The sequence below is a fragment of the Bacillus rossius genome, chromosome 6 (assembly GCF_032445375.1).
Source record: "Bacillus rossius redtenbacheri isolate Brsri chromosome 6, Brsri_v3, whole genome shotgun sequence".
In the NCBI taxonomy this organism is placed as follows: Eukaryota; Metazoa; Arthropoda; class Insecta; order Phasmatodea; family Bacillidae; genus Bacillus; species Bacillus rossius.
The window spans coordinates 46,000,937-46,145,115 of NC_086334.1; the positions used below are offsets into that span (position 1 = coordinate 46,000,937).

Here is a 144,179-nt window from a genome sequence, read left to right on the forward strand (position 1 = left end):
TGCGGAGCCGGGCTTATCCCAACCGCCTTAGATTTAACCCTGCCACGTGACCACGCCGCAGGGTCGACAATTATGGAACTCGCTGACTCCAGAGGTAAGCGTTTTAATTTAATGTAGCCGTGCATATGTCTGCTGGCCCAAACAAAGACATTAAAGCACTTGTAGATTCACGGCTCGTAGAGCCTGTTCAAGTCGTAATTCAAAAACTTACGGGTATGGCCGACTCCATGCAAATCCCCAATAAGACTGCTGTTAGATGTAACGTAAGCACATAATGAAGCAATCAGAAACTTTTGTCAGGGTAAAGTATAAGGTATAACGCATAGTGTAACACCGCAATGCATAGCATGCCAATAAATGCGAGAACAAATTGACAGTGATTTCCAGTGCCCCCTTACCTAAGTTAGGCATCAGCCAACCATGCTGCCTGAGGAGTGTGATACTACTTCTCTAGTTAGTAATTCAACCACTGCCACGATCCTAATGAACAAAGCTGGGGCCGACGACCCACCAAACAGCTGCATAAGTTAGCCTGGCACCCTCCCGGAAAGAAAATAAAATTTTTAAGCTGTAAATATATAAAGGTGATTTTGAATTTTCCATGAAAAACAATTGAAACATGCTATAGATACAACACTAAATATAATTATCCTGAAACATGTTGAATTCAGTTAAGTTCTGTTACATAGTTGAACAGTGACGAGATTCTGCAAGATAGGAATAGCCTCTGTCAAGTATGGGCGGTGGGCCTTCACTAATCAAAATTCCCGCGCGTCTTGTTAAAAGAAAAACAAAGTCCCGAAGTTGGCCGAAGGTGAAGTCTTCGGGCATGTTCGGGTTGGTCCTCAACCCTTTGTGAAATGTAGGCTTACCAGTGTCCAGACCTCCCCTTCTTAGACCGTGAACTAGACCGAACCGTAGGGAAGCCTACAACTCACGTAGTTTCGGTTCCCTACCACGTTCGTGCAACTTCGGATTTCTCTCAAAAATTGAAATTTAAAAAATCGAAGTGTTAGGTTATGTTAGGTCAGTCACAACATGCTTGTTTTCTTTGATTTAGCGGCTGAAGTGGCGTTAATACCAAAACCCAGAACTTCGGAAATCTTACGAAAATTCTTGCAGGGAACCGAAACTACGTGAGTTGTAGGCTTCCCCCGCACCGTGGCAGATTTAAGAAATACATAAAACATACAAAAACCTCTTCACATTTAAAAGTAAAGCTACATGTACTGCAATTACATAAAAGTTCAGTTAATCAAATATTAAATATAAAAGATAATAATGCCAAATGGCCTTCGGCAAGCAAGCGTCTATTGCGGCCAGCTAATATTTAGGTGGAACAAAATTGAAGGGAATACTGTTATTAAAAGCTACATTTACTTACTGGGTTTTTTTTTTTAAAGAAAACAACAAACATGACAATAATAATCATGGGAGCGAAGCACTGACTCTACAGCGCCCTCTTGCCGTAGTCCGTGGCGCTCTCTCACGCACACATACACACCCGTGACGTCGGCAGGCGGTTCAAAGCCGAGGAAGGAAGGAGGGTGGTTAGGGAGGTGGTGGCATATCGGACTCAAAAGAGGCCGCTGGCCCGGACGATGTTAATTGCCCCCCCCCCCCTTCTAAGTAGGCTGATATAACAGCGCCGTGTGACAGATTGTTGAGGGGGCGTTGCCTGTAATGTTTACTTTGCGCACTCCCACATGGCAATGTTTATCTTTACGTCCGTACGGGCAGGTTACAATGTTGTTGACGTGACGAGCGAACAATGTTTACATAATTGCAGGGCGAGCATAGTTTACATGACGGACAATACACACGGGCAGAATGGGCGCTGGCTGGCTAACTTTGGGTGTGGAGACCCAACAGTTGCTCCGAGCTCCGAATCTGCGGCTGCGGCGTCTCACAGCGCGAGGCGGCGCGGCAGTGGCCAGGGCGCCGGCCAACAGGGTCGGCGGCGACCAAGGTCAGGCGGCTCGTGGCAGGCAGGCAGCAAGCGCAGACGGCGCTCGGCACAGCCCGGCTCAGCCTCGCCGACATGCGGGCGCTTCGCGGCCGGTGTTGGGTGGGCGGAAAGCTGTGCGGCCCGGGTCTTGGTCACGCTTGTGGCTTGTGGAGTATGCTGGTGGGGCGTCGCGGCGTCAACCTGCGCCGCATCAGGCGGGCACATTGACACTAGCTGAGACGGCGAATGCAGTGGCTTCTTTGCTGGGTGTCGCAATCCAGCCGTCTTGCGACATGCACGAAATGTTTCGGGCAGCCAGACAAGGCGGCGGCGCTTCCGTTGTACGATTGGGGTCGTAGGCCGGCGTCTCCTCACAATGTTCGCCTCGGACAGGCCTGAGGCGTCTTGGTCTGTTTTGGAGGGCGTTCGTTCGGTGTGTTGGGTGTCTCAGCGCGATGGACTGATAGTGGCGCAGTCGGCGTCGGATGGAAGCTCGCAGGCCAGACCAGCTGTGTCTCAAAGCCAGGCGGACACAGTGGAGCAAATCCGGGCGGCGGTGCATCACTGAAGCGTCGCGTTGGCGTTGAGACGCCGGGTGTGGCAGGTTAATTCAGCGGCAGGATGATGTCGAAACCAGGAGGCGGCAGCGTCGTGATGCATTGAGTTGGCGACGAGTCACAAGGCATCGGTGACGAGTCAGGCCGTGCAAGCAGCGGGTCGAGTGTCTGTGACAAGTCGGGCGGCATCAGAACGTACCTTTGTGGGGGCGGGGTTGGGCGGAGAGCGGCGGTGGCGGGCGGGGGCGAGGTAGTTCCGGCTTCAGGGGACGTCGTGGACAAGCGACGAGTCACTGGGAGCGGTGCTGACAGCGGCGAGCCGGTCGGTGACGCGCGTCTTTTGGTCGGCGTCGGTGGCACAGGCGTCGGGACGAGTGGCATCTTGTCGACGAATCGCAGGGAGCCATGAGAGTGTGTGGTCAAGTCCGGTCGAGTCAAGTCGACGAGCGGGGACGGGATCAGCTTGACCAGCGGCATCGGGACCAGTGGAGTGTTGTCGACAAATGGCAGGGAGCCGTGTGGCGAAGGGTCTTGTTCGGTGATCTGGTTGAGAACACTTACATCGATGAGTGGCGGAGGGATTTGTGCAGGTGGCGGTCTGGAAACAGAAAGTTCCGGACATGAAATGACAGGTGTTGTGAAGACATGCGTTCTCGAGTCGGGGAGCGTCTGAGGATAGCTCAGGGAGTGAGTGGTCGGCGACGAGGTAGTGTGCTGCTTTTGGGCATCTCTGTAGGTGGCGCATGATGGGCACGTGAACGTGAAGTACCGTCGCAAGATGGCTCGTTCTTGGTCACCGATGCAGCCCCGATGCCATAGGCCGGCACATTCTTGGCAGCGATACCCGTTAACGTCTCCTCCAGGACATATTCTTCATGCATCGCAGAATGTCACATCATGCATGCGATATTCACAGCACCAACCACATTTATACCCCTTGGCTATCCTGCGGCCCGAGTCCCACTCAGGTCGCGGATAATAGCACCCAAAACACTCGTCCTCGTACATATCCAGGCACTCTCTAACAGTCCCACTCACCTCTGTGTTGTACCTCGTCAATCACGTGGTGCGGAATTCCGTGTGCGCACGTGTTTTTTACGTTTTCGGCTGGCCGTATCACCGTTAGGCAGTCCGCGCGCACAATGGTTGTTATTCCGTGCGTTCCATAGCACAACCGCACAACTCACACATTCTGTTTTCGCGGATCGTTGCCAGACCCCACGTTATTGGGCGCCACTTGACGTGGCAGGGGGTTGTTCGGATGGCTTTAAGGCGGTGTGTTAGTGGGTGCCACCATGTGGTGAGGCACGTGGACCCGGTGAGACTCCTAACTCGGGGCGTGACGTCGCCCGTGTGAGGACATGACTCATTAGCCCCGCACGCGGCTTATAGAATAACCTGACAGCCCGCTCTCAGCGTCGGACACGCCATGCTAACGCAGTGGGCTCTTAGGGCATCCCACACGCCCGCCGATGAGGGTACACACATGGTGAATTAAAAGAAAAACACGAGTTCGGAACTTTTGAGGTTTATTAGACCCTGTAGGAACAGGGGGCTCGTACAACACGTTACATCTACTCTCGAAAGAAAGCTGTTCAAAAGCCTTGCGGCGCGATCAGTTTAGATGAGGGCCGGCCACCACGTGGCCGGGATTTAAGATTCGCGTTTATTCAAAGTCCGGCAAACGGGGTTAATATATTTAATTAAACAGTCAGCCCCCGAGGTAGGCTCCGAGGACAAACGAAAGCGATTAGGATTTAAAATTACACAAACAGAATTACCAGATCAGCTGAAGCAAAGTTGAAGTCCCTGGAGTGCTGAAAGTGTCCTACCTCGGGTAGCGATGAGAAGAACCTGGGGTGAAAAATGGCCGCCGTGGTAGCAAAACAGTGGCACTGCGCGCCGAAACGGACAGTACCGTTATTCCAACTAGACTGCGCCGTGGCAGATTTAAGAAATACATAAAACATACAAACACCTCTTCACATTTAAAAGTAAAGCTACATGCACTGCAATTACATAAAAGTTCAGTTAATCAAATATTAAATATAAAATATAATAATGCCAATGGCCTTCGGCAAGTTTGCGTCTAGAGCGGCCAGCTAATATTTAGGTGGAACAAAATTGAAGGGAATACTGTTATTAAAAGCTACATTTACTTACTGGGTTTTTTTTTTAAGAAAACAACAAACATGACACTTAATAATAATCATGGGAGCAAAGCACTGACTCTACAGCGCCCTCTTGCCGTAGTCCATGGCGCTCTCTCACACGCACACACACACACACACACCCGTGACGTCGGCGGGCGGTTCAAATGCCGAGGAAGGAAGGAGGGTGGTTAGTGAGGTGGTGGTATATCGGACTCAAAAGGGGCCTCAGGCCCGGACTATGTCAAAGTTATGTGTTGGTTCCGTCGTTTGTGGCGCACTGCAGCTAAGTGCCCTCTTGCTGGGCTACCAACACACGCACACATGCACGCACAAGCGGGAGGTTTGAACAGAGATGGTAATGTTTGGGTGGTAGCATATCGGACTCGAAAGGTGCCGCAGGCCCGGATGACGTCAACCTTTAGCTATTAAGAAATGAAATTATCATGTTAAATATCAATGTGACGTGGTACCGCCGATGGCCACAAATCCCGGCCTCCACCCGCCAGTATTGGCCCCCGCTGGTGGAACGCACCCCTCGCCGAACCAACACGAGTCAAAGGAAGCACCCTCCCGCAAGTAGCCCTGGCACCCTGTAACTTAAACATACTCACCTAGCAAGGACACTAGAAAATTAAGCCCCATTGAACTCATCAGGTATAATTACCCAAAGTTAAGTGCCGGGAATGGTGCATCTTAGTGTGTGTGTTGGCCCCCTAAGGGCATCCCAAATCGCTAACGCAAATTCTTTCCAGTGTGGCCTGTGGCCTTAATTATAGCGAAAAACAGTGTGAATGCATCAGAATCGTAATTAATTATAAAATATGCAGCGAGGGGAGTGTTTGAATAATAAGCGAACAGTCGCGAACTTGAGCCCCACTTTTGAATGTTTTATCGGCTAATTGTGTGGCCACAAATTCAATAGACACAGAACCAGTTGAGAGTAGCCTTAAATCTAATTAAAACAAGAGTGACATGTAATTAGCACGTAAGTTTTCCAGTTAATATTGTATAACGGTAAATTCGAGGTTTTGGCGCGAAGAACAATGACTCCCTCCCTGGCGCCATGTTCCCCCGGCAGTTCTTCGCGGCTCGCGGTCTAGGGCGGACGTGTTCGTCCCGCGGAGTGTCATCACCTTTGTCTCACTGATCGTCATACTGGTAATTATTTAATTCTTCAAAACCCTTTTCAGTCACCCTCCGCTAGTCCCTAGACCATTTACGGTGCAGGGCTTAATCCGGCCGCTTTTCATTTCACTCCCATGATGCGTAAATGTCGCCACGCGAGTAACAGCATAACGGACCTGGCCGACTCCAGACCACAAAACTTTTGCTAATACAACCACGCAAACTCCTGCCGGTCACAAATTTTAGTAATTAGCGAACACGTGAAGTGTCAATTTAATTATAATTTACGGAGCTGGCCGACTCCAGCCGAGACACAACATATAACTGCCGCTAGGGAGCGTGGACAATTAGCGTAAGCAGAGTAGGTACTCTGCCTTGTACTTTATTTTAATTAACGTGTCAGTGTAAAGTGTTAGTGCAACGTATCGAATATAATTGTGTACTTTGTAAACAGTGTTTGCGGCATCGCAAAATTAAGTGACACGCACAGAGCGTAATAAAATCCACCAATCGGATCTTGCCGTCAATTATTTCACTCAAACCAGTAATCACCTCAACCGACCCTCCGCATATGGTGTGTTGCAAACCAGCTCCCAGCCTACGGACCTAGTTAACATGCTGGGGCTAACGAACCACACCCTGATCTACCACACCGTGTTTTCAACAACGGCTAGACACACGGGCTAGCCTGGCTCCCACCTGGTAAATTCGGCATAGAAACAACTCACTACACTTAGGTCCTGCCCGGGTTGCGACCACAAAAACCCGGGTGATCGCAAATGATAAAAAAAATATATGCTGGTGCTCCCCATGACAGCACCAGAACCCGACAGTGGCCCAGGCAGGACTGCACACAAGGACTCGGCTGTGTCACTACTATGCACATGGAGCATAGTTACACCACGAACGTAACTTCCTTTAAAAAAATCTGGCTGCCAGTCTGTTTTGAACACATGCTGAAAGACAAGTATACTTTTTACACCTTAAGATAATCTCCATTTTTTTCTTTTTAAAGCAAAATACACTATGTCATGGTCTGGTCGACTAGTCCCTGACAATGCTGCTGTTCTGTCGGCTACTCAGGGTTCGGTAGAGGGGGGTTCGGGCCACGTGGCCGAGGGACTTAGATTCCAGAGATGAAATGAGAACAACTCGAATAAAGTTTGATGGTCCTTTATACTCAAGACGCTGAACACTTTACATGGGGCTGCCGCGTTTCCGCCTGTGACTATTTCTATGTGGGTCGAAACCTGGTTCCGCGCACTAATATGGTGATGAAAATACGGGACGTCCCGCCCGTGACGAGTATTACAACACTGTAAGGAATATAAGTCTTTACGACACACGCGCAATAGGATGTCTGCCCGGCTGTACACCCCAATGACCGCGGAGAAAAGTAAAAAGCACAAAACATACAACAGCGAATGACCAATTTGCAAAAATAAACAGCGACTCGCAAAAACTAGCAGAAGACAACACGTGAGACATAAGACAGGATAAAAGCACACGACTGAATGACAAAGTAACAAACTAGACTGCAAGACTGAAAAACCCTACCGCACGGCCAAGTCTAGCGTTACTGCTAATCCCGCGCCCGCTCAATCTCACCGTCCCAGAGCGACGTCAAGAACACGTCCGCCGCTTCTCGTGCTGGGTCCACGACTGCCCTCCCACTCCCCTGCAGCGCCTGAGCGCCCGCGTCTCCCCCTTTCTCCGCGAGCCCGTGGAACACGCTGATTGGTCTCAGGCGGAAGCACGACCTTGTCGCCCGGTGAACAATTAAAACTTATACAAATACATAACCCTTCAATATAAAATTAATTATAATAAAATATAAGCAAAATATATACAAAAAATGTAAAAAAATATATATTTACAATTAAATAATACGTCAAATCCTGTATGGAAACATTACGTCGCACATCACTCTCGCTTGCGTCGCACAACACACGCAAGAAATGGCGCTGGCGAGGCATAACGGCCTGAAGGAGTCGGGGAGACACTTGGGTAGACGTCAAATGCCCCCCTCCACCAAAGCCGTTATGTCAGCAAACTCCTCTCATTTATCCACGAGTTTTCGTAGCCGTGCACTGCGTAGCACTGTGTGTGGTGGTGGGGACGATGTCTGGTACCATGGGTCGTGAATTATATACCCCCTTAGTGACAAAATTAGGCAATAGGCTCATGACACTATCCCGGGGCTCTGATGGCAGGACAGGACAGGACAGACTGTGCCCATCTGCGAGCACACGAAGTCTCGCAAATACCCTGGTGCCCGTCGTGTCCTTGTGGGACGTGTCAGTTTGGCGGGTGACGTGTTAGAAAATGTGTCGGGTGAGGGTGGGGTAGAAACATCCCCCACAAATGTTTCCGGCTCCTTGTCCGATGACATCTATGCCTCCGTCATATCTGCAGACCCGTCTGTACGTGCCTTGTCCGTCGGCAGGGGCGGCGAACCCATTCCGTCATCCCCCTCGTCATCGTTCGTCTCAGGCTCCATGATTCGGACTGAAAAGTCAGAGTCAGTGAGGCTAGTGTCTAATGGCCACAGGGGCTCCCCAAGCCTCTGGGGCTCCTGGTGTCTCCCGGACAGACACTCGAACCATACTACCGTCCTGGTTGAGACCCGTGGACTGTCGTTCGTCAGCACTTGTCCGTCTGTCAGGGGCTCCTGCGTCTGCCCCTCGTCCGGTTCTTCAATCAAACCGGGAAGAGTCACGTTTGTCTGGCTGTCCTCCGTTGACCACTCGGATACCTCGATGGCCGGGTCCTCCTTCATCTCCCGCTCACCATGTCCTGCCTGCTCCACCGCCTGCGGCTGTTCATGCCTCCCCTCGCTGTTTTGTCTCATGTCCCGTCCTTCCACCGGGCTATTCGCCCGCTCTTCTCGTCTGTCCTCAGCGTCCCACTCGTCCCGCGGCCCGTGAGGAACGCCCCTCGCGCGGCCGGTGTCATGTGTTGCGTCCCCTCGCGTTGTCTGACGGAGACCCGTCCTATCCTCCCTGTTTTCGTCGTTAACCCGTCTCAGGTCGTCACGGTGTATTTTAGATGGCCGTCGACTATGTGTCTGGATGTAGTAGGATGTCTCGCCTGCACGACGCAGCACCACACGAGGCCTGTCCCACTTCGGGGCCAGCCCCGCGCTGAACTTGTTGGCGCCCAATGACAGATGGTGCTGTCGTACGTACACTAGGTCACCTGGCTCAAGAGGTTTGGGAGGGCGATTTGTCAGTGGAGTGTTATGCTGCAGATACTGATCCTGCCGCTGACATGCCTGCTCTCTCATTTCAGAGAGTTCGACGCGGGGGTTCTAGCCCTATCCCCCCTCTGTTGCCGCCGCAGCCACGCGGAACTCTCCCGAGAGGGCCAACTTTTGTCCCTGCACCAGCTCCGCGGGGGAGTAGCCGGTGACGGCGTTCGTCCGCCGCCGCAGGCAATACAACAGATTAAGAATGTGGACATCCCATTTTGAATGGTCCTCTCCCAACCGGAGGCGGAGCTGAGCCTTGATCTCCTGGTTCCGCCTCTCAGTTGGGTTGGCCCGTGGGTGGTAAGTGGGGGTCGTATGATGTTCGACACCCCACTTCCGGCAAGCCGTCTTCCACCTGGCTCCCTTGAACTACCCGCCATTGTCACTCAATAGCACTGCTGGGTAACCGAAGCGAGGGAACACCTCCCCTTCCAAAAGTGCCACCACAGTTCCTGAACGTACGTTGGACACTGGGTATGCCTCAACCCACCTTGTGAACAGATCTGTTACCACGACCAAGAACCGCTTCCCTTTTTTGCTACGTGGATATGGCCCCATAATGTCTAATGCCACGGTGTGGAAGGGCTGCTGGGGCCGACGGGGTCGTTGCTGTTCCTCTCCGTCTGATCTCCGCACCTTCCTATGCTGACAGATTGGACAATGGCGGACATACTCCCGGACGTCCCTTGTGATGCCCGGCCAACAGAAAGTCTCCCTCGCGACTCTCAGCGTTTGTTCCGCTCCCGGGTGTCCTGCAAGAGAGTGGTCATGGAAGAAGGACATGACTGCCATCCGCGCCCCCTCCGACACATAGATACTCCAGGACTCCATGTCCCCCGGGACTCGGACCTGCAGCACTTCCCCTCTACAGCGCCTGAAAGGTAGGTCTCCCACACGGCACTCCTCCATCTGCGCCACGGTCGCCGCGTCTCCCAGGTGCACCTGCTGCACTGCCTGTACCAAGTCTGTGAGTGTATTTACATAGCCCGAGTCAGTGTTAGGGGCGGCCTGTGTGGTCAGGTAAAGGGCCGTGGGAGACTGCCCCTCGGTCGTGGACGAGACATCCCCTTGGGGTGGCACCAAGTCATCCCAGCTGCCCACGTCCTCGAACACCATGGCTGGATCAGGATGCCTGGATAACTCGTCTGCCAATTGATTTGTCTTCCTTGGCACATGTTCGACCTGAAAAATCGAAGTTTTGAAGCGTCATGGCCCAGCGGGTGAATTTAGACTTCCTCCCTTGCATCGAGTTCAACCATTTCAGGCATTGAGTGTCCGTACGAAGCACAAACGACCTCCCCTCTAAGTGGTGACGGTACCTGCCTACCGCCCACACCACTGCCAGACACTCCTGTTCGTTGACATCATACTTGCGAGCAGCAGGCCCGAACTTAGCGCTTGCATACTCCAGGACCCGCCTCTCGCCCTCGGGCCCAAGCTGGTAGAGCATGGCCCCCATGCCCACCTGGCTAATGTCTTTCTGGAGGTACAGGGGCTCCTCCGGACTCAGCCTGGCCAGCGTATGACACTCACGAAACAGGGCCTTGACAGCAGTCAGCGCCTGGTCCGCAGCTTCTGTCCAACGGTACTTAGTTTTAGGGGACAAGAGATCAGTCAGCGGTGCAGTTACTGTGGAAAAATCTTGAATAAATGTCCTGAGCCAATTTAGGAGCCCCATCAATCGCTGAAGCTGCTTCCTCGTTCGGGGTACTGGCTTGGCCTCGATGAGATCTAGGTGCTCGGGGAGAGGGCGGCACCCGTCCCCATCAATGATGTGGCCAAGGAACTGAATTTCCTCCGCCCCGATGTGGCATTTCTTTGGCGCGCAGGTCAGACCATGTCTGGCCAGCCGCTCGAGAACCATGGCGAGGTGTTCCGCATGGTCCTCCCACGTGTCCGACCAGATGATGTCATCGTCCAAGTAGACAGTCACAAACTTTCCCACATACCCGTCAAGGACTCTGACCATCATCGTCTGGAACATCGCGGGGGCGTCCATCAGCCCGAACGGCATGGCGCAGAACTGAAATCTGTGGCCATCGGGGGTGGTGAAGGCAGTCTTTGGTTGATCCTCCTGGCGCACCGGCACCTGCCAGTACCTGGACTTTAGATCTAAAGAGGAGAAAATCTTGGCCTTGCCCATGCCGGCCAAAGCGTCTGTGATGTTTATCAAGGGTAGTGGGGCGGGAATTGTGACCGAGTTCACCGGTTTAAAGTTCACACAAAACCTCAGGGTCCCGTATTTTTTCTTTGCCAACACCACCCGACTGTTGTAGGATGAGTCACTGGGTTCAATTACCCCGTTTCTTAACATTTCACTAATCTGTTCCTCAATTACCTGCCATGCACAGTGCTCAGAGTCATGTGGCTTCACGAAGAAGGGTGTGTGGGGCCTGGTAGGTATGGTGTGTTCGGCAGCAGCATGTCCGTTGCTGCAAACACCCGTGGTTGCTGCGCGAGCACGTCCTCAAACAGCGACACAAACTCTGGAGGCACGCTATTGCGAATGTCCCCTAGACTAATGGGCGGGGAGGACTGGGGTGGAGCTCGTAAGCCGATCCGATACAGAGTACGCCTGCCCTGCTAACCCACATGCACCTTACCTTCGCTGACGTCTATTGCCGCGTCTTCCTGTATCAACCAAGGTAGGCCAAGTATTAGGTCCTCTCTCAGTCCCGGAATCACCAAGGCTGTTGTCTGACTCAATTTATCACGAACACCGATGATTACCTTGGTGCACCCAGACGTGGGTGCGCAAATTCCCTGTGTTGCCAGCTGGATGTTCCCCTCGTATGGCTCCACGTCCCCTTCAGGCACTAGGTGAGCGGCAACAAAGGTCTGGCTGGCTGCTGTGTCCACCACGGCTCGAACAGGGTGCTCGTTCAGGTGGACTGGCACCCGGAGGAGCTCGGCTGCGTCGTCCCCCAGCTGTCCGAGACGCGGAGACGCGGCCCCGCGTCTGCCAGGAACAGCTGGGACGTCCGGTTGAACGGGCTGCTTGTTGGCGACATCAGCTGGTCCGGCATTGATGGCTGGTGCCCTCAGTGTGCTATTGCTCTGGGTGTGATGATCGGTGTCGTCTCCTCGGAGAATCTCGTGGTGGTGTCCAGGTCCTCCCTCGACGATTCCTCATGCTGATTGGTCCGTGTCAGCGTAGTCCTGTCCCGCTGCTTCCGACCGTCCGGTTGTGCTGAGTTGTCCGGGCCCTCTGGTGTCGATGTGACAGCTGTCTGGGGCCTAACGGTCCGTGCGCCTCTTCCCCGCACTTTGGTACTGCCCTTCTGCCGTTCGCATTCCCCACACCGCCGTACCAGTGATTCCTGTGGCGACTCACGTGATTCAATCAAGCTGAAACTCCGGGAACAGTGGTTGACTGTATCACTGTTCCCTACTGGTAGTTTCCCGGCTGGCATCCCTCGTCTGCCATTTTCTTCCACACACGGTTTCTGGGCTGGCATTCTGCGTGCCAATGGTACTCCTCCGTGGCACAGTACAGGCACCTAGGTGGTCGGCTTCCAGTCGTGTGCCTGTCGACGCGGCACTCCTCCTGACGTGCCACCGGGTCGTGTCCAGCCACCGATCTTGCTTGTGATTGGCGCGGAGGGGTGGGGCCATGTAAGGGACAGCTGCCCAGGTCTCTTCCCGATTTTCCTGTTCCCCGACACCAAATCTCTGCGCAATGTCTTTCGAAGCATTCCCGCACCTAATTGCCTGTAAGTCCCCTTCTACACTGTGCGCGATCTCCACAAACTCCCACAAATCTAGTCCGATAGCACTGCGCAAAAACAGCCTCAAAGTTGGATGCAACTGTTCGCAGATCATTGGTAACACTGCACTCAATGGTACATTTGTGCCTAAACGTCGGTACAGGCACACTTTTCTATGAATAAATGCCTCTGCACTGTCCCCTTCCGCCTGCAGCATACAGTAAAGCTGTCGTTCACAACTGGAGCGCGCCATTGGTCCGTTGTAACGTCTCAACAATGTATGTTCGAACTCCTCCCACTCTACGAGAAAATGTCAGACCTCCACCCAGCATGCCTGTGCGTATGCTCTTAACTGTTCACTCACTCTCGACACCCATCTGTCCCGCGATAAATCCTTCAATCTGTCCTTGCAGGTTTGAAGAAAAGTCCGCGGATCTTCATATGCTCCCCTGAAAAACTTGGTAACAGTTCCGGCACCTCCACTACACACATGACTACCGGTAATTGTTCGTGCGAACATTGTCCGCACTCAGTCACTTGTCCGCATGCTCCGCGCGCACTTCCCCCTGGCTAGCTGCGTCTGACTGTGCCAGTTGCTGTCCGCGACTGTTTTCCGCACTATCTGTGTCCGTGTTTCCGTGTTGCACTGTCATTTTTTCCGACTTCATCGTGCTACCCAAAGGACACGAGCAAGTTACCGCGCCGATCAGTCCCGTCTGCGGTAATCCGCACCACTCGCACTGCTCGTAGTTATCTGCCATTATCCGTTACTTGTCTTCCCGGCGTATTCAATCTCCGCCTTAGCTCGTATCTTCCCGCGACATTATCTTTCCCAGGTCAGCGATCTCTTCCCATCGCGAGATACGTGATCCCGCGCGGCCAGCGATAAGCTGCGCTGCTCTGCTGCGCGAAATACGATGCCGGCGTGAGACGCTCCGTGTTATCTTGCTCCCGCGCCGCTGTGTCGCGCCGGTTTCCTGTGAAGCTGCTCCCACGTCTCATGACTGTCTCCGCGTCTCGTTTCGCCCCGCACACAATGTCCGAAAAACTATGTCCGATGTCCCGCGCACTATGACTTTTGCCACTATTCAATGTTCCGCATGCGTAGTCTTTTAACATAGACGAAGTTCGAAAACGAATTTTGGCTAGGCCACACTAGTTAGGGCGCCACATGTCGTGGTCTGGTCGACTAGTCCCTGACAATGCTGCTGTTCTGCCGGCTACTCAGGGTTCGGTAGAGGGGGGTTCGGGCCGCACGGCCGAGGGACTTAGTTTCCAGAGATGAAATGAGAACAACTCGAATAAAGTTTGATGGTCCTTTATACTTAAGACGCTGAACACTTTACATGGGGCTGCCGCGTTTCCGCCTGTGACTATTTCTATGTGGGTCGAAACCCGGTTCCGCGCACTAATATGATGATGAAAATACGGGACGTCCCGCCGGTGATGAGTATTACAACACTGTAAGGAATATAAGTCTTTACGACACGCGCGCATTAGGATGTCTGCCCGGCTGTACACCCCAATGACCGCGGAGAAAAGTAAAAAGCACAAAACATACAACTGCGAATGACCAATTTGCAAAAATAAACCGCGACTCGCAAAAACTAGCAGAAGACGAAACGTGAGACAAAAGACAGGATAAAAGCACGCGACTGAATGACAAAGTAACAAACTCGACTGCAAGACTGAAAAACCCTTCCGCACGGCCAAGTCTAGCGTTACTGCTAATCCCGCGCCGGCTCAATCTCACCGTCAACTACACTTAAGGGGTCTATTGACCACAACAGTCAGATGCAAGATGTGTTCCAATACTGCGGCACACAGTAACTGTGACTGGGATCCGGGCTTTTACTACTGCCCAAAGGCCTAGCATTGTAAATTGTTTCTTGACATGATGCTAATAATTACACATTTTGTACCCCTTTCGTACTATGTCATAAACTGGTCCTCCCAATTACTTAGCCCCAGCAAAACATTCTTCTATACTCTGATTGGTTCTTCCCATAATTCTGAAGGAAATATATAAAATATAACAATCCTAGACAATTCTTAAGTCAACATATGATTCACATATGATCCATCCGAACTCCTACGTACGACATCTGCCATCACCCGCAGTCTCATGTGTCTAACCACTGATGTGTGGGTCGTCTGCCCCAACGTGGTTCACTAAACTCATAGGCTCTTGAATGCTGCTGGGTGGGAAAGAGAACTAACTAAGTAGCAGGATATACAATCATTATACAAAATAGGTGGCTGATTCCTGACTATATTAGGTTGAAAATTACTATGGAAAAAATTTAGGCAAATAAAGTTACACTTATACACCTAACACAATACAGTGATAAAAATGTAGACATTAGTTTACCCTAGAGGCATTCTCGTTGAAGGGAATTGTTTACGATTGGAGGAGGCCAATCCTGCAAGTTCGATTGTTTAACTATGACGCCACTCCCGCTGCCTGTTTAAGTTTTCGAGTAATTATTAATCTGCAAATGATCTCAGGGGGCAAAAATGGGGATTCGGTCTCATGGCTGCAGGCAGGTGTGTGTCGCGGTTTTAAAACTACCCGGGCTGTTTAGGCCACCCTGGACGCCTTGGAAATAAACGGTAAACTGTTTGAAAGGACACTGCACTTTATTAAGACCGCTACACTTGCTTGTCCAATGCCTGGCCGTGTCTGTTGTCTGACCGTCGCTGCACGAGAGTTTCTATATGTGGACGATGCGCGCGAACAGGATAGTTGGAAAAATTGTATGTAATGATTTATCCTGTGGCCGTTACTGACTTGAAGGATGTGGCAGACTATCGCGGAGCTGATAGGCAGTACCGATCTATGCAGTGAATGACGTTCACATATAATACAGCACTATATAATTAAATGTTCTTAAAGGTATTTGCAATCTAACCAACTACACGATGCTAATGCTTCTAAATGTACATAAGCCCGGCTAGATGAGAATACATGAGTGTCACAGTCACTTATTACAGGTTAACAGAGTTATTACTTGGTTAGATTGCAAGATGTATATTACACAGTTAAATACGTTAAATTGTAAACACGTAGATTAAAGAGTTAGTACATGACACACGAGGCTTGCTAGGAGCCCTTGACAAATAATGATTCGCTGGCTTCGATGCCTGGAAACTGCGTATGAACCAAGTCCGCCGTCCTAATGCTTAAGACGTTTAAATTATGTAGTAAGTGAAATATCCCTGTTGAGATTAAATGATTAAACGAAAAGACGTGCGACTGAGTGGGGTCGGGCGCAGAGCTGAATGAAAAGATTTGTTAAACTTATGACTATTACAATGACCTGGACGTGGCACGAAATCTGTAGGTTCTGCGTTCGCGGAGCGATTGACCCCTGTGAGCTCCCGACGGCAACTAGCGCGAGGCCGCCCGCTGCTGCGCGACATCGCGCCAAGACACGTGAAGCGCGGGAAAACAGCTCCGACCAGTTTTGGACTTAAATGATATATTTGACATTACATGATCATATTAACAATTGTACATCATTTTCACATTATTACAGTATCTTTTAATTGTTATTAATTTGGTTGTTTTAAAATAAGTATTAATGATTTAATTTAGCGCATTGCCACACCCGGCCGGGCGCTGTAATCGCCTTGGTGTTCGTCGCGGCACACTTTCACACACTCGGTGGACATCACGCTTGGGCGTGTTCAATGCACTTAAGAGTAAGTGTTGTTGGGACGTAACGGCCTGTGCGAACCAGAGGGAGCACCGGCGGTTGGCGTCAACTACGATTCGAAACATAAAACTGCAAGCCATGAATCTACAGTAGTACAATTTGGAAATGTCTGGGAGGCCAGCAGACGAATGTGCGGTTTAATTAAATAAAAACTTTTCCCTGGAGTTGGCCAGTGCTGTACAAAAGTTGACTCCACAGCATGGTCACATGGTGGATATAAATTTAAGATGGGCATGATAGGCCCGGCACCATAAGATGATCTGAGGACATGTAGGAAGCTAAAAGAAAGAGGTTTATGTTGATGCCGTTATATTTCTCAGTGTTATTAATCAGTGCTGCAAAGTTGAAGGCTCCCTACAAAACGGTACGTCCACCCTGGGCCATGAGATGTTGAAGACTGCTGGAAGGGGGTAGCATGAGGGAGGGAAACAGTGTCACATCATGCCAAAACCCACAATATAAAGAGTTAAAAAAATTACGTGAAACTTACATGCTATAATTATTATATTATGCTTGAATGGATTCCTTAGGTGGAATGTGAAGGGCTGAAGTCATGGAATTTCTGCTGTAATTTATACTTTATATGTATAATAATTTGAAAACATGAATCCAAATTGGAGACTCTTTTACTGGCCGCTGATTCTCCATTTAATTACAACATTAAAAACATAATCAGTTGCATTTTAAATTAAATTGGGCCCAAGACTGCCCAAAGAATTACAGGCAAACAAATACAGTAATTATAAGTTATTTGCATGGTTGCACAATTGTGTCACTGACTTGTGCGGGCTGGGTGGAGGGTGTTTTCTGCCAGCGGGGACGGGTACAATTGCTGTGGGGACCAGGCTTTGCTGCTACAGTCGATACATAAAATCATAAATCACTACACTAGTTATAGCCATACCTTAAGTAAATGACTAATTTTTCATTTTCAATTGAAAACCCACTTTAACTGCTTCAATTGCGAACCTAGCCACAGTTAACGGTGACACTTGTGCCATGTTACGCCTGCATCACACGATGGAAAATGTCATACAGGCTCTGCTAGAAAGCTTTCAGCAAAACTAAGAGATGGCAGCATGTATGAATGTTTCTATGGAATAAACTATCACGTCTAGGGCCATATTCCAAGACACAAAAATAAGGGTTTAGGTGTTGAATATGCAATACCTGTACCCTAACCATATTCCAAGTGCACGATAGGACACGGCCAGTAACTTATTTTTAGGGCACTACTTTTTGGTGTCCTATCTGTTGCCGATTTGATCCATAACTGTTTATATATTTTTTCCTTTTTAATGAACTTTAACGGAACTTTTACGATTACAATTTCCCCCCTTAATATCTTAAAAAACAGCAAACATTAATACAGCAAAAAATTCATCGTTGATTCTTGTACAACCCAAATTAAATATTTTATTTCTCGTTATAATTCCATAGTTTTAAAAAATAAGCTAAATTTAAGATAGATTCCACGAAGTACAACTGTTTATAGCCTCGCAAAAGTCCTCGTTTATTAAAACGGTTGCCAATCTGATACCTTACAGGGGTTCAGTTAGGACACGTTTTGGAATATGACCCGAGAGTTAGGGTACGGCAGTTCCCCAACAAGGCAGTGCATATTCGCTACCTTACTGAAACGTCTTGGAATACCGCCCCAAGAGCTAGCCTGGCACCCTCTCATCAATTAATCTCAGCATCCTTTAGGCTCACCCGGGGGTTCAGCCTTGAAACCGTGCGTGACAGCTTATATAAAAGTCTGTCTTTAGAAATTGGCAGGTAATATTTCCAATAAACACTCACATTTTTTCTGTTGTTAACTAGAATATTTGAATGACTACACCCTAGTCTTTGGAATAAATGTTGTCTTTTGTTTATAACATCTTGCAACAGCGCTGAATTTGTTTTCGAACTTGGTGTTCGGTTTAAATTCGTTTGTTTTTATCTGTTTACAGTACACATGTTTGAATATTTTGTGAACAAACGACTATGTTCATAAGTTGAATTTGTTTACATGTAATCTAATCAATTGTGTTAATGCGCCTGGGTATTTGAGATTTTTTATTTCGTAAATTTGGTTTGGTATTGGTTTCATGACAAGTTAATAGAAAATTGTGGTTAAAGAATTGGGAGAAAAGTGTTAAATGTGTACTCAAAAATCTGTTTATGCGTTTGTTCTTATATCGATGTGTAGTTTTGAATAAAAATATATCATTGAAAGGGTTCAATGTTTACCATATTTTCTATAGTAGGTCAATGTTGAAATTGTGAAAATGGTATTTTTGTTTATGGGTGCTACTAATGTTATTTCATTATCGCAAAATATAATTTTTTAGTGCCAGTGGATTAAAAAAAATCTGTAATTATTATAAAAGGAGGAGCACATAGAAATAATATATAAATATTTTTAATTTCATAATATTTACTTCTCGACAGTTTCTGGAATCATTCAGTAAAATGGCATTCCAATAATTAAAATATTTTACAGTTTTAAAAGTTAGTTGGATTAGGTTAACTAAATTTAAAATACATAACTGTAAAATATAAATGGTTGTTTACGGTTAGTTACATTAAATACATATGACTTATTCATTACATATTACATTATATAAATGTAACTAACCTAACAACTAACTTTTTTTGCAATAATCAGCAACACTTGCAAAAATCTGACTGGAAATATTTTTATTAAATCGAACAATCACTAATACTACGAAATACAAAGAAACTTTTAAGTAACTCTTTAACTTACAACTGCTGGCAACATGTTAACATTGTGTTTCAAATATTCAGTATGTCTGATTTTTGCAGATCATTTGAGCACCACTGTGCAGCGATCGTACATCTTCTCAGCTAGTGGAGTAGTTCCCTGAAGCCTGCCAAATTCAAATTTGTGCACTTCTGTTTGCACCTGCAACTGCAAAGTTGCATTTCCAGACATTAATGTGTATGGGTGTGTTTTTTTTCTTGTTTGTAAATAATGTTCAGTTCTTTAGTATTTGTTGTAAACAGTAGGCTTACCTAGTGAATTCTGTTGGCATATTTTTATGAAATGACAAAAAATATTTTTTTCCTGTTTCAGGAGATAAAGATGGCTCGCAGGAAAGGAGAACCAAGGTAAAAAAATTTTTTTTTAATGTTTGTGAGTATTTTCAATCTTGGACAGATTTTTAATGCAATTTTGCTCATAAATTATTAATGATCTATAATTTGTTGTGTATTCTCTTAATTTTTGGCTTTAGATTAGCAGATAGTAGTCGTTCCCACCGATAACTCATTGAACGTACATCTTGTTTCATTCAACCACTGCTGACAGAGTCTGACTTAAGTTGTACTTGCAACATGCTTTAAGGGGTTTCACATTGACTTGACAGTGACACAGCAACACACAAGTGCACCCAGCATTAAAACTAATCAGATAATCTGGACACCACAACAGCGACGGCACAGATGGACACAGTTGCGACATTTCGGGAACCGAAATCTTTTCCTATCATCTTTCTTCTCCATTCTTGTGGATTCTCAATCACATACAGTGAACATCATCTGTGGCATATATGTTTTAGATGTATGATGCAGTGAAATGAAAATTCAGGGTTCTGTTAAATTCATAATTTTAAACAACTACGTTTAGAATGTGACTTAAGTGTATGTTTGAACAGTGTAGCAAAACTGAATTTGTGTTTGATTAATATTTTCTTTTAATATGTTTTGTGGTTGGTTGTCATAAAAGTTGTTACATATTCTTTCACTTTATTCCAGGAGCAGTTCCACAGGGTCACCATTACAAAGCAGATCGTCTAGATCAACAGTAAGTGCTTTGCTTATTGTCGTCTTTGTGCACGTATTTAAATAATTAACCAAGTAGGTATAGTCACATGGTAGTGGAAATAAATTCTGGACTTTCATATTGAAACATATGTTTTCTAGAACATTGTTAACTATATCTCTAAACTTAAGGCTGTTTTTTTGCATAGTTTTAAATTTACATACTTGAAATTACTTTTATTAATGGTTTATATTTATGAATAATAACATAAAGCTTAGAGCAATTTTTTTACTTAACTTTAGAAGTCATTACAAATTTACTAACTCATTTTCGCTAAGGTATTTTATTATCTAAATGCTGAAAATGTGTTCATTATATTACTGCTTGGCTCATAAGACATATAACATATAAGCATGATAGTAACGAGCCAGCCAGTAGACAATTAAGGGTGGATCCTGGGCGACCGTGATGGCTGACTCATTGCGCTCGTGTGCCAGGGTTAGAGGTTATCTTCTGTGAGTTAGGTAAGAACACTGAGACTGTCATCTCGCAGTTCGAAGCCCACTTAAATCCTGGGATCACAGCAGGTGTGTTGAAGTACTGCTGCGATGCAAGCTGACTGTAGGGACAGGGTTATACAAATCCTGGCTATACAAATCTCTACAAATGCCAGGTCGCCATGACACCTAACGTTTCCTTGCTGGGGACTAACTTCTGTCAAGATACCAAGATATAACTATGTATACAGTGCTTTTGAAAACCAAAATGTCAGCCAATTTTGTTGTTACAAAAGCTTGTACAGAAATGGCTAGATCCAAGAAATCCATGCAGTATTTAAATTGCAATGAGTTGTCTCCAATTACTAATAACTGTACCAGATTACTATAGGTACTGTTTAGTTCTTTAATGTTAAAATAAAATCTAAAAGTAAAAATGGTCACAGAGTTTATTTGTTTTATTGCGGGCTCCTAGATTTTGTGCCTGGCTCCTAAACTTTAGAGATATTGTAGAGTCCTGTGTAGGATGCTGATCAGTGGTAATTCCTGGTGGTCTGCCCCGCAGAGGTCGGGCGACGACAACAGGCAGCCGAGGAATGCGCCTGCCCTCAGGGAGATCAAGCGCTTGCAGAATACCACGAACCTGCTGATCCCCCGGAAGTCGTTCCAGGATGTGGTGCGGAGCATTGTGCTGAGGATTGTGTGCCAGCACCACTTCACAGGCACAATCAGGTTGGCACTGACCTGCACTTAGGGACTCGTAACTGCAACTGTTTTGTGATGGCTGTCGGCACTAAAGCATAGTGCATGTGGGGCGAACGGGTCAGACTCGGACTGGCTCTAACGTATCCACAAGCCGTGACCACAGATCTGACTTCCAAGATTGTTGCCCGAAGCTCACTGTAAGCTTTGGGGGTCCTGTAATGTTTCTTTACATAGCTTTATGTAGGGACCCTTTTATTTCGCAAATGGTTTATTCACAAAATTTTTATACAAGTATATAGGGTCTACATACCAACAATTTATGTTATTTTTATGGTGTTACAAACCGTTTGTGCGTCGTGAAATTCCGCGAAATTTCACGAAATTTGCCCGTTTTCTCGTTTTGTGCGAAATGGGGCTAAATTCCTCTCTTTCACGAAATTTCACACAAAATAGCCCATTTAAAATCATTATTATTATTTTTTTTTTAAGATTTGCGCAAGAATATGTTTATAAGTCAAAGATGAAACTCCACACTACACGAAAAAATTTAAATGAACGATGCCTAGGCAAATCATTTTTTCACTTTATAATTTAATGATATAAATAACTTCATATTTAAACGCCCTCGGGTTCAACAAACGGGTTTATACGTTTATTAACCTAACAATAACACAACTGTTTTGTTTCCATTCATTGGCCAACAGGTTTCCTAACGGCCATAGCAAGCCACAGACAAGAAAGTACATAAACACTATCATAGCGACGCCATGTTGAATTTTATAATTTTTCGCTGTGAATCTTTACTTTTTTCTTTCAAAACCCATTTATACAGAAAAAAAAGTCTTAATTTTCTAGAACATTCACAATTTATCTAAAGTCAATACCGAAATATGGTAATTTACAAAAAGAACATTAATTTTACCAACATGGCATCCTTCCATACAAAATGATGTCCTTGATGTATTGTGAACAAAACTTACACACTTTATCTCGTCTTCTCTGAGACGTTCGGAGAAACAGATTTATCATCTTTGGCTCAGAAACTCCGGGCTTGTTTGTTTTGAAGTTGCTTTTAGTTGAATAGGCACTTTTTAAATACCGTGTTTTATCACAGAATTGTCGCACGCGCGTAATCGTCGCAACCATATTTTAGGCTGTCAAAATTGGGATAAAAAAACTTCTCTCTTAAACGTCGCATGATGTTTTTGGTCCCGCTAGTAGATGCCGAACGCTTTGTGTATGTATCTTTTCCATATAAAACAATGTATTTTAAAGTAGAAATCTAATATTTATTCGTTCATTACCACTTACTTAATAAATTAACGGAAAAATATGACGTTGTTTGGCGTGTAAATTTTCTTACAAAGACGTTTTTAGAAGTTATTTCCTTTATCTGATCGTCTGCGTCGCCGCGGTGTAGGTATAATCTAAAATTTAATTTCGGTCATTACCACTTATTTATTTTATTAACGGAAATACAAAGTTGTCTGACGTGAAAATGTTCTTTTAAAGACGTTTTTAAACGGTATTTCCTTTATCTGATTGTCTGCGTTACCGCGGCGTACCGCTTATAAAAATGTAGCCAGCGCATCATTCATGTTTGATTATGTTGCTTACCCAGGGTGTCCAGCGACCTGGAAAACCTGGGAAACCTGAAAAAGTCAGGGAATTTTGGGGGTCAGGGAAAAGTCAGGGTAAATTGTGAAAGTTCTGGAAATGACCAAAACCACTAACCACTCGCTTATCATGAAGGTTTTTCTCAATGTTTTACAGAATTCACTCTTTAGTTTTACTATTTGACAAATCAAATCATATTTAAACTAATGTTTTCCTTTACGTATCTGGACTTGCGACATACAAGCGTGCTGCTTTCATGAAGTCTATAAATACCTACCGTATGTATGACATGCATATTGTATTTTGATAATACTGCACCCAATGTTAGGAAGGGGGCAGATAATACCATAGTTTGTAAACTTGTAAGCTACTGTTCATAGTTAGTCTGCCTAATATATTGCTACTGTACCATATTTTGGGTTACAACATACCATACTTTTGGCGGTTCTCGAGTGTACCCGAAGGTTACCGAAGCTGGCCGAACCGACCACCGGCGCCATTACTGCAGTTTCCTCCGTTTGTTTACACGTTTCGTCAGTTATCTCAGATTGCCAAACATAATTTTCTTTGAAAGATACAAATACTGTATTATTTTGGAAATTTTTGTACTCTAATCATAGCCAAAATACTTATGAATTTTAGTGCTGTGATCTTAGGAAGTTATAAAATGTAGCATATTTCTTTACACTGTAGCGATGTGCATACAAACTTACGCTTTGTTTATTGCGAATCTTTCGCGGTCTTTCTGCTAGATTTTACTGGAGCTGCGACTAGGCCTCTACAATTTCGGTGAATAATGTCTAAATTCAAGAAAACATCGTTCAATCCTACATGGTTACTTGACCCAGCATTTAGTTGGTGCGCGGAAGTGCCGGGCGATAAATTTAATTTTTTTTGTAAATTATGCAAGACTGTTGTTTCCCTCAGTAATATGGACAAACAAGCTCTTTCAAGCCACATGAAAGGCCAAAAACACCAACGTGCAAATAATGCAGTGAATTCTTCCAAGTCAGTTGGTATTTTTTTCAAATCAGTTACTGCTGTGTCTAAAGTTACCACAAGCAAATTCGATGGACAAGCCTCTAATGAACAATTTCATTCGTCAGGTAACGTCAAATCATCTCAAAGCTCATAATAGTGATTTGCCTAGCAGATCCCAGTCTGTGAGTTCTCGAGGTTTTGAACAATATTTCAGGAAAGACAGTGTTACAAAATCAAAAATTTTGTGGTGTTTGAATGTCATTATGCAGAATTCTTCTCTTAGGTCTGCTGCCAATAGTGTATCTTTATTCAAAATAATGTTTCCAGATAGTGAAATAGCTGCAGGAATGCAATTACAGAAAACCAAATTAGCATACACAATTGTGTCGGGCCTTGCTCCTTACTTTCAAAAGGAAATGTTAAATAATGTTGTTGACTGTCATCATATTTTTGTTGCTTTTGATGCAAGTTTAAACAAAGTTGCTCAAATGCAACAAATGGATATTTATGTCAGATTCTGGGACAAGGAAAAGGAAGCTGTTGCTACACGATATTACAACTCTGCATTTCTGGGTCACTCAACTGAAAATGATTTGTTACTTTCATTTAAGAAATCTCTGAAAGATATTAATCTGAAAAAAAAAAAATTTCTGGAAAAATTTTCATTTTTGTCTGGAAAACCTGGAAAAGTCAGGGAATTTTTCTATCCTGGTTTGCTGGACACCCTGTTACCGTATAGAGCGCGCGCACGTAGTCGAATATCAATATCTCGCCGATTGGATCCAACGCGCGCTCTCTCTGTCAGGTGCCGAGTTAACTACATTTGATAGCCCGCATTCTTTCGTGGCAAGTGTGTACACTACGACACGTTAGTTCACGCGTTCGCGTTAGAGTTTTGGTTTTTCTATTTAAAGTTGAAGAAAGGTTTTTGTTTAAGGAATTATTAATATAGATTGTTTGGCATGCTCTTGTATACTCCGCCTTTTTTTAAATAAACGTACTTTCCATGAACGGGATTTGTTTTTATGAATAACTTTACCTAACAAAAAAAAATTTTCCGCAGAATGGTCGCACCCCTACTTTTCAAACTTGATTTTAGAATAAAATCTGCGACGATTATGCGAGAAAACACAGTATTTTTTTTTAAATTGAAAAGTGGATTTAAGTGTTACTCTTGAATTTATATGTTCATACATTTATCTGAAACAGTAATTTATCTTGTATTTTGCCTTCGAATGAAGCATGTAATTTAAACAACAGGTATATATAATTGCAATTCGCCATATTTAACGCGTTACAAGCGTTTAAATCATGCCGAAAATTGTATCAATTCACAACCATCAGCAGGAATTTGCAACTGACGGATTTTATATATTTGATGCAATGAAAAAAATAAGGATGTGCAAATTTTGCAACTTCCCAACAAGGGTTTATATTAATATTACAATTTTAAATGTGTAAATGTTCAAGTTTTAAAATAGCAAGATGTTTTCAATGTTATCTCATAATGAAAGTTAAAATTTAACAGTTAAGTTATTTTCACTTTTCCTGTATTCTTTTTTTTAACCCCCATAAATGTACTATGTGGTAAGTAAAACAAATTTTATTTACAGCTTTATTAAAAATTTTGACTTTTTACACCGCTTCTACTGGTTTTTTTACACCGCTCTTACCAGGTTTTTTTACACCGCTTTCGCTAGTTTTTTTGCACCGCTATTGGTAGTTTTTATTTACCACTAGCTGCCCGACCCGGCTTCGCACGGCTATACTAATGGAAAAAAATTAAGCCACATCTCCCATTTACAGTTATGGTAAATTAAAAAAAATTCAGTGAAAATTTATTACAATGCTGTATAATGTACCGGAGAGAAAATGAATAGCACTGATGGTTTCCCGACTCGTACATGCATCGTACAACTAATGTACCCGTACTTCGCTACGGCAGTCTACAGGCAGATCACTCTTGCGCCGCTCATTATACATGCCCCTCCTTGTGGGTACGCCACTGCCGCGCGATGCCCGTTGCCATGGAGACGCAGAAGGCATGAACAATTCAAAATCCTGATCTCATGCAGACAAAGTACCCACTGTTGCCTGGTTTTAACCACCCATGGGATCTAATTTTCGGAAAATGTCATCCTGCGTAACATAAGGAACATTACTGTGAAGTTTCAAGTCTGTAAAATATATATACTTGAAAAAAGGGGGAATAAAAAACAAATTAAACACAGAGAGAGGAAAAAAAACAATAGTTTAGGTTTGCAATTTAAAGTGATAAAAAGTATTTAAATACTAATTGAACTCTTATGAGGGTACTGATTGCTTCGTTGTTAATATCACACGGGTGATTTTTACTTGTATGGGAAAATTAACAATGATAACTGATAAGGCATATAGTGCGTGGCAACAATGTTAATAGGCAATAGGAAATAAACTTCTAGCGCCTGCGGCATTGTCAACACACACTTTGTACGTGTACTGCATGTTGTATCTAACCACCTCCAACGCATTTGATTCTAAATTGGACTTTTAGTAAGGATCCCTAATGTTATTGATAATATAATATAGCCTATAGCCTTCCTCGATAAATGTACTATCCAACACTGAAAGAATTTTTCAAATCGGACCAGTGGTTCCTGAGATTAGCGCGTTCAAACAAACAAACTCTTCAGCTTTATAATAATATTAGTATAGATTTTTCAGGGTCCCTAGCTATATGACATGCATCTCGAACTACTATTACCTTTTCTTTTATGTTAAAGAGGATTTGAAATCATTATGAGGAGGGGATAAAAGTAATCCTATTATAAAAATAAGAGGTACTATTATTAAACACAATGTGTGAAGAAACCACCAAAAGAGAGGTGTGCCATTGAACGGATGTGAGAGTACAGAATGCAGAAAAGGCATTTTTTTTTTCATTTGTTCAATTAAAATATACTAATAATGTATCTCTATCTATAACTAATAGGCAAGAAGTTTCACTTGTCACGTGTGGGCTCCACGCATGCATTCATTTTTTTACTTCCTTGATTTTTCCACCAGTCCAGTGGATCATCATTCTTCGGATTCCGCTGAGACAACTTAATATTTCATCTTCTTTCTGGTTTGTGGCTGGTTGGTTGGTCAGTGAGTCAAGTGCAACACACAAAACATATTTTAGATAGATTTCAAAGAAATATTACCTATTTCGCCATTACCATGGTGCGACTTCCGGAAAATTGTTATATAGTTTTTATTACATGGTCCATAGACCCCAAAATTATAGTCAACTTAAAAGTTTATATAAATATATACTGAGTTAGTACGGTCAGGGAATTCTGGAAAAGTTATAGAAAAGTCAGGGAAATCAAAAACATTTTTGGAATTTACTATATTTACTGTGAACCAACACACTTGCCCCCATGCTGCTAAAATATGTTGTTTAAAAAATATATATTTGTTTCTCCTGTAATTTTTAATTCTGTTGTGTCGGAAACATGACAGACAAGAACCATTTAACAAACCACACCAAACTTATCGGACTCATTTACAAAAAATAATGCAACATGTATGAGGCTAAAATGATTTATTGAGAAATTTAGATTTGCACTACAACATTATTCACACATTGTTTTATATTTAACAAATAACCAATGATTATAATTTAAAAAAAAAAAATATTAATAATTCTATTTTATGTGTGTAACCAAATCAACAAAACAACATCCAAACTTAAAATGTACTGGTATAAGAAAATATATTGCCAGTTTTTTTTTTCTTCTATATTTTACACATTTTTGTAATAATTCCATGTAAATATTTTTTTTAAAATTTTTTTGTAAATTAATTTTTCTTGGACTCTGTGAGAGTAACATTTTTTTTTTGCTATTTGCTAAAATTTGATTAGAAAAATATTCAATTTTTGGTGAATATTGTTATATTTGATTCAAAATTTGATTCGAGTGTATAAAAAAGATTCAGAAGCCAAATCATGAGTTTTTATTTTTATTGTTTTATGGGTTAGTGTCACTAGACATGTCAGAATTACTGTACATTTTACGAACATTTTATATCTTTAATTGTGTCATCTCCCATATTTTGAAATTGGCAAAGTAGCAGCTTTACTTCTTTGAAATATTAAGTAATTTTTAATTTTGATCTGTTTATAATATTGTATTAGTTCATTTCTGGGCCTACACAAATATAAAAAAATTCAAGTTTTGGTTCATTTGACACTTAATTATTATACTTGAACTATAATAGCACATAGTTAAACCACTTATTAAAAAGATTACTTAGCTGACTAATACAAAGTGATGAACATTCTGCAAGGACATGTCTTACACCAATTATCATTTAGTTGTGCTGAAAATATGCAGGGTAAAAATTGCCATTTATGAGCTTTCCAAAGTAAGTTGCCAAGTATGACTACAATCTCATGTAATGTGGGAAATTTTCTATACGGACTGGAAAAGTCAGGTAAATTCATATACAAAATTGTTTAGAAACCCTGATACATTACAATTTTATGGACACTATTACTGCCACAATTTTTCACAAATCTATCACTTCCAGACTGATACTGACATGGCCGCGGCCTAACTGTCCTTATGCTAAGCGGGGGTTCGCGTTGATACCTGTACTGAGATTAATTTGTGGGCGCCACTGTGCAAGGGGCATGGACCCGGGAGAGGCTCTTTTTCAGGGCCGTGACGTCGCCCATGTGAGGCGTGTTTTTAACCCCCCTAAAGCCAATCCTAGTACTCGCCACTAGTCCGCTCTCAGCGTCAGGTACGCCCTTCACCTACACAGTGGGCTCTTACGGTGTCTCACGCCGTCACACTCAGGATGTTGAAATAAACTAATACAAATAAAATTGTATGCCCTGGTTTATTAGTTGCTACTTCGCCTACACCTTTGATTATATCACACAACGCCTGCGGCACGAATCGGTTGACGTGGTGCGACCTGACCACGTGGTCACATTTTACAATTAGGTAATCAGCATAAAAAGTACCATAGTGGTCACTCATACAATTATATAAACAGTCCCTCCGACCGAGAGAAGCCCCGAGGAATTACGAACGAAAGATTTAAGATGATTAAGATTTAACAGAATTACTTATCAGTGCAGGCAAGTGGTGAGGTCCCCGGGGTGCTGATGCGTCTGCTCTCGGTCGGTGCTGGCGAAGGACTGGGGTGAGCTCAGGGCTCTGCTATCCTAACATGGCGTCTTGGCGCCGAACCAATTACCGTTATACCTATTTACTATTACGTGCCATAGGAAGCTACAGGTTAAACATGAAACACTCTTAGTAATTATATTACACATAATGCGTGATAAAAACTATTAACTAAAATTACAACAATTTATTATTAATGATAACCAGTCCGGCTTCTGCGGACTTCGGTTCACCTCGTGCATTTTCGGTACGTCTTTTCGTAGTTTATGGCTTAACTAAATATTAATTACTTAAAGTACATAAAACACTCCCGGCCAATCTGCCATCACACGCCACTTGGGGAAAAATAAGCAAAAAGAGAATTACAGTGTTTATCTCTAGTTGAAGGGGTGTGGTGCACTGCTGTAATATCTATAGTGGAAAATCTCGGCTGAGTTTATGGGCAATTTTTGCCTGTTTTTTGAAAAACAGAAAAATCGTAACACTCATAATATAAAAAATATCACATCCATTTGAACATGTTATAAATTGTAGGAGTATTACCAAAATCTTATGTCTGAATAAATTTTGGATAAGATAAACCATTGTTGCCTTGCAGGGGGTTGCAAAAATAAAAGTGTAGAAATAAAAAAAAATCATATTTTCTGCACCATGCACACTATTAAATGTTTTGTTTTTAAAATACAAAAATTAATTATAATTCCCTTAGTAGCCATACCATCAAATCTGTTCACATTGTTTCCAAATCTAATAAATTTTATTTAAAACTTTTGTCTGAAACAATTTTTGATAATACAAACCATTACTCCAAGGGGTTGAATAAACCTGGAGTTGAAATAAGAAAATAAATATGACTTACCTAACATGTTCTCTATTGAATTAATGTTTATTTTTGTTTAACTTTTTTAAATATTGTATATATTTAAACTTTGTGTTTAAACTTTAAAGTAAATTTTATGTAACAAACCATTACTGCAAGGGGTTGAAATAACAATGTTAGAAAAAGACAAAAAGGTCATTACTTTTTTAATAGATATATGTACTATCAAATTCATTATAATAATAAACTCCTAAACTTTATTTAAAACCTATTGAAACAATTTTTTTAAACAAATTTTTACCATAAAAACAGGGGTTGAAATTTAAAAAAAAAAACTTATCAAATTTGTTGGAATTTAGTACAAGGGATGAAGAATAAGTTTTGAAGGTCAAAAATAATTGCATAACTACCTTAGTAGGCATTATATGAAATTTGTTAAGACATTCAATGCTTGATGCATTGGGTTAAAAACCTTAAAAATATTATGGCTGCAAGGAATATGATAAAATGTTAAATCAGTCTCTTTTTGAATATTGGCGAACATGTAGGACGTTATGTATGTTAAGTTCTTAAAATGTTCCAGGAGATTATAGAAGTTTCTAAAACATTTCCAGAAGAAATAGGTACTTCAAAATCTATCTATGTCTGTAGGCTGTGCGAAATTGATTTTTTCTTCTCTATGTTTTACACAAAAAAAAATTTGCTTCTTTTGGTAAAGTTTTAAATTCAGAACAGAAATTACTTAGGTACTGCCTCAACATCTGACATCAATGCTCCCTCAAATCTAGTGCCTACTAGCATTTTAATGCAACTGACTTGCTCCTTATACTAATTTGGAAATTTTGACTTCAGTTTTTGCACAATGCTTTGGCATATTCTTAGTTGGACTTAACATATTTACATGCTCGTGGGTTCATAATTATTATACGGTGTGTGATTTAGTTAAGCAAATAATAATTTATGACAAATAATTACCCTGACAAACTAAATTGTGAAAAGCTTTATACCAGCAAAAAAATATTTAGTTACACAGCTAAAACAATACTCATACAACACTGTTAAACAATACTGATTTACACGAGTATTTAAAACAATACGTATGTACAGTAGAAACCCTCATATCCGACCTTCCCACAACCGACTCCTCCGGATATCCGACCTAGTCTCCGTGGTTGGCGAGCCTGTTCACACTTGAAAAAGTGACGCATCTCCATGTTTTCGTGTCGCAAACTGTAAGTTCAGACGTGATTGTTGGTGTAGAATGTGCTTGTACTATAATCTTGTACTGTTCTATGTTTTTTAACGTAACGTAACGTATTATGGGCAAAAAAAGTGGAGGGACACTTCCGCAAAATCAAGTTTGGCAAAACTGAAATAAAAATACATTACTGAATTCTTTAAATAAAGTTTGCTTACATTATATTCATCTTATCATCTATAATTTAACAACAGTAAACGTTCGAAATGTATACAGCAACATTTTTACAAATAAAGTTGTATTACTGTACAAACTGTATAGCTGGGAAAGGCATTTTTTTTTGCTCCTACGGATATCCGACCTTTTGGCTGTTCCGACCATGGCCCGGTCCCGTCATGGTCGTATATGTGAAGTTCTACTGTACTTGAAAGAACACCATTTTCTTGCCAATATGGTGTGTTGCGCGGTGCACAACAAGCTGAAACCCCGTTGTGTTGCCCTCTGCCCAAATAATGTTGTGTTAAAAATAACACAATTTTGAATACTGCCTTAAATGTTTGGGAAAAAAAACTCACTATTGGCTGCAAGATTGTGCAATCACAGTACTAGTGGCTCAGAAATTGTTGTGGAACAATTGTAACTTATGTGGCTTTGCATATATTAGATTTATTTGTTTAAAAATCATAATTTTACCCTGCATTGAGGGTGAGCTTGTGCATTTATTATAGGTAGAGAACTGAAAAATTCATGGTTGCAATAATCTTTTTTAAAAAAAAACAAAAAAATACATAATACAAAAAGGAATTTATTGAAGCTGAAATGTGATTTTTCTAATTTTTCCATCTTACACAAATTTACCAATATGTATTACGTTGACATGATGCTTGTCAAACTTAACTGAAAAACGGTGCATCGTAGAGAAATAATACGTAGAATTAAAATAGCAGTAAAAGTTTTTATGGAAGAAAAACATTTCTTGTTACATTTTTTTTGTATCTTTAGCCATTTTATATTTATTGTTGAATCTCCATGTGCCCTGTCGTGCCGCTGTTTGTACGTACTTGTTCCGCTGAACTCCCAGGTGTTGGGGTGAGCGTGAGTGGACCGGGGGCCTGGCCATACCTGCGAGTGCTTGTCCGCAGGTGGTCCGTGACCGCGATGGAGGCGTTGCAGGAGGCCGCGGAGGCGTACCTGGTGAACTTCTTCGAGGACGCCTTGCTGTGCACGTTGCACGCTCGTCGCGTCACTCTCATGGTGAAAGACTTCGAGCTGACGCGCCGGATGCGCGGTCCCAACGACGTTGCCAACCGCTAAAGTCCCGGAGGGCGAGCTTGTTCGATAACTGTTGAACCCCGAGTCGCGCTACCCGCATCCGTCACGTGAGCAGTCAGGTTTCTGCACAGCAGTTCGTAAAATTTAAGGTGGAACAGTAATTTTTTTTAAGTCTAAGTCTACGTGTTGTGGCTGTCAGTGTTTTCAGGTTTATCCAAATGTGTGCCGTGCAGTGCCAATCTAGTTCCATTTTTTTTTATAGTGCTTGTCGTGCCTAGACCAGCAAAAATCGTGTATGGATCTGGAACGTATGATTCCTTTACAGGGTGACTGCTGGTTGCAAGTGTCTCGAAGCACTATGAAACTAGACTGGTCACAAAAGTCACGATATTAACAGTAACTGTGCTAACAATCATGAAACACTTATCTTCTGCAGTCCTTTTTAATTATTTTGTTTGTATATTTGATGCCTTACTTCATTTGAAAGTTGTCCATTAAATCTACAGTTGGAAGTGTCACTATGCAATTTTAGTTTTTAAAGTGTGATTATTTATGTGTGATGGACTATTTTTTTAATAGTTACTTCTTATTTGTAACGTCATTCAGGATTATCTAAATTAAATTTGTGAAGTTAGTTTGAGGCAGTTAATTGATTTAAGTCTTGATACCGCACTCTTTCCCTCAAATGAGAATTATCACAGTAGCTTTGATTTATTGGTTTTAGCTTGTCAGCAACTACTATACACTAAAAAAAAAAAAACCCTAATAAGTTCCTATTTATTAAGTTTTCTTGCGAAATAATGCATGATTAAATAGGGTACACAAATATAAGCTCATATAATCACTCATTTGGTTGTACAGGATCTTGAAAGGAAAAAATATTTTTTTACGTGGAATGGATTGTATTTCACTGTATTATGCAGTTCATGTATGTTTCCTGTATCAATATGTAGAGTAGCAGATTATGGAAAATAATGCCAATATGAACTGAAATGTTGGTCAGGTTAAGTTAGCAGCATAAAAAATATATATATATCTTTTAATTTAAATATTAAAAATAACATTTTACGTATAATTATTGTAGCTAACTTAACCTAACCAACCTTTCACTTAAGTATTATTTGTCTACATTCCCAGAAGCCAATACACCACACATTAATTTTTCTTTCACTATGTAATTGTTACATGATGTGAAAAAAATATTTTTAATGGGACTTTAATCTTTATTTTTAATATTTTTATTTGATTAAAACTAATAAAACTGATATTTGCACAGACTTACATATGAAGTTTACTATACTGTTGATATTTAGTGTTGAACTACAGAATATTTGCTAAAACCTGTGTAATTTTTAAAAATTATTTTAAGAGGATTCATCACAGCTGCTAAAATTGTGTGCTGCAGGGTCTCGCGGTTCCAAGTCTCAATGGCATAATTTTAATACTGAAAAGAAATTAAAATTTTGGTAAATATAGAAAGGTATAAAGAACGTTATTAGTGAATAATTTTTTTTTTAATTTTTGTGATTAAATACGTATTTACCCGAATATAAGACGACCCCCAAACTACAGCCTCATGTTTTCAGGAAAAAAATTTTTTTATTGTATTAAACACATGCCAACAAATTAGATATAAAATTGAAAATATGAATTTTACAAAGGATTACAACCACTACTTTTGAAATACTGTTAACAGTTTATGTACAAACGGAAAAAAATACCTAAATGGCTGCTACTGTAACTGTTGGAAACTGTTATAGAGTATCATTATGCTGATGCATCATCTTCATTGTTGTCATCTTCACTGCTGTCTTTAAATGTTTGTTGACACACACATCTAATACCTGCAGCTTTGAAGTCATGCCTCCAGGAATAATAATAAGGTCGGTGTTCATACCTTTAATACATGATTTAACCTCTGGCGTTAAATGTCCTTTGAATGCATCTAACACTAACATCATTCTTCTTTAAAAGTGCCCCAGGCCTTCTATCCCAAACTGCCTTTAACCAGTCATGCATCAACTCACTTGTCATCCAACCTTTTTCTTGACATCTCACTATTACCCAGAAGGCAATTTTTCTTTTGGCATAGTTTTACGGTTAATAATGACAAAAGGGAACAATTTTCTACCATCAGCTAACACTGTAAGCATCACATCCTCATTTTCTCATTGCCACTTGTCTTCACATTAACTGTTTTAGTTCCAACAGCATCCACTGTATAATTTGAAGGCATATCAAAATATACAGGCGTTTCATCAGCATTTAAAATGTAAATAACATAACTCGCGGAACCGTTCGTCTAACTTAAAAAAATAATCACAGCAAAGAAGTACTTCATAACCTACATTAATGTTTTTGTACAAGAAAATAATTGATAAGATGGGCGCCATCTTGTGCTATAGAACATTCCAAAAACATCGGTCGTAACATGTGCAGTCAGTAACTACTACACAACCTGAAAACATTGTGACCTAAAATAAGTATGTTTACCTAAAAATCAATGTATCTGAATATAAGGCGACCCCTTTGTTTTGAATTATAAATTATGGTAAAAAATATCGTCTTATATTCGGGTAAATACGGTAAGTTTTATCCCGCATTGAAAGTACTGTTTCTGAACTGTTTTCAGCTTGATTTTGAGAAGTTCTAATTGAATATTTCATAAATATTTTTCATTGGAAACATAGTGTTAACCTTACAAAATAAATTTCTTTCTGTGTCTTCACTGTCGTATTTGAGATATTGATAAAAATTATATATTTCTAAAGTAATGTACACATTGCTGGGCGAAAAAGACGATCGTCACGCGGGAAACATGGTGGGAGGCAGAGAAGAGAAGAAGAGGTGTAGACAGTGAGAGCCCTCCCCCCTGTGGAGCTGCTAAGCTGACCCCTGCTGGGCGCAGGCCTCTGCCGGAGCCTGAAAACAATAGGGAAGAGTGCAGGGGGTGGGGGTTACCACTTCCTGTGGAGCTGTCCCAAAACTGAGGTTCGCAACTCGCCAGAAGAAGGAAGTGTAGCTATCAATGGCTCGGAAGTCTAGCAAAGCTAGATTGCGTCCATCCAGTCTAGCAAAGCTAGATTGCGTCCATCCATATCTTATAGTCACCAATAATAATAATAACATGTTACTGCCCTATGCTACACAAATTAATGTCATTTTAATACCATAAAAGCATATTTAACAGATTTCAACTTGAATCTAGCTTTTATATAATGTTTGCTATGAAAGGGCTTCACAACTAAATATACAATTCAGTCCTATGTCCGCTCAACATATGACATTATATTCACTTGTAATCTCAAAATGTTAATAACCCAGTTTTGCCAAAACAATATTTTTAATTTTAACTATGTTTAATAACTAAAACAATTTTAAGAATTTTGCAATAAATCAGCAGGTTTTTCAATTAGTTTTCAGTTTTAGCGACATTAACAAAGCATGCTTATCGACCAAATGGGTGTAGACATGACATATGCAGTGCTAAATTAATATATTTTAGTTTCTCGTAAGCTCTTCAATATACAGTAAGTCCTCGGTTTACGTCGGGGTTACGTTCCTGAAAACCGCGACGTAAATAGAAACGACGCAAAATGAGCCATGTTTCATGCCACCGGCCGGCCACGGCCCAAGGTCGGCCGGAAGCGCTGGCATACAGACGTGACAACGGGCAATTTTATCAGCAAATTACAACCGACAGCGTGGGAAACAAGTCCAACTAGTACTTCTCAGCTTTATAGAATGGTTATTTAACCAGCTGCTTTATTACCTTTATTGATTGAAATATAAAAACAGATATATATAGTCGTTTGGAAGACATATTATGAAGAAAAAATCATAAATTGCAGTGAGCTGATACTGTAGGCCTACTACAAACGCATTTAATCACGATAAAGTTAACAACGGCACGTTTAAAACTCCGGCCAACTCAATGATATCATAGCGACTGAAGTGTAGAGCTGTAGCAAACCGTATGTATTCGTTACTGAGTAACGGGTGCGGCATCTAGTAACGAGTAACGAAACGTTACACACGAATGCATTTCGTTACTCGCATTTTTCGTATGTTTTACGCATGCGCGCGCTTATTCGTTACAAAGAACGATGTTTGTTTATTAATAAAAGTATAATTTGGAAATTTGTTGTCCAAGTTTTTTACTGTTTCTTAAAGGTATTGTGTGTGTAGACAAAGTTTGAGATTGGAACAGAAACAACGTAAGAAAGTATTTTTTACAAATTATAAATATGTATGTTTTTGTTTTTTATTATCGCGTATTTTCACGTTTTTTGTTCTTATCTTAAAAGAGATATTGGCTGCATCCGAATACTAGCCTAATGGATCCCTTAGCTAAAGGATCCACTAAAAGTGCATCGTAGTGGACGCGGCCATTTTTGTGTTGAATCCGAATTATCACAATGGATGCAGATGCATCCCTTCACGCATCCACTAATTCGAGATTTCTAGGGATGCGACACTCGCATCCACTAACGCGTACCTACATCCATTAGCTTCGGAATCGGGTTTTATTTTGTTTGTGTATAATACTACTTCAGATTTTCAGCATAAGATTTGTTTAAAACATTATAAGCGAAAGTGATAACTTAAACAGAGACAAATTAAGACGTTAATAAATATAATCAAAATACGAATTCAAACTTAAAGGATAAATCAAAACTCATAAGTATTTTTAAAGTTTACAATTTATAAAATGTATATTTTTTTGGATCGCTAACATGTACAACATACACGTTACATTATTTTTTAATTGGTAGGTATTTATTATTTACGTTTTGCTGAATATTCGTAGAAATCCCTACACAAAATGGCTGCGTGAACATTAGTACGACTGACAGTCAACAGGTGGTGCTAGCAGTAAAAGTATTCGGATACTATCCATCCATTAGAAATGCGTCCTCTACATTATGGCTGCATTTGCTAAGGGATGTAGGGATGTGTGTGCTAAGGACGCATCCCTATGTATTCGGATACAGCCATTATAATAAAGCTGCTCTAATGAGATTTTATTGTTTCTTGATTAACAAAAGCTGTTAATTATCAAATACTTTTAATTGTTTATATTCAATTTATTATTATTTACGCGACGTCATACTGTACGCGTACGAAATACGACTCGATTCGTTGCTGTTACATAACATAGCATGTTATGCGGTATCAGAAGTAACGAGTCCCAAGGAGTTGGACGAAAAGGGGTAGGAGAAAATGCTGTGTCGTTGCGGAAAGTAGATAACACTTCTACGTGCGAGATACGTGGGTGGCCGAGCGGGCGGGCTGGTAGTATTGCATCACCGCGCGGAGAGCAGCGGAGAGCAGGAAGCGTCCCTCATGATGTATGATAAGATAAGGCGGTGAACGTGTAGCTTACGCTACATAGCATAAATTAACTACCGAAGGAAACAAAGAATTATAAACGAATTATGTACGGTGTTTTGGTTAAAATAAAGATTTACGGTCATTGTAAACGACGTTATTGTGAATCGGCGACAACTTAAATTGAAACATGAGTACTCAAACATTAGCGACTTTAATCCGAAACGACGTAAATCGGTACGACGTAAATAGAGGACTTACTGTATGTACTACAGAAAATATTATGTTCAAGAGGCTTTCTTTATTATTGACTTTTACGTGTTGTTTCTGTTTACGGATTTTAATTTGGTAAAATAACTAAACAATTTATTTTTCTAGACGTACGAATACTGAGACAGACATCTTCAGAGAACATGAAAGAACGTGTTAAGCCTCCTCTAGAACATGGCTTTTCTTTACCTCCAGCATCTCTTAAAAAAAAAAAAGTGAAGAATCTCTGAAGTACACAGTATCTGGCCGTCGCATTGTTGACATTAATTATTTTTTTAACAAGCTTCAAGAAGTCAGTTCGCATGGTCCTTTTGGTTGTACTTTAATCTTTAAATAACATGGAAATAGTGAGTGAGAAGCGACATGGACAAACATCTATTTTCACCCTTCATTGCAATATGTGTAATGTCAAAATGTCTGTGCAGACAGACAATCCAGCGAAACAAGCAATGGATATGAACACTGCTATTGTGGCCGGAATGATGTGTATAGGCGCAGGCCATTGCCAACTTGAAGAGTTGACAGCAGCCATAGATGATCCTGCTATGTCTGTTAACACCTACGGGAAATACTGTATCATAACTTAGTGTGCGATGGCTGGGAGTCTACAGCTATGGAAGAAATGCAAGAATCAGTTAAAAGGGAAGCAAAAATTGCGATTGAAAGAGGTGATGTTGCTAATGGAATTCCAGTTTTACCTGTTGTTGCTTATGGGACATATGCAAAACGATCTTATAAGACTGGCAGCTACAGTTCATTGTCTGGAGTGGCAGCGATTGTAGGATTTTATACAAGAGAGGTCCTCTTCATTAGTATGAGGAATCGATATTGATCTATATGTGCTTATGCAGAAAGGAATGGAAAGGAAATCAGAGTCTATATCTGCTACAAAAACTGGAATGGCAGTGCAGGGAGTATGGCAACTGACATAATTGCTGAGGGTTTTCGACCCAGTATTGAGCTGAATGGAGTGATATTCAGTACGCTTATTGCAGATGGTGACTGCAGTGTGTACAACACACTGTTAAAAATACGACCATATCCTGATCGCACTGTGGTAAAAATTGAGTGTAGAAACCATGTGCTACGTGATTATGCAAATAAATTGAAAGAAATTGCAACCAATGGCCAACTTCGGCACATAAATTTGCGGAAAATTCTAGCTGGCAGCATTTTAAGAATGAGAACTGCAATTGTGTCTTCAGTGTGGCATTGGAAGAGCCATACAAGTTACAGCGAACTAGAACAGCTGCGAAACTTCAGAGAAGATACTTTGAATGCGCCACGGAACATCTTTAGCGATCATTCGGGGTGTCAGAAATATTTTTGTACGGGCAAAGAGGAAAAAAATTTTATACCAGAGCTACGAGAGAGTGTAATTTTGTCATTGATCGAGGATGTCCAAAACCGTTGCATTTTGAACAATGTAAGATGTCTCTTGAAGGATGTTGACAGCAATTCAGCATAGCAGTTCAATAATATTGTTGCCAAATTTGTAGGAGGCAAATGAATAAATTATTGTCTAAAAAGGAGCTATCATGGATGGAGTAATGCTGCCATAGTGGCATATAACACAAGAAGACCACTTTACAAACTGCACAAATTCATGTACAAGTGTAGTCCAGGAAAGTACACCAAAACACTTGAGAATAAAAGGTCATCACTGAAACATAGAAACAAACCGAAAAGGTATGTGCGCAAGATTACCACCTACAGCTCCAAATCCTCAAGGTTTCCCTTTGAAAGTGATTATGGTCCCCAATCTCAAAAGCCAGACATGACTTACGAAGATTACAAGCTAGCTAAGGAAGGATTTTTAAAATCCTTACCCTCTACATTTGAAGAGCGTGAAAAACTGCAGAATGGTACACTTTTACAAAGGGAGTGCGGCCTGTGGAAAGAAACTAGGAGTAAATTGTTGACAGCTTCTAATTTTGGCACTATTTGTAGGCGTAAACCACATACTTCACGCCAAAAAATTGTGGCTACATTGTTGTATGAGGATTTCGATACAGATGCTATGATATGGGGTAGAGTTCACGAAAAAGAGGCAGTGAAAAAGCTGGAAGAGACTTGTGATGTACAAGTAAAGGCATGTGGACTGTTTGTTGATGAAGAAATACAATTTCTAGGGGCCAGCCCAGATGGACTGATTGAAAGAGATGGTATTGTGGAAGTAAAATGTCCATCTTCTGGAGTAAAGCCAGAAGGTCTAAGTCCTGATGAGTTAATTCTTAAAAGGAAATGCACATTTTGGAAAATATCTTGAGACAAAAAAAAACTGTTACAGACATTAATCAGAATCACCAATTTTTCTACCAAGTTCAAGGGAAAAGTTCATGTGACAAGGCGTAATTACTGCCTCTTCGGGCTCTGGACTCCAAATGGAATTAAAACCACACATATTGACAGAGATGATCTGTTCTGGAAGGATCAAATGGAGCAGTAATTGACAAAGTTTTACTTAAACTGTATGCTGCCAGAACTTGTAGAACCGCGACGACTGCGGTCGTTGCCCATACAAGATCCTGACTATATTACAAGGGCTATGAACGAATTTGCTACAAGACAACACAAACTTAGTGTCAAGAAACCATCAAATTCCAGAAGAAATAAAAGTGTACAAGCTATTGCCAACAATGATGAACCCGAATCAAAGAAGACAAGAAGAAAATTGCGTCTTTGAATTTGTTTTATCACCATCCATAATAAAATTGTCTCATGTAAGTCATTATAAATATACCACATGTTACGCGCACCTGAACTTTACAAGACGTTTGCATTTGATACTTTAGTACAAACGCATGATATTGCTGTATTGTTTTTGGGTAAGTCATTTTATGCATTGTTCAGTTCTTAACTACATACATACATTTTCAGTGCGATAGTGTAACTTATTAGTTATGTGCTTACTGCATTGCATGTGATAGAATTTCACTAAAGATAAATCGTTGTATCAAGTTTTGCATAAATTATTAAAATATACATTTTGGAAAGTGTTTCTTCTTGTAAGAAAGGTTTCATTTTGCAATAAGTATACGTTTGATGCGTTCTAACTTGCTATTTCAGCATTGTGTGGGGAGAGCTTCAGTCTCAAAATTGTATATATGAAATAATCCAATATTCGATAGATATGTGCGATAAATTTGTTTAACGTTATTCATATTTACATTTTAATAAAAGATAATTGCAATGCCAGTGTTAACATTTTTATTTTTGTATCAAGCATTTAGGGGATTTATTCTGCATCGGTGAACTCGGCTGAGTGTATTTCAACCAGTACTTAATGTAAGAAGCCATTTTATCTAGAATGTATAAAAACACTAATTGAAAAATGAATGTTTGTATAAAGATCATGTGTTTATTTATAGGTACTAATAAGTCTGTATTTGTGTCTGTGTATGTATGGTAAGTTTGAAATTGGCTGGCACATTTTGTGAGGTAATTCCTCTTGCAAATGTAATAATGTTTGGCCTATGATAAACATGATAAGATGTCGGAGTCATTGATAATCGAGACTTCAAGCGACCTCATAACAAATCAGGAACATGGTAATAAGCAAGAATTTACTAAAATACATTAAGTAATCTAATCAACTAGAAACATTTTAATAAATGTTCTTGTCTTCTGGGTTGTAGCCGCGTCACAATGGAAGTTCTTTCCGATGTTTCGGAGTGCGATGCAGCATCCATCTTCAGGGCAGCAGCAGGTCGCTTTTTACCTACTGTTACTGTCAGTAGGTAAGAAACGACTGCTGCTGCTTCCCTAAAGATAGAGGCTGCAATGCACTCCGCAACGCCGAAATAACTTCCAATGTGACACGGCTAGAACCCAAAGGCAAAGCAATGACCGTGAAAGCGCACAATATTTATTTTAAAGTGTTGTTTGATAATGTTAATATCTTTAACAGTTAAAATTGTCATTCTGTAATGGTTTTATAATTTAATGTTTCATGTTTATCTCTCAACAAATAAAATAAAGGGTAATAATATAAGTTTACAAAATAAGTATAATTGATTTATTTTTATTTGGTTTAATGCAAAAATGTCTGGTATTTTAATAAATGTTAATGATATATTTTTTTACAAACATTCTTTAACACAGATAATTTGCACAACTATAGATTGTGTTATTGTTATGTAAAGTGTATGGTTTGAATATTGTACAAAAAGTTTTTTTTTTCACTAGTTATGGATTTTATTAAAAAAGTTTAGTCAAAAAAATTGTATATCTATTTATATGCATTTTTTTACTTTCACAACTGCGTAGGCGATTTTTAAGTATATCTGTAAGAGAAGTGTTGTACCCGTTTCTATTATAAAAGTTCTGCAAATGTATTAAATCTAAATAATATGTTATGAAACAATGTTTTGACATTTTTTTTATTTTGAATATAATTTTTAAATTTTATGTGATTATTTTTCATTTATCACTTCATCATGCATTACAGATACCTTATGGAAAGCTTTGAATGATTCACAGATTTATTTTTTGTTGCCGCGGTAACTAAAGATGATAAAGAAAACTACAATCTGGTGCAGGGAATAGAAACATTGGGACCTTCCCCCCCCCCCCCCCCCCCTTCTTCAAAGTCGTCCTAAACCACTTTACCCAAGCCATTGTAAGACCTTGTCAAAAACCCCTGCATCCTAGACCACCCGCTGATTTTACAGCTCATCCTCGCCTGCCTCCCCACTGACTTTCTCAACCTTCCTCCCACCACGTCACGTACGAAGACTACTGAAAAGGCAGAGCAGAATTATTTTCCCTATGATGAATCCTCTTCAAACTATATTAGACAATAACTTCAACACATAAAATATTGTACAACTGATCTTAAACTCACAAATTTCTTGAACCTTATCCAGAAGTGGAATTGAGCCAGGAACCAACGTAAGAATTTACACTGGCAAAAATTAGATGAAATGTCTATATTTGACATTACACAAATAGTTGAGCTAGTCAGCAGTAAAACAATGATAATGCAAAACTACTGCAGCACAAGATGCATTTTTTTTTTTGTTTTTTCAATGTGGGGAGAACGAGAGTTTTGAAGAGGTTTTACAATTACAATAAATTATGAATATTGAGGAACTGTGAAAGAATTGCATGGTGCTGTTTTAGGAGCAAGCCTGCTGCTGAGTGACTGAGTGACTGAGTGACTTTTAATACACTAACTGGAAGTTGTTACAACTAGCTTGCTAAGCATCATGTCTTCCTTCAGTTTTCATAGTTACAGTGCTCAGGTGAAAGGGTGAAATAAAACAAGAGTTCTATAATAAAGATACTTTATTACTTCTCTATATGGCATAATGCTTCTGGAAATAAGCTCCAGAATCAGGTCCCCATTAACATAATATAGTTTATTATACATTCAAAGGAGCTTTTACTATAAATAAAAAAATTTACTAAATAATGCAGAATGTACTAAAGCCCTATAGTGTAATGCTTCGGGATCTTTCAAGTCGAGCCTTGGGTTGGTGGAGTTCTTTTTTTATTCTTATTCACCACGGAATACAAACATATTAAGCTTCATCATCACTCCCATCCACCATTGTTATCTCCTTAGAGTAAAAAAAAAAAAGAAAAGAAAACACATCTGGCCATACCAACCTTCACAAACTAAATTCTCTACACAAATAAAAATACCTTCCAGGTAAAACTATAACACATCAAAAAACCCTTAGCCCGGGAGTGCAAACACTTTACAACCCCCCAGGTGAACTGACGTACAATTTTACAATGATACTAAATTAAAAATTTACCTGAAGTTTACCTCTAAATTGAACACACTGGATTGCTAGAAACTAAAATCTAGGCCTGCCGTAGTCACTCCCTTCCAGCCATCTCTACTAGTCTTGTTATACATGACAACAAAAGTTTCAACCTGTCCGTCTAAATTAACATGACATTCTCACACAAACTGAACAACCAGAGTGGCAATGATTACTACAACGCTTCCCTTAAATTAACATGACATCTTCACACAAACTGAACAACAAGAGTAGCAATGATTGTTACAACACTTTCCCTTAAATTAACATGACATCTTCACACAAACTGAACAACAAGAGTAGCAATGATTGTTACAACACTTTCCCTTAAATTAACATGACATCTTCACACAAACTGAACAACAAGAGTAGCAATGATTGTTACAACACTTACCCAGTTATATAAGGTTTTAATAGAGACTGGTTGAATGTACCCCGAGCACCTCCGCCATCGGTCAAGTGTCCCAGTTCCCAAACATTCTTCCCCGCTTCCCCAATGAGCTTAAAAGGCCCCTCATACAACAAACTCAATTTTTTTGTCTCCTTTAGCAAAAAATCACTCCGCCCACAGACTCTGAGAAGAACTAGGTCACCTAGTTTAAAAATGCTATTACAAAGGTTTTGTTGGGCTCCCCTCCTCAGCGCCGCATGCTTCAATTTAAGTCTGACTATTTCAATTTTGTCCTCTATTTGGGTTTTTTCCTCTTCTGGAAACTCAAACTTTAAAGCTAAGCTATCTTTCGGTGGCTCCCCACTCACTAGCTCATTGGGAGCATAGCCTGTGCTACTGTGAACATGTTGGTTAAAAAAACTGTTCATTAAAGGTATCATCTCCGCCCACCTGCTGTGTTGGTTGTGGCAATAGGTTCTAAGTAGTCTCCCAATCTCTCTCATCACTCTTTCACTGGGATTCCCCTGAGGGTGTCTTACTGAACTATAGACTACATCTACTCCCTTCCAAGCTAGCTCCCACCTCCAAACGTCTGCTGTGAACTGAGTACCATGGTCACTCAGAACTCTTTTAGGTACTCCTACCTCCACACAGTAATGATTAAGCAGTTTGTTGACACAAGCGGCTGCTGTAGCCTTCTTTAATGGGTAGCAACGCACAAATTTGGTGAACACATTTAGCACTACCAGAATGTACCGCACTCCTCTTGACTTAGGCAAAGGGCCATATAAATCCACCGCTACAAGGTCATCTGGTCCTGACGGAATAATAGGCTGCCATCTTCCTTCCCAATTTCGATTTGGATACTTTGCCTTTTGGCAGATATCACAACTGCTTATGATTTGCCTGACTGACTTCTCCATATTAGGCCAGAAGTAACTGTTGTTGGCCAACCAAAACACCTTTTTTCCACCAAAATGTCCCATGGACCGGTGGAGATGCCACACTAACTGATTAACCCAGCCCTTTGGCACACACGCTTTCCACTTTCCTGTCGCATCCCTCCGATAGAGCACCCTTCCATTTGTACAATACCACATCAGCAGCTTCTGTACCTTTGAATCATTGAGATCTTTGTCCTCATTTTCCAACGTTCTTATAATGCTACCCCATGTTTCATCTTCTCGCTGAGCCTCTCCTAACTTAGCGAATCTCTTAATCAAATCATCATCCCGTTCTGCAGTGAGGTGTGCCATAATAGGCCCGGCCCTAGGTTTTTCCTCCATTACCAGCTCCCCCTCCTCAACTACAGTTCTACTGAGCAAGTCTGCATCACTATTTTCTTTTCCTGAGATATACACCATCTCCAGGTTGTACTCCTGCAGGGCTAAACACCACCTCGTTAGTCTGCTCCCCATTAACTTGCAAGTTAGTAGGAAAGCCAAAGAGTGATGATCTGACAGTACAATTATCTTGCTGCCTAACACTAGGTTTCTTAATTTCGCTAAACTCCACACAATTGCTAAACATTCTCTCTCTGTTACTGTATAGGCTCTTTCTGCTGTATTTAGACTCCTGCTGAGCATGGCTACCAGTTGTTCCTCTCCCTCCTCATTTCGCTGGAAACACTTGGCCCCAAGGCCATAGCCTGACGCGTCAGTGTTTAGATAGAAAGTCCTATTGAAATCCGGATGGTGGATTATACAGTTCTCCACAAACAAAACCTTCGCTTTTCTGAAACTTTCCTCACATTCACTACACCACCTCCACACCCAATCTTTTCTTAGCAACCTCAACAGCGGTGCCACCACATCTGAAAACCTCTCTGCAAAACGGCGGTAAAAGTTACACAGTCCTAGAAACCCCCTCAACTCCTTGAGGTTTTTTGGGCGAGGAAACTCTTTTATTAACCTAACTTTCTCAGGATCTGGTCTGATCCCTCCCGCACTCAATCTAAACCCCAAAAAGGTCACTTCCTCCCTCAGAAACTTTGATTTACCCAAATGTAAGGTCACATTTACTTGCCTTAGCCTACACAACAGTTGTTCCAAAATTTCTAAGTGCTCATCGAAACTCTCAGTCGCAATTAACAAGTCATCTACGTAGGTCAACACCCTGGATTCTAGTTCGGGTCCTAACGATGCATCTACCGCCCTGCAAAATTCCCCAACACTGTTTGGCAGACCAAATGGTAATACCTTGAATTGGTAGGACCTTCCCTTATACAGAAACGCAGTGTACTTCCTATCCCCTTCAAGTAAGGGCACCTGCCAATAACCCTTCACAAGGTCTGTAGTGCTTATGTACTTGCATCCCCAGAAAGCACCAAACAAATTGTCTGGCTCCACAGGGCTCTGCCGGTCAGGGACGATAATGCTTTTAAGGCCTCGTGAGTCGACACACAGTCTCACACTCCCATCCTTTTTCCTGGCACAAACCAAAGGGTTAACAAAAGGGCTGTTCCCTCTCTCAATTATACCATTCCTCTCCATCTCTCTGATTTGCTTTTCCACCTCTTCTCTACATGCCCATGGGATAGGGTAGCTCCTACCTTTAAACGGAGTGCTGTCAGTCACCGGAATTCTGGCTACATACTGAGTAGTTAACCCTGGTTCACCTCTGAAAACCTCCTTGAAGTTCACCAACAGATTTCCTAATCTCATTCTCTCCTCTTCACTTCCTATCTCACATTGCCCCAATACCTGGCTTACTTCCTCCTCCCAACTTATAGGGGTGATAGTTTGTAACTTCAAAGGGCTTTCTCCTAATGTTTCTCCTAATTTCTCCAACTCCATGCGTTCCCCCTCCTCTGCACATTGCACCCTCAGTACTTCAGGGTTATACCCTGAACCCCTGCTACTTCTCTGCATGTCATACGCAATCCCTCTAATGAAAATCACTCCCTCCTTGAAATTAACAATCATACCATGCCTATGCATAAAATCCACACCAACTATCACTTCTTTAGTTAACATAGGTATAACTAAGCAATTTGCCCAGTAAATTTCCTCCCCTAGTCGAAAATCCAAAAAAATTTGTTTGTTTACTTTTTTACTTTTCCCTCTGGTAGCCCCAATCACGGTAAGTTGTGGCACCGGCAATACCGGATAAGTGAACCCATGCTTATTTAAATCTGTTAAAAACTGTTCAGAAATGCCTGATACTTCTGATCCCGAGTCGAAAAGGATAGCGATATCCTGGTCTCCGATCCGGCATAACAATTCCGGTACCGGTCCGCTGTTGGGCGTCTGGGTTTCTTCTGATAACAAAAATTCCCTCTCGTCAGTAAACATTGCTGCAGCCATGTGAACAGCATCCCCCTCTTCTGCCTGTCCTTTACCTTGGATCGTCCTGGCCTGGCTGCTTAGGCTTGACGATCCCCACCGTTTCCCAAGCAAGTATTGAGTTTGTCATTATTATGCCCTACCTGTCCGACTCCCATGCTTTCCCCTGATCTACTTTCTCCCTGCCCTGTTCCTGCTTCTTTACGCTCTTCCCCCTCTGCCAATCCGCCACCGCTTTTCCCGTTTCTCCAATTTCCTTGCCATCGGTTGTTACCAAAATATGCCCCTCTGCCAGGCCTGTTTCCTGAATAGCTTGGGTTATAATTTGTGCTATTATTACTGTTCCAGTCTTGAGATTTTCCATTTTGATCCTGAAACCCACCTTTCATCTTGTCCTGACTACCACTTCCCCCACTCTGATTCTGTTGGTGCCAAGGGCTTCCCCTTTGGTCCCTCCTCGCATTAATTCTGTCTAGTTCCTTCAGCACCTTCCGCAGTTGTTCCACCGTTGATACATCTTTCCCTACCAACGCCTCCTGCACACTTTCAGGGGTCTGTGAATACACTAAGGTTACAATTTCCTCCTCACTGAACGGTGTGTCGTAGTACTTGCTTCGTTCTACCACATTACTTAGGTGAGCCTCAAGTTGCCCAGCTATACATCTCCCCTGGTATAAGTTTGCCCTATCGATTCCTTGTATTCTTTTCCCCCAATATTCCGTTGTAAATTCTCTTTCGAAATCCTGGAGGTGTGATATTCGAGTTTCAATGAGCCGCAGCCAGTTTTCCCCCACCCCCACTATGGATCTTTTTGCTACTATCACTTGCTCCTCCTCCGAACACCCATATACTGAAAAAAATTCATGTAACCTTTCCAAGTGTTTTCTAGGGTGAGTTCTGTCCTGCCCTGAAAACTTTGGAATGTCCCCGTCATGATACGGCTGTGTAAATCTCATGTTCCGACAACTACCCCCTGCTTTGCACCCCCCAGACCTTTCTCCTTCCAATTTTCCAATTCTCAGATTGAGTTGATTCACCTCTGTCTGGTTGCTGTTGATTTTTTGTTCCCATGTGCTTACATCCGCCTGTACCTGAGCAAAACCTTCTTCCCTGATCTTACGTTCTTTGGGTAATTCTGACTTACTCTTTCCTAGCTCATGCCTTATGAGCGCAATTTCCCCCTGACTATTGGCAATTGCTGACTCTAGTGTGGTTGCCTGCTGCACCAATCTATCTGTTTCCACGTCCTGTTTTCTTACTTCTGCCCCCAAACTCTCCATTTGTTCACTTGCCTTAGCTTGCCATACTCCTACTAGGCCTATTGTGTCCTCAATTTTGTTGAGTCGGTTAGCATAGCGAGCCTCAAACGCCCTCTGCTTTTCCCCAAACTCCACAAACTCACCTTTCACTGCTGATCGAAATTCCTCAAATTTCCTACTTTGCTCATCGAATCTTTTGCTCTGCTCGTCAAACATGCCCCTGATGAAGGTCACTAGGTCCACAGTCCCTTCCCCGAGTGGCGGAGGTGTAATACTACTCTCCTCGTCACTTTTGGTTTCATCCATTTGGTTTTTTGCTTCCCCGTGCTCCTCGTTTTCATTTATTACCTCCACACTTACTACAGGACAATTATTACACATATCAGCTCCAGCTGAGTTTGATGCTGCCGATGCGGCCCTAGTAATTATTGGTGTCATATTTTTTTTTTGAACTCTACACTTACATAACCTTACAACTGAATGCTACTCAATACTTCGTTTTTCCTTTCAAACGGCACACAGGCCTGCAACATAAAATTAATTACTGTAAACAACCTGATTAAGTAGTAGGCTATCACAAATAACCTGGCAGGAGTGACTATGCCATTATTGCTACCCTCCTGTATTCGGCAATGATATAATTTTCTTAACCTTAGTACCCAAACAAAATGAGAAAAAACAATAGCACACACAAATTAACACACACACTCTGGTCATGGGCCTCCTTTCAATATATTAACACTTTAACTTCATTTATCACAGTTTGGGGTTGGATGGAGCTGACCTGATGTCCTCCTGCTGCTGTTATTCCTTGTCGATTACACGTTAAGTGCTCCCGCGATGCTTGCCGATTTCAAAAGCCGCCATTTCCTTTTGTTGTACTCGTGGTAGAGGTAGGTCGAAAAGTATCAACCTGATACTTTGTCACTGATACGCGCCTGTATCAGGGACGGCTAACGAATACACTTGAAAAGTATCAAGTACTTTAGTATCAGTTCAGAATTCGCCTTTTTATGCTCGTGATGACGGCACGGAGGATGTGTACCTTCTAACTCGTGGTCAGCCGCCGCCGCTTCTCCACTCACCACGCCGACTTCAATTTCTTATCCGTTGCTTAAGTTCCCCGAGTACTGCTATTCCTCAGGTCCCTGTTCGGGCGCCAATTATGTAATGCTTCGGGATCTTTCAAGTCGAGCCTTGGGTTGGTGGAGTTCTTTTTTTATTCTTATTCACCACGGAATACAAACATATTAAGCTTCATCATCACTCCCATCCACCATTGTTATCTCCTTAGAGTAAAAAAAAAAAAAAGAAAAGAAAACACATCTGGCCATACCAACCTTCACAAACTAAATTCTCTACACAAATAAAAATACCTTCCAGGTAAAAATATAACACATCAAAAAACCCTTAGCCCGGGAGTGCAAACACTTTACAATAAAACAAGAGTTCTATAATAAAGATACTTTATTACTTCTCTATATGGCATAATGCTTCTGGAAATAAGCTCCAGAATCAGGTCCCCATTAACATAATATAGTTTATTATACATTCAAAGGAGCTTTTACTATAAATAAAAAAATTTACTAAATAATGCAGAATGTACTAAAGCCCTATAGCAATACCAGCCTCAACTTAAATGTCTTCCTTCAGTTTTCATAGTTACAGTGCTCAGGTGAAAGGGTGAAATAAAACAAGAGTTCTATAATAAAGATACTTTATTACTTCTCTATATGGCATAATGCTTCTGGAAATAAGCTCCAGAATCAGGTCCCCATTAACATAATATAGTTTATTATACATTCAAAGGAGCTTTTACTATAAATAAAAAAATTTACTAAATAATGCAGAATGTACTAAAGCCCTATAGCAATACCAGCCTCAACTTAAGAAGGCACCACGCAATATAAATTCCGTACATTCAAAGCATACCTAAGTAACACATCTTTCATGACAAATACAGAGGTGTTGTGGCCAACAGTAGCCTTGATATATAATTTACCTTAAGAAGTGGATAAAATACCACAAATGATCTGGCCCCCTTGTCATCCAATTAAAAAAATAAAAGTTTAGAGTAACCAAGCTGCAACAAATTGTCTAAGATCTGCACTTCAGCTTGTAACCGCTGCTTTAAGAATTAAATTGATGACCAATGAATTGAAGCCAAATGTATTTTGTAACATACTCCGACCCCTCAACCCATGGAAACAAATATTATCGGAGTTTTGCTCCAATTAATTTCATAACTTGATAAATGCAAAGTTTAATCAATTCCCGCAAAACAATTGCAAGACTTGTTCAACAAACTAAAGTATGCAAGTACCTCAACACCTAAGAAGCCACCATTCCATACAAGTGTCCATAGTTGCCAACCTATTAAGTTACAAATACATTTCACACAGACATACTAAACTCATCTGAGAATTTTAGGTTGAAGTTGTTGGTCTAGTGAGCTATATTGAGTTTAAGCTCTCACAAAAAACTTCAGATTACAAACAATTACAATAATTCTTTGCACAGATGTATTGAGAGTTTAAGAGGTATTAATCTTATTCAAGAGTAAAAACACACTAATGTAAGCTTAAGCTACAGGCTGGATGCTGCACAAATGGAACTACCACTGTCAACACAAATATACACATTTTATATGTATTTGATTATCATTAAGAATATTAAGATTTGACAAAAAGTATAAAAACATTCCTGAAAAGCTTGACAAAATTTTTGGGGAAAAAGGAGTGTGCGAAAACTTATGAATAACCATACTTAGTTTTACTGTAATGATTATAATAATTCTTTCAATTATGTTCTGTTAATATTATATATGTATGTATTATTAATGTAGTTGTATTATTGATACTGAATGTTTTTAAGCAATAACTATTACTCAATTTATTTTGTTTTTAATGTAGATGTCTGTCCTTGTTATAGTCCTCAATCATTGCTATTGTGTTATTGTGTTCAGATGTTATTTGTTCTTTAATTATGTTGCTTATTGTTAGCAACATCTGTATGGGGGTAGTGCCTGCCTGTACGTGTTGCCCATCTGCGGGTGGTGCCGACCAGTATAAGATCCTTCTCTGCAGGAGCCGGCCTGTTGTGTTGTGGAGACTGCCCGCAGGTGGTGCCTAACCTTCATGCAGTACTTGCATTATTTGTTGCCTGTTTGTATTTGTTGTGAACATTCCGAAAGTCTCCGGGCTGTTCATGTACATGTCACAAGCAAATAAATAAAACTCATGCTTTCCATACACTAAATTGTAACTGTGGAAGTGTGTGAAACATTTAGTGTGTCAACTGCTTGTACTCATATCCGAGAGGTTTCAAAAATACAGTATTTACCAGCATATGGTTGCACTTTCTATGTAGATTTTTAGTTTCAAAAAAATATACGTAATTATTGCAGTGAGGTTAAATATGTGCATAAATAACTAACCCATGTTTGTTTTTAGTAAATATAACTACACAAGTTAAGTGTAATTATTTAACCAAAGTATCTCGGCAGTAGTATGAATTTCTGTGAGCAGCAGGGCAGTGTTGTAGGTCTTCCCTACCTTCCGCCATTTTGGGAGAACTGTTTATATTTATCAATCATGCTGTGGCAAGAAATTGCCAAGATATTACAATGCTCAGGTGTAATTCCTGCATTAAAAATTAATTAATGCTATAACTTACAAGGTACTAGCTAAAATTGTAAACAAAAAATGTGTCATGGTTAGAATGGTTAACCAAAAACTTTATATAACCCTTATTTATATGTTGGAAAAACTGTGGCCACAAATTGCTGGTCATATGTTATTTCTAACACTGCCAACAGATGTTGGATGAATTGAAAAATTTCATTGGGTGAAATTAACAGCAAGATTTCAATTGTGAACCGATTTCACACAAGACACGTGCACAAGACCTGCTATGCACTTTCAATTGGGAACCCAGCCTTATGGTGAAAATGTTTGACTTTTTTCCCACATAATTAAAGGTGTAACCCATACGCAGGGGTGACCCTTCTGCCTGGTAAATATGGTAGGTAGTGTTAGTGCAAGTCTTTCCCTTAAAGAGACTAGTATTATTGTCGCTGTTGAAAAAACAGTTTCTGTTCACTCAATTTATTTCCACAGGCTGCAGAAAAGTAAAACTTATTCTATAGATGATTAAATGAAAAAAAAAAGAGATTAAGAAAGTATATACATCAATTAAGTACGCAACACTATTGGCTTTGAATTTTTTGGTTTATCTAAAGAATAGGACAATTCAGGTAGTAAAAGCCTGGTACATTCATTTCTTTTTCTCTCCAATGCACATGCGCTTGTAAAAGCATTCTTTTTTTTTCTCTCTATGCTATAAGAAGCCACTTATTTTGTTAGCCGGTACAGATAATTGCCAGAGCCGTCACAAATTAAAAATCGCTAGGGAGTAGGGGCAAGCATGCAACCTGTCATTGAGTATTATCTACCCGGAGCATGTCAGGATAGCCAAGTTCTTTTATCTCTACGTTTGTGGTCCAAGATTTTACACCAGATCTATACAACTACCTTTATTTTAACCTTGTTTTGAACAAAAAAAATATCACAGCGGCACTGCATTATGTGCTATTTTACAGAAAAAGTGTAAAGCCTCATGATGGTTTTCAGATAGTTCTTATATATTTTTAACAACTCAACTGGTTTCTTTGCCCAGTAAAACTTGAATAGTTGATGATATGGGTGTTAGTTTATGCTTATGGCCCCACTAAAGCAGACTTTTACTGTATACTGTTCTTAAAACATACTTGGAATCTTTGTGGTTTTTGAATTTCCCAAAAGTCAAACTCAAAGAAAATTAGCCTTCAATTCAACTTTGAATTTCAGAATCTTCGCACACCTCTAAGAGTATAAGTTGGCAACTATGTTTGTTTAAGAAAGTACACAGATTACAAAGTTGTAAGTCTTATGTTAACTTATTTGGAATCATCTTGACATCTCAATTTTGAGTACGTTAGAAAAAACTGAAATTTATAAACAAAATTATTTATAATGCAAAATAGTATCATGCATACAATAAATTCTCAAATACAACACTTTGAGAAAACAAAATAGTTTAATTCTGATAAATAATAATTAGGCTAAAAATATTTTAATAGGGCCTGTATTACCATACATTTCTTGCAGATCAAAGATCAAGGAACCATTCACATTCTTAAAATAACAGTTAAATCAGACTAGCAAACTACATCACAAACAATGCAAGCACAGTAAAGATGTTATGTGACTACACAGTAATATGCAATACACAAAACAAACTGCTTTCAAAACACTATTGTTAAACCTGCAAACCTCTCCATAAGAACATAATGCTAGAAATGATCACTAAAGTGAACTGCACATTAAAATTGCTACAGAAAAGTTAGTATGTGTAAATTGCTTCTCCTACATGACCAAACATTCATGTTAGACGTAAACATGTAGTACTTCTATTTACAATCCCAAATCACATTTTAACACACAAATTACAGTGAAATATTACAGCAGGCATCTCCATCACTGCGATGCAAACTCTTAAGGCCCAGTCTCACATGTAAAGTTGGTTATTTCATTTCCATGTCATTACTGTAACTAAGGGATTTTCATTTAGCTCTCTTGAAATTGTGAAAAAAATTTTCACCATATATTTACTAAACATTATTTTCAAAATGTAAAAGATTACTAGTGATCATAATTATCAACACTTGCCTGACTTTTTACCATTATTTATATGTAATATTCAGTAGATATCTGTTGAAAAAATTTCAGACGAAACAAAAAATGTAAGAAAACAACGTGAAACAACCTTAGGCCTGTTCAGCAACCACATTATACAGTACCGGTTCATAAACTATGCAAGGTGCAATAATGCAACTCAAATATTGTTTAATTTTTAACCTCTTTGCATTTTGGCTTACGTTTTCAACTGCTATACTTGAAGGGAAGTGTTTCAAAACTTTTAAAAATACAGACCTTATGTGTATAAAAGCCCACAATGTTCTTTTTATTATACCTATACATCATGTTTACACTTGTTTAACTTTCACGCAGTGAAAGAAAAAACTTTTAAATCAAATTATTGAAAATTTCTTTTGTTTTCATGATAATACGAATCTGCTGTTTTACAATTTTAAGTTATGGGGTTTGTGACATCTTACAACTTGTGCTTTATAAATGACTGTGATTTTTTTGCTTTGGTTGTGATGTTGCATCCCTTGCACAGTTTATAAAAATGACCTTAAGTCACAATTTGTTTTTTTAGAAGGTTGAAAAAAACATTTTTATCACAAACTCTTGGTTAGATAAACTTATATTTTGCTTAGTTAGTAGACTTTGCACAACAAATAAGTTATTTAATGCCATTCATTTCAAATTGGATCAGGTATAGGAAAATTTTCACTAATTTTGTTGTTGACATTGAAAATCAAATATTTTCTGAGGTATTTCATCTTCAATTGCAAATTGCTCTTTTTGAACAAACTGTTGAATATTGCAAATAGCAATTGAAGTACTGTTTCCAGCACAGCCACCAAATATGACCTAACATATCAATACAATTATTATCTACAGATATCAGAAGCTATGTTGGGTCCTGTAACCAACTGAAAAAGCAATTTGGGACATGGAGTATTAAGAAAGAATATAAAAAGTTAAACTTTAGGCTATTATACTTTCTTTTTACTTACAACATAAAAAATTACGAAGTACACCAATTAGGGGTGTGGGTGTGTGAATATTAACACAAATAGCAATAGGCATAGCTTCATTTCACATTAACTTATAATGTTGTTGTAGCTTAATAGCCAATATATTATCATCAACATGTACCAAAATTAAATTTTAGAAGCTCAAATGTAGAAAATAAACAGGATGCAATTTTTTTTTAGTGAATCTTAAAGTTAACACAATACCAGAATCTAGCTATTTTTTTTTTTTAAGAAAAGTCAACTGAAACATTTAAGTACTTATAATTAATTTTTTTAGTGATAACCTTTCATTATGACAATTATGGGGTTTTTAATTGTCACTGCTGTTCAAGGTTAAAATTAAATTACTTGTGCTTATATTGTATATAATTTTTAACCTAAAATTAATTTGGTAAATTAACTATACGACAAAAATTTGTGCGTGATTTGCTAACACAACTTAAAAATGCAAACTGAACCACAGTTTCACAAAATCAACAAAAGCCAGCTACTGTGCTAGGATGCTGGGTATGCCTAACCTATGTTGCTATTTTGTAATCCTAAAATCAGAAAAACAGGAATTAAAATTTTTAAAACAAAATTAATCACCGGGAACTTTTATCAGCAACAAGCAAATGGCAAAACGTAAAACCTGCCACTATGTTCTGAAAACATTCAAGAGGAAGTCTATTTTAAAAAATACTTTTTTTTACACAGTTTTAGAACATGTTTTTGTTACTAAAACTATATCTGCATGGTTACAATTATACGTATTCTATTTTTTTTTAATTAATGTGTTACTAAAAAATAAATGCAACAATCACAAAACAGGCTTAGTTAACCATAAGAAAATGCATCAAATGTGGCCAAACTTCTTATTTAAGGTTTATATGCTTATTTTACCCATTTTATTTTGATCTTAATTTTCCTTTATATCTTAGTACTACAACCAATTGATCATCATCTCTCTGCAAGATACAAAAAGCAATTCACAAAAAAAAAAATATGAAAGCATCAAAATTATTCACATTCAATTAAAAAATTTCACTTCGATTTGACATACCCCTAACAACAATAAACTTTTTACCATAATTTCCACAGTAAAAACAGTAGCTAATGACTAATGAGAGTAGATAAAACATTATTTTTGTCTTTTAAAGTCACTAAAAAAAAATCACAAGATAATGAAAATAAAATGTGCAAAGTTACACAAATTAATTTAAAAATAAAGCAGTCACAGTTAACAAGGAAAATGAAGTGTTTATTGTGATTTGTGTTGTCAATCACAAGATACCTCGATTACAAATTAGGAAACTACCAACACAATTCCGCCTTCTGGCACTATCGGCAGAGCAATCGAGACCTGCACTCACATGTGCTCAAAGAACACTTCAATCCACAAAGGCACACCCTTGTCAGCTGGCTGCTGGCACCATTATCTCTTCCCGCTCGCTACGAGCAAAACCCGGCCAATACACGACGCTTCAATCACAATTACGTATACTCTACTTTCAATACGTACATGCGCCATTCTGAACACATTAGATAGATTTAAAATTTATATATTAAGTATTCATTCTAACTACAGTATTACTTTTGTGAATTTCTAAACTAATGACATGGGATTGGGTGTTTCACGATGGGTAGAGGAAAAATATGATACATACATTGCTACAAAAATAAATCACATACATAAAACTGGATTAATAAAATTAATCCATTTCAAATATTAAGAAGTACATCAGATCAAATACAATAAATACTTATAGCCTATAGGTTAAATTTGTACATCAGTGTGTGTGTATGGCATGCATGAATAATATTCTCTACCTTGGAATACACCTGTAACTTAAATGGAAGTAAAAATTTAATGGGTAAAGAAATGTCACTAACAGACAATGGTTATGCTAACTACTCTGACAAAGTATGTATTCAAATGAAGACTTCTAAGGTAGTTGTGTCTAGAAATTAAATTAGGATTGTGCAAATATTTGATATTGGTATTAATATAAGAATTTCTGGATTTTTTAAAATATTTTGTTACTTTTTTTTTTGAAAGTCATAAATGAACCTTTTTTTTGTCAAATGTTAAAATGTCTTATCAGACATTCACTTCCTTTACGTGATTTTATTGTATTAATTAACACACATTCTTCAGTGATAACTGGACTTTGAATACAAGAAGCCAAGATCACCTTCAATTTAGAATGCCTAAAAAACATAAATTTCTCTTGAATAGAGAGAGACTTTAGACATAAGACGACTTCACTTTGTATCCATTGCCTCCTGGTAGTGTATTGTATTTTTTTTTTTTTTTTTTTTAAAAAACATATGCCAGGATGTTACTGCGAGAGTAATTGCACCACAGAGACTAGACATCTAGTAGTACCTAGTTACCAAGTGTTAACAAGGGATTTTCCACATTGGTTGGTTTAAATATTTTCTTGTGTTGATGAAAGTGACGTGGTGAAACACCTGAAACTGTATTGGAATATAATTTGGTCACGGTGTTGTTATTGAAGAATAAATCAGTTTATAAATTATTTTTTCATTTGATTAGCCACATAAACTATAACTATAAGTCACCTAGAACATAAAAACTTGCTATCTATTTTCTGCAGTGTTACATTTTAAAAGTGGTTTTCACAAACTGTAACCATTTGATTGTTGCTAACTAGTGACATAACATGTTATGAATTGTAAGATGACCTAGAATATAAACCTTTGATTTTAAGATGACCTCGTGTGTAAGACACAATTAACTCGACTGTAAGATGACTATGTATATATATTCAATACCACAAATCTCAAAATTCAAAATATGTATGCTAAACATTAACTGTGGTCAAGATCAAACATTAAAAAAATGTTTGCTTTTCTTTTCAGTCTTGTGAAATTTATTAAGTTTAAAATTTTGGATCTAAATAAAGTTGTAGTATTAATAAAAATTATATTTATTTGGAATTTCATGTTTTTTGTTGTTCATTCCATTATTTGAAACATCAGCTAAGGAATGTAAAATTACTGGCCCATATTTAAGCCAAAATATAATTACTGTACCATAGTTTATGATAACAGGCAAATATCTGGTGATTTTGAGGTTGTGTGTTAGATTAAGCCAATTACCTAGTTTGACAGTGGCATTTATTATAGTGATGGCCCGATATCCAAAAACCTGATACCGATACCGATTCCGATATTTCCAAATTTACCGATCCGATAACCGATACCCGATATTCCGATAATAGGCCTATCTCATTTCTAACACTGATTCTATAAAATTGTGGTTCTGGAGTATTGTTAGAGACAATAATGAAAAATGTTAAATATTAATAAAACATTCATATGTGAATGTATATTATTTTTATTAATTGTAAAATATAGTAAATTCACATTAAATGAAAGCTTATAATGAATTTATCATAATGGCCTACAAATAAGCTCTCTAAATTCAAGGTCTTAAAAATTTAAATAGTTTTTCAAGGCCAGATAAAGCAATATTCTGGTGTAGGTATTACCTAAAGTATGCAAAAAACATATTGTAACTACAAGGAAACAAATTTCAGATTTTTGTGGAGAAATGTTGAGAAATATTGTAGCTGTCCGGTATTAGTCTCTAGTGTATTTGCTTATAATGTATGAATTACAAGCCACTGCATGTACTTAGTCCAGTGTCTCAACTGTAATCTACGAAAAATACCGTCCGAAAAACGGGAAGCCCACAACTCACGCAGTTTCGGTTCCCTGCAAGAATTTCCGAAGATTTCCGAAGTTTATTAACGCCACTTCAGCCGCTAAATCAGAAGTTCAAGCATGTTGTGACTAACCTAACCTAACACATTTTTTTTTTAATTTCAATTTTTGAGAGAAATCCGAAGTTGCACGAACGCGGTAGGGAACCTAAACTACGTGAGTTGTAGGCTACCGCCGAAAAACATCAAACTTTTGTACCCTTTGTAAAATTTCATCACGGTAAACGACATGCTAGAAAGGAAGGTCTTCAAGTAGTAAATTTTGTGACCATTGTTCAAGTGTATCACTCCATTTATTGGTGCGAAAACACGTTAAAAATACGTGAAAAGCAATTTCAATACAACTTTGAAACGTACTGCAGAGTTTATAAAACCACACATCTTTATTTATGTTGTTTTCAATGCACTCAATATAGCCAACATAATACCTTTGCTGCAACTTGCCCTACGTAAACACGTTTCATATTTTAGCTTTTGTAAAAACTTACGTAATGTTTTTGTATAGAACAGCAGTTGGCGATCATGAAACGACACGGAAAGAAAATGTCTGTTATATCAAGCAGCAACTTTATTCTTCTTCATGTTTACGTACGGCTACACCACTTATTAAATTAAATATCGTAATTATTTTCGTTTATGTTTTCAATTTATGTACACATAGTGAACTTCGAAAATTCATCAAGCGAAAACATTTTGCGAATATCTGAAACGAATAAATATGCACTAATGACTGGAATTTGTGTACACATGGAAGAATTGTACCGTCGGGATGCATTGCAGTATCAGAAAGAAGAAATAGGCTTGAAATCTTGAAATTGTTTCTGTGGAAAATATGCTTGGAATTACTAGGTAATATGGTGACGTGAAGAAAGATAAATTACGTCCGCGGAAAATAAGCTTGGAATTACGGTTAAGGTTATGTGAGAAGTATTATTGGCGAGAGCAAACATCGGTTATCAAAATATCGCAAGTATTTACCGATGTCCGATATTGAAAAATGTGCCGATATTACCGATCTCCGATATCGGATATCGAATATCGGGCCATCACTAATTTATTATATTCCGTTCATTTCAATATGTATCTTTCGTCAATTTTATACTACAAATTATTTGAGTTCTGATTAATGTTACTGTTAGTATTTGATCTTGATTAGAAGAAATAAAGATAAGATATAATAGCTGTTATATATTTCTACAAAAGCAATCTGTGGTGCACTATAATTTTCTAGTAAACTTAAATATTATTTGCCAATAAATATTAAAAATATGCAAATCTACAATTATGACTGTTAAGCAGATAAAAAATAATAAAACCATACGTGTAAATGCAGTGGTAAAAAAAAAAAGTGGATTCACAGACAATTACTTAACCTACAAGTCTGATCATTTATACACACATACATTATTATTTTTTTAAAACAACTCAAGCATACACACACACCTGATAACACACAATACTCTACATATTAGGATATTTGGTTGGTTTGTCATTTCATACTTAAATTTTAGCTACATGCAATGACAAGGAACACCTTATGTAATACACACACCAATTCCAAATACTTACAGCAAATGTCATTAAAAAAAAATCCATAAATATTCCATTAGCTTTTAAAATGTATGTACTATGTGATAACTGGGTACATTAGTGATACTAAAGCTGTAAATAAATATTTTATAACTATGTTTAATTAAGTAGCATAATATTAAAAGACGGTAATTCTACAAAAGAGTTCCATTACAGTAAATTCTTCCGCAAATTACATATAAGCATCAAGCTGCAAAGAAAAATATGAATAAATAACAAACCACAGCATTTCTTTGGAATGGCAAATTAAAGGGCAGCTACCACAGCACCAAACAACTAAATATGTTATTAACGTAATACATTAATATTACAAGTGCAAAGCAACACACGACAGTACAATCACCAACTAGTAACTAAAGCACTAAAAAAATACCTATGGTATACTCTCTTATATTTTGGTACTTTCTACATAAATAGACTCTAGGAATAAAACACCAATAGATATCTTCTTTTCTATGTAATGGATGCACATGGCTACCATTACAGAAACATCAAGTTATAACAGATGAAACATCTGATAAGCTTAGTTTGAGTTGAGGGTAAACACATTTCGTTGTTTCTGAATAGGCAAGAAACACATAAATAACAATAAAAAATAACAACTGGTTTAAATATTATAAACAAATATACTTTCAGTCTCATATTAAGTGTGCATTTCTTTGAGGGAATGTACTAGAAACATTGTAAGTACCTAAAATGTGACTTCTGAAGTAAAATTTATGATGTCAATTTAACTATTGAATCCATAGGTTATCATTTCTGACGGTGGCTGTGACCATTGTTTATAAAGGGTCTGACTAAATTAAATAGTAGCACAGGACAAACTGTTCACTTCACTAGACTAGTGGCTCTGAGTGACGTGTTTAAAAGTTGCCATACTCTGCTTAAGTACGGCAGACAATGCAGCAACACCTTCTACTTGCAGTAGCCACACTGTAATAAACCTGATGCATAAAATTCAAGAACCTAATTTTTTGTACAACATAAAATGCATGTAAGCAAAAGAAAAAAATAGATTTATTCAATCTAACATCATTCTATGAATTACAGGAAACTCCAATGAAAAAATATTAAAAATATAAAAGTTAATAGAAAGCAAAAAAAAAAAAGTCCAACTTTTGTTTGATGCAAATTGAAGTACAATCAAGCCGATTCTGGTTACAATCTACTGAAACCAGACAAATTTTTAATATTAAAATCATGCAAAAATTGCATAAAAATTCCCGACATAACAACTTATATTTTTGAGTAAACTCAAGCCAGGCCACGTCTCCCCAATGTAGAGATGTTACTGTTTGATGTGAAGATGTTCTTTGTTATGAAAAGGTTAATGTTTAAAAAAGTGGATGATTTCTGGTGAAAAAAATAATCCAGAAGTGTTGGCATCTGCATAATGATTTGTCAAAATGAATCAAAAACTGAGCCGTGACTCACCACATTTATCGATGCTGCATGCAGTTAATTCTGAGTTTTACTATTTAACGGTAATTGAGGTGTTCTTTATTATCGCAATGTTAATACTTTTTTAAGATAGACATGTTCTGGTAAAAATGATACAGCAAACATGTCTGCATAAATATTCTGCAACATCCAAAAAGCAAAAAACCAATCCTAAACTTGCCACAAAACATTGCACAGTAAGTCCCGAGTTATATTATTTAACGAGTAAATAAAACACTGTTTACTAAATTGATATAACAACATCCAGTTTTGCTCTTGTTAGAATTATATAGAAAAAAGTGAAAAAACAAGAACTGGTAATCGTCACACGATTGACGAAATTCCTAAGTGCTGCTCGACCCATGAGCCTCCCATGCACTCTCTCTCGTTAGCAGTGACTATTCCTCATTTTTTACTGCTGGATGTCAATAAACTGGTTCAATAACAGTTATAGGCAAGGAATGTGCTTACTAGTCCCTTCTGCTGCCAGACTAGTACAGCACCGCTCAGGAGACCAGCAGCAGACAAATATAGCCATGCAACCTCTGGCAGGCTGATGCATCATCATTTTAATAGATTTCGCCTCCAAAGTTTTTTTTCCTCTGTGACTTGGAGTAGCATCTTTGCAAACCATATTTCTTTACTGTCTCACAATTGTGATAAAGCAATTCCTCCAAATTAAATTTTTTTTTTTAATACAATAAAATTTTGACTATTCTTTCAAGTGGTTTTGGAAAGTTTATTGAGGCCTTTATTTTCACCATATCTTAAACTAAGACCTTAATGAAATTATTATGAAACAGAACAACTTTACACGTTTCAAATTTTACGTATTAAAATTACTTCATTTAAAACACTTGAGCTCAAGATTGTAATTAATATATGCATACATATTTTATGAGCAAAACTACTAAATAAATATTATATTCTGAATGTATAAATTAGCTACCAAAAAAATGTGTAAAATAAAAATAAACAAAAGTATGTTTATGTTCTGAGCAGTATCAGAATCGGTATCGGCAATATCAGTACAAATGTATCAGCAATATTCGAGTCACGTCAAAACCATATCGGCTCAGCGCTAAAATAAAGTGAATGGTGACTCTGAAAATAAATGAGAATCTAACTAGGCCCAAAATTGTTTTACACAACCAGTAGAATAATTAACAGTATAAATGCTTGATGATGTACTTAATTTTTTTTCCAACTTTAGAATCCCAGCTACCCAGGAAATAATATTTGCTATAGTGCAATGGTTCAAGAATTAAGGGAAGCGTAAAATTTATGAGAGCTATGGTGGCAAGATATATTATTGGCAATTAAGCCAATGAAAGTGTTAAACCCTTGTACTTAAGCAATAAAATGAATTCCTTTCATTTTACAAACAGCATGACATGACTATATAATGACCCAAATAACATAACTGCACAATGAAAGGATGAAAATAAAAAAATGCTGGAAAAAACTGCAAACCTCTAAGCAGCGATGCAAAAAAAAAAACATCAATATGTGTATGATCATTTAGCATACATACTTGGAATTGAGAGCTTACATGTAACTCAACTGTAACTAATTTAGTAGTAAAAATATAGTGAATTTTTTATTGAGTTACACCTCCAAGAAAATTAGAAAAATCTGTGCCACTGTCTCTTAATAAAACAATAAAAACAACTTTTTTTTAAACCGCCTAAAATCTTTGAAAACAAGTCTGGACTTTAAAATGTTCACCACCTGCATTTTAACTCATACTAAGCCAACAAATGTATAAGCCTTATAATCATCTGTTAACAAGATACAATATAGTAAAAAATAAAACAAGTTATTCAATTTTTTTTAAATCATTGCAGATTTCTAAAACATTTCAGCATCAACCTGGAAAAAAAAACACACAATGTAATGTTTGCAGATAAAATACAAAAAAAAAAAAAAAAAAAAAAACTACTTCCAAGCCTCGATTTAGAAATTTTAATTATAAAACTCGGATATCAACTAGATATGCAAAAAGGAACATTTACTATATTAGGGAATGGTTGAAATATGAAAATGGTGATGTAACACGCATAACGTAACACAAACTATATGTGAAAAAGGTAGACTTACTAAACCAAAACAATCTTAACTGCATTTTCTACAACTGAAAAAAATTAGTTTTTTTTTTAATGAGGATTATATTGATTGATAACAGCAAAAGCATGGGGTTGAACGAAAGACGAGAAGCAGACAAATGCAGAAACACTCACCTAGACATCAGATGGTGGGTCCATGCCACAGATGATGGTCTTCATGACGCTAGCAGCAACCAGAGACGCATAAGGCTGCCACTCCTTGCGCCGGGTGCCATCCTTGTAGTCTGCTATGCCGCGCAAGCACACGAAGCTGTCGCGGCAGTTGCCCATCACAGACTCCACCACGGCATCAAACTCCGAGTCAAACGCCAGAGCTCCGAACTGGTCGGAGAAGCGCTGCCTGAGTTGGTCTTCGCGAGCCACTGCCCTGCCCGACGCTACTGGCGAGAGATGCAGTTTGGGACCTCGTTCCAGCCTGCATGCAACAACACGTGTACATCAGACCTGCCTGAAAGGAACAATAACTGAATGAACGATTGAATGAATGACTGAAGTGACGACGAAAGGTCACCGAGGAGATGAGAAATGAGCATCGGCAGAATGAATTGGTTGGGTGTGCTGGAGTACCCAGAGAACACCCAACATCTGGTTTTCGGAAACGTTCGCCATGTTTCCCAATAAGAAAATTTGGGTTTGATTCGTTAGGAATCAAACCCATATCACCTTGGTGGGAGGTCATTGATCTGACCACCCTAACTAACATGTGATCCCTACTAAAAATTGAGAGCTAAGGCATGCCTTATTTACTGGAATAAACATCACATCACACAAATTTTTATGAAATGTGTGTTGAAAATGCATGGTGCGCAGCTAAAACTAGACAACGCCATTTGGCAACACTGCACAACCAAATTTCATCAAACTCCAAAGTTGGTTAACTTGCTTTAATGGACAACGAATACCTTGCACGTAGTTTGTTTGTTTTTCTGTGAGAAAGACATGCAATTTTCACCAAAGGTTTGCAGTTTACATTTCTCTACAGTTGCTAAAAAAAACCTAAAATGATTAAAAATGCTCAGGAAATAGGAATACATTCTGATACATTCTGCAAGAAGAAAATAATGTTGTCTCAGAAAGTCGCATACATGACTGGATGGGAATAAAAGATCTGTTTTTGAGTGATGGTGATATTGAAATAAAATACAAATTTTATTTTAAAGATGGAATTTTCTGCATGTGCTTCTTCAGCAATTTCCCAATTTATTTGATTTATAAAATTTTTAAACTAGTATTCGTGGCTAAGATGTCAATGATGCTTCACTGCAGTAAACAAAACAGCTGACCAATATAATTAGAGATGTGTATTTGCATAAAGATTTTTACTAGAAATATTAATACATTTAATAGTACGTATTCCTTTGGCAAGAATCGAGATCTGAAAAAAATTAACTGGCAGACGTCAGCACTGGTACCAAGAATGCTATTATTTTAAAAGAAAATCTTAAAAGTAATTTATATTAATAGAAAATGGAAATATAGTTAAAACTTCTGTTTTTAAAATTTTAGTGCAAGGCTTATCCTGTACAACCATTTTTGTCGTTATGGTTGTAAATACATATTAGGAGTGCAAGGTTTATTCAAGGATGCAACTTATTCTGGTTAACATAGTAATTAATTTTATAATCAGAGTACAAAAGCATGATTGCAGGTTCCTTCATATTCTTGACTTTTCACTTTGGCATAAAAAAAAGAAAGGAAAAAGACAGTAAAAAAAAGTGTAGCTATTTGAGGTCCAAAGCTTCAGTAGCACCTTGAAATGACTGGTAACCTAGAACATTGCTACCTATTCCAGCGAAGAAGCTGCCCGAGAAATAGAGAGGGTGAGCCATGTCCATGACAGTCATGCTGAAAGGGTGGTAGTGGATCACATGATAGCCTGTTCGACAGTCTGTGTGCTGCCCCCGCTCCTGGCAGCATCCTCTCCACATTACTGCAAAGTTGTCTACGTTCCGGGATACTCAAAATTTGCACAAAAATAAAAAAAAAGTTAAGATGCCTGCCTAGTCAGGGGTGTAATTATGTTATGGCCAGTTACACCATAAGAGTTCAGGCGTGATCTCAAGTCATTAGATGGTCTGATCATCGTTCAACCACATTTTCTGATGCACCATTGCATTGTGAGCGCTGAACAAAGATCATCGGGAAGTTCGATGTGAACCGACACTTGATTCGGTTCATAGCAACGATCTTGGATCGACAATACGCCAGCAGATATGGCTAGCATTTTCATGGACTTTATGCATGTAAATTTAATCAGCCGTAAATATTATAGTATTATTTTAAAAAAATTGCAGATCATGAATAACACACGTATCAAAAAATTTTCTTGTTCTATTGGTACAACCTTTTCTCACGTGAAATCTATACTTTGAATTTATGAAAAGTTTGTAATTTTAGTTTAATGTTTAAATATTTTATTTTGCAAGATTACTTTCCACATTAAATACCTTAAAACTTTTTTTTGGACAAAACCTATTCATATTTATGTTTCTTTAATACTAACTTAAAATTTAAAAGATAAGGCAGCGACTACATATATGTGCTGCTATCTTATGGCTATTGTATAAACATTCGCTCACCGTCTCATAACTAATTGTAGCGACCCGTTATCATTCCAGCCCACCAACAGAAATGCACCCTTACATTTCTTTAACACTGCTGCTACCTGTTGTCAAAGATAGGAAATGTTTGAACAATAGCTAATGCAAGCTAAGATCTTATAGTCCCAGTACGTGTTCGTGCAACATCTAGAAGAATGATCCATAGATCATTCTTGGGCTAAGATCATTGGATCGCGAAAATGAAGGGCAGAACAGTGCAACTGGCCATTAGTGAGGCAGGAAGATAAGTGTGATGTTCGCTGGTGCTTCTGGCCTGGTATTGCCTCCAAGCCCAAGGCTCTAAACTAGCGTGCAGTATTCTCATCGCGCATAGGGTAACTACGAGGTTTGAGTGGCAACTATAACTTTATATCGTGGAGAAATGAAGATGAATATGAAATGCTAATCCCTTGAGTGCTTTCAAGAATCTGCACATGTGTTTAATGCCTAAAAATGAATATGGAAAAAACATTTTTTTTTTCCCATTTTTAAAAACAAAGTTTAAGAACCAAAAATGGAAACAGAACTACTCATACACCCTCAGCATACTCTTAAATGCTCTGTTCTCTTGAGCAATTTGAAAATCAGGTTTTAATTTCTGTAGCTCTGCACACCGTATGAGTGCCCAGGTACGAAGGATGCACATCCCCCAAGACGGCACTAAAACGAAGGACGCAAGCAACGCTCACCTACTGGGCGCGCCATCCAGTGGGGCGGGATGAGCGACCTCGATCAAGTCCCTGTTCCCTATGCTCATGTAGAGCTTGTCGGTTTCCGGAGGCGGCTGGCTGAAGTCCTGCTCCGAGTCCGCTCTCAGGGACTCCTGGCCCTCCTGCAGGTACTTCATCCACGGCCCTGAGCAATCCTCAAGCTCAACCTGCACATCATTACACACGAAAACTAACCATAAGTAACAAGTACAACTTCCAAATAAACAAAACTTATGATTACTGGTTAGTTGTCTGTGATTTACACACATAGTTATTCCATGGATTATAAGCTGCACCGTGACAGCTGGATCTAAACTTTGCAAACGCTTGGCACCAGCCATGTTAAATTTTAAGTTTTAATGTGTAACATCTTAGCTCTTGGTATACAGCATTTAGTAGGAGTAATTCTGTGAATGCGAAGGAAATGTGTAACACAAAGTAGCCGTTGACGGTGCTGCCATCTATGGCGGATGGCACAAACCATAATTCACAATTACAAAGGGAAACATTGTTAAATTAATTTTAACAAGATGGGCAGTAGCTTAGTAAAATCAGGACCAAAGCCGGGGTTTAATATTTTTTTAAGTCTTTTTCGTTATTATCAGAGCCATTTCATAATAGTTTAAAATTTCTGTGTGCTAATCAAATGTTTCAATAGTCGACGTAGCAAACGTGCTGCTCTCTGCGCGTCATGGTTGGAAGCAACTTTTAAGATTCCGGCAGCAAATTCTAGCAGCAGGTTCGGAAAGTACATGATTGTACTTGAAAAAAACCTTTTGCGTATATTTATCATACTCAGAATTATTTTTAAAGAATTCAACATTAAAATTTGTGTCAGAGGCTCGAGTTTCATATTATGTATAAGCAGAGCTGGGTCGAAACCGATTTTCAATAGATTAATAAGCTGATATTGCCATCGTACCAATCGTTGCGATCAAAATCATTGATATCTCATGATCAATCTCACTGATATTTCATGCCGATCAGCTACTGTATTTATTCGCAGACTGGCAACCCCTGCGTTATAGTTTTGGAAACCCCTGCATATGGGCTACATTTATAGTTTTGGAAATAAAAAGCTAACATATTCACAATGGTCACCCTCGAATGGGTAGCAATATATATCTGTCTTCAGTAGAGTTTCATAGATACAAGAAGTTTTCATATTCTGTGTCTCAACTTATCGGCGCATAAGAAATACAGCTGTGTGTTCCTCAGTCCTATGTCTGTTGGTATACGAAAAACTCAAGAAGTATGTTATGTCAAATATTTATAAGGAAACAAATATTTGTTATTTCGAAGTATTAGTATTCGAGGTTGAATTGAATATGAATAATTTATTATTCATATTTCTATTCGAAAATTTTAATATTCGCACAGCCCTAACAAAGATACATTTTTTAAAATGTAACTACAGAAATTGAATAGTATGTTTTGCCCAAATGTGCAAAAACAGAAAATGAACTTCTACAGTATCACCATGATTCAATAAGTCAAACAAAAAATGAGAATTATGTACTTTCTTTTAAAGGTTTTTGCAATAGGAAAGATTGATTAAAATTTTATTTTTGGATATACACCAATGCTACCAGTAATGACAATGTCCGAAAATATATTTAAAATTACGAATAGGATCCTAACTTCTTTCTTATAGCAAATGGTGACAAAGTTTTAAACAAAACATAATATGCTTGTATAGTGAAACTAACTAATGACTTCAAAATGCTACATATTGAAAAATTAACCTTGTGCAAAAGAAAAAGTGAAATCTATTAAGGTTTCTGAAACATTATATTTCCCTAGTACTATGTTCCAGGTTTAAACTTTCGCTTCCTACCAATAACTAGTTGAACAATTTGTAGCACCTATGTTTCTTTCACAATCACTCTAAATGTATTTTAGTAGTAAAGTGTATATAGAATATAGTTCATCCACATTACGTATCAGTAAAATTTAAATTCACATTATAATCAAATTGCATTAAAGTGGAGGTCCTTACAGAGTAAATAAGATTTGTATTTGGGAAACAAATTTCACAATTCAGCAGAGCTATAGGCCAAAAACCGAAAACAAATTAAATTTTATTTTTTCTAGAAATAGAACATTTTTCTAGTGATTGGACAATTCCTCTTATTTTCAGTAATTCTCTAATTTACTTTTTAGCACAGTACAACATACATTCAAAGTTAAAACCTTTATTATGTTATGAACTGTATATAGGTTCTTGAAGTAAAAAAAGACAAACTTAATACCTGAGATTTTATTTTAGCTGCTATTTCTTGCAAACATGGATTAACTGGACTGTATGCCTTGGTTTCAAACTTAAAACTCCCATCATCTGACTCCTTTGTATTTTCACAGTAGATGTAAACATACCTGTTGAAAAAATCCAGAACATATAAACTTCACATTCTATTAACTATTTAGCTATACACTGTGTAGTTCAAAAGTAAGCGAGGCTTCATTTGCTTACAAAAAACATCTGAAAAGGATGCATGTGCATTTTGAGTGGAATGCTTACGATTTTATTCATAAAAACACAATATTTACGTAAAACATCACAAAAACTTGACTTCTAATGTAATTTTACACATTGAAAAAGTTTCCTTAGTTGATAAATCCAAATCTTTAATTTTATTTTGAAAATGGTTTCAATGGTGTTTTAATTATAGAACAAGATAAATAGCACACTTCATTTTTGCTTGCATACAATTTAAAATTCTGTCTGTGTAATGATAATGATATTGATAAAATTTATAGTATGCATAAAGATATAAAGCTTGAACTATGGATGCATTACTATTACTAACTATGTAGTAACTGCACTTTGTTCAGGACCAAGTGTCCTTTTTTGACAGTTGCTGCAAGGAACATTCAAGCTTTGACAGATAAATATCCTTTTAAAATTAACAAAATAATAACTGATACATAATTAACTAGTTTGTTAGTACTACATGAATCTATGTTTGTTTTGTTTAATATGTCACAATATTCAGCCTTCAAAGTCTGAAAGTTTGCTGAAGCACCTGTCAAAGAAAAACCACCTTGTCTAATATTAAATGTGATGTTTACAATTTAAATAATCCCAAAGGATGGCATAAAACTATTCTATAAAAAACTTATTTTAATCAAGCTTTGGGATCCATCATTAATCTAAAACTATTCCTAGTTAGAATGGATGGTACATACTTAAAAAAACATCAAAGTAATGGGGAAAAAAAATTTTATTTTAAAGGATATTGAAATAATTATAAATGATGTTTAAAAAAAATTACAGTGAATTATTTGTTTTAAAATAAGTTCATAAGCACAATCTAAATAACAACCAAATTTCTATCACAATGCTAATAATTTATAAATATATATGTGAACAGCTATTTTTCACTTAAATTTTAATATTAAAAATTTATTTGAAAACTCTACATCATATTTTTGAGCCTGTTAACTAGGTAAAATACAATCCATCAGTAAATAATTTAAAACCACAAGGGGGCAACTAGGTACTAAACTATATTTATTATTAGGCACAGAAAAAAAAAACATTCATGCTATACATACTTGTGTCCATTAACTGGATAGGACACAACCACGTCACCCAGTCGCACGTGTTTATTGTAGTCTGTGAAGTGAGGCACACCTCCCCCCACGCCCACCAAGAACACATAGTCCACCTTCTGGAATGTTCCTGCAAATTTATCAAAATACTAAACATGGGCCAATAAAATCCTCAAATACCATAAATCCTTAGTATTCAAACATTTGAAGAAAAATATATGGGGAAATAAAGTACGTAAATTAAAATAATAAAAAAAAAACCTTTTGGCACAGCCTACAGACGTGGCTAGATTTCGTACCTATTTCTTCTGGAAACATTCTGGAAACTTCTATAAACTTCTGGAACCACTTAATGTACATTACTTCCCATATGTTGTCCAATATTCTAAAATAACTGATAAAACATTTTCTCATATTCCACGCATTGAAAATATATCAAAAGTTTTTAACTCAATGCATTGAGCACTAAACAGATTACGGCAAATTTCATATTATGCCTATTAAGGTAGTTATGAATTTGTTTACTATAATACTATAAAACACTATTTTTCATCCCTCGCACTAATCCATAGTTATATAAATTTGCTTTGGACCAAGGTTTAAGATAATATTAAGACGGTTTAAAATATATTCCAATAAATTTGATAAGTTCTTTTTTAAATTAAAACCCCTGTTTTTACAATAGTTTGTTTCATGAAAAATTGTTTCAGCCAATAGTTTTAGTAAATGTTTAAAATTTTTACAATAAATTGAAACAGTTTTGATAGTACATATACCTACTAAACAAGTTAAGATTTTTTTTTTTTCAGCCCTTGTTATTTCCACCCCTTGCAGTAATAGCTGGTTGTATACAAAATTATTTCACATTAAAGTTGCAAATATTATTTTTAACATTCTACTATAAGTAAAAATTGAATAAACATTTTTAATAGTTTGCATGGTACAGAAATTAGGTTTTTTTAATCCTTTATTTTTTTTCAACCCCTTGTAGTAATGGTTCGTCTTACCAAAAATGGTTTGTGACCAATTGTTTAGATAATTTTTAGAAGAATCACAATTCATTATTAAAGATTTTACAGGTTACCTAGTAAGGGAGTTAGGAATTTTTTTTAAACCCCTGTTTATTTCACCCTTAGCAGCAATGGCTGGTTGTATCAAAAACTATTTCAGACGAACATTTTAGTTAATATTTATAAGATTTACAGTTTGAACAGATGATAGTGTATTTACTATGGGAATAATTGTTTTATCTTTCAACCCCTGTTACTTTCCACCCCTTGCAGTAATGGTTGGTAGTATAAAAAATTATTTCACACTAAAGTTGTAAATAATATTTTGAGGTTTCACAAAAAATAATGAATTTAATAGTGTATACATGGTATGAAAATTATGTTTTAAATTTTACCCCCTTCATTTTAACTCCCTGTAGCAATGGTTCATCTGATCAAAAATTGTTCCAGACAAAAGTTTTAGATAAAAACTATAATATTTACAAACAATTTGAATGGATTAGACTGTGTGCCTACTAAGGGAGTTATGATTTTTTTTGTCCTCCAACCCTTATTTTTTCCACCCCTTGCAGTTTTGGTTGGTTGTTTCAAAAATATATTTAGGTAAAAGTTTTTTTGTATTATTCCTACACATTATAATACGTTCAAACTGATGAGATATCTGTAATATTATGGGAGTTATAACAATATTTTGGTTTTTTAAAAAACATTCCTCATTTCTACCATTTTCATCAGATTTTGCCCATTAACGAACTTGACTGAGATTTGTCTTTACTGTATTTTATGAATTAGTATGGATGTGATTTGTGCAAAATTATGGCAGTTATCGTGTCAGTAAAAAATATGTGATAACTTTTAAGTTGACAATGGTTTTTGGATCTATAGACCATGAAATACTATATACTACTTGAGCACTAGTAGGGATTCTGTTGTGTTTGTTTATTTTGGAGTACTTATGTCATGAGAACTTTGAAAAAGGTTAATAACTGTCTACAAGACTTGACTTGCACTCTGCAAACAAACTTTCACCTGTTGAGTCATTTAGTATTTGCAATACAACATTAAAGAATAACAATTAAATAACATTACCTACATGCAAGGTCATGAAAAGAAATACACAAACAAATACTTAAACAAAAAGCATCGCTTAAGTTCATATTTGGTTTCATGTTAGTGTCCGAAACAAGCAATTCGTGAAAGTATAAGCAAAGGCCAGAAATAGCTGAAGGGTAGAAAATTAGTGAACAAACATACGGACCAATGAGACTCAGGCAATAAGATGATAGTTGGCATGCTTACCCAAAAGTCTTGTAGTAGTGTTCCCTGCTGCAGTCATGGCTTCTCGTGTGTGTCCCACAGTTGGCAACTTTGTGCAGACAATTCGGTGAGCACCAATGTTGCCTAGTGTATAAACATTTGATTCCCCTGAAATCATAATTTTCCAGTTAAATCCGCTGTTTTAGAAACTAAAGAATTTGCACTATGACTGCATTTATTATAATGCCATTGTTTTTATCAATTAAAAATATCAACAAAGCACTAGTACACTATATTGATTTTTATCAAACCAAGTACTGTAATTTGAAAGCATCATGAAGATTTCAGATTTGATAATATAAATGGCTAAATTGATAATATTGCATTTTTTATATTGACGTCGACCGGGGCTACGCCCTCCCTAAGCCCGATGTGCCTCACACCGCCGCCACCCCTCTCCTCCCACCACCACCCTCTATTCAAACCTCCCGCCCCAGGCGTGTGTGTGTGTGTGTTGGGCGCCCGGCAAGAGGCGGTGCTAGAGTCGGTGCGACGACCCCTTTCTTTTATTAAAATAAACATAATGTATAAACCTTTTTATGTAATAAAAAATCCCTAATTGTCACGCCTCAAGTTTTAGTAAGTAAGGACGGCGCAGCGCCCCAAGCGGACATCCGCAGAACTACCCGCCCATAGTTTTTAAACTTTAATAAGAAATAACACCATAACTAAAGGTTGTTAATTATAAATAAGTGTACTTAAATTATGTTTGTTTTTTAAATAATATTTGTTTGATTAAGTATGTTACCGGACGGCTGCCCGGTAACAAAGCGGGAACTTAACCCTTCCCGGCGGCCATGATGCTCTGGTCTCGGCAGTCTGTTTCCGTTCGCCGCCTGGAGTAGGAGCGGCCCGCGCACCTCGTCGACTTCATCTCTATTGTTCACTGATCCATTAGTTTCCGTCGAATCTTTAACTAAAACTAAAACCTTCTAACTTCTTCGAGGCCTGCTCCAGGTGGTAGACTCTTTCGCCTAAATATTTGTTTTCCGTTTACGGATATTTCGTACGCGTAATACGTGATTGACTCTCGAGGCCAGGCCACGCGGTGACCGGGTCAGCCTATAAACTGGTTATCACCCGCAACGGTTATTTAGTACTTTACGTAAAACTCTTTTACCATTATTGTAACGTGCCTTGTAATAATTCGCCTGTGCAAGTTCGCTGGTAATAAAATAACTAGCTCAGAATATGTGGTTCAGTGGTCACGTGTATAATTCCCTGAGTTCCGAGGCGTGTGGGACGCCTCAAGAGCCCACGAACACGACGCACGAGGGGGGAGATTAGCCTAGCCCCACACGGGTCACGTCACGGCCCTGAGCCGAGAGTTTGTAGCCAGGTCCACGTGCCCTTCCACGTGGTGGCTCCCAAATTACTCCTTTTCGTCCATCCGAAAAAACCCCCGTACGACAATATGTTCCCATTTTTTTTATGAAATTGTTAACGGAACCAAAAAGAATTTAATATAGTGAAAGGGTTTTAATCCGGCATTCAATGGTTTGGTTTTTTATAGTCCGGCACCAATCGAGCTGCTTGTGTTAAGATTTTTTTCCGATGATTCCGGCTTTTGACCTCAGCAGCCAGACATTACTGCGCTGCCTGTAATTTTAGTGCGCTCCAAGTTTATCTTTACTGTCGGTTATCATTTCAGTAAAGTGCTTCCTATTTTCTAGCAGGTACATTTACATAATGATTTTTTTTAAGAATACCAACATTCATCTGTTTAGAAAAACTTATTAAAACTGTTTTAAATACCATATCATTGTATATTAATTTTTCTTTGGTATTTAAGTCAAAACTACATTGATGTTTCGTAATCCGGTAAAATCACTAATCACATTATTTAAGCCAATCATACTAATAAATACTAGCTACAGTACAGTTTTAAAAGGTAAACATATTAATATTATGCTAAATAAATTCCCTCCTATATTCTAGATTTATTTCACTTATTTAAAAATAATTTGAGTGCTGCAGAATTTAACTAAATAACCCAACAATAATAAGAAGGAAATTATTTACAATTTTTTAGAGCAAGTCAACTATTAGGTATGTTATTAAAATATTTACATATTATATTTATTGTTAAATATGTTTAAATAACATTATTCACAGGTAAATAAATGTTTTCTTTCGGTTAACAATGAATTATGATTTTAAAATAAACACATCTAACCAACTTTTAAATATTTATTACATGTCAAGTAAAGTGAATATTGGCAACAAAATTACTTTCATACACTATCATATATTTATTTGTAGACAATAGTTTAAGCATGCATATATACACATATTGCTTAGAACGCAGACAGGACCGTGATGCGTGCCAGGTTTGGCCACTGATGTCACGCGCAGTCCATTGACGTAAGGCATGCCACGCGTGCCTGGCCGGATTACAAGGGTCCTCGCCAGGGGCGTAGCCAGGGGGGGGTTTTAGGGGTTCGAACCCCCCCCTTAGCACCAAATCTTTAATTAATTTCTTACTCATCACTCAAACAAATTTCATATTAAAATTAATAAAATTTTTACCATTACAATATTTAAATTTAAGCACCGAAAACTGCTAAAATAGCACTATTTTACACCTTAAAATCCAAATTTTTCCGGGGGAGGACCCCCGGACCCCCCGCTTTAATACAGGGGGAGGGGGGCCATGCTTCTTAACACCCCCCATACGCAAATCCTGGCTACGCCACTGGTCCTCGCTACCCCTACCCCTCCGCTCCCCGCCCATTGTCACGCCTCGGGCTATTGTCACCTTTAGCGGCCTGGGAATCCCGGGCTTACAGAGGCCGCCGCGAGGAGTGGGGTGAATAAGCGTCGCTATTCTGCGTGTTTCAGGCGTCGGGTCGGCCCGGAGTGACGCGACACGTCACAGCCGCTCTCGTCTTTTCGAGAAGGACGCCACGGGTATATAAGCGACGATGCTAGCCTCCCCAAGAGTTCTGCGAGTGCAAGAAAGCGCATCATCGACGAAGAGGGTGAGAGACCCCTCGAGAGCGGCGCGACGGGACCGTGAGAGTGTGACTGAGTGGCGCTAGGCTGTGTGTGTGTGGACAGGCGCGAGGTAAGGGGCGAATCACTGTCGAGCCCAGCTCCAGTGAGGAGGGCGAACTGCGGAACTTGTCAAGACATTGAGTGACCTGCGAATAAACATTTTTAAGTACAAGTGAATGGTGATCAGACTTTTTTTTTTAAGTACAATTATTTATTAGTAATTTAAATACTAGCAATTAACAGAACTGTAATAAAACTTAATCTGGCTATCCCTTACAAACCCAGTCCCCCCCCCCCCCCCCCAATTATACTCGTAAAAATATGTCTCAGAACTTAACACCAGGGAAGAAAATTTGAAAGGCCAATTAATTATAGTTCTGAATTAAAAAAAAAAATTTAAAAGCTTCAACCTTTTTGATTTATAGACTTTTTTGAAAAGTTTTAAATCCCCACCCTGCACCAATTTATTAGAAACTGTGACTATACATTTTTTTTATGCAATCCTAAGTAACCCTACTAATTGATAAAAATTCAAATAACATGCTATACATTGTGGGGAAAAAATCTAGGCAATACTTATATGACAAAAAAGTTTAATCAGGTAACCTATTCATCTAAGCCAGGTATAAAGCATAAAAATAAAACTAGGTCAACTATAAAACTTTTTGCTTACATTTATGATAAATTACCAGAATGCATGCAGTATTAGAAATGAAATGAAACAAAATATTTTTTATAATAATATCATTTTTCAACAAATTCACGCATTGGAGTAACCTCCCCTAAAATGATTTTACCTAATAAGATGCAATAAATTCACATATAAAATCTAGTATATAAATGTTAAAAATGATGTATTACAAGGAAAGAGTTGAAACTGTAGTACAGTAGCACATCCAGCTTGCATAATTAATCATTAAAATTAATCTCCTGAATGTTTCATTTATCATGCAACAACGTTATTTTCAACCTATGTGGAACATTTTCAATTATATATTTTACACCACAGTTGTTATGTACAGAACACACCCACGAGAAAAAAGCAGCTAACTGTGGACGCCACAAACGGAAAACCCACCTAAGGCAGTCGCTTCCCCTTAGCCAATCGCAACAACCACCACCACTGCCACAAATACATATGAACACATAGACCTTTTATTACAGCTTTTACAATTTTTAAATGACGACCAATAAATAATGTTAAAAATATCCACAGTATTATTTATAACAATTTATTATAACTTTTTGAAATCAGAAACTATTTTGGAACCAATAAAAACACACACTGCACTCACTAAAATGGTTTACATTTTAAATGTGAAAACCAAATAAGTACAAATATATTTGGTTCAATCAGAAATGTCACAAGAGGTAAGATGGTTGAATAACCTATTCTTCCTTCCAGCCTAAATTTTTTTTTTATACTGTGTAAGTACGTAGATCATGTAGCAGTGTTCTGCAACTTGCACACATTTTGAAATTATAATAATCTGCAGGAATTCAAAGCACAAGCACCTTAGGAGGATGTCAAATAAAATATTATTTTTCTTCTAATATGTCATGTTTTAGCACATGATTTTAAATAAATTCATTTTATAATCATATTTAATTGTTTATAAAGGGCTTCTTATACGAAACAAGTCCTTATTTAATGGTTGTAGTGAGCTTCAAGGCAATCATGTGGTATACAGTTTCGGACTAACCATTCGTATTTAGCCTTCTTCTGAAACTCTTTAGTTTTAGTACATCATTTATTAAATCAATAAAAATTAGATTTTCCCAAAACACTGAAAAACTCAATTCTGTACGGTTTTAGGAAAAACTAATTTTTATTGATTTAATAAATGATGTACTAAGACAAAGGCTACATATAAACGGTTATTCCAATACAGTAAATAACATGATTGCAAACTTTCAGTACACCCTAGGATAACATTAAAATTTTCCTTTAATTTCATAAAAAACCTTTGAATAAGGACTTAGTATGAAAAACCTCTTATGAACAATAAAATATTATTATTTAGGGAATTCATTTGTAATAAAGTGCAAAAACACAAAATATTAAAAGTAAAATAATCTAGGATACTACCTCCTTAAGGCTAGTCTTCACCGCCATGTTGGGTTATTGATTTTACGCGTCATTTTTATTATTTCATTGCAATTCGTACAGAGGTTTCACTGTACAAGCATTGCACCAAATATATTCTATATGTTATCTGGCATTTGTAAAAAGTCAGGTAAATATTAAGTAATGAAAATTTTTGCCTGAATGATTGTATTATTGTCATTCGCAAGAAGTTACTTTTCTGAGATCCCAAAGTGAGACACTGCACAAAATGTTAGTTTTATAGTCCAATTTTTCAAAAATTTCTTCAAAAAATATATGGAATTGGCCAAAAAAAAAAAAACTATATGGCTGGTACTACAGTGATACTGTTTGTGCAATATGGTTTAATAACCATGCACCTGATATAAAGATAGAACTCATAAAATACATCGCAGTCAAAAATATCTTTAAAAAAAAAATTGGTCTTAGTCTGATTTTTCTTTGTAAAGAACCCTACTGGCTTCACATAAGTAGAACACCTGTGTAACTGTGTTTGAAACTAAATTTATGAACACTGCTGCGTGCCAGTGTATGGTGCAACCCTCTTGCCATTGGAGGGATTGTGAAAATAGCAAAACACATGCAGACACATTTCCAAGTGTAAGTAACTGAACCAGGGCACTGTTTGTGACATGCATTACATCATTACTAAAATAATGAGCTACATACAACCCATGAAATCATGTACTGTTGCTAAGTTATGAAACTGTTGTTCATATTATCATTATACCAAGCAACCAAGAAGATGACTGGCCATAAAGCTTATGATAAAGGGGTAAATCGTACCTTAGTAAATTGCCAATAAAAAAATCTTACCACGCCTTTGTTCGCTAGAATCCTGCAACGTGTGTATTATTACAAGACATTTCCTTACCAATATAAAAAAAATATTAAGGTTTTCGCATACGTAAGAGGTGTTTTTTATGTTAGTGAGGCACACGATAAAGTGTGACGCTCACTGGTGCTTCTCACGCGGTATCACCTCTAGCACAAAGCTCTGGAATGGCGTGCAAGTCTTTACGTCGTGCATTGGGCAACTGTGAGACTTTAAAGGCGATGCTAACATTTTATACCAAGAAATGGATACAAAAGTGTGTAGCAAGTTCCTGTGGTGCTTTCAAGAATTTGTGCAGAGAGTTTCATAAATCATAACAAAAAATTATTTTGAAAATATCCATTGGAGCCACTTTCACTCAACAACAAATACAGTTCAAAAATATACTCCAAAACAAAACTACCTTCCCGACTTTAAGATTTTTTCAATGCTTTTCATAAAATACGCCTCTCAGATATCTTGAGCAGTTTTTAAATTGGGTAGGTTGTTCAGAAGCTCTGCACAGGTAGTCACCATTTTAGAAGAGGCACACCTGTATCAGGGGCCTGTGGTACAAATGTGGAATACCAGGTAAAATGTACCACCCGCCAGGGCAGCAGGCCACAGATCCTAAACTAGCTACGTTTCACTTCCAGCTCGACGGTACTGTAATCACACGTTCAAGAGTCGACTGTTTATCGGCTTCTAAATGTGCAGTGTGCTGTAATTAAAAAGCTTTCTTTGAAACACCTCAGTTCCCCCATCAAAAAATTAATACAAGGTACACTCACTTCATTGTAAAACAAACAAAAAAAATATTCAAGCTATTCATAAATTAAATAACACAATGACCAAAAAACTAAATGTATCAAAATATTGTTTATTATTTTATCACACAATGGCTATTTAGTATTTGCAAACAATTTACACATTTCCTTACGAACTGGTGCCAAGCTTGATTTCAACTGCAGATTAATGATTTCCAAAGGAACTTTAAGCTATTTAACGGTGCATAAACCCAGCTTGTGCAGCTGTACATGTTCACAGTGTACGAAACATACACAAAACAAAACAAAAGCCACAAGCTTGTTCTCCCAGGCTGCAAAACACCAATGCACTATTCTTTCATATTACCTTACCAAATCGATTCTTTTGAACAACCCTTCCGTTTTCGTGAGAAATGCCAGACGAACCTGTGTTTAAGAAAACATTTATTACATCACTAGTTCATGATTATCAACATAAAAGAAAAAGCTATTGAGGGGAAAAGTAACAGCATCTGTAGAGTTTTAGACTCACCAGTAACTGTTAATTAAATCATTTAACCAGTACAGTAAAATTATACTGTGCATACATGTAAGTAATTTATGGAGACAAAACTCCAATATCCATAACTTTGTTCTGACTACAGATAATGGCGAGAATACTATTTTAAAAAACACAAACATTTACATTTTATGTGGTTTCACACCAAACAAATTCAAGACAGCATGAATAGAAGAGTTAAGTATTTCTTATTTTACATGACATAGAAGGATAAATTACTAGATTGGAATCTTTTCGTCCTTCACTATATGTGCATCTAAACTGACTGAGAATGATAATATGCCAACCAATTCATAACTTTGAAATGATCAAACATATACCATATTTTAAAAAAATACTACTCTTACAATATACCCTATCATAGATTATACAAGAATAACAAATACATAACCATTTGTAAACTGTAAATACAAGTATACTGTATGTAATATGTACACATATGTTTGGGCTTGACTTCATTTTTAAAATTTTGTAATGGTAAAATTTTAACTTTTATACCTGTTAAAAACTGTTTGAAAGATATTGTGAGAACACACTTCACTCTTTGCTGTCAACATTAACTGACAGCCTGTTCTTGCTGTTTACCACACCACAGCATAGATTACATTCATATCTCTATATTTCTTAGGGGCATCCTCTTCATCACAACTAAGTATTTCCTAAAATTAAGGCAATCAGTTTGTAGCTTACTACTTCCAGGTAGGATCGAAATAGTCCCGACACAGTAAACATCAACACTGTGAAAATGTAGTGGCAAACAGCATTTATGGAAACCAAACATCCAATTTCCTTCTAGTGAGCTAGAGACTTTTACGTCAAGGTTCATCGCGGGGGGCCAGCAGTTGCCAGCCAGCCCCGACAAACCAATCACGGCAGAAGGGCACAGCAAGAGTCGTCAGTTCTAGCGCAGCTACTCCAACACACACAAACGCTAAGAAGCTCAGCCTCACAAGCGGAAGAGGCATGCGAGTTGAACTCTGAGGCTCAGCTTATAAAGTACACCAGGGCAGCTGTTTTGAACCGTGGCTCGCCCACATCAACAACAGAAACTATAGAACACGTGGCACTGCAGACTCCAGCCCTCCCCAGCTTTGCAGAGTATTCTTGTGATTGGATATTTCTCACTAATGCAGTATATCAGCTGATTATATGCCTCAAGATTATGGTGACCTAGTTTGGAACTCGTATTATATTGACATGAATATTTTTTGTAATAATATCTGATAATAATTATTTTATTCAGAAAAGCCAATTTACTATGTTTTTATTGTTTTCAATTTGCGGCTAAGTTACTATTTGTGTGTGTGTGATTTTCAGTATTTTATTTCATTAAAATGTTATTTTTATAGCTATTATTTTGCATGTGTCTTTAATAGCGTGTTTAGGGTGTTTCTAGAACGTGACAGAAGTTTCTGTGAAAGAAAGAAAAAAAAGTTGTTCTACGCCTTGGCCCGGAAATGATAAGACAATATTTATCACATGTCCTGTGTTAGGCGAGAGTCACAGATGTTCACCAGGACTATGGGAAAGCTCTCTGACTGGAGAATCACAAAGTAGTAATTGTAAGAAAAGTATTTGTATCCAATAGGAAGGCTTTTTTTTTTGAGAAGTCCCTAGTTGATACTTTTTTGTGTGTGTTTTGTACTGTGTTTTGTCTGCCTAGTCATCGCTCGGAAGTTGCCATGAGAGGTCACGCTAGTCTGTGACTCTCTATTTTAAAATTTTAATTTGAATGAGACACAAATTTAAGAGGCCGTGTCAGTAAATTTTTATTTCCAATATTCTGGTCTAGAAGTTCTCTCTTTTAACAGTGAGATTTAGTGGCTTATTCAACCGAAGTAACTGTAACCGCAGCGCGTGATAAAGCTACTATACCGCCAGATTACTCGACGAAAAATGTATCTGGTTCCTCGACAATCTGAGAGGATGACAATCTGACCGGCGGCTCACTAGGAAATTGCGGATGCGGGGATTCAGAGTCAAGAAATCTCACATTTACAACTGTAGTATGAGTCGTATCTAAAAATTTTAATACTTTAAATGTATCGGAATACAATTAATCTTCAAACATGTGGTAATTATTCTTTATCTGGATGTAATATTCCGTGAAAAATAATGGTAGTTGACATTAAAAAGTATACGAAATTCATAGTGTAACGTTTTAAAAGGATAATAACATAAATTCTTATGCTTAGATATTGCATATGCATTACACACAATCTAAATACAATCTCACTTAAGTCAGACTACCTAATTTTTTTACAATGCACCATCATACAGTTTAACAGAGGTAGGAGAACCTCTTATCGATGTTGTTTCAAAGAATCTAAATTTACAAATATTACTATTTATCTTATTATGATATGTATCTTTATGAATAAGAATTTACAAAAAAAAAATGAATTGATTACATTACACTTTAACATTACAAAAGACTAAAACACTAACAAAACTTAGTTTTATATATTGCTGTAGCATATTAGAAGACGAAATAACTCACTAGACTAACATTAAGAGGGCTGTATCACAAATTTACTTTACAGAGGAGAAAATATCTTTTAAAGATATTTCATTACCTCATTGATTACATAATACTGCCGTTGATGTGATCGTAGATATAAAGTATTGAAAAATTAGATTTCATTATGTTTATGTAAATATTTAGAAAACGTTATTGCTTATAGATGCTCATTATTTAAATAATAAAGAATCTTTTACTTTTATGTACTGGACAAACAAAATACTTATAAGTTAATAAGCTTAGTTGAATAACATCTTCAATTTGTATTGAATTCAATGTACAAATTGAAAATCATGTACAATGAATGCAACTGATTGAATTCAATAAATATTTGATCTTGTGAAACGGCCATAATGGTGATGTAGATAATTATAGATACTCACATGCATTTTGAGAGTCCTTATAAAGCCTATTACAATTCTATAAGTATACATTAAAATGATTTTAAAATAGACATGTGTAATATAATTAAAACTTGTTTAAATAAGATCATAACAAAAAAAATGAAAATCCTTCAACAGTAAGTTATGTTTTATAAGATTTTAACAAAACACACATACCATAAGAGATTATTAATCATGCCACATAATTCAACACAAAATATTAATTCCAATAGGCGCTACATAAAAATAACTTCTATTTTTATGCTGATAACTTTGCATTGTTTTATATATATCATTATTTCTAACTTTTAATATTCTCCACACATTAACTGAAATTAAGTATTTTCAGAGCCTTAGCAAATGTTGGTCTGTACCACATACCGTTCGTACGATATCGCTACGTGAAACACATACAGTTCATTATTTGTAATTTTAATTATATTTCCATGAACATAATGAAATTAGTATAGGGCCTAGGTTGTTCACTGTTGAGTACTTCTGAAGTATTTTCATTGTGAGTTAACATACATACCAAATGCCATTCTTCCAGTAAAGTTACAAAGAAGACAACAAGATAATATATGTATAATATATATAATATGTATAATATATATAATATGTATGTAGTACCATATTTTAAACCCCTATTAAATGAATAATAACTCAATCTCTTTTCTGGACTATTAAGTAATAGTTTTTGATTACTGTTATTTGTAACTTAAATAAAATGACAACTAACAAATTAGTAAAATATATAATTACGTGCGATATAGTGACAGTTTTACTTGGACGGCAAACGAATATAATAAAATGTCTATGACAATGTTAACTTTACTCATTATTATGGAAAGAAACAAAATGGGCAGATAAGCATATTCTACGCTGACATTTAAAAATGCTCAATTCAAAATGAACATTTCTTCCCGATGACAAACAAAAAAGTTGTATGGTCGCGAATAATACATTCGTATGGCGTGACATCAGCGGAATATTCCCTTGGCATAAATGTGTGAAGTCTGTGACACAAAAACAAATGAACGAACAGCTTTTTTTTTTATCGGATGTGCAATCGGAGACCCTTGGGGTGGTTGAAGAGTGTCAGGTCGGTCGCCAGACCAGATAGTGAAAGCTCAGGGGCTTAGGATAGAAAAGGCCTATCTCCAAATTATTAAGTATAAATGTTGTCATGTATTAGTTAAAGACTTGATTACACCCAGGTTTTTAAACCCATCATGATCATGAAGACACTGATCGGAAGGTAATGTACAATACATTTCAATGGCCTTTTCAGTTTTTGCTAAATAATTATAAATATAAGCAAAATTCCACTGTATCTGGACAAATCAAAATATTGATTATATTTTTTTCATCACAGAAATAATATATTATATGATAACTAAATTTGAAAAAAGCGGTTATGTTAAATGTATTGTATACTTTCAGTAGGCAAAATTTCTGGCCCCTACCTCTTATAGACTTTGAGAAAAACTGCCTTTTAAAATAACATTGATATAGATAGGAGCGCAAATTTGTGACACGGCCTCTTAACGGCTGTGGTCCGGGCGGCGCCGATAAATAACTTTTTCAAACATTTTTCAAAAAAATTTATTGACCACGGTTGTCTGCAGGAGCCCATGACGGGGAAATAGTGACTATTTGCATCTTCCCAAGGCCATTATGTTTCCTTGGTCGTACTGTGTGTTCAAAATTGACTGTGGGATATTTTATTAACCTCACATTCTTTCTAGCCTAGCAATGTGTTAGCATTACCTGTGTTGATTTAGTGAAATCGTGGACAGTGTGAAAAATAGTCTGGAAAAGAAAAAATAAATCTCAAATATTCGGCTATAAACTCTTTTATTTAAAACATCACTCTAAATTCAGTAATAAATAAACTTCAAAACTTTCATATTAATGAACAGACTCAAATTAAATACCTACTAGACCTCATATTTTCTGCAAGTGCTTTATGTACATGTGCAATTACTGTGTTTTCTCGTATAATCGTCACACATTTCATTCTAAAATCAAGTTTGAAAAGTAGGGGTGCGACGATTATGTGGAAAAAAAATTTTTTGTTAGGTAAAGTTATTCATAAAAACAAAACCCGTTCATGGAAAGTATGTTTATTTAAAAAAAAGGTGGAGTATACAAGAGTACGCCAAACAATATATATTAATAATTTCTTAAACAAAAACCTTTCTTCAACTTTAAATAGAAAAACCAAAACTCTAACGCGAACGCAAGCCACTTGAATCTGACGTGAACTAACGTGTCGTAGTACACACTTGCCACGAAAGAATGCGGGCTATCAAATGTAGTTAACTCGGCACCTGACAGAGAGCGCGCGTTGCATCCAATCGGCGAGATATAGATATTCGACTACGTGCACGCGCTCTATACGGGAAGCAACATAACCAAACATGAATGATGCGCTGGCTACATTTTTATAAGCGGTACGCCGCTGTAACGCAGACAATCAGATAAAGGAAATACTGTTTAAAAACGTATTTAAAAGAAAATTTACACGTCAGACAACTTTGTATTTCCGTTAATTAAATAAATAAGTGGTAATGACCGAAATTAAATTTTAGATTATACCTACAACGCGGCGACGCAGACGATCAGATAAAGGAAATAACGTTTAAAAACGTCTTTATAAGAAAATTTACATGTCAAACAACTTCGTATTTTTCCGTTAACTCTTTATAAGAAAATTTACATGTCAAACAACTTCGTATTTTTCCGTTAATTTATTAAGTAAGTGGTAATGACCGAATAAATATTAGATTTATACTTTAAAATACATCTTTTATACGGAAAAGATACCTACTGCATCTACTAGCGAGACCAAAAACATCACACAACGTTTACGCGAGAAGTTTTTTTATCCCAATTTTGACAGCCTAAAATATGGTTGCAACGATTACGCGCGTGCGACCATTATACGATAAAACACAGTAAGGCCAACGCTAGCCGGTGAGGTCTGAACTGTTACAAACATACATGCACTCCCTCATGCTTCGTACTTGGTGGCTTAAAAAAACAAAAGCAAAAGCAGGACTACAAAGTCTACAAATTAACATAAGCCAACAGTAAACTCTTTGTTTAAAAAGCCTAGTGGTTCCCAGGAATGGAATTTACTAACACACACTTCAAAACCATGTTCTGTATTTTGACCATTCAATGAATATAACAAATGAACAGCCTCTTCTTGGATACAAACTAATCAAAATATATATTATTAAAAAAGTAATTTATTTCAATTGGAAGACAATTTCTATTTTTTATAAGAGTACAAAGGTGTACAAAAAATTCCCTGATATAAACAAAAAGAGAGGTGTATAATATTTAGCAGTCACCAATTAAATTAATTTAAAAAAAAATTAGAGTATTTATTAAGATATTTACTGAATAAAATAGTTCCACATAAAGGCATATGCAACAAACTATTGTTGAAAGAAACCCAAAAATTGATTAACATATAGTCAACTTATTATTAATACATACATATGGTAAACACAGATTTTCTTTTTCAACTATCCATTCCACGAGATAAAAACAAATATATTTTAAGAGTTAAAAACATAAAAAGAAAGTGTTTAAATATAATAAATTAAATATCCAGCACAGTGTAACAGATGTGACAACCACTACCTACCATACGAAGAAGAAAATCCACTTACCACTTCGTGAGGTAGATTTTAATTTTGATGTGTCCAGTTTGAATGTTCTGCTTTAAAGCTGTTCACACATACACACACACACACACACAAAAAACAACACACCCCACACAACAAGTACGCATGTGCCGAGAGAAAGATGTTTGAGGCAGCACTTGCATCGTGTGCTATTACCGAACTTGCACTGTGAAAGCAGGAATAAGTCACAGCGCAAAACGCCATCACCCATCAAGTCATCTACAACAGACCCAGGAAGTAGGGATGCACCCGATGCATCATCGAGAATCCTAATCTGCAGATTTTCACGAAATCACGTATCTTAAAAAAATCAGAAAATTTACTGATATATTAATATAATGATTTTTGTAATTATTCGTGGTAACCTATAAGGTTGATATGTTTATCTTGTAAGTTAAATAAAATACTTTAAATCATAAAATTACATCAATTACTCACCGACTGTTGTGTATCTCACAAAGGTTTCCTTGTTTTCTATCATGGCATCGACAGCAAGCTTCTCGCAATACTGTGCAGTAATGATGGCTATGGTTGGTTGTTTTGAACTAGCCATTGTAGGCATTTGCTTCACGACCTAGAAATCAAAAACAAAGGCCTTGTTGATTTTCTACACCAAACACACAAATTTTATTAATATCCCATTAAATTTAGGCTCTGTCCAGATTAAGTAACAGTTGCTGGAACAGGATTCTCCACTCAGCACGACTGATGTGAAGGGATAAAAACAAGTAAATACTACAACTACAGAAACTGCAAATGCAGCCAGTTTTATACACAAATACTGGTGCAATTACGTAATTTTATTCTGGACTTTATTATCACTCTGTGATCTATTCATGCCAATACTGATCCTAACTTTATGCTTAAAATGTGAATAAAAAAAGAGGTTTGGAAAACTAACAACAAAGTGGATTTATTCGTTAGTAAAAAAAAAAATTATTAGATTTTTTAAGCATTTATCTTGCTGCAGAGATTATTTTTTTTTATAAAACTGCAAATATTAAGAATATGTTTGCACAGGATATAAAAATTAAAAATAATTCTAAAGTTGCTTGTCAAGATTGCCATTAAATCCTAATATGAAATCATATACATTTCCAGGTTTTCAAGGTACAAAAATTCATTTTCCAAGGAATTATTTTGATAGCAAAATTGCACAAACTGAAGTTTTGATCTTAATTTTTGTACATAACACTTTGTGACTCAGATCTTATTTAACTAAAAACATACACTTTTTACAGATAAATTTCCCACAAAAACAACTGAATAGCAAATCACCTGACCTAGTTACTTAATGAATATAGAAAACTCTACTTAATTTGAAAATTAATACATCATAATATACCATCGGCACCAATACATCCTAGGTTTGAAATTAACTGTTTACCCACACATTTTAAACTAGTTACAGTAATGTTAGTTTAAATTTTGTTTCTGAACTGCTAGAACTAAAATTTTAAAAAATGAGAATACAATCATTATAACTACATAACTAAAATTAAATTATTTTATAAATTCATGTGAATTTGGTGATCCTGACGACAACTAGGTACAGTAGAATCCCGCTGATACGACCCCTCACGGTTTCCGGAAAAACGGACTTATAAACGGAATGGTCACAATAGAGAATTCGGGGTGTCGCCGCATCGTCGGATACATACACGTGAATGCCGCTCGGGCAGTGTCTAGCCGAGCTCGGCGCGTCAACTATCGCACGAAAAGCAGTCTCAGCTGTCATGTTATCTTACCCGCCCGCACGAAAAACCGCTGAGAGAGCGTAAGAAACTCATCTGGCCAGGCTGGCGGTAGCGGCGGCTTGACGTCATACGTGACGTGACGCTTACCTCTCCATCCCCTGCTAATTCTTCAAGGTTAATCTCTCCCAGAGCCACAAACAATGTAAAAACACCTTCCCCTCCTTTTCCAACTAACATTTCAACACATTCCCTCCCTTATTTCAACCTTCTGCATGAGAAATGTCAGCATCCTCCTCCCCTCCCACACCGCGTGCGACAAAAGCCAGGTTGTATAGTCCATTCTCGGTAAAATAATTATTTTTATGGGCTTATAAGACTGTTCTACACCGTTAATAATTACGTTATAAGTTATTATGATACAATTTGTTTATTAGTCACACAGCAGTTTCTGCTGAAAAATCACTAATACCTCGAATTTTATTGAATAGAAAAATTTAGCAGGGCCATATATATATTTATTTTACTGCAAAGTTACTTTTCCATCTGCATTCTAACGTGTTTTTTTCTTCTTTTTTTTTTTTTTTTACGCTGTGAAGGGAGGTGGAAAAGATAATTGCTTGAGCTGTCAAAATAAACATCACTGACGGCAAGGGCGGAAGCGCATCCTGTCGGTCTGTCGCTGTGATTATCTACTCCAAAAACATGTTACAGCATTTCAGGATAGCATTGTTCTTATATCTTTCGTTTATAGCCGAATGTTTTCTACCTGATCCACACAAGTTCCTTCGCCACGTTTTGAACGAAAATAACCACCAGCCGGCTAGCATAGCCGAACTCGCGTGACACGAATTCACTTAGCGCGAGTATTTATCGGAACCCATTGTTCGGGGTATGCGAGTCCGAGGTGTATAGCATAATTCCACGCATTTTTTTTTGTTTATCTGCGCATGTACGAAGTCAGCGATGTTATAGAAAAATAGCCGAAAACCAAACACCTGGCGACGTCGTTAACACAGTGAACACAGCCGTGTGTGGCCAGTGACACCTGAGATGCAGCTGGCAAGATCACACTAACCAGTCGCAAGACAAAGGCACAGGACTAGGATGGCAATAGACGCGCGCGTAGATGCTATCAGGTGATGAGTGCAGTTTACCGGTATTGGCTAGCGTGGACAGTCTAGAGGGGTGGTATCTATTTTTAGCCATCTTTTGTATGCCTGCCTGCTTACAGTACAGCGCTCGCCAAGATAAACGTGAACACATAGCGCCCAACAAAGTGTAACAAGACTTGTTTTTCAGCCGATTTTACTCAAATTTTCGACTTTCTCTGCTCAAATGTTTCACGGTTTCTCAAAAACCGGTCGTATAAACGGAATGGACGCATCAGAGGGGAGTCGCATCGGTGGGATTCTACTGTAATTCAGTTGAAAAACATTAACTCAATGCAACAATGGTAGTAATAAATAACACAAGGAAACTATCAATGTACGTGACATTAAAAAAAATTGTCCTGAGAAAATTAAAGAAAAAAATTTTTTTTTTATATTTCCCACACATCCCCATGACACATCAGTTTTATTATTTATTTCTGAGACTACTCTTGCTTTGACTTCACATCATGGCACGTAAATCTCTAAATGAATAAAGAGGAGTGTATGCCAGTTTAAATTTTTAAACCAATCAACAGTTTTGTTATGAGCTTAATGGAATTTTGAACACTTACCTAAACATCAAAACAAAAGGAGGTTACTGTCTACATGACACCCATCTCCCTTTCCACCCTTATAAAGCCAGATTTTAGAACTTTTTAATTTAATTTTGCACAGTTGATATCCAAATTAAGAGGAAAATTACTTATCTCTGGATGCTCTCGAGACACAAATAAAAAAATTGTTTTGTATTTGCAAAAAGGGGTTATAAATATGTGAAAAAGAATTTTTTTTTTTTTTTAGGTTGTTTGTTATTCTATTTAAAATATATATATAGTTATGGTCCAGCTTGGTAAAATTGAGCATAAATGACATTTGGTCATGAAGAGAGTTTAGAAGCGACGCTAAACGAGCACGAGGAGCAGCAGGCATCACCTGTATCTCGGTGTCCCCCTGGCCGACGCGGGTGAACACGCCCTGCTCCAGCGGCTTGACGAGCCCCTTGCCCTGCAGAGAGGCGAGGACCGCCGCCACCTCGTCCTCGGCCCAGCCGTGGGCCCGGGCCATGTCTGCCACCTGCAGCGGGTTGGGGTACGCAGACTCCAGCAGCTCCAGCAGCTTCTCCTCGCTCAGCACGGCGGCCGCGCCCAGGGAGCTCTCGTCCGCCGACACTGCCGATATTACACCTCGTCTGTCCCGCGCCAGGCAACACTCTCTCCGCTTTCAGACTGCGCTCACGAAAGTAACAAAACTGATACACAACTGGCTAGTCTGGTGCTCTGCAAATCTACATTTCGATGGCTTAGAATGAAAACCTTGTATCTCATAAAATGCAAATTTTACAGCAAAGACGAAAAAAACCGTGCTACAGATACACGTGGTTTCATTTTTTCCCCCCGATAGAAAGCAGTAGGATGCACATTTTATTTCTTTCAGCCAAACATTTTGTGAGATACGAGGTTTTCCAGCCAAAAAACATAAAAAAACGTATTTTCGTCCAAAAATTGAGATACGAGTTTTTCATTCTAAGCCATCGATTTGTTTAGTTTATTTGAACAATATTCACACGTCAAAGTCTGAATATTCACTGAAACACTGCAAAACAGTCTCTCTCAATCTTGAACCGACCGTTCCGAGGAGGCACTAAAATTAAATACGATGGCTATAGTGCAGGCATTAAGAGAGAGAGAGAGAGAGGTCTTCAGTGGCCGTCGTCGCTGACGTGTCACCCTCGCGCGGCGAGAGTACGATCCCAGCGCCCCGGCATCGCTCAAAAATTCACAAGAACCGAGTTACCCGCAAAGTGGTCTCAAGCCTGCAATAATCCCGAGGGTCTCGTCGCCTTAAAGCCTCGGTGCATGGCTGTGGAATGTACATCTAAAATTAATAATGAGTACAGAAGACATGCACACACAAAGAAAATTTTATGTGATTTTAGTTCTTGACCCCCTCCCTCCCTTCCCCCCAATTTCTGTCTCTTTTAAAGCCTGTACTATAATCATCATAAATAGTTATACAAACCAAAAAGACAAGCCATCACTTCAGTACACAGGCCAATGAGATGCACAGTTCCTTTCTACGATGCACTATCCTGGTTTTAAATCAACTAAATATAGATACAGGACTTCGAGAAAAATCTTGGCGAAACTGAATGCACCATGCACACTGACCACAAAAATCGCGCGGTTACAGGTTAATGTTTTTATAAAAATTGAAAATAATAAATAAATAAAGGTCATTTAAATGATAATAAATCTAACTAACAAGAAAATTTTAAAACTGCATGGTAAATCTTCCATACAGAGTACAGAAGTAGTATACTCTAAACATAAAATATGGCTTCCACAGCAGTACACACAAAGTATAAATAAAGTAAGAACTATAGGAAGAGAGAAAGAACAATTGTTTTGCAGAAACGATAAATTATGTGCAAGGTGTCACATGACTACATAATCAGTCACAAAAATTCATTACATTTTACGTGTGTTCCTGATTGTTCACACTTGGGAAGTACTACTTGCAATTTATTAGAGCTACATCATTCAAATTAACATTTGTTGGTGTTTGTTTTCTAACAGATTATGTAAGCTCTTATGTTTGAGTGTACCTGAAAATTTTAGCAGTTAAATTATTTGCAGGATTCACATTATTTTTCAGTCTTTTTGAAATGTCTACTTTCCATGCATTATCGAAGATAATATTGGGTATTAACTACAGTGCAAGGGTTAACTATACTATGGTGAGAAATTCCTTTATTACAATTTTTTTTAAAAAAACTCACACTACTTAAAAGTAGCAGTCCATGTTCATGAGTGCATGATTTTTGAACATGACCAGAAACTATGAATTTCACAGAGATCATGGTTATGCATAGTCAAGGGGTGTATTAGTGTTAGCGAAGCAAAGTGATATGTGCACCACTTGCTGGCGCTTCTAGCGCGGCATCTTCTCCAAGCATAAGGCAGTGGACTGGCCCACAGTCTTCTCATCGTGCAAAAGGGTAACTATGATACCTGTGAGGTAACCATAACATTATATGACGAAGAAATGAAGATGAAGTTGTAATGCACGTCGCTTGAGAGCTTTCAAGAATCTCTACCTAACTTTTCATGCCTACATGTGATTATAAAAACTCATACTTTTAGCCATTTTAACTCTCCTAAAAATACAGTTTGAAAACAAAATACGTAAAAAGAACTATTCATCCACCATAAGCGTGTACTTGAATGATTTTCATAAATAGACACCACTCAGATACCTTGAGTGTTTTTTTCTGAAGCTCTACACAATGTATGTGAGTACAGGTGGGCGGAGCCTTAAAATTAAGATGAAAGCACACAAATGTCACGTGAGGCATCATCACTATAGTGTTGTCACCTTTAACGTCCTCGCTGTCAACTGGACGCCAACTAAAAAGTAAAAAAAAAATTCCTGTGCAACACTGTTAATAAGCACCCAAGCAAAAATTAATGATTCATTTGGCAACCCTCTACAGCCTTGGGCAGGGACGGGTGACACTGCTTCGTTGACAAAAGTACTTGGTCATGTGATAATGCTTACTTAATCACTCAACCACTGATTCAATCACCTGGGAGCCTAACCTCAAAATTTTTCCTGTAAAATGTTTTTATAAAATTTGTTTTGCTTGGCATTCAATGTCACGGTTACGAGACTAAATTTTTAAGCACAAACTGGTGGTAACTTGTATACACTTCAATGCTGAAACAAACTTGTAAGAGCGGTATTTCAAAAAAGAATATAGGAACATTCGGAATGTTTGTTAAATGTGATGTAAATGTTAGCGGTGGTAAAGAATGTCCATATAATTTCAATATAACCACTGAAAAATAATCTCAGTGTACAACAAGACATTGTACTTACTGATATATACACAGAGAATAAAATAGATACTTTTTCCTGAGTCAAGTAGTGAAAGATCATAATCTAACATTCTCTAATGTCGCACATTCTGTAATCTGGCATCAATCGAGCTGATCGTGGTTATATTTTTTTGGGTGGATTCGAACCATTCTTTGCCATCAGGTCACATTACTGCACTGCCTGTATTTTAACTTTTTTCAGAGATTATCATTACTATAAGTTTTCATTCAGTACAGTGTTACATGTTTTCTAGCAAGTTACATTATACAGGTGTCCATTTAGGTAACAATTTTTTTGAAGATCAGTGATTATCTGTATTTTTCTTTCCTTACAGAAGCTTGTTACAACATTTTTTAAGTGATACTTCTTTGCTGATGGACTTACACTTTTCGAGCGTTACAAAAATTCCAATTACATGACGGAATAGCTAGATACGTGGTGGGGGAACTGGGAGAAGAGTGGAGTGTGTGTCAGCAGCGACAATTTATTTATTCGTACGGAAAAGAGTTATTGACATGGGCAGTTAACTTTATAATTATCATTAATTTTTATATGAATAGTGCGATTGAAAATTGTAAATAATGTATATCTATCTATACCTAGTAGGCAAGAAGTTTCACTTATGTCACGGGTGGACTCCAAGCATACACTTCTTTTTAAATATCACTGTATATTTATTTTTTCTTTAGCATTCCACTTGAAACTACACCGACGTTCAAAAATCCGGAAAATTGGTGACCCAGTACAGCTGTGGTACTGGACGTGACAGAATAAATACCTTTCAGTGTATTAAGATATTTTATTATTTAGCTCAAGATTAGAGTTGCTAAATGTCTTTATTGTGTGGATTTAATTTCCAGGTTTTAAAAATTGTTCTGCTTGCTGATATTTATTTCCACTGTGTGTCTTCTGCTCTACACTGAATTATACTGCAGAGTACACCTGCTGAGTTAGTTGACACTTGACACTGGCGTGGCAAAGTTAGAAAAAAACAGTGCACTTCAGGTATGAAGGTCTGCCATTGTCCTTGCTAAACATGACATTCCCATAACTTTGGAAATAAATGTTTCATTTGAAACCTTAAATCTACCTGTCAGATACAATGGGCACTGGGCCAAGTGCTTGTTTATAGGATTTTACACAACACAGTTATGTACGGGAGCTTAAGGCGATGATCCCTCCCAGATCATTGTTGGCTCCGAAACCTTTAGGCACGATTCAGTGCTCAGAAATTCAAGTCATGCCATGGTGCTGTGATTGAACCCGTGAACGTCGCCCCACCTTTACATGATTCGTCAGTGATCATAGCCACAGAGAACTCTACTATAGGCATACTTTGTAACTCACTTCCCGTGAAAGAGCATAAAAGAGGTATGTTACTATTTATAAAATAGACTTTGTACTACATAGTTGTCCGAAATACAACTGGTCTCATTACTCATGTTTATTAAGTGTAATTAATACTAAGGGGCCCACCTAATCAGGGGTCAGGGTGTATTTTGAGTTGGTGAGGCGGGATGATAAGTGCTACGCTCCCTGGTACTTCTAGAGATGTATAGCTTCCAAGCGCAAGGCTCGTCATGCATAGAGAAATTATGATGTTTGAATGGTAACATAACATTATAAGGTGAAGAAACATAGATAAAGGTGTAATGCAAGTTCCCTGAGTGCTTTCAAGAATCTAAACCATGTGTTTCATGTCTAGAAATTACTCTGTAAACACATGGTTTAGCCATTATCACTCTTCCAAAAATACAGTTCGAAAACTAAATACGGAAACAGAACTACTCATCTGCCCTAAAAACCTATTCTTAAATGCTTTTTGTAAAGAGATACCAATCTGATATCTTGAGCAGTTTTCAAATCGCGTGATTTTTTTATGAAGCTCTGCACACTGTATGTGTGCTCAAGTAATTGACATTCTTGGTACACATTTCATTCTTCATAGAAATAAATTAAGCAGAGTCCATTTAAAGATAATTCTTGTTAAAAACTACCAATTGGTCACCTGATAAGTGAATGCAACACTACAATCTGCAGAAAAGCATAGCTACATAAAAAAATATTTTTTAAACTTGAAAAAACTTAGGTTACTTGCAAAATATTTTAATTAAAGCTAGTTAAGATAAGAAAAACTATTTTTTTTTATTACTAACACCAAGATTAGTAAATATTGTGAATCTACTTTTGTAAATTTAAAAAACTCTAGGTAAATTCAACACACAAAAACATCATACAAATGCAAAAATTATTTTTCTTCACATAGTAAATTATTCAAAACATGATAATATTCCTACATGTGGTAATCTATTTTGTTTTTAATGGATGCAACTAATAAAATATGTCTTATAAAATACCGGAATCATCAAAAGTAAAGCAACCAAATGCCATAAATATAATTTTTTCTAAATAGGTATGCATTTACAAACACTTCCATGGTAACTCATATTTTTACAGTGACAGAAGTGTTTGGAAATTTACTGCTATTGTAGCAGGTACTTTATAATCATCTTAAATATTTTCATAGTACTACCAATCTTAATTATGTGTATAGCTTAAAAATTAAAACCATTTTAAAGATGTAGATGCAGTTTTTCAAATAATTTGGAGAAAAATTACAAATATCTTGACCTGATGGCTATAATAAAAAAAACTTAATGTTTGCTAAACACACTCAAAAGGTTTCAAATATTTTGAAATATTGATCACTGGATAAAATGTTTTTTTGTAATTTGTTTTACAATTATTGGTGGCTTTAGAGTTAATAAATAAAAAGAAGTGCTTATGTTCATAGCAGAGGGAGGTTCGAGTATAAAAAGAAGATTGTGATGTGTATGCTGTGGAAGCGTGAGGCTACCCTTGTCAGCACAGACGTAAAATCTCAACCATGTTTTAAGATAAATATTGTCACATGACACGAGAAGAGACGGATTATTTCTATGATTGCAAAGCCCGTTAAGTAAAATATATTTGTAGTATTAGAATTGTGCTTTAAAGTGATCATCATCTCTTTTACTAATACTTCCCAGGCTTACTCCTTTTAAAGTAATTAGGAGTTATTATTAAAAATATAGGCAGAAAGTATATTTTACATAATTAGCTCCTATAAATTATATTCTTAGCAATGATTTCATTCACAGACTTAAAGGTCTAGGATATGGAAAGTAAGTTTTTACAGCAAATCTATATTTCCTATTTATATTCAAAACAATACACATACTTTTGCTATGTTCACTTAAAAAAAACTAACTGAAATCTCTTCGACTACACTACTTTGTAACATATAATGTTAATTTTTTATACAAGGCATGGACAATGTTATCTTGTGAATAATGTGTCTCATTGCTTATATATTAAGACTACATTAGTGCAAGTCTATCAGCAGCCTAATTAAAAACATAATTTTTTCTGTGTAAGATTAAAATTCCACACAACTTAGCGTTCAGAAATAATATTTCACTTGTGTGTGGAAGTTATAATTTCAGAGCTACCTGAAATGAAAAGACAAACTTTGAACTGATACATACAAATCTTATCATCTAGGATATACAGTATGGTAAATATGTAATTTGTTTACTTGAAACAGCATTCTGTACATAGTTGTGAGTGTGTTGGGATGGAGTTTTTTTTTTTACATCAATTCAGTTACCAAGGCATTTATCCTTAATGAAGTAAACAATAATGTAAGGGCCATAATTTGGTTGTAAAATTTTTTCCTTTCAATATAGTGATCACATTAGACATGCATTGTGTCTATTACTTTATTACTGCCCCTTTTATGTAGCATGATTTTTGTAATAATTATTCAAATAAATTATTTTGAACATAATGAAATAATATTTTTTTTGCATTAGCTTTATATTCGTACCAAAGAAAGTTAAATAGTTAAATATGTAAAATATACTGTTTTATGATGAACTGAAACAAATTAAAATGAGACTGTTTCTTTCCTGCAAGCTAACATGACCACGCAAATCAAAACTGTTCCACATACATTATTTTAGCAGGGACACAGTGAATCATGATGTAGAAGGCGGAGTCAAAAACATGTTTATTGAGGGGTACCTTAACATTACTAGTTTTCAAGTTTAGGTAATGAAGTAGTTATATCATACTGGATCTACGTTATTTATGATGACTTTTGGTTGTGACATCATCATCATTTTTATGTGAAAATTTTAAAAAACTAAGATTTTTTAAAATGTTATGCTTTCTAAAATGGTTTACTTTTGGGTTATATTATTATTATTTTTTTCTTGACATTAGTAACAAAATTTATAGTAAGCTTTTATAATAATTACCTTTAAAATAACAACTTTTTTTTTGTTTGCAAAAGTTTACAAATACTGTTATTTGAAGACCTACGGACTACAATGTATGATTTTCACTAGTAGCATTTCTTTTTTTTTTAATGGAAATTAATTCAGCAATGATTGTAGTTTGTATTTATTTAGACATATTTTATTGCAGCTCCCGAGTGTTTAAAAGCTGCCCACTACACTTAAAAAGTGTTAACTACGTGGGTTAGGCTTGCAGGAAGACAAAGCCCGCCCAAACCTGAGTTAGCACGACATCGAGTCCCTAAGGTTATCAGCACAGCGTCCACTTGCGCTAGGAAAAGTCAACAACAACAATTAAAAGAAGGGGAAAAAAAAGCAGCGGTGAGCACAGTAACACACACACACACCATTTTGAAATGCTAATGCTAACAGGAAATATTACCACACAAAAACCAAATTTTAAAATACTCATAATGTACCTAATACATTTCCTGAAGGACAATTACCATTACAGTCATTAAAATAATTTTATTTGTTCACTATAAAAACAGCAATACCATGAAATAATGAAGCAATACTATAAGCACTTTCACCATTGTACTCCTCCCAACTATATAAAAAATTTTTTTAACTAAAAATATTAAATACACTGAGAAAATTAATAATTGCATACTTGTTTAAAAAAAAAAAAAAAAAGTGCATCTCCATAAAGTAAAACACCAAATAATATTTTGGACAAAGACAAAATAAATGGCCAAATGAATACACTTTTCAAAGAATTTACATTGGAAACCAACTAGAGCAACAAAGTCTAATGTTTTGTTTTCATTTTGTAAGAAATCTATGCTGAAATGTATTCATGATATATGTATGTTTACTGCAGCTGCAAGTTGTAAGTAGTCAAGTACTCAACTTTTGTATTTGATGGTTTCTATTACATATCAAATTAAAATATACTGAAAAGGAGATTGTGTTGGTTTTTGTTGTAGTCTGGTGGTCTATTTACTGTATTACTGTCTAAACTAGAATGCAAAATTTTAAACAGGGTACCATTACAACTTTTGTCAAGTAAACATACTTGCACATACTTGGATAAATATGATTGTTTTATTGTATAGGATACAACTGAATCTCTTAACTCATGTTAGTTATTGTCGCTACGTTTCATTTGTATCTGATATTACTTAAAGAAGTATTTTAACTAAGCCAGAATCTTTCTCATTTCCTTGTTTCATATTAATGTCTTTCCGCCTAATTACCAATGTGGAAAGCCAGTTTGTAATAGTTATAGATTCTGTACATACAACTACAACAAAATCCAAAGCTAGTGAATGAAAGTCCCAAAAACACAATTTAAAAAAATTAAAAAAATTTTTTTTTAAGATACAGACATTTACACTGATTCAGGTTTCAAACAAAAACCCAACAACAGTGCATATTTATTTCTGACATTAAACATAAAAATTACCTACTTTTAAAAAATACAAAATTTTAAACAGAAACCAACTATTTGTTATTATAGGTTCTTTTTGGTATGCTAGCATAGTACACAAAAACAAACACACACATATTTTTAATCTAGAAAACTTACTTTTGGTACCTAGTGGTTTCGGAGACAAAAATTTAAACAATTCTAAATTGTTTCTGCTTGAAACCTAAATTAACCTACAGATAATATTACAGCTTTAAAAGAATAACCACAGAACAAATATATTGAAAAATACTGTAGGGTAATCATTATTTATTATTTCTCATTGCACACAAACAGATATTGTTTTATTGTGATGCAAAGAGTAATAATATTTTGTTTGGTTTGTAAATTATACCGGAGCACTGCCTACCTATTATTTAAGGCCAGGAAAGACTGGTTTTTTTTCACCTTCATAAAAATCCACTCCAAATTGGTTTCATTGTCCAATAGGTGCATAGAACAAGGCGGGAGATGCAGAGGTGTGACTTACAGTGGAAAATGAAACCATGTTTTCCCAGACATGTAACACTTTCTGTTTAGAGGTTCAAATCCAAAGTTTTAGGTTTATGATGTTAATTTAACGACTTGATGACTAACTGGTTGGTAAAAATTAAACTGTGAGAAAAACACTTAATGATGTTTTGTAATAAGAAATCAGTAATGAGTAGGAGATGCAAAATTTCTCGTATGCCACGCCACAAAATATGTGGCAACTAATAAAGTGAATTAATTTTCACTGGTTTGTTTGCCTGAAAATAGCCTATGCATTACTTCTCACAATCAATGTAGCTATGTTAACAATATATTATGAAAGCTACTATCTAGAGGGTGGACACAAAACTACTTCAAAAAACTAGGTCTCAGTCTCTGCAATTTGAGTTTTCCCCCCATGAATAGGTGTCTCTTTTCTGTACTTTTTCAGTATGAAACTGTATGTTTTATATGTTATCAAAATGTTTTTTAAAAAAATCTTACCTTCAGCACATTCCTAGTGTGATGGAACTGGGAACACAATTTTGAGTGTTTACAACTGAAAAAGTACTTTTAAAAGAAAATATCTGTCAAACTGAAGCCTACAGCATACTTTCGTACCAATGGTGGTTCCAACTTTGAATTTTGGGGAGTGTGGGTACCGGAGGGTTTCAGAGAATACCTCCCAGTTGGATGGGCAATCCGAAAACTTCAAAAATAATACTTATAAAAAGCTGAAAAAGGCTGTTTTAACACACTTCTGACATCTTAAAATGACATTATCAAAACATTGTGTGTGTGTGTGTATATATACACACACACATATATATATAGTTTAGTGCCACTGTACTTTTGTGATTTATTTCCCATACACACACACACACACATACATATATATACACACACACATACATATATACACACACACACATTTGAATTCAGACTCATCCTGTGTGTATGTAAAAAAACACATACACGCACAATAGCAACAACACGTGCATGTAATATATAAAATTGGTAATAATAAAACATAACCAAGAAACTTTAATAGTTTCCAACTAACCTGAATTGTTATATATTACATTTTTTTTATAAATACCCTGTAGATATGCCATTACTGAAGAACCACTAGTTGCTTACCAGTAACCTTTCAAATTGGCTAATGCCTACACCATTCTTAATGTATTTACTGTAAAACTGAGTCTACGAATACAGCAACATCATGCTGAATACGGCAACATGAAATACTGAAGACTGAATCCAAAAAGTTCAAGTCACTATAGATATGAAGGGCTCAGGAATACTCACATGGTCGATTCGGAGGTGTTTCGACTTCATCCAACTGTGTCAGCGTCACCTCAACCTTCTTGATGTTACGGTAACCATGCTGCAGCTGTTTCATCACCTTCTTTATGAAGCCAACATAATCTGCAACATGAGTTTGTATGAAGTACTTGTAAGCACTCGCAATGTTAAAAAGACAAAATAATGACAAAAAATTTTTTTGTAAAAATATTATTAATACCACTCCCAATTAGCAAAACATTACAAAAATCAGTACAATTATGTAGCTACAACTAAAACATAAAAGTAACATTTCATTTGAACTACCTGGAAAAGCCAAATTTTAGGGACCCGCCTACCTGGGCACACATACGTTATGCAGAGTCTCAGGAAAAACAACGCGATTTGAAAACTACTCAAGATACCTGAATGAGGTCTGTTTACAGAATACATTTAAGAATTCGCTGAGGGCTGAAAAGTACTTTTGATTTCATATTAAGTTTTTAAACTGTATTTTTAGAAGAGTTAAAATGGCTAAAACTCATATGTATTTTCAAAGTAATTTTTAGGCATTAAACAACCGGTACAGATTCTTGAAAGCACTTAAGGGCCTTGCATTACACCTTATCTTCATTTTTCCGCCATATAATGTTACGGTTACCGCTCAAATTACACAGTTATCCTGTGACGACGAGGAGACTGTGCACCGGTTCAGAGCATTGCGCTTAGAGGCTATATTGCGCTAGAAACACCAGCGAGCGTCACACTTATCATCCCGCCTCACTAAAACACACACTCCCCTGATGAGGCAGGCCCCTTTTAATGTGAAATTACTTTCACTGACCCGTTAATTGACATAAAGTATTTTGTAAGGATATTTTTTTTATTGAGGTACACGTATTTTGTAATAGATTCCAATACGCACAGGCAGGCAATGTGTAATCACTTGAGGGCCTGCATTTTCTTTAGAGGTTTCTATTACAGGCAGTTCAGTTGGTGTTTTTTTTGTAAGCAAACACTTTATTTCCATTTTAAAAAAAAAACTAAATGTTACTGTCAGTGAGATGATTTTTTTAAAGTGTTTGCTTTCGTATTTGACTTGATATGCTATCAAATGGATCATTTCCACGACTTCTCCAGGAATTACATTAAAGTCCCCGACTTGCTCTCTGGCGACCCCGGGGGTCGGGAACACGTGCGCACTGACCGCGGGGGAACTCCTGCGGGCTGACCAGCTCCTTGAAGAACTCCTGGGCGACGGTGGCCTGCTCGGAGTCGGACAGTCCGGCGGCGAACCAGAACTGCAAGGTGCGGCTCTCCTGGGTGTGCCGGCCCGTCTGCCCGCTCACCAGGAACACCCGGAACTCCAGGGACAGCTGCGCGGGCGAGTCGCTCTCGTCTGCAAGCACGCCGCAGCGGCTCAGGCCCCAGCGTCCCTCCAAATCATCAATTACAATCTTGTCAAGCGCCTGTTTGAAGTCAGGACATTGAATTACTTGTAATAATAAGATTTATTTGCGCATAGCGACAAAAATAAGCACATTATGTACTTAACTTTACAAAATGTGTATCTTTTCATTGAGAAAAATCATCATCCTCAATTTTCCCAGCTTTAAAGGTGGAATTCTAAAGCCGAAAAAATTTCCACGTACACTGACATGACATTCACACCAATACTTACAAAAAATATTTCTCAGACATGCAGGTCAAAGAAAACCAAACCTATTCATTTTGTTCATTAGATATGTAACTAATTAATACATTTTTCAAACAAAATTCCAGCTCTTTTGAAAGAAGCCACTTAAAAACAATAGCTAATCTTACCACAGAATATATTTAAATTCTTTGTTAGACCTATGTAGCCCACACACTTTAACTTAACGGATTATTCTTGTTGTTCTTGATTTTGAATTATCCACATCACTCCACATGATTACATCAGAAGATAGGGAACTTACTGTGCACAGAAAACTTTTTTTTTTGCCTACACACTCTTTATAAAAGGCATGTACCTTGGTGTGGTTATCAAGAAGTGTGAACTTGCTCTAACAAGAATAACAAAGTGACATGTGACAATACTTAATATGAAAATATTAAGAACTCAAAAATGTGGAGCTGACATGAAAGAAAGTGAAAAGGAGTAGTGACCATCAAAGGTGACACATTCACCTACTTAAAAAATTTATAGTCACACTGAAACAAAAACTGGTTTAATAATGCAGCTTTGACACATATGCGAGCAAATAGAGTACTGTTTACTACTTTCAAAGACACTGCCGTGACAGCCTAAATGAAACTAATGTAATCAGTTGCTGATCCAGAAGTTTGTGAAGGAAAGATCTTGTACTTACATGCTGTTTTTCCCCCACATGTTTTTCTGAAAACACCTTTTCACCCTATGTAAGTTTTGGCGTCAGAAGGTGGGGCATTCAACCCTTCATGGGGCCACTCCCATACATTTGCCACTGAAAGTAACAATTTCTGAGATGTGCGCCTAGCAACACTCTTAAGTTAGGTTAGAAGGTTTATTCAGATTTTTAAGGTGCTTTGTTCGCAGCAAACACTACTCAGTTTGAATTCAAACAAAAAACCAGTCTACCGCAATCCTTAAGAAAACTGTAGGTAGTAGTTGAACCATAATTACATAGCAATAATTTACTAGATATCTGTTAGGAAATAAAAGAGCTTGTGCACATTTGACTGTGATCGCCACCTGCTACATCCAAGTTCCCGGACTTCACTTTGCTGACAGACGATAAGTTCACTCACCTTCCACAAGCTGCTTGTTGATAACAATGCCACGGTGATCACCGCCAGCTACAAGCACATTCCCGGACTTCACTCCGTTGACAGATGATGAGGACACTCACCTTCCACAAGCTGCTTGTTGATAACAATGCCACGGTGATCACCGCCAGCTACAAGCACATTCCCGGACTTCACTCTGCTGACAGACGATGAGGACACTCACCTTCCACAAGCTGCTTGTTGATAACAATGCCACGGTGATCACCGCCAGCTACAAGCACATTCCCAGACTTCACTCCGCTGACAGACGATGAGGACACTCACCTTCCACAAGCTGCTTGTTGATAACAATGCCACGGTGATCACCACCAGCTACATGCACATTCCCAGACTTCACTCCGCTGACAGACGATGAGGACACTCACCTTCCACAAGCTGCTTGTTGATAACAATGCCACGGTGATCACCGCCAGCTACAAGCACATTACCAGACTTCACTCTGCTGACAGACGATAAGTTCACTCACCTTCCACAAGCTGCTTGTTGATAACATTGCCACGGTGATCGCCACCAGCTACATGCACATTACCAGACTTCACTCTGCTGACAGACGATAAGTTCACTCACCTTCCACAAGCTGCTTGTTGATAACAATGCCACGGTGATCACCACCAGCTACATGCACGTTCCCGGACTTCACATCGCTGACAGATGTCTTCCTCTCAATGGCTAAAGTCGTTGAGTTTGCAGTTTTCCTCTTTGGGGTCATCACAATGTGATCTACCAATCATAAGGGGAATATCCTAGTGTACTATCTCATTGAATACTCCACATCATAAGTTTTATGTTGACTAGTTACCACACAAAACATCTAGATAACTTTAGTTAACAAAGAGAGACATATATAATGATGATAAAAAAAACTCTTGTTCACGCACACAAAAAAAAATATATTCTTAAAATTATTCTTAGCCCTACTGTATGATAAAAAACTAACTTTTACTTAAAGGGGTACTTTTATAGCTAATCCTAACATATTTGTCACTTTCAAACAACAGGCCTAATTCACAAAAGAATAAGTGAGAAAATGTTTATATGCTTATGAACCACAGAACAAATTTGACTGAGCGCTAGCAATGCCTCCAAATCAACTTGAATGAATCTGCGTTTGTATGTATATGACTTTGTCCGACAATGACTTTCCAACAGTTGATTGGATTTCCATAAAATTCGGTAGCTAGATATGTAGAGTCAAAATATTTTTAAATCTGTAAATGAGTTTAATCGGTTGAGAGGTTATTGATTATTGGATCTAAGATTGTGTGAAGGGGAGATGACATTCAATGTGAGTTTATCAGGTAAATTATGGTATCCTTTGAAAGATTTTCTTTGTACATTTCAGAACAATTTTTTTAAGCTTTATGTTTTGGTTATAATAACACAAAATACAGTCAAAATGTAATTGATGCAAGAAGGGGTTAAAATCTTCAGTCAAATAACAATAAGATTATAGATGTCCAGGTTATATGGTATCATTAAAAAGGTATTTTTAAATTTCATTTAATAAAACTGCTTATAAAAATAAATATTGCTCATTGTAGTACAAAATTCACAGGTAAATGTTGCTATAGAACTGTATAGTTACATTATAAATACTTTAAAACTAAACAACCATTAAAATTAATTCATATTATTTTTAATGTCCGCTTAGTTTGATAGTACGTATTTATAATGTAATTGACCTGACCTAATCAACCATTTTAATTAGACATTCACGAACACACAGCAAAATAAAAAATTTCAGCGGTCAAATGATTGCACAGGTCTTGTTTTGCAAAATAAGAATGGCGATATCTCCTAAAGTATTTGTAATTTCTTATCTCCGCCAGGTTTAATGAAAAGAGGATGTTAAACAGCATAAAATAAACGTATTTTCGGAATTTAAATTTTTTTTTTTTAACAATTATCGCCCAACTACATATTTACCAAAATATGGGCAAAAGTTCCATATCATGAATCCATTTTCCTTGATCATAATAGTATGATCATATATACATTGATCCTGTGGTGCATGACGCTTGCTTTTTCAATTTAGTATGGCAAAATATTCCTTGTCATGTCCAAGAACTTTCCATGTACTAAATTAAAACAGCAATGCATACAGGATCATGCAATCAGGACCAAAGGTTCAACTTGTATACTTAAAACTAATAATTACTAAAACATATAATATTAAACACAAGTCAATCAAATTTAGATTTGGGAGCACCACGTAGAGGCTTAGACGTAAACTGTCCTATTGTAGCAAGGACTAATGGTACTTTTATTGTTCAATAAAAGCTGAGAATAGTAATTATCATCATTAGCTGCTTCTGTAAAATCCTCTGCATTCTATAAAAATATATCCATGCACTATTCTGATAGCTAATATTAAAATAATTATAGTTTAATAGTAGTATACCCTTCCAAAACAATACCTTTATGGGTGTCATCCATCCTGAAGAATCTTTTTTCAGAGGACTGTATTTGTATTAAATTTCAACCTCCTACAACACAAAAAAAAACCAGTAAAATTCAGAGCCAACACCCAACAAAACTACTTCAGGTCACGCCTATCTGCTCACATAAATACCCAGGAAATTAAGGTCACAGTTTAAAATATTTGTCATACATTTATAAACGACAAAACTTAACCCGAACGAGAAAACTATTTTTTACAATATCTAACAAACAATTTAAAGACTACCAAAATAAAAAAAAAATAACATTACATGTTCACCATTGTTAGTTATTTTAATAATATTACCTCTTCACATTTCCTAAAAAAATATCGCGATGTTAAGATGAAATCATCATTACCGCAGAGCCATGTTTAGATCCACGAAAACACGCCCAATACCCTCGATATATTCTATATGCTATCGATTGTCGAATCTTCCAACATACCATTGAAAAAAAATCTATTACTTTTAAGGAAAGTAGTCCCGTTTAGTACTGCGAATGGAAGTGTGCAATCTTTGCAATGCAAATAATTGAAGTCAAAATGAAGAAAAACACTCCCTTTCCCCTGCGAAGGGCAATAAATATTAAAGTTAAATATAGAAGTATAATTCCAATTCATTGTTGATTTATTAACATCTATATTTGAAAATACTAATGACACATGTTTGTGCTCCTTCGATCCACACAGACCACTATGGCAAATCGTCGCCTATTCAGAGCCTATGTAGCTGCGTGCGTGACCGGATAGCGCCTTTATCTAGAGAGCAGAGCACGTCAGTACAGCGCTTCGAACGTACCAAAATACTAATGTATCGATAGTCACTAGAGCAGTCATCTATCACGGTTAATAACTGTAAAATGTAAATTAAACCAGTGACACAGAATAAACACTACCAATTGTTTATTCTGTGCCAGTGAAGAAAGCGCTCTTCGTTCGCACAGGACGTTATGCCACCTCATCATCTCACGGGGGCGCTTGAGCGATCGCACAAATGGGGATAGTGCAGTGCAAGTGCGACCTAGTATAGCACTACAAATGCCAACCACCATCGCACATCGACTGTAGCTCGGACGACGGCATAACTGTACTTATTATTTGTTTCATTTATGTAATCTGCCAAATATAAACCCTGTTTTAATTGGATTAATTATGTCATAAATAATGACGACTTTATGAATAAGTGCGACAAGGCAGAAGGCCCGTTTCAGCTATATTTTTACACACTACATGTTTTTCCCAAGAACCGGATCAGTAGTGGCGTGCAGGAGCCACATCTCGGTAGTTCGTCATAGCATCTCAACGGGGATAGCTGTATGCTAGTCGCATTGCGGGACCCTTCAACCTTTGTCTGTCGGCTATGCAGCCGCACCACTTAAGACTGTGTACTCTACACAGGGGCTTTCAGTGTTTTAGTGATTATTGGACCCTAACTCGTACGCAGATCGGGTTTCGAGCCTCGCATATGAACTTATGTTACAATTACATCCTCTGTTGCACCCGCACTGGGCCACCGTGTTATGTGATAGGTGTATAAACTTTAAATTGCCCTTAAGATGGCCTGAGGACTTTTGGGGCACCTTTGTATGCCCATGTAGCATTAATGTTAATTTAGGTTCATATGCCACCGTACATTAGTTCCATGTCTTACCATGCTGAAGAGATTTACAATATGGTTCCAGTTCATGTCAATTAGGGTTTTGTGTTTTATGCAGTGTTGCCAGATCAGTCGCCTCTATGATATTCAGAAGTGTAGTGTATGTAAATGGAACACTACAGTGTACACTTCCACGTAACAATGTGCTTCGTCGTAAGAATATCCATTACTTCCCAGTCAAACAGGACATCGTTGTACCTGTGTAAAGAGCCCCCTTCCATAGTAATTCATCAGTGTTCGCTCGTATAACCGTAAACACAGGCACATGTTGTGTAAAATCCCAGGCTTCTAGCATAAGACGAGCCTTGCTATATGCAGTACCGTGTACCGAGATTACATGTCAATAAAAACACCCATACCAGAGACAGCCTTAAAATGATTCTCATAATCCATCACATATTCAATCAGCATCTACGGCTGCTACAGCAGCCATGTGGCGAAGTCATGCCTGGAGAAGAGTCCCACTCTACCTGCGAATTGTCCTGCAGGGTTCATTCATAAGCTAGTTGGGACCATCAGCGACCACCCACCACTCCTGACACCAAGGCAGAGAGGGACAGAACAAAACCAGTAATCATAAGACAATGTTGTATCTAAAATGAAGACTTATTAATATGTAAGTAATTATAACTTAGTGTTACTAGGCTGACAACATGCACACAGCATGTTTCCGTGAGAACTGAGCTTGTGGTGGCAGGCAGAGACCACAGCCTCTGACAGTTCGCCAACATCTCTGGTCAGGGCTAGTCGCATCCACGCCACAGAGCCCTTTAAACTTATTTTTTCATCAATGACCACGTTTTTCTAAAAATAAATTCCCTTTGGCTCGGCAACTAGCCTTCTACAGTGCATTATAGGTTAAATAAAACAAAACAATCGCTCATTTCTATTAAATATACTGCTGAAAGAATAGCTGCTATCCACTTCTAGTTCCAGGGAGGCCTTGGAGAGTATAACATAACTCATTAGGTCTGACCTCTTTACGATAAATAATATAGGCCCTATATGGAAACAAAAAGGAAGGGTTTCGTTAATAAGAAAACTGATTTGTTGCTAAGAGAGCAACCGTCTTACAATTATAGGTATAGGTCACTTAATAACAAAATTATTGGTCAACTTTACTAGAAGGGGCTACCACCAGCATGACATCGGACTCCACAGTATGGATACCAGTTTTGAGATTGTGTAAGCCTCTGGTCAAAGCCCGATAAGAGGCCAATTTCACCAAAAATGATTTAGATTTTAAACTTAGCTTAATCCCTGTCACACTGTCAAATTTTTGTCTCTAACATATTTGATAATAGAGTTGAAGGGAAAGTATTGGATGGAAAGTGGCTTACAATTTTCTCCATCAAATATATTTGGACAAATTACCTCAAATATGTTTTAAGTTGCCGTCGTCCGGGTTCTCGTGTTCGAGACCGGGCGTGGATCCTAGCGGGGAAACTGGCTCTTAATGAAAATGTGTCCAGGAGAGCGCCAGGCTAGCTCTGTGTCTAACCAAAAGTTGGGTTGGTGGGTGCGATTGCCTCTACGTGGCCCGCTAGGACCGTTGGCGATAGTTGTGGTTGGAGGGATCCCTGGCTATTAACACGTTACAGGCCCTGTGCAGCATAACACGCTGATTCCTGGCTGGGTTGGGGAGACTCACACAATAACACACACGAATTCGGTTTTGTACTGTCGGTGACACGTCGCGCACGGAGTGTGCGGAGTGGACGTTTAATCGGTTCGAACAGTTACAATTGCAGTTTACACTTACACGACGTACACTGAATTACCCTACGAAATTACATTAAATTAACACTGAGTGCTCTGACGCACTGTCACAAATTTTAAACCCTCACGCCAGTCGAGGTTAAGGGGGAGGTCGATTGGAGGCGGCCAATCCCGAAAATTGTTAATGCGGCGGTACCCGGGTCCACCTGTGTGGACTGTGGCTCGCAGTTAAATTAGTTGCAAGTCCTATGCGTTGTCGTTGTTGTCGGTGCCTTTGCACTCGACGTTTAACATAAAGTCATTGTTAGCGGGAGTCGGCCCGTGCCGTATTTCGAACTGCCCCGCATAATGTTTAGTGCGGGGAGTTTATGCTTAAGCGGCTGGCTGGGTTAGGCCCTACACCATAAAAAGGACCGGGAACGCATGGAGAGTTTATGCAACGGAAAGATTTGAGTTAATAACTATAGTTACCAGTAGTGAATTTCAGTGGAGACAAAGAGTGATGACTCCCCGTGGAACGAACGTCCGCCCCGGTCCGCGAGTCGCTCGGTACTGGCGTTGGCCCTTGGCGCGAGGAGAGGCCTCAGTGTTCTGTCGCGCCAAAGTTTCTAAAGTTCCGTTATTCGGAAATTATTTCAATATCAAGAGATGGAGAGGGGCTCTAAATTCGTACATTAAATATTAATGATTTATCTAATTTACAGATACTCTCTAAGAATTAGATTTAACAAGTTTACATAAATTAAGTTTAAATAATCAGAGTCACACCAGAGACTATTTGTCACTTGTTGACTGCTCCAGTGGCGATTTATACACAAAAAACAGGGGCGTCATGTTTAAGTTACACAATACTCTAATTAATTAAGGCTGAAGGCCGCATAGGAGACACTCACAAATGTATTAACGTAATTTCACACGTGAGTGACCCGGGCACTCCTGTGTCGCACTTTCCTTGGGCGGGGATTTAATAAAAGTTGGTGTTACTATTAAATCGTGTCTGATTTCTAATGAACTGGGGTTGAGGTGGCTGATTAATTAAGACATGGCCCTTGATTCTACCTTTTCCTCAGGGGCTCGCTTGACTCGGGTGGGCCATGGCTAGGCGTATGTTCCGTTAGCAGGGTCGGATACTGGCGGGTGCAGGTCGGGCTTTGGGGTGGCCTTCGGCCTGACGACGTCAAAGTTATGTAACAATATAAAAGTTTATTTTTGGCATGAGCCATCTCAAACTTTTCAATTTTTCTTTCTTTCAATTTTGAAGTTTAATCCTGTATCACAGTGCTGGATATAATTTTTTTGATTATATTTGTGTTTTTTTTAAATGTTTATACCTGAGTAAATTTAAAACAATAATATTCGTTAAATAATTTAATCAATTTTTAGTTTTTTCAAATAATTGAAACATAATTTTAATTTTACGCCTAAAATGTTTTTGTATACGGCATTCGTATAAGAAATATTTTAGTTATTTACCCTGTGCACTTCACTATTTAAGAATCGTTTGAGAATGAAACTAATGTAATTTCAGTTTTCGTTTGGCACGAAATTTGATTGGCCGATCGCGTCCACCATCCAATTTATTTTAGAAGTCCTCCTATATGTAAAATATTTGATGAAAACTCAGTCATCTAACTTGTCATACAAATATGGCTGTGCTAGTAATGGAGTTAGGAATAGTCACCATAGTGATGTTTTCGGGGACGTCATAACCTTCCAAGTTTATTTGACACAACATATTTTTTTATTTATTATTTATTACTTATTAACCTACAATTGGGCTTTCACCCGGTGGCAAGAACTCCCACTCACTCCCCTCTCCCCCCCCCTCCATCAGCTTTCTCCTCAGCTCCCTCCCATCCCTGACCTCCACCATTTCCTCCCCCAGCCCATTCCACTCCCTCCCCGTCCTCACCAGGAAGGTGTTCCGCCCTCTCTCTGTCCGCCTCCACACCCTCTGGAGCTTACATCTGTGGTCTCTTCGTCCTCTGTACTCCCCTCTATGTACTTTGCTTCCCAATTGCCCCCATCCCCCTTCCCCCTTCAGCACCTTGAACATCCTGACCAACCTTTCCACTCTTCTTCTCCTCTGTAACGTTTCCCACCCCAACTCCTTAATCATTTCCGTTGGGCTATGCAGTTTCCCATCCTGCCCCTCCCTCCTTCTCCACATTCCCATCACCCACCTAGCCGCTCTGCGCTGCACCCCTTCCAGCTCCTTCACCTCAGTCACCAGGTAGGGGTCCCAGACCGCCGCCGCATACTCCAACATTGGCCTGACCAATGTGGAGTATGCCTTCTCCTTTGTCCTCCTCCCAGCTCCCTGCAGGGTCCTACCAAGCAACCCCAGCGCCTGCCTTCCCCTCCTGACCACCCCCTCTATGTGCTCCGCCCATCCTAGGTCATTTTTCAGTGTCACCCCCAGGTACTTATATCCTGCTGCCTCTCTTATCTCCTGCCCCTTCCAGTAATATACATTTCGTGTGACTTTCCTCCTCTTTGTAAATCTGACAACTTTTGTCTTACCAACATTCAAGGACATTCCATTTTTCTCCGTCCATTGCTCCAACCTTATCAAGTCCTCTGCTAAACATCCCCCTTCCCCCACAACCTCATACACTACACAGTCATCTGCAAATAGCCTCCATCTGGCTTTCATGCCCTCCCCCAGATCGTTTATCATAATTGTGAACAACAGAGGCCCCAGCACACTCCCCTGTGGCACCCCCGACGTCACTTCCCCCTCCTCGGAGCTTTCCTCACCCACTCTCACTCTTTGTCTTCTATTCCTCAGGAAATCACCCACCCAGTTTACCACCCTTCCATCCCTCACCAGCAACTCAACCTTTTCCATTAACCTCCTATGGGGGACCTTATTTAAAGGTATTGAAAGCGAAATTTTACAGTGTGACAGGGCCTTTAAGAAACCTTAAGCAACGTTTAATTACGAATTAATATTCACCAAATGTTTACGAAAGTTACCTTAAGATTACCATTAAACACACCTTTTGGTATGTTTATTTACTTAAGTTTAGCAGACAGCAAAATGACCGCACAATTGTGTTGGCTGATATTCGACAACGAAATTCACATAATTAACTTCAACTATTTAAAGAAAAAACTAACTATAATATGATTTAACTTCAGCCTGTTTTTTCATTAAGAAAATGTCACATTTTTTTGTTTTGAAAATTTTTCACGTCCTTTAATGTGACTGTAATCAAATAAGAAAGTTTATATCCTAATTCACATTTAAATATATATGTTTTCTGTTGTAATATAAATCATAAGTATGTATCCTGTTGACACTTGTTGATGTAGCTATCTTTAGTTCCTTTAAATCTGTTTGAAACAAACCAGAACAATATTTTAGACCAACTATTCTTACTTCTTGCAATCGCTTTAAATTTTCCTTTTAATTCTCGCCACAAAATATATTTGACCATTAAACTATGCAAGGGCTTAATTAAACACTAATTTATTAATTATAATGACTTTTTAAATATTCCCTAAATAGTAATACACACTTGTGTATTCAATGGTGGTAATTTCATATATATTTTTTAATTACTGCGAATTAAACTTGTATATGCTGGAAGTGGCGTTTTTTCGTGTAGTTGATTTTTATTTGCTTTCGCTTTGGGGAAAACATAGAGAAAATAAGCAAAACGCCATATTGCCTAATGGAAGGTGAAATGTTTTCGTTTAATGGGATGTGTTGTTTTTCGCGAAAATGTGCGTTAAATGTTTGAACACAGTTTGAAATTACGCTAATGAAGCTTTCCACTTAGCGTAGTTTAAGAAAAACTATATTACACAGATAGGCAGACTAATAATTGGTAGATATATTAAAAATTGGGACTATTATTCATTGGAAGATCGTACGACGGATTTATGGGGATTGATGTTGTGTTATTGTATTTCATATATTGTCATAATTATGAAGTATTTACATATTTGTACTAGCTTCGTGCAGAATTTAATCTTTTACTCTCGATGTGATGTGTTGACATTTCTCTCATTAAGTTACCGTGTAACCATTCACGATTAGAACATGTGGTTTACCAATATCTTTACGCAAATTTCGTGCCTACCATTATCCTTTGTTAATGACTGAAATTAAATCTGAAGATTGGCGTATTTCACCGGGTATCGGCTACTGTGTTTGAATGAAACGCCTATTGTCATTCAGATCTACAGTACAAATTTTCATGCCTTATTGAATTTAGTTTAAATATTACCATTGTGCCAAAGTTGACTTCCACTGTATTTTTTATTTATACAGCAAAGTCTAGTAATATAGCTTGATTGTAGTTCTGGTAATTTACCGTGTGAAGTTGGTGTTTGGCCATTTTTTCAAACTACGTATAATTAAGAAGAGCTCCAATGATTTCCTGCATAAATCCTACGCTGCTGGTTTTCCTATGCCTCTACCTAGGTGAGACTTGCACTTATTCATTTTACTTATTATGAACTTTATTTTGGCTTGAGTTTAGATTCTATTTGATGAATCAATTAATGTAATATGTTATGGAATTAGTGTGTTAAAATGTCACAAATTATTACCCTTATTTTGTTCTTTTTTTTAATTCACACTTATACAGTTTTCATGATAGATATGACAGTTATGTCTTATACTACTATTCAAGATTGTTGCTAGACAAATTCAGAACTATCATATTTGCCTGGGAGAGGGTGAGATTTTGGAAATGAGGAGTTCCTTTTTCCTGTTACTGTCAAACCTACTAAAACTTTCATGTTCTGCCAAAATTTTCTCCAGTCTTTGTGCTTTTACTGGAATTGTGATGTTTTAGTATATGATCAGGCAAAGATTCATTTTGGAAACAAAAAAACCCTGGTTCAGAAAGTTTTTACTGCTTTAAAAAAATACTTAATAAATTGTACCACTCTTCAATGTTTTCTTTCTTGCAGCCTGCCAGTACATTTTATTTTGTTTGCTATACTTTATTTTATTTGCAAACAGACTTCTTAGTATTACACTACAGCTTCATTTAATTTTTATTGTCTGTAGTTTCCTCTGCCTCCTGTGTTACTTTATTTGGTGATCTGCTTCCTTCTTTCTTCAGTCCAAGATCTTCTGGTTTAAATAGTTCTTTTTTTTTTGTTTAGTAATTTTTACTTGTAATTGAGCTTTCACTTGGTGGCTAGGAGTTCTCCCCTTCACTCTCCCCCTCATGGTGGCCTTCCACTTAGGTCCTTTCCATCTCTCACTTGTTATACTTCTCCCTCAATCCCATTCCACTCCCTCCCTTAGTACTTGCCTCTTTCCACTTGCTGCTAGTCCCTCTGTCCACCCTAGTTCCTAGTTTTCCCCAGCCCCCCTCTCATTTTATCACGTGGAACAGCCTTACCAACATTTCTATCTTCCTCATTCCCTAGTAGGTAACATATTCCACCTGTTTCCTAACCATCTCAAATGGCTTTCAGTTTGGAACCATTTAAAATTTTTTTTCCTCTCTATAATGTAGATACGGTAAATATTTACAATCGCGGTAGATGCCAAAAAAAAATGCTAAAAATCTGAAAATACTTTTATTCTGTGCCCTTTCACTTCCTCTTTTCAAAACAACCGGCGGAGGTAAGAAATTCCAAATACTTTAGGAGATATCGAATTTTTTAATTTCATCATATGTAGAGTCGCGGTATATGCCAAAAAAAATGCTAAACATCTGAAAACACCTTTATTATATGCTCTTCAACTTCCTCTTTTCATTAAAAGCGGCGGAGATTAGAAATTCCAAATACTTTAGGAGATATCGAATTTTTAAATTTCAGCACAAAACCAGCGCATTCCTGTGGCGTGCGTGCGCCATTGTTTCTTGTTTACGTACGAGTATCTATTTTTTTATTGGATAACGATGTCACGTGATTGTTCGTGATAGGCCAGAATTCAAATGAACTAATACGTGATTATTTAGTTCAATTATTGTTTAAAACGGTGTTTAATTACCGCCTCCAACTTACGTGAGTTTTTAACGTTTCTAATTTTAAAGTCTTATTTGTTATTTTGATATTGTTGCGCAAGTAATAAGTAACAAAAAAATTTACGTGAGTTGTTACTGTACATCCTTTGTTACGGGTTTGTTATGTAAGGTCAGTTACGTTATAAATAATTTAAAACTAAAGAATAATTAAAATTAATTCACATTATTTTTAATATCACCTTAGTTTTGAAGTATTTATAATGTAACTGACCTGACCTAATCGACCATTTTAGTTTACTGTTCACCCTCTGTCCGGGTTTGTTTGGTCAGGTCAGTTACATTATAAATATTTTAAAACTAAACAGCCATTAAAATTAATTCACAAAATAATTTTTAATGTCGGCTTAGTTTGAAAATATTAATAATGTAACTGACCTGACCTAATCAACCATTTTATTAATTACGCATTCACGATTCACGTATTCACGAACACACGGCAAAATAACAAAAATGGCGCAGCTCGAATGGTGCCACAGGTCTTGTATTGCAAAATTAAAAAATTCGATATCTCCTAAAGTATTTGGAATTTCTTTTCTCCGCCGCTTTTAATGAAAAGAGGAAGTTGAAGAGCATATGATAAAAGTATTTTAGGATTTTTTACATTTTTTTTGGCATCTACAGCGACTCTACACATCATGAAATTAAAAAAAATTCGATATCTCCTAAAGTATTTGGAATTTCTTATCTCCGCCGGTTGATTTGAAAAGAGGAAGTGAAAGAGCATAGAATGAAAGTATTTTCGGATTTTTAGCATTTTTTTTGGCATCTACAGCGATTGTAAATATTTACCAATGTTTTAATATTTTTGGGACTATTAACTCCCTAAATTTTATATTAGTAGGATAGTTATGAGGAAGAAGGCTTACAAGTTAAACTGAACCCAATATTAAAATTTTAAAAATTGCTCAATGTTTATTCCTTAAGATACATGGCATTGAAACCCAGAACCCTTCAAAAGTTTGTTGTTGTTTCAATCAACTGCACCATATTTTGTGTTAGGGTCTTTCTCTGCTAATTGGAAACTAGTTCATACAACACTGTTCCAAGCATATTTTCCTTGAAAGTTAAGAAGCAATATAAATACAACGAAATGCAGTTATAAATTAAAAATATCCCTATCTTCGTAAGGCTTTAGTCATTTCCCTCTTATTTTGCAAAAAATTCATGTTGGGACTGTTTTATCATCCAGAGGATTGTTTATACAAAAGAAAAAAAAAACAGATTTTTATCAAATGTAACCAATTAGTACCTTTGTAAATTGTATTTACTATAACATTAACAGTGTGAATTATATATTAAATAGAGAATTAAAAAAAAAAATGCTTAAGAAACATATTAGGAATAAATTTTCTAATGCTATAGCATGCTTGTGCCTAAACTTATAAAAATCAGTTTCTTAGTCAAACAAAGTTTTTATGACTGAAATAATAACTCTTAAGAGGCCACTCCAGTGTTTCAGGGGCACTATGCAACCCGCGTTAACCTCATTAGATTCAATGCTATTTTCATTTTGCTTATCACTTATTAACTAATATAGATTTCGAAATGATGCTTGCTTGATATGTAAGACAACGATGCTCTTATCAAAGCCCCTTTCTTCAAAAACGTGCATAAATTATGGTTCAAACCTAGACAATACGCTTATGCATATTAGTAAAGATTAGAATAAAACCATAATTTATGCACGTTTTTGAAGAAAGGGGCTTTGATAAGAGCATCGTTGTCATACATATCAAGCAAGCATCATTTCGAAATCTATATTAGTTAATAAGTCATAAGCAAAATGAAAATAGCATTGAATCTTAAGAGGTTAACGCGGGTTGCGTAGTGCCCCTGAAACACTGGAGTGGCCTCTTAAGTTATCTTTTAAAAGGAATATTAGTACAAAAACAAAAGTATCTAATACTATTCAAGCTTGCAACATTTTAACATGTCTCTAGTAGCTACTTTGAAATAATTTTAATAGCAACTCATTGGCATTATAATTACAAAAAAAATCATCTTACCATTGCTTTTTAAGAAATTATGAAACTTATTTCTGAAAGACAGACGTATAGAACTTAATAAAATATTCTTTTTCCTTTTAAGATTAGATCTGGGTTTAGTATTCCGTGTTTCTGACGTGAAACTTATCTAAAATGTAATCACCAATTTTATATATTGGTTGATTGAACTAGACCCGGCAACATTCTCCAATTCAGCTTTAGACTTATTATGTGGGATAGCCTGTGGAATGCCTGCATAGTTACTAATAGTATTATCCGGTGGGTTGAGGTCTGGTCTGGATTCATCTTCACATTCAGAGTCGGTGTAAATTTCCTCAACGTTTCATTTTGTCTTTTCTTCGTACTTCATTACTCCTAAATTCATTCATTCATCGTCACAAAAGCAGCTCAAACTTATCATTATAAGCTTGGCAGTTCCAAAGGACATCTTGATAGTTCGCCCTTTACTTGTAATGTTTTGAGGGTACCTCTGAAACTTTTTAAAAATTTAATGGCTTATTTGCCAATAGAACTCTCAAATAATCATGGACTCGGTGCTTGTTCAGGTTATAAATTTCTTTTTTATCACTTTCTACATATGAGTGTCAATGCTGTGCTTGATATTTAATAACTAGTCCATTTAGATTTTTTTGAGAATATTTAGAAGTTACAAGGATTGCCGATTAACCTTTTATATATAATTGTAGCAAAGAGGTTTGCTAAAATCTGAATAGAATTTCATGTAAAAATTTCTTGGTTTGTGAGGTTTGGAGAGGATAATGCTGAAGGTCTCGACGGGAAGAAGTAAAAACTTGAGTGGTTTGCCTCACCGAATCACTTACTTGAGTGACAATCTTGATGGAAGGACGTAATCGTCGGCGTGCCGTTTGCGGACGTACGCACACGAGTGTTGACGCCAGCTGTGCATGGCGTGGTGCTCCAGGGCTGTGTGCGGGCCGCATGGCGGTGTCTCGGACCTCGTACTGCGAGCACTACAACGCCTCCAGCTGCGCCGGCGACGGCTGCCTGGAAGTGCAGGAGTGCGAGCAGCCCGAGCCGGAGAAGCGGAACCACTGCTTCGTCCTGTGGCACAACAACAGGAGCGGGGAGCCCGTCGTGCAGTTGAAGGTACGATGGACGTCTTGGGGTAATTCCTCAGCTGCGGGAGGGAAACCCGTTTGTGGAGGTTTCATTACTTGCCGGCTATTCACGTTGAGGTTTGGTGGTAAGCGTTCGGACGATCGTACAACAGTGATGGGCAGAACGATTCTTCTCACGGAATTGATTCATTTGAATCTGTTCCACGTAATGATTCGTTCAAAAGATTCATTCTTTTCGTTTCTTCTCGCTCTTCTGAGGGATATGGCTCTTATCAAGAATCATAACTCATTATTCACTTTGGAGTATTAGTTATGTCTTTTGTGTCCGGCTGGTTATCGTAAGCTGCTCGGCTCGGGTAGCTGAAATTCCAGACGTCTAGCTTTATAATAACTGTTAAATGATGACAATTTTAATATTATAATTTGTCTAAAATAAAAAAGCACTTTTAAATAAACTATTTTTCACGTGTTATTTTTCTTCATATGGCATTTATAACAACCGATTTTAGGACCGCACTAAAAAGCCAGTACAAGCAATATGAAGTAATTAACCCAAAATTGGTAAATGTGGTGCATTTTTTTGTTATCTTTAATTCGCATGATTTGTTAGTTTTTTATTTACAAGGTTTGTGTATTTAAAAATATAAATTTTAAACTACTACTCAACCATTGACATTGTCAGGTGTAGATACTTTTCATGTTACCTTATTTTATTTTATCAAGTATCATTTGCCCTTGTGTATCTACACACTTATGCAGCGATTACTGATTACTCTGACTCCCGACGTCATTCATTTCTTAAACGAATCCAAGGAACGAATCAGATAGGCCGGGTGGCCGATTCTCATCTCGTTCTTTCGCTGTTTCGTTCTTCTGACTCATGTTCATCTTTTAAGGAATCAATTTTCAAAAAACCAATTCTTTACAGTCCGAACAAATCACATGATTTTGTTCGCTCAAAGATTTGTTCGTTTTGAACGAATTGTTCACGAACAACACATCACTACATAGTAGAGTCCTGCTAATCTGGATCTCGCTCTTCTGAACATCGGTTAATCCAGAAGCCGTGTTGCGGCGTCCCCGGACAGCGAAGACACGTTAGTTAATTGAAAACCATCATACTGTGCTGTTTTATCACAGTAGTTGCCATTTGTACTCCTTTTTTCTTTATTAATTGTTTCTAATGTTTCATGTTGCTCAATTTACTCAGTGTATTCTTGAGAGACTTGCATTGTGTTCTCTAAGAAGAGCGATTGAAAGAATATTCATCCAAAAAAAGCTCTGAATTGCCTTTCACAGTTTTTTTTCTAACAACACAATATTCTCTAATAAAGTACAGCTCCAGCTACCATGAAGTATTGTTCTTAGTTTTGTCTGGCAACAACCCTCTTCCACGTTGACTTTTACAAAATTATAAACATCCAGAAATTTATTAATGTGTTTCATTATCTTCTTAGTTAACTCATTGTGGACGAAGCTCAAGTCAGACTTGGGCATTGTCCACTCATGCAATAAATCTTTCCCGTCATGAGTGACTCCCGTGAAATGCTATAGGAGTCTTGCTCGGTCACTGTTGTGCATTGCACGTATGGTACTTTTTTAATGTTGCTCTATAAATACATGTTTGGATAATTTTTTTTTAAATTTAAGGATTTAAATTTATTATGTTATAAGTAAATAATATTCAGTAATAAATTATCAACTTGTAATTTTTTTTTCCATTTAAAAAACAATGTTTTTGGAAAATTATATAAATAACAAAATTTCAAACATTGTAGCATTGCAAAATGGGTCATAAGAATATTAAGAATAAATTTGAGGTGAAGGATATTTTTTTTTTGTTGATATAGAAAACAGTTCAGATATGTTAAGAATTGTTATTAATTACTTTGGTTAAATTTCCTGGAAAGCCTTAAAATACTTATTTCCTTGAGATACTTAATTATTAATTTGAGGGTTAACTCTAATTCATAATAATTAATGTTGATATTTGATAATTAATGTCAGTAATTAAAGCAGTATAGATTATAATTTTACAGGACATCATTTTTAAACAAAAGTTTTTATATGAATTTCAACTTTGTTTACTAAATTTTTAACATTGTATTTGAATTTTTTGGGTAATTTTATATTCTATTGGATATTGCTAGTGTGATATTTTGAGAATAGTCTGGAAGGTACAGAAGGAAGAGCGGACAGGCGCGACACTCTGGCGCCAGAAAGCTATTTTTCACTTTGTAAATGCGTGTTTGGGATTTACGCGTCACGATGTACGCACAGCTGTAGCGACCGTCTGGAAGGGTCTCTGGAGGCTACCACTAGCCAGCCAATCAGGGCGAGTCCTGGCGTGGTGTGATGCGCTCGGCCGAAATTCCTTATTTGGGCATGTTAATGAATGCTGTACTGTGATTGGTCGGTTGGCCCACGGGGTTGCCTCCCTTGTTTTCACCTTTACAAGGGAAGGTAATCTCGTCGACCAAGTCACTTGTTGCTCGATCGTCGCCGAACTCGGTCGCGTCGTCGGCAAGTCACGAAACAAATGAAAAATTATTAAGGGACAATTTAACGCCTAGGGGCTGGGGCCACGCCGTAGTTTTTTAACCTAATTTCATTTTTTTTTCGGACTATGTATTAGAAATTTAGGCCCTAGGCGTCGGCATCGGCCCGACTCGTGTGATTTCGGTCCGCGATCAACGGTACCTTGAGTTAGGTAATTAACCAAGGTACATTACTAAGTTTTTTTTTTTTCTTCTTTGGCGAGTGACAAGACTCCTCGACCATCAACGGCAATATGTATGGTGCTGTGGTATGTATTTGGACCTCATCCTATCAAAATTCAAAGATATCGTTAAAATTCGTATAAGAAAAGACAAAAACTGTACAAAAACGAAGTTTTTCTAATTAAATTCATTTGTAAAATTGTGTATTGAAGCCATGTAACGATGAGAAAAAACATTTTTTTAAAGAAATAAACAAAGATAATTTAATAAACTCTTTTATTTCCAAATAAAGCAGAACCTCAGGAACATTGTTTGTTTTGTATTGTTACGTTTCTATGTGTGGTTAGCCGGGCAAAAACATACAACGTAACAACATATAATATATTTTTATAAATCACAGAAAACTCAAAGGGCCAAATTTCAAATTCTTATAAAATGCGTGCTATTTATATAAACAAATTTGTAAGTTACAGGGCAATATTTGAAAATATTGCAATTTGGGCAGTTCACCTAGACCAAGGATGGCGAACATTTATTGGTGAACGTGCCATTTTTTATGGAAAAGAAAAATTTGCCTTTGATGTGCCATCAAAGAATCTTGATCTAGTGATAATAATAATGGATACAAATAAAACTAGAATCCTATAACTTAAAAACTCTTTATGTGCAACTCTAAATTTGTACAGCAATCAAAATATTTACTATTTTATGTTTATTAAATAAAAGAAAAGGTTAGGAGCTATATATCTTACATTACGCTCGTATTTTGAATCTTTAATTATAGGCGTGCCCAAATTATTTTGTGTCGTGGCGTGCCGCCACTGGCACGCGTGCCATTGGTTTGCCATGCGTAACCTAGACCATTAATGCACAGTCTGTGTTTCTGACAAAATTGTGGAGATTGCAGCAAGTGTACACTATTATGCATTCTCATTCATTTTATCTTTTTCTGTTTTCTATGTGTATAAATAAGTTACATTACATTGTTAATGAAATACTCTACTTTGAGATTGATTTTTTTTTAAAATGGATGTTTGTTAAATGCAAATCAGATTAATATTCTCCTTTTTATTATTTAGGCCATCTACAAAATTTATTTGATTTTGATTTGTGAAAGGTACTTTTACAACATGCAGCCTTCGTAACTTACCGCAACTCTCCAATTGTACAGTTGTCTCCCTCTCTCTATTTCTTTCCCCCTTTGTTTTTCTCTATTTTATATATAATACATAATATAATATACATAGTTCAAATCAAAATAATTATAAGTAGGAATAAAAATAATGTACTTTACATAATATTTTATGGACTATAGAGGTATTTGAGAAGCCCTCAATAGAAATGAATTTTATGTTTATTATTTTACTTCTTACCTCTATGACTTTGTCTTAGTCCTGTTATGAATTATATTTACCAGTATTGTATCTCTATGGTCAGGTCAATTTGGTTTTACTCTTTAAGTATTTTCATGTTTTATCTAAGTAATAATTTTATGAAATGTCTTTGCAAACATTTGTTAAACGGCGACGAATAGGAAATGAGCTTACACCTTTTAATATTGTTTTTGGGTCATTACTGAGGAAAGAGTATATGTGATTGGACGCTCGACTGCGCATATATTTTATTTAAAGAATTTAGTATTTCCAGTGTGATTTCGGAGAGTGTTCAATAGAGAAAGCTTTGACTGTTTGAAACAAATTGGAACTGGAGTTTCTGTTCTACTATCATGGGAGAAGGATTAGAGAGAAAGAGCTCCGTGATTTAGTCATAAATGAATGTAAGAATATCACGTAAAACATTGGTACGACGACTGAATAGCTAGAATCTACGTGAAATTGATGATTTTATAATAAATACCGGAACTACACAATGAAGAAGAGGTAGTTACCGATGTTCGAAGCTCTACTAAAGAATCGACGACGACGATAAGTTTTGACTAACAGCATAAATAGAACTGGATCAACGACGAATTAAGAAGAAACGAAGAAAAGGACTATCAATCTTCGATATGGAAGGAGTTCGACAGCGGTAGACGGCATCGTAGACGGTGTACCGGAGGACATCATCCTTCTAGACGACTCCAGGTGACCGACGCCAGTCCTGCTGGAGTACCAGCAGCACGAGAGGAGGTGCATCGAGACGGAGACCCAACCAGCGACATCGGAGGAGAGTGAGATCTAACCAGCAACATCGGAGGAGAGACAGGGGTTCGGAGAGGTTTTCCACAGCCTCTTGGTATTGTAACGACGCGACGAGGTTTGTTTGCCCCATCCCCGAATTAACAAGAACAGCGAGAAGTTACCTGTCCTATTTTAATGGCAAGATATCTTAAACTATGATGTTTACGATCAAGACCTAATTTGAAACTCGCAAAAACAACTTAATACTACTTAACTACGTAAAGACTTGTAGCTTGTACATACTGGACCTGGTTAACTGACATTGATCAGTAATATGTACGATATCAAAGTTAAAATCTGTTAAAGTCATTAATTGTCTTGAATGTTTAAAGAATAGCCCCAGGTCCAGAAGTCTTGAGACAGTTTGATCTACCGAAAGAGACTGAGCTAGTAAAAACAAAGAAAAGTCTAATTTGCCAGTTAAAATGTGTTTCAATAATATTTAAAATATTGACTGATAACCAAACTATTATTCAGTGATACAATTACGGAAAACGTAATTAGTTCTGAAAGACATTTAAGTATAACGGATATTGAAATTTTGTTTAATGAAAAACCTATTTAAACATGAATAATTGTCTCAAAGGTATTTGTATGTTGCTTGCTAATCATTGACTCTGTCACTTTTCATGTTACAGTTGGATATGTTGCAAAAGAGTATTGTCACCCATACAACCATGATTTTGACCCTAGTAAAAAGTTCAATTTTCATTATATTTTATTTTTCCGATTGATAACCATACTTACATATCATGTGTATGTTAAACCAGATAGACAGAAATATTTAGCTTGGATTGTCTTGAAAGAATAATTAGTTTTTATTACACTGAGATCAGCAGTCATAGAGAAGTTAATGCTTTTAAACACACTACTTATATTTGTTGATTTTAAGGTCAGAATACTTACACCAAAGAGAAGGAGACATACTGCTAAGGAATTATACGACATTTTATTGTTTGGTATTCACACTGAGTCAAACTACACCAGTACATACAACCTGAGAATAATTTACTTTCACTACCAGCGTAACAAGACATATTTTATTTAATATTCTGTAGAGGTTAGTAGTTATGCTACATACACAATCACAACACTAGTACTTTATAGAGTTTTCTAGGCGCCCAACTATAATACATTTTACATCAGAGATTTTGGCATTTTAGGAAATATACTCCATAGAGTAATTTCTGGTCACCCAACGGTGGTGCACCCTTTTAGAAATTTTGGTCACTCACCCTTGGTGCTGTCTGAAAAGGAAAAAAAAAGGTAAATTCTGAAAACACTTTAGAATTTTGGCGCACAACGTGTAAGCCAACGTTAGGGACTATTTTATGATTTTTTTTTTGAACAACTCAAGACACTTTGAAAAATACAGACAGTAATTTTATTTTGTCAAGATGACAGACACAGGTAGGAAGTCATATTTTTTGAGAGGTAGCAATGACACTTCTGACTCTAGTCCTGAACGAGAACCTAGAGAAGTAGTACCAGAACAGCACATCGAGACTACTGGTATGGAGTCACAGCAGGAAATGGATTTGGGTCATTCGCCGCCGACACCAACTGTTACCCTAGATGCACTGTTCCAGTTCATGAATAAGGAGAAATTAGAACGGGAGCGTAAAGAACAGGAGGAGAAACTAGAACGGGAACGGGAGAAACAAGAACGGGAGCGTAAAGAACAGGAGGAGAAACTAGAACGGGAACGGGAGAAACAAGAACGGGAGCGTATAGAACAGGAGGAGAAGTTAGAAAGGGAACAAAAGGAGCGAGAAAACGCCGAAAGACTAGACAATTTAGTGCAAGTCTTAAATAACACTTTAGGCAGGATTGCAGATGAAACAGCAGAAATCAGGCATGACTTAACTGAAACACAGCACGAGATGCAACAGAAGTTTTCCAGTGTACACACTCGTATTGAAGGTGTAGAAATATTCAGTAAACGCACTGACGATAAAGTAGTACACTTAAGCGAGCGTCTAACAGGAAGGTTAGATATGGTAGAGGCGAAAATAGGGGAAATAGAAAGAGAATCCAGACACATCGCAACATTCTCGCCCCAACTAACGACTCACCACACTAGCGAATGTAATACCGACAAGGAAGACACGCCGGTAAACAAATCGATAACGATAGAAGCCGAGCGAAATCCCGCGAATATTAGTACTGCAATTATGTCAGCAGATCCGGTACTTACACTACACCACCCTTCTAAGAAATGGTTGGATGACGTTCCAACATATTCAGGGAAAAGTAATGAAAACCCTCGAAGATTCTTAAATCAGTTTGGAGAATATTGCCACACATTTAAGTTAACAGACGCAGAAAAATTGAAATGCGTTAGCCACTGCTTGAAAAACACGGCATATTATTGGTGGGAGTTGGCGAAAGATTCGGTACACGCATACGAATCGTTTCAGAAAGCTTTCATATCCCAATTTTGGAATACTCGTATCCAAAGCAATTTGCGAATACAGTTGCATTCTGAAAAATTCGAAAATCGTAAATTTCAAAATTTAGAGGCGCATATCAGCGATATGTACGAGAGAACTCGTTATCTTGATTGCCGTATGGAAGACGAAGAGTTTATTGCCATGATAATTTCGCAATTACCACTCAATTATCAATTACAACTTAGTGGACGGCAATACAGTAATATTGTAGATTTCAAGGAACAACTGTTAACGTATGAACGACTCGTTAAGCTCGATAAAACGGTAACGCACAAAGAAACTAACGAGCGCAAGAACACGAACCAACAGACACCGTTATACAATAACTGGCGTAACCGAAATGAAGGGCAGAACAGCGGACACAAACAACCTCAAATTCACACACTGAACGTTGAAAACTGCGGAAGTAATTGGTATCACAATAGATATCGAGGTCAGCGATATGGTAACGGATTTTATAAACCACAGTACTATCGTCGTAGAAACGAGAAGCGACAAGACAGACGCGAAAATGAATCACAGTGGGAGAATAAACGTCAGGAGGGGACAGTTAATTTCAGAGAGAATTCAGGCGAAAATCGAACAACGAAAGAACGATCGGCAAATTACAATAATCATTCCGGAGGTCAGTACAGCATAAATGCACAAACGTTTGTACCGTCTGAAAAAGGGAACAGCTTTAGCACCACCATTCACGACGCGCGACAAGGAGAAAGAAATTCATATTCTATAGCGCCAAGTCACGAGCAAAGCAACACGGAATGGCCGCGCATGCAATCTAGCAGAAGCTCAGATACAAACCAAGGAGGTAATAACACGTTTTTGATTTCACCGAATGCAAATAATGGATTTGCTAATTTGTCACAAGAGCAAATTAGAGGATTTAAGGACAGTGCGGTAAACTAATTAGGGATGGCGAAAACCCGCTCCGCACGTCAGTCCCTAATTGTAAGTTAGACGGGGCTAGTATAAAATTGGATCCCGACGCAAATGACAAGAATAATTGTCGAAGCATACACACCATTATGTTCAAAGAAAACGAGCGTGAATTTTTACTCAGCGAGCCCACAGAAACCGAAGTTCAAGCGAAACAAGCACTATGTCCGGAGATATCGTTAACTTTAAACGGAGTTAAAGTGCCTGTACTATTAGACAGCGGCGCAGAGATATCCTGCATCAGCGAAGACTGCGTAGCCATGATAGAGAGCACCGGAATATCATTACCGAGAATGCCAGTACCGAGTTTAAAGATTCTAGGGGTTACATCAAGGGCTAGTCCCATCATTAATCGTCAGACCTTATTGGAAGTAGAAGGGTTAGGTAGCACCAAGTACATTAATGTATTAATCGTAAAAGGATTGGCCAAACCAGTAATTTTCGGGGTAGATTTTCTAACTAGCCATAAAATAATTTTGAATTTTGCAAGTTGGATGGTAACTGCTATGGATGACACAGAAAATACGAAAACTACTGAAAATTGGGAAGTTTCGGAAAAATGCATTTTGAATAATACTGTACACAGTTCTACCAGTGTTACTCCATATGAAGCGTTGACAGGAAAAAGATCATTGATAATACCGTCATCGTTACTACCGAGACATCACGATGAAGCTCTGGCCGCAGAAGATAAAGAATTAGTCGAGATACAGAAGGAAACTGAAGAGTTGGTCGCAGCCAAGTTGACATCCACGGCGGATCTTCGGAGAAAATACCAGAAAGATTCCAGCAAGATGAGTTTTAATTGTGGAGATTTAGTACTCAAGAGAACGAATCCAGTAAGCCAATTTTGGAAGTACGTTACTAAGAAGCTATTTCTACTCTTCGATGGACCATATATGATCACGAAGATTATTAGAAGTAACTGTTACGAACTGTCTGACATTAAAACGAAACAAGTAATAGGACACTATAATATAACGCAGTTGAGGAAATATTACACTCCTGTAGAATAGTATACACTGTTACACATATGTCCGTTTGAAGACATATATCGGTGACAATACTCTATGTTTGCAAGTGAGTATGTAAATAAGGTCAATAATATGAAATGTAAATTTTCTGCAAATAATTAGAATATAGATGAGATGTTTGTATGATGAGAAATGGTCCTAAGACCTATATCAGAGTATAGTTCGTTAGTCACATTTCTGAAGGGGACTATTCTATAGAGGTATTTGAGAAGCCCTCAATAGAAATGAATTTTATGTTTATTATTTTACTTCTTACCTCTATGACTTTGTCTTAGTCCTGTTATGAATTATATTTACCAGTATTGTATCTCAATGGTCAGGTCAATTTGGTTTTACTCTTTAAGTATTTTCATGTTTTATCTAAGTAATAATTTTATGAAATGTCTTTGCAAACATTTGTTAAACGGCGACGAATAGGAAATGAGCTTACACCTTTTAATATTGTTTTTGGGTCATTACTGAGGAAAGAGTATATGTGATTGGACGCTCGACTGCGCATATATTTTATTTAAAGAATTTAGTATTTCCAGTGTGATTTCGGAGAGTGTTCAATAGAGAAAGCTTTGACTGTTTGAAACAAATTGGAACTGGAGTTTCTGTTCTACTATCATGGGAGAAGGATTAGAGAGAAAGAGCTCCGTGATTTAGTCATAAATGAATGTAAGAATATCACGTAAAACATTGGTACGACGACTGAATAGCTAGAATCTACGTGAAATTGATGATTTTATAATAAATACCGGAACTACACAATGAAGAAGAGGTAGTTACCGATGTTCGAAGCTCTACTAAAGAATCGACGACGACGATAAGTTTTGACTAACAGCATAAATAGAACTGGATCAACGACGAATTAAGAAGAAACGAAGAAAAGGACTATCAATCTTCGATATGGAAGGAGTTCGACAGCGGTAGACGGCATCGTAGACGGTGTACCGGAGGACATCATCCTTCTAGACGACTCCAGGTGACCGACGCCAGTCCTGCTGGAGTACCAGCAGCACGAGAGGAGGTGCATCGAGACGGAGACCCAACCAGCGACATCGGAGGAGAGTGAGATCTAACCAGCAACATCGGAGGAGAGACAGGGGTTCGGAGAGGTTTTCCACAGCCTCTTGGTATTGTAACGACGCGACGAGGTTTGTTTGCCCCATCCCCGAATTAACAAGAACAGCGAGAAGTTACCTGTCCTATTTTAATGGCAAGATATCTTAAACTATGATGTTTACGATCAAGACCTAATTTGAAACTCGCAAAAACAACTTAATACTACTTAACTACGTAAAGACTTGTAGCTTGTACATACTGGACCTGGTTAACTGACATTGATCAGTAATATGTACGATATCAAAGTTAAAATCTGTTAAAGTCATTAATTGTCTTGAATGTTTAAAGAATAGCCCCAGGTCCAGAAGTCTTGAGACAGTTTGATCTACCGAAAGAGACTGAGCTAGTAAAAACAAAGAAAAGTCTAATTTGCCAGTTAAAATGTGTTTCAATAATATTTAAAATATTGACTGATAACCAAACTATTATTCAGTGATACAATTACGGAAAACGTAATTAGTTCTGAAAGACATTTAAGTATAACGGATATTGAAATTTTGTTTAATGAAAAACCTATTTAAACATGAATAATTGTCTCAAAGGTATTTGTATGTTGCTTGCTAATCATTGACTCTGTCACTTTTCATATTACAGTTGGATATGTTGCAAAAGAGTATTGTCACCCATACAACCATGATTTTGACCCTAGTAAAAAGTTCAATTTTCATTATATTTTATTTTTCCGATTGATAACCATACTTACATATCATGTGTATGTTAAACCAGATAGACAGAAATATTTAGCTTGGATTGTCTTGAAAGAATAATTAGTTTTTATTACACTGAGATCAGCAGTCATAGAGAAGTTAATGCTTTTAAACACACTACTTATATTTGTTGATTTTAAGGTCAGAATACTTACACCAAAGAGAAGGAGACATACTGCTAAGGAATTATACGACATTTTATTGTTTGGTATTCACACTGAGTCAAACTACACCAGTACATACAACCTGAGAATAATTTACTTTCACTACCAGCGTAACAAGACATATTTTATTTAATATTCTGTAGAGGTTAGTAGTTATGCTACATACACAATCACAACACTAGTACTTTATAGAGTTTTCTAGGCGCCCAACTATAATACATTTTACATCAGAGATTTTGGCATTTTAGGAAATATACTCCATAGAGTAATTTCTGGTCACCCAACGGTGGTGCACCCTTTTAGAAATTTTGGTCACTCACCCTTGGTGCTGTCTGAAAAGGAAAAAAAAAGGTAAATTCTGAAAACACTTTAGGACATAAATAATTAAAAAAATAATTATAAGTAGGAAAAAAGAAAATGTACTTTACGTAACAGATTATGGATATTTAAAGCTTGATAAAGCAGTACATACCATTTCCACGTGATTAGCACTGCCTATTACAATGAAAATTGCTAGTTCTTTAAGTCTTTATAACAAAATTGAAACACCTATATTTTCATTCAATTGTACGGATGTAGGAGTAAAAATACCTGGAAACATGAATATCCCTACTTCCCTACTAATTATAAATGTGAATGTAAGTTTGTTTGTTACGCTTTCACGCAAAAACTAATGAACAGATCATCATGAAACTTTGTACACATTTTCTTGGAGGTATTTGAAGTAACATAGGATACTTTTTATTGGGGAAAAAAAAAAAAAAAAAAAAAAAAATTTCAGAAGGGCAAAAAAATTGATATTTGTATTTATGATCGTCTGACTGCGAGTTTGAGTAATTTGAATGACATTTAACGCCATCTGGTGTTTCAATAAGTAAATTAAATAATTCACTTATTTAATAATATAATACCAGCAGTCAATTTACTATTCAATTTTATTTTTCTGTCACCGCCAAGCAATACTTAAACTTTTTAAATTTTTGTGGTTAGGTGTCTATTTTCTTTGGTGATTGTTGTTTGGACATTAATGCTGAAGGTTATATTTACTTTCAAGAGAATTTTGTAATTTAGTGAAAATGATGTGGATCTAATTACTCAAGTTAATCATACAATTTACGTATCATGAATTGATCCAGAAATCAATATCGTCTTTGATATCACAGATTTTAATTGCTTTGCTTTCTTGTTTTTTTTTTTATCCTTATTATGAAACAGGTGGAGTGTCGAGTACTTGTCCCGTTTAACGGCACAGCACGACACGTGCATTCGGGCCAACTGCATCCGGAATAGCTGCAGCGGCAGAAATGCATTGTCTGACACTAGTCTAATTTAAAATAAATATGATCATGGTAAAATACATTAAGTGTAGTAATAAATAAAAAAAATTATTGTTATTTTATTATAAATATATGATTATATTGTGTTTTGATAGTCTTTGTTCTGGTGTTGCGATAAGCCTCAAGTGTGAATGTTAATGTTGTGTGCGGCACATGCAGGGTTGCTTCCTGAACAACATAGACTGTTACAACCGGTCCAAGTGTGTGGAGACGCGGGAGGAGCCGAAGAATGCCTATCTGTTTTGCTGCTGCGAGGGCGACATGTGCAACCGCAACTTCAGCTGGGAGCCGGCCCCCACCACGGCACCGCCCCCGGAGAGCAGTGAGTACCCGACTGTCTTGCCCTCTGCCCCTGCAGACCGCTCAGACCGCTCAGACCGCTCGCAGCCCACCGAATCCTGCAATTCCCGGCGAGGTCACGCAAGTTGCAGTGAGCCAGTTAGTCCTTACTCGTTTATTCCCCTCCTGTCACTCCTGATGTCCACAAGATGCCAAGTCGTAATTTATTCATTACGCTGATATATTTAATACTTGCACTAGTTTGGTAAGGACGGCCGACTTAAGTAGTGTAGCCGGCTGCCCTACCGCATGGACGATTCTTTTGTTTCTGGCTGCCTTTGAACGGTGTGAGGCAGCGGTGGATGGGATGGGTGGAGGAGTATTGGCCTGATCTTTGAGAACCCACTGCCTCTTGGAAGCATCCATCGTGTTTCCCACTCGAACCGATAGACTAGCATGTGTTCGTTATCAGTTTTCCATTGCGAGGCACATTTGGCTGACTCGCTGCACCACTATAGTGCATTACTTTTACAGAGGGCATGGTTTTAGACATTGTTTTATTTAATTTTGGTTTTGTGAGGTTGATGAATGACTAAATTTTAAACCATTAAAACTTTTTAAAGTGCAATAACACAGTAATTGGTAGCGACAAGATTATAAAACCGAAATAATACAGCATTTAACTAAAAATTAAAATCACAAAAAAATTTATCTTTAAATTTTTAAAATTTAGAAAAGAAAGTTTTTACCAATGTCCATGAATAAAAAAATTAATTATATTTGTTAGATCATGTGTGTGTGTCTTATTCTATCACTTTTAAACTACAAATGCTTGCTGATTTTTTTTATTGTTCTGAAGGATCTGTTTTAGACAAACTTCTAAAAAAATTTTTTTTTGGTAAAATTGCAGTATGTCAACATTAGTCTTATTTGGTAGAAATGGAATCACAAAACAAAATGTCCAGAAATAAAAACAATAACACTGATCTCTTGTTTTATAGATGAAATTGGACTAAAATGAAACCATAATACCTTGTCTCTAGTCATTGGTTATTTATGTACTACACTTTCTCTTGTTAATATTACACAGTGTGGCCACCCCACCGTAAAAATTGGAAAAACTTCAATTAGTTGTGAATATTTTTGATGTCGGAGAAGGTAAATCTGTGAGGAACCAGTGAAGTTATGAAAGCCATCGGGAATTATCTGTTTGTCCAGGAATTTGAAAACAGCTTAGGTAAAAACTGTTCGCCGTTTATACAAACTGCTTCTCTTATGCCATTTTTGAGCGCTGTTTTAAGCAGCTTAGTTGTAAAACTACTCTCTGTGTTTAAAAACTACATCACTTATACCATTTTTGATTTTTGATGTTTACCACCTGACCTGCGGCATGGCATCAGGTGTAACTGATACCACTAGTGTAGCCTCTTTTGTTCTGCGCCTTTTTTTACTTTCCACCAGTTCTCTCTCGCAGTAACGTCTGCAGATGCAACAAAATTCTAAAAATACATCATATAGTAAAATGTGATTTGACAAACAAAAACCAAGAGGAACTCCTTCATGGAAACCCTTAAATAGTTATACATGGAAGATACTACTCTGTTAATTGATGCTTGGATTATTTTTTTCTCTTTATATCAGTTATTTCTAAAGTATCTGCCAGATTTCTAGCAGTCGTAACATTTAGTGAAATTGAGCCCAAACAGACACAGTGGTGACAAGTCTCCCGCCTTAACAGTAAAGGTTCAGTCTAGAACCACATGCCACTTGTTTAGCAAATGCCTAGCAAAAAATGTTCATCAAAGCAGAACCGAGATTCTTGTTTATTTTTTATAAGGATGCTTAGTGGAAGAGGTCTTACAAACTAATTTTAAAAAAATACCTGTGGTCAAGAAGTTATAAGTCAAGGGCACTGATCTTTATACCTCTTTAGTGTGAAATAGTGGCACCCACAAACTTAAAACAGTGGAAACTTTAATTCTCTGGTATGCTTTGCTGTAAACCTACAGCTGTGTTTGACTTATGTTATAATACATATTAATCTTTTGAGGTGTTCATGTTAAAGCATGATGTAGATGCTTTTAAATTGTTTTCAGGAAGAATTTTGTATTATAATATATACACATAAATTTATAATATTGTGATTTATTTCTGTAAAATTTGACCCACAAATTCATTTTAGTTCTGAAAATTCACTGAGACGACTTTGAAAAACCTTTACAAAACAGGGAAAATTCTATGATTTGATACTGCTGGGAGAGTGGCCAGTCTGATGCCATGTATGTGACAGTGTGTTTTATATGCCTGTATCACATAACTCTTACTCATAAATTTGTTTCTAGCAGCAAGTGTATCCTACATTGGCAGCAACAGTCATGAGATCCTGCTGTATATCTTGGTACCTATTGGTGGTCTCACCATGATTTTCCTTCTCATGTTCTGGCTGTATCGAAAGCGACGCTTCTCCTACTTTAACGAGGTGAGTTACATATTCCCGACAATGGATCATTTTAAAGGCTGCAGTGATAAATTTTTTCAATGTTTGACCATGCAACGTGCAATTTTCAATGATTTTCTATTCATAACCTATTTATTTGGGATTATTTTGATGAGATCAGGAACCCTTTATTAAGGGGCTTTTGTTTTGTAGGGTTGTGCTAATACTCTTATTTTTAATGAAATAAAAATGAAACAATATTTAGAGTTTTTGAAATGTAAATGAAAATTTTTCCTTAGGTTCACCTTAAAAGAAATATTTTTTTGAGAAATTTGTAAAAAAAAAATTATATTTAAAATAAAAAAATATAGGTGAATGTAATTTGACTTAAATAAGGAATACTAGCTAGGCCTACTTAATAGAAGGGTGAAACATTTCTAGAAAAAATCTGTATAAAATTTTAAAGTACTAAATTGTATTTTTTTATTAAATAAATTTTTCAGATCAAAATTTTTAAAATATCACTGGATTCTAATTGTAAGTAAACATTTCCTCACTCAATTTTTAAGTCATTTTTAGTTTCTAGTTGTCTTGATGTATTTATTTTTGATGTATTCAGTCACTCCATATCTGAGTGGGTTTTACATTTTTTGAAGTTTTATACTAATTGAGATTGTGTTAAGAGTTTAGGTTGTCCTTTAATTAAGGTACGCAGTAGGGTTAAAGGTGTTTTGTTTTAATTTGAGGTTGGTGTAACATTCAAATTCGTTTTACATTTTAAGTTGTCTTACAATGAAGATTGTTTAATGTTCTCTGTGTTGTCTTATACTATTTGAGGAGGTATTTTATTCATTTTCACCCTATGTTCCATGATTTAATACTTACAACACCTTACTTTTTGAGTTAAATCTTATAACTCAATAGATTTGAGACTCGTTATTAAAAATAACTGAAATTAATAGTTTAAAAATTAAATTTTTTCATGAGAAAAAAATTGGATTCCCAACTTGTGCAGTAAAATTCTATAAATCAAATGAACTATGAAATTGTTTCATTGATGATCTAAGAGGATTTATAATGAAAATTGAAAAGGAATGTTATGAATGTTTTGTATCAATTGCATTACAAAATGTTTGTGCAATTGTACTATTTTGTTGTGATAGCTAATGCATATTATGTACATAGGCTTGGCTATTTTTTCTTGAATATGATTGGATATTTTATTTGAAAACTTTTATGTTAGTTCAACCACCACACTATCTTATCCAAGTGTGGCTTGCACAAAATATTTTTTTTTTAAGTGCATTAAAATTCTGCAAAACCAACATGGCTGTATTTTATTTTAATGTAAATTGAGAGAAATTAAAAATTAGGGAAGAGTAAACACACGACACTTGTTTCAATCCTTATAAAGTAGGACGTCAATACTAATTGAGATTGTATTTAGTGTTTAGATTGTCCTTTTATTTAAGGTCTGCCATATGGTTAAAGGTGTTTTTGTTTTAATTTGAGGTTGATATAACATTCACATCAGTAAATGTTCTAAAGGAAAACTTATTTTTTGTCTTATATGCACATTAATAATGATTAAGTTTAATCAGCACTGGCATCATGAAAATGTGGAAAAATTGTAGAACTCAGGCAAGTTTGTTTTAAGAGTCAAATATTAAAAAGCTTGTCAAGATATTTGTTTAATATATATACTATTTGTCTAAGCTGGCAGGATCAGGGAATTAAATTAAAATTAGCTCATTAATGTTAATGTTGCATCATCTTATAATTCAGCACCAAAACTGGCTTGTTTGTCTTGTGTGCATTAAGAGTGATAATGTGTATGATAACTCATTATTGTTACTTACAATTTCAAAGTTACATGATCATCACTATGGTTGCAAGACATTAGATCATGTAAATGGTGATTTTAAAAGTAGAAGGAAGACTACGTGTTTGGTTGACATAATTGCCCAAGCAGGGTGTTCAAAACAGACTGTCTTCAGGAGTTGTTAGAGTTCAGATGTGTGTCAAACGTTGTGCTACAAGCTGCCTGGTTATAATATTCTTTTCCGGGTTAAAAGATTGTGAACTTTTTGTTTTGTTTCATGCACACCTTTTTCTCTTGCACTTTTCTAGTGGGTGAGTATACATTTGCACCAAGTAGCACTGATGTGAAATATTTTTAAAAAGTAGCATTGCTTTTTATTAATGTGTAAGATTTTATATTTTTTTGTGCATTCTCCATATTTTTCAAGTGACAGATAATGTTATGAATTTAAAAAAAAAAATGAAATAAACTTATCTTTAAGTGCTATATAATAGGGTTGGTACAGGTATGGGAAACCATTTGAAGTCAGGGAAATCACAATATATTTCTGGAATTTCCTCTTGTGCTAACAAAAATTAAATTAAAAAAAAAAGCTTTCTTTGACGTAGGCTCCTCAAAAAATTGTAAAATGTTTATCACACAATTCAAATGATGTTCCCTTTTTTTTCTCTCTGAATTCTCAGGCTTTTTACTGTAAACACGTAGTTTGAGAAAAAAACAATGTATTTGCACATGTTTACTAGGGATGAGTCGGTCCTGGTTCTCGGTTCCGCCGGTACTCTGCAAATTAACCGGCACCGAGAACCGTAAATATAATGTTGGTACCGGTGCCAATGCTATGGAAAGCATAACAGCTAATACTTTCCCCGGAAAAATGCCTGTGGTATATTGCCGGCGACCAACGTGCCCTCGTCTTTCAACTTCACTTCAAGCCCCCTGTTACAAGTGAATGGTTAATAAGTCTTTGAAAATTGCAGGTGACACAGACAAAGGGCATTCTCCCCATCCCCCATCCCTCTGCTTAGCTCCCCCCCCCCCCCCACATGGAAAGATACCTCTGGCAGGAAGTGACCTAACGTAAACATAAGAGATTTTTTTGTGCCGAAATTCAGACCCTTTTATTTTTGTCTCTCTTTTCACTAGTAGACAGTGATTTCCAACTAAAAGCAGACCCTTAAAAAAACAACACAGGCACAATATGCTTTTAAACTGTAATGATTTAAAGTTGTCTTTCAGCACTCAAAACAAAAACTTCCTTTGTTCTGTCCACTTGCCCTACCTCTAAAAGCCTTCATGGTCACTTGACCTGTACTTTAATTGTCTCTCTCATTCCTCCAGTGCTGACTGGTCGAGATTTTTCATCACTTCCACCCCCTTCTTCTGTAGGATGTTTTTCCCATCAAATGCCCTTCTGAAACTCTGGTCTCTCCAGTCTTCAGCACTTCAACCCTAGTCAACTATGTACATTTTTCTCAGCCACAGATTTTCAAGCCAAACTATAATAATTCCATTATTCTGAAGATTATTTTGCAAGACAAAGGGTCATTTCATTATTTCATGATTATAACTATTAAATAAGAATTAAAAATAGCTTCCCTAAAAATATTTTTTGTAAATAAAATTATTTTGTTTGTATAATTTTTAATGTTATATTTATATAAATTAACATGTCACTTGGGTTTTTTTTATGTATGTCCTTTAACTAAAGAAATTTATTTTTTACTCAAGAATTCCTCCAATTTCACCCAAGATTTGATGCCTGTCACCCAATAATTTTAAAACTTGCTACTCAAGAAATTTATGGGTCCTACTTATATTCATAATACAACCAACATAATGTATTAATATACTCTTTAAACAGACCTCTGTTAACTTGAATGTTCCATCCCTTACCCATTATAAAACATACATTACTTGCTACTCCAGTATTATTTATTATTTATTTTTTATAAACTACTTAATCTCTTGTGAACAAATATTCAAATTTTTCTCAAGCATTTGTTTATTGGTGGCCTAAATTAAATACTGATCCAGCAAAATAAAAGCTGTTAGTTTGTATTACAAGATATTGCTACCCCACAGGATGGGTACAGTGCTGCTCCAGCATCTAGTGACATGAGAAGCAACTGTGCTGCCTAGGGGCTAAGTGACTTGTTTGTAGCCTAAATCAGCAGTTCCCGAAATGTGTTCCGTGGCAGGGTAACAGGGGTTCCGTGAGTCAGGACGAACGTCACATAAAGCAGGCACGATTATTGTCAAACAACTTTCTTTGAAGGAGTTGGTGTTCCGCCAAAAGAAAAGTCAATCATAGGGTTCGCTAGCCACAAAAATTGGGAATCGCTGCTCTAAATTATGGTACAGTAGGTCGCTGATGAGTTAATGTTAAACAAATACACCATTTATTAGGGTATACTGTATCTTTGCTGCTACTTAAAATTTTGTGGAGGTTAACATTAAACTGAGAACCGAGAACCGGGATCCAATTTTTAAGAACCGGAACCAAACCGAGAACTGGGAAATAAGTAGAACCGACACATCACTACTGTTTACATACAAGTTCAATAGCCTTTACTCAATAGTTTCTGGTGAATCTATGTCAATAGTTTGCAAACATGTATTTTGATATCAAACTGTGTTGATGGGCCTGTATCATCAATAATCCAACACTGAATTTATTTCCAATAATTCTAGAAATTACCGGCTTCTGCGGATTCATAGAGATAAAGTTATGAAGAGTTATCCAAAAATAGCAGAATAATTATATTACTTGCGATAAAATTTCAATTAAAAATGTTTGAAGGAGATTAGTGTTTTCAAGGAGATTTTATATGTGAATTCTGAAATGTTTTTATTTACTGGATGCGTAGATAGGGCATATGTCATATGTGTTAATATTAAACAATTAAACACAATATATGAAATGAAAAACTAAACAGCGTATGTTTTGATGCTGGTGGGGAAAAATTTGGCATTGGGTTTCATTATAAATTCAAAACTAAAACAATTTTGAGGAAAAACAACACAATGTGCTATGAAGTATGGTATGACTTAAAATCAAATCTGCAAGGGTGTCGGTATGAAGTGAGTGACTCGTGAAACTAGCTTTCAAAATTGATTAACCACAACTTGTGAAACTGCTGGCAACCTTAGGTATGCACAGAGTAAATAATTATAGTTTATATTATTTATATTTTAATTTCGATAACAAATTTTGTTATACTCATTATTCTATTAAGTGGTTCCTACTTAATTACTGTTGATTTTTCACTTATTTTGACATCAAATTTTTCAGTTGTATAGGTTAGGTTAGCTATAATAGGTACTTCATAACTAGGTAATTGTTTAAATGCATTCAAAGTATTAGCCTAACCAACTGTCTTCACTATTTTAAAATATTTTAAATATAGCCAACTTATTCCAACTGATTATTATATCACAACAATTTTAATACCTTCAGAAAAGCTAACCTAATTACTCAGATTGTTAAACTACTGGTATGCAATTTGAATGATTGGAGATTGTGTCAGGGAGTAAAAGAAAACTTAGAACTTTTGTTCAGAAAAGAGGCTTTCCTTCCGAATTACCATTAATTAATTTCAATAGGGTGAGTTCTAGAGTAAAAACATATTATATGTGCAGTTGAAGTCCATTGCTTGTGTTTTCTTATGAGAAAGGTTTTATAACGTCAATATTAATTTATTTTGGTATCCATATATTTTAAGAATACATACAACCTTTGATACATACAACCTTCTTTTCCTGCGGAAAAGGCGTCAGCATCAGATGGCGCTACAGGATTGTTCGTGTCTAAAAGGTCAGGGAAATTTGTCAGTTCAGGTCTGGAAAAACTGGAACAGTCAGGGAATTTTGTAATTCCAAACTTGTGGCAACCTATATAAGTACTATTCTTTTTAGTGTTCTTCAGTGTTAACAGTACTGTGAATATTTTGTAGCCTGTGGTAACCTGGCTAGAATTTAGTTATTTCATTAGGGAGGTATTTGTTTTTATATTTATCTACATCATTGCATGTTTGCGATTTGATTGCGTAATGGTTTTCAGATTCCAACGATTGAGCCACATCCATTGCCTCCCCCGTCTCCTTTCTTGGGCCTGCGCCCCATCCAGCTGCTGGAGATAAAGGCCAGGGGAAGGTTTGGGGCAGTGTGGAAAGCTCAGTACAAAACTGAAATGGTTGCTGTCAAGATTTTCCCCATACAGGTGAGACACTGTATTCTGAGGGAGTGCCCCCAAACACTTTCGATTGCGACATGAAGTAACATCTTTTACCGACTTGGTAACTAGAAGTGATTTCTGTGATAGTTATAAGTAGAAACCTGAATAAGTTATTTTTTTTAATATGTATGTTATTTTTCTCAAAAAATAGGTTTCAGTTTCCTTAGAAATAAGTTGTTTTTTCAGACTTCATGTGGCAACCATGGTTTTAAACGATAATCAAAACCATATTTTTTTGTGAGATGGATAGGACAAATTACTACCAGTAGCCAGTTTGCATCACTACTAACAAGTACGAAGCAATTCATAAATCACCTTTTTATTGCTTCGTATGGATTTCATGTTTTTACGTTATTAGACCTGTGCGAATATCCAAAATTTTGGATACGAATATGAAACATAACTATGAAACATAAACTATTCGTATTCGATTCAACCTCGAATACTAACACTTCGAAATAATGAACATTTGTTTGCTTACAAATACAGTAAGTCCTCGGTTTACGTCCGGGTTACGTTCCTGAAAACCGCGACGTAAATAGAAACGACGCAAAATGAGCCATGTTTCATGCCACCAGCCGGCCACGGCCCAAGGTCGGCCGGAAGCGCTGGCATACAACCGTGACAACGGGCAATTTTATCAGCAAATGACAAGCAAATGACAACCGACAGCATGGAAAACAAGTCCAACTAGTACTTCTCAGCTTTATAGAATGGTTATTTAATTGTACGAACTGTGGTAGGTGGCAGACCTAACACTTTACTAATCTCAACAGCCCTCTCGCCCGAATCGAAACGTCTCAAAACTTCCATTTTCGTGGCTAATGAAACATGTGTTCTGTTCTTATTTTTTGAAATTACGTTTGAAGATAAATTTAGTCGTTTGGAAGACATCTTATGAAGAAAACATCATAAATTGCAGTGAGTTGATACTGTAGGCCTACTACAAACGCATTTAATCACGATAAAGTTAACAACGGCACGTTTAAAACTCTGGCCAACTCAATGATATCATAGCGACTGAAGTGCCAAGGAGTTGGACGAAAAGGGGTAGGAGAAAATGCTGTGTCGTTGCGGGAAGTAGATAACACTTCTACGTGCAAGATACGTGGGTGGCCGAGCGGGCGGGCTGGTAGTATTGCATCACCGCGCGGAGAGCAGCGGAGAGCAGGAAGCGTCCCTCATGATGTATGATAAGATAAGGCGGTGAACGTGTAGCTTACGCTACATAGCATAAATTAACTACCGAAGGAAACAAAGAATTATAAACGAATTATGTACGGTGTTTTGGTTAAAATAAAGATTTACGGTCATTGTAAACGACGCTATTGTGAATCGGCGACAACTTAAATTGAAACATGAGTACTCAAACATTAGCGACGTTAATCCGAAACGACGTAAATCGGTACGACGTAAATAGAGGACTTACTGTACTTGACATAGTATATTTCATCAGTTTGTCATATACCAATGATTACTTGTGAGATTTAGTCATTTGAACTATATAAATACCCTTTTTTGATGTTTAATGGGACTTCATAATCAAAAACGTGAACCATAAGCAACATTTTAGACATGGAACAAGTGTAAAAAGTTTTTTTTCTTCAGCTACTATCTTCCTAAATAGTAATGGAAAAAATTGTGTAAACAATTCGAAACATTGCATGGTTGTCATTTCAAACTAGAAAATAAAATATTATGTGTATTCTTTCACTCACCAGAAGTAGGAAAAAAAAAGTCACCAACCATGGTCTACAAAAACCACAAAATACGGACACTCTAGTGAGATGAACATTGAAAGAAGTAATAGTTGTAGTTTCAACGGCGTATAAATCAATGGTAACAATCTATCTAACACCATGCGATAAAGAAGCAGCTTACTTGCTGTGTGTGTCTCTCTCTCTCTCTCTCTCTCTCTCTCTCTCTCTCTCTCTCTCTCTCTCTCTCTCTCTCTATATATATATATATATATATATATATATATATATATATATATATATATATATATAGACAAACACACTATATATATATGTGATGAAATGGACATTGTGACTCAAATGTATATAAAAAAATGTAAATAATGGTTTAAGATGCAAGATGAATTTAGCAAAAATTGTATTTATAATATTGCTGAACTGAAATACAATTTTCTTGACTGCAGTTAACAACGAAAACTTGTGAATAACTAGGGTTTAAATATGTAAATATTAGCTCATTAAATCACTTATTTGGGAATATAATTTTTTTTTTCACATTTTTCGTAAAATAGATTTCAATGGATTAAATCAGGGTGGCCAGCCAACCGGGAAATCGGGAAATACGGGAAATAGCCAGGATTTCTTAAAAAAACCAGGAATACCTGGAATCAACCAGGAATTTTTATTAGAACCGGGAATTTTTTTTATGAAGTAACGATCACAATAACATACGGCTGTTAAATGAGCACGTTCACCACCCGTCGAAGCACGACAGTGTGCTCGTGTGCTATATTTTGTGAAAGTTAATTTGTTCATATTGCATTTAAAAACTTTTGTAGTACGTAAGAAACCGTTAACAATTCAGACTTCCATACTTATTATGTTTCTGTATTCAAAAGCAACAGCATTTTGGCTGAAAATGTTGTAGGATGGTAGTAATTTCTCGCACGGCATGTTGGTAGCACTAGTTTTGTATGTATATTTGTTTTTACTTTGCGCTCATGTTGTTGCGTCACGGTATCACGGATACTTTTCTCGAGTTTTTTTTAAAGTTTAGTTGTGCGGGACGTTGTTTTGAATCTTTTAATCTAACATGTAATTGGCGCAGACTATCAAAATGTCAACGAGTTCGGTCACCACATACAATGACAAATGTACGGAAGAGTTTGAATGGGTGGAGAAAGATCCAAAGTGCGGGACGAACGCTATTTGCAATTTCTGTAATGTTAAAATTTATATCGGTAGCATGGATGGGAAAAACAGCATTAGCCAGCCACGCAAGAGGGGCAAAACACGTGCGTTTGGTGTCAAGTAATTTTTGTGACGTGAGATTATAAATTTTTTGTTGGTGGTAGGTTTTGTTTTAAGCAAGTTCATTGATTTAATTTTTAAGCCTATAGTTAAGTTGTCTATTGTTTAACGGCAATAAAACATCATATTGTGTGTGCTTTGTGTAACAAAAATGCAAATTGTATGCAAATATTGATAAAAACCACCCTTGAAAAAACCTGGAAAAAACCAGGAATTTTATTATCCCAGAAGAGTGGCCACCCTGTAAATGGTATTTTGCAGTATGCAAAAATTTTTGGGCTCAAAATGTAGGTAGAGTAGCAAGTTGTGGAAAATAAGGTGAATAGGAACTGAAATGAAGGGTTGGTTGTTTAAATTAAGTTAGCTTAGGTTAGCTGCACTATTAAAAGAG

General features: G+C 37.2%; 4 protein-coding genes across 12 annotated transcripts in view; 2 read left to right on the forward strand and 2 right to left on the reverse strand.

Annotated features, from left to right (window-relative positions):
* Positions 1 to 2,553: 2,553 nt before the first annotated feature.
* LOC134533435 (uncharacterized) lies at positions 2,554 to 2,982 on the reverse strand. Its single transcript, XM_063370958.1, has one exon. It carries the CDS (start codon positions 2,980 to 2,982, stop codon positions 2,554 to 2,556), a length of 429 nt encoding a protein of 142 aa, XP_063227028.1.
* Positions 2,983 to 18,324: 15,342 nt separating this feature from the next.
* Positions 18,325 to 33,118, forward strand: LOC134533134 (uncharacterized). 6 transcript variants are annotated; one of them, XM_063370419.1, is made up of 6 exons: positions 18,325 to 18,506; positions 19,271 to 19,412; positions 19,542 to 19,576; positions 20,222 to 20,270; positions 21,291 to 21,457; positions 32,354 to 33,118. In XM_063370419.1, the coding sequence occupies exons 3-6, from the start codon at positions 19,551 to 19,553 to the stop codon at positions 32,523 to 32,525; spliced, it is 414 nt and encodes a 137-aa protein (XP_063226489.1). In that variant the 5' UTR covers positions 18,325 to 18,506; positions 19,271 to 19,412; positions 19,542 to 19,550; the 3' UTR covers positions 32,526 to 33,118. The 6 variants fall into 6 exon arrangements, with proteins under 6 accessions (XP_063226489.1, XP_063226491.1, XP_063226490.1 ...); XM_063370421.1 differs by having other exon boundaries at positions 18,326 to 18,506; positions 19,271 to 19,406; XM_063370422.1 differs by having other exon boundaries at positions 18,336 to 18,475.
* A 17,688-nt stretch (positions 33,119 to 50,806) lies between these two features.
* LOC134533133 (uncharacterized) lies at positions 50,807 to 107,313 on the reverse strand. 2 transcript variants are annotated; one of them, XM_063370414.1, is made up of 14 exons: positions 107,214 to 107,305; positions 106,885 to 106,953; positions 105,035 to 105,187; positions 102,867 to 103,058; positions 101,684 to 101,803; positions 91,208 to 91,443; positions 87,865 to 88,000; positions 80,635 to 80,688; positions 73,560 to 73,685; positions 71,254 to 71,380; positions 69,948 to 70,071; positions 67,675 to 67,862; positions 64,500 to 64,800; positions 50,807 to 64,131 (listed from the first exon to the last, which is right to left on the reverse strand). In XM_063370414.1, the coding sequence occupies exons 2-13, from the start codon at positions 106,901 to 106,903 to the stop codon at positions 64,500 to 64,502; spliced, it is 1,776 nt and encodes a 591-aa protein (XP_063226484.1). In that variant the 5' UTR covers positions 106,904 to 106,953; positions 107,214 to 107,305; the 3' UTR covers positions 50,807 to 64,131. The 2 variants fall into 2 exon arrangements, with proteins under 2 accessions (XP_063226484.1, XP_063226485.1); XM_063370415.1 differs by lacking the exon at positions 80,635 to 80,688 and having other exon boundaries at positions 107,214 to 107,313.
* A 6,590-nt stretch (positions 107,314 to 113,903) lies between these two features.
* LOC134533135 (activin receptor type-2B) overlaps positions 113,904 to 144,179 on the forward strand; it is a 76,001-nt gene continuing 45,725 nt past the window's right edge. Inside the window, exons 1-5 of one of the 3 annotated variants that reach the window (XM_063370423.1) lie at positions 113,904 to 114,718; positions 119,214 to 119,398; positions 132,168 to 132,330; positions 134,630 to 134,766; positions 140,607 to 140,765. In XM_063370423.1, the coding sequence (XP_063226493.1) occupies positions 114,667 to 114,718; positions 119,214 to 119,398; positions 132,168 to 132,330; positions 134,630 to 134,766; positions 140,607 to 140,765 (696 nt within the window). In that variant the 5' untranslated portion in view covers positions 113,904 to 114,666. The remainder of the gene's footprint in view (positions 114,719 to 119,213; positions 119,399 to 132,167; positions 132,331 to 134,629; positions 134,767 to 140,606; positions 140,766 to 144,179) is intronic. The other 2 variants (XM_063370424.1, XM_063370425.1) reach the window with 2 other exon arrangements.

Excerpts from the sequence above, each read along its gene's own strand:
- LOC134533435 (XM_063370958.1), bottom strand. The coding sequence starts at position 2,982 with ATGCCGCTGGTCAAGCTGATCCCGTCCCCGCTCGTCGACTTGACTCGA.
- LOC134533134 (XM_063370419.1), top strand. The coding sequence starts at position 19,551 with ATGGCTCGCAGGAAAGGAGAACCAAG. Across the intron at positions 19,577-20,221 it reads CGCAGGAAAGGAGAACCAAG|GAGCAGTTCCACAGGGTCAC; the intron begins GTAAAAAAATTT and ends ACTTTATTCCAG. Across the intron at positions 21,458-32,353 it reads CACTTCACAGGCACAATCAG|GTGGTCCGTGACCGCGATGG; the intron begins GTTGGCACTGAC and ends GCTTGTCCGCAG.
- LOC134533133 (XM_063370414.1), bottom strand. Across the intron at positions 103,059-105,034 it reads CAACAAGCAGCTTGTGGAAG|ACGAGAGCGACTCGCCCGCG; the intron begins GTGAGTGAACTT and ends GCGTGCTTGCAG. Across the intron at positions 73,686-80,634 it reads TGTTCAAAAGAATCGATTTG|GGGAATCAAATGTTTATACA; the intron begins GTAAGGTAATAT and ends TTATGATTTCAG.